The 120,201-nt window shown below is 40.3% G+C and overlaps 1 protein-coding gene across 3 annotated transcripts; it reads left to right on the top strand.

The window, feature by feature from the left end:
• Positions 1-11,260: 11,260 nt before the first annotated feature.
• Positions 11,261-87,222, top strand: gask1a (golgi associated kinase 1A). 3 transcript variants are annotated; one of them, XM_004560075.3, is made up of 6 exons: positions 11,261-11,587; positions 46,124-47,136; positions 49,026-49,463; positions 74,140-74,262; positions 81,680-81,783; positions 85,645-87,222. In XM_004560075.3, exons 1-6 carry the CDS (start codon positions 11,560-11,562, stop codon positions 85,847-85,849), a joined length of 1,911 nt encoding a protein of 636 aa, XP_004560132.3. In that variant the 5' UTR covers positions 11,261-11,559; the 3' UTR covers positions 85,850-87,222. The 3 variants fall into 3 exon arrangements, with proteins under 3 accessions (XP_004560132.3, XP_004560131.3, XP_076745820.1); XM_004560074.3 differs by having other exon boundaries at positions 46,027-47,136; XM_076889705.1 differs by lacking the exons at positions 74,140-74,262; positions 81,680-81,783; positions 85,645-87,222 and adding an exon at positions 50,886-52,205 and having other exon boundaries at positions 46,027-47,136.
• Positions 87,223-120,201: the final 32,979 nt, after the last annotated feature.

Genomic DNA, 120,201 nt, shown 5'->3' with positions numbered 1-120,201 from the left:
AGTTTTTAAAGTATGTTTTTCATTACTTGTGTTAAATAATGCTACTCCCGCCTCTACATTTACTACAGGTCTGCACATCACCCTTGTTCCACGCATAGTCTCACTCTCCAGGATTGTGTTAAACAATCTAGGTAAAAAATCCACTGCTCTTTTTTACACTCTTCATAGGTGTCCTCACTTCCTCCTTACTAATCCTCTGCACTTCCTGATTCATTAACTGTCCTCCATCCATCCTTCTCTCTCCATCATTTTCTTCATTCATTGCATGTCTCTCCTTTTTCACCCTGAGATGTGTAGAGTCACAGAGACGCTTCAGCTGTACTTCCCCAGTCATCAGGCAACTCTTCCTTACCACCAAGAGTCTATCACAGTTCTTTCCTGAACTCTGTTGAACGTTTATCCTTCTTCAACTTCCAGCATTTAATCCTCGCCTTTGCTTTCACTAGCTTCTTCTTGGTTTCTAAAGTCATCCTACAGAATACCATCCAATCCTTAAGATCCAGAGTCGTTCCTGACAACACCTTGTAGTCTCCGATCTTTTTCACATTTCACCTTCTGCATAAGATGCGTGCACCTTCCTGTGTTCCTGCCTCTTCTTGAAGTGCATGGTCACTGCAGCCATTTTTGATCTTTTTTGCAAAATCCACTATGATCATTTCTCTCCTCGACACCACACCTAGCCAACAACTCCTCGCCACCTCTGTTCCCCTCACTTACACGTCCGTTGAAGTCTGTACCAATCGCCAGTCTCTAGAGAGTGGAGACACACTCTACTACTTCATCCAGTGTATCCAAGAATTCTTCTCTTTTAACAGACCTACCTGCAGTAAAACCTCAGTTTTCACCTCTATAATACTATTCCCATACTCTTCCTTCGGGATTACTCCTACTTCATTTCACTTCCATACAGCTTGAATCCATCTACAATGCCTTGATTTCTACTCTAGTCCTATCAGTCAGATCTCTCTTTCACCATAGTCCCTGCATTTCAAGGCCTCTCCTTCTCTCTCACTGCCTTCTCGTGCCTTCCTCCTCTCCTCGTCGTTTGTCTTTAGCCAACAATAGCACAGTTTCACGTAGCCCTGTTGGCCAACGGCACCGGAGGTGGTCATTTTTAACCTGGGCCTCAACCAAGGTCAGTAAATCCCAGGCTTTATGACTGCTATGTCCTCACATGAAAGCTAGTTGAAGAGGGTGGGGGACAGTAACAGTTGGATCCGGGTTAAAATGAAAAAACGCCAGGCAGAGGTATTTAACACAAAATATCTTTATCATCAATTAACTCAATATTCATATAAACAGTAACAACAAAACGAGACAGCAACGCTGCATTAATGATAAATCAGACAAGCCAACCCAAAGAGATGGTGACCACTTCAACAAAGAAAACAACTATAAGGCTTCAACAGAAAAAGACAGCAACGCTGCTATTAGCAATAACTAGGCAGGCCAAACAAAATAATGGAGGCCACCGACACTTAAGGAAAAGCACTGCTCAGTTAAGAGCTACACACAAAGAGCCACGCAGGGTGGGGCTGGTCACACACAGCAGGCCTTTTCCACACCTAGACCAGTATCACACACTGACCAGCACAGAGGAAAACCACCAGAAGCCTCTCCCACTGCTCCTACCACTCCACACGGTAGGCAGGACAATCACACACCTAGCTCTCAAACCAGAGAACACCACCCTCCCACATCCAGCCCATCCCCAGCTTATATGACCTCAGACAGGTGATTGCTGACTGGGCCCAGGTGGTAAATGAGGCCAATGAACAGCAGCTGTGTCCTGGGGAGAGAGAAGACCAAGAGAGGGACAGAGGGGTGGAGCAAGAGAGGAAGAGGCGGAGAGAAAACACCACACCCACACAAGGGCAGTTTCAGGAGGCCCAGCTAGGGCCGGAACAATGATCCACAAGTTTCATTTGGCAAAGTTTTATGCCCTGAATGCCCTACCTGACACAACTGCATTTACCTGAGCTTGGGACCGGACTAGAAGTGCACTGGCTTATGTCCCTGTTCACGGCTTAATTATAACTACATTATGTCATATATTTATTGTCCTTTCATTTTTTTTATTTTTAGCTGTTTTAAGTATAAATTCATACATTTAAAACCACTTACTTGTTAGATGTAATTTAAACATCTGGTTATAAAAAACACTTTCGGCTGCTCCCTTGTTAAAACGGGTCCCCACAGCAGGAAGCTCTGCATGCTTAATTTGGCGAATGCCATTCGTGACGCAACCGCAACAGAGGATTTTGTCTCCTACAGTCTGAAGTGTTTATTGATTATTTTGACCATATTTAAATCATTTAGCTATCGCTTTGAAAAATATCCACAGACATTCATGCAGAATATGTAAAGTTGGCAGCGTAGTGAGAAAAAATGTAACTTAAAGAGTGTGAAACAAACTTTGATGTGTATAAAGTCTTTAGCTGGGTTTTCCCCATACCTATCAGATCTTTACAACTGCTGACTGAACATACAAGACAACTTATCTGATATGGTTTCAAATACACATTTGCGAAACAAGGCCCCGTTTGTTATCTCTGACTGTGAGTCATAATCTTGTAGGTTTATGGTGGCTGTCTCTGAGGGCATGCTTTGGGAGTTTCTGCAGATTTTAATGAAACTGGCCCTGGCCGGCTGTGGATCCTGAAACGAGACAGTTATATAACCACTGCTGTGTTGACAAAGAGGTGTTTGATGTGTTTCTCATAGGTTTAAGACGTCTGGGTTTTTCACACAATCTGAACGAACAGCCAGGAGCTGTGAGACTCTCTTAGACATCACATTTTTACCTCTAAGCTATAGATTTTACAAAAACCTATCAGGAAATACATCATCTTTCTTTAGCTGAAATAACAATTCTCCAAGTACAACGGGGGATACATCTCTGCAGCTTAAATGATTATATAGATTACTGCTAATAATGTTCAGTAATGTAAAGTTAAAGGAATCTCATCGTGGAACAAAGCTCTCGCTGTGTGGCAGGGAAACATCTATGAGGCTCCCTGTGGTTTGGAAATAATCTAAATGCCATGGCAGCCTAAAAGAAAGGATTAATACAGTAGAAGATGGTTCACATATGCCCTGTAAATGCATACAGTTAACTGGGTGTGCACTCAGCTGCACAAAAAACCTGCCTTTGTTTTCTGTGCACACTGAGCTCCCTGTTTAACAGATCTTTTATTCAGCTCAAATGTCATGAAGCGTGAGCTGTAGGGGTCGTGTGGCCGGGAGGTTCAGAGGGAAGGGTCAGAGGCCAGTAGAGTCAGATGAAGCAGCTGATTGTATAATGGGACAGTACTGAACACCAGTGCTGAGTGAGTGGGTTGCCAGGCAGCCAGAAAGGTCAGAGAGCAGATGAGAACCATCAGCCTAGCTTTCTGCTATCACACTGTCGCTCACACACACTCTCCATATCGCTCTTCTTTTCTTTTTGTGGATCATTGCACTCACGCTTGGATAGATTAAAAATAAATAAATACATTAAAAAAAGTTTTAGTTTTTGATTTTTTGAGGTGAGTTAAGGTGTTGTCTAGAGAAGGAAATTTGTACATGCAGTACAAGTAGAATTTCTATAAAAGAAGCTAAAAGTTATGCTTAATAAAACTGATAACATTTAAGTTATGATTTCTCTTTCTTTTTACTTTTTACTGTCCAAGCTATTCTGCTCATAAATGTTAAATGTTTTCAGAGTACAAACAGTTCATTTATTTACTAAAATCTCAGGGAGCATTAACAATAAAACAATCACATCATTTTACCAGTTTAAGCTTAAGAGTTTCAAAACACAACAGTGTCACCATCTACAGGCTGTTGTATGTCAGCACATCTGAGAGCGGGATGAGGGTGACACCCATACAAGTACAGGCTTTTATTTTTCTAAGAGAATATAATTTTTTGGATCTCTTGGACAACTTAACCCTCCTCTCGTGTTAGGGTCGGCACCGACCCATTTTAAATTTCAAATGCATAAAAAAATCACATACATTTGTTTATTGTATCAAGGCTTTTTGACTTTGTCAGGAACCTCTATTTCTACAAAATAAAATAAAAAAAAATTATTTTCACTAAATTATAAAATGCCCTAGTTGAAATTATGACCTTTGTGTTGTTAGGGTCGGTTTCGACCCAGGTATAATATTATGAGTATAAAGCAATAATTAAAGCCAAAACTGAAATCATAAGTGCACTGTCAGCTAAAACACTTACAGCAAGCGCCTCTCCTAATCATATGAGCTTTAGGGGATTCTTATTTTGCATGTTTTTTGCAGTATACCTGCACAAAAACAAAACAAAATAAACACGGGCATGTGAGGTGAATTCACTATTTGAGTGGCCATTTGACTTCCAGAGTGCACATTTACAATTTGCAGCATACAAAAAATGAGAAGAAGATTCACAGTGAGCTAAGTTCTGGATCATATTTTTGGTGAAAATGAAGGAGAGGACACAGAGCAGCATAGCGATTCAGATGGGCAGGTTTCTAAGGAGGAAGACAATGTGGACTATCATCCAGAAGACACAGACACATCTGATCAGAGGTGGAGGTCGCTGGTGCTGAAGCTACTCCTGCTGAAAGATTCAAGTCCAAAAATGGTAAGATCTTTTGGAGCTCAGTACCTCATGATGTACATGGCAGGGCAGCTGCTGCAAATGTCATCAAAATGACCCCTGGAATCACAAGGTTTGCTCTGACCAAAGTCAGTGACATCAAGAGATGTTTTGAGATATTTATGCCATTGTCACTAGAAAGAATCATCATTACTATGATAAACCTTGAAGGAAAAAAAGTCAATGGCGACATGATGAGGAATACCTGGATGCTTTCATTGTTCTTGCTGGAGTGTACAGATGCTGCAATGAGGCCACTGATCGTCTATGGGATGCATCGACAGGCAGAAACATTTTCTGGGCAACGATGTCACTTCACACATTTGATATCATTTTGATTCAAGAGTCCTCAGATTTGACAACAGAGAGACCAGACCGAGGTCTGACAAACTTGCTCCCATCAGGGATGTCTGGGAGAGATGGGTGCAGCTTCTTCCACTGATGTTCATCCCAGGGCCAGTGACAGTGGATGAATGTCTTGTCCACTTTTTGAGGAAAATGCCCCTTCCGGCAATATATACCCAGTAAGCAAGGGATAAACGGCAGAAAAATCTGGGAAGCCTGTGATGCAAAAACCAACTATGCCTGGAATGTACAGATTTTCACAGTCAAAGCTGCGAGTGGCATCCCTGAGAAGAAACAATGAAAATGTGTGGTCCTCCATATGACCACTGGACTGCAGGATCACAATATCAGCTGTGATATTTTATTTTATTTTATTTTTTACCAGATATGACCTTGGACAAGAACTTCACAAAGGAAACTGAGGTGAAGCTGTATCATTGGGAAGTGATAAAAAGCCCACAATTACCCACGGCTATAACCAAAACAAAGGAGGAGAGGACTTTTTCTTTTTTTCAGTTTATATTAAAGGTCTACTGCTGAAAAAAAACAAACTTTTTTTGTCTTTTCTTGATGTAAATGTCTATGGGTCGAAATTGACCCGTAACACCATCGATGTCATTTTAGTTATTAATCTTAAAATGAAAAAAATCAATAAAACAGATTTATTTAAGAGATGTGTCCTATACCCCTCAGTAATACTCAGGTAACACAGAAACCTTTTATTTATTAATATGATTCTCTTGAGGTTAATTTTACAATTTTTTTTTAATTGAAATCGAGGGGTATAGTGACAAAAAAAGACCCAGAGGCCCACACCAAAAGTATTAAAACCAACATTTTCATGGATAAGGAAGCCTAACAAGGTAACCAAGAGATGAGAAACAAATTGGATGATAACTTATTGTTTTTAGTATATTTTATAGCTGATTTAATTCACGGGTCAAAACCGACCCGCTAACATAAGAGATGATAACAGAAAGCTAACACGAGAGGAAGGTTAAGGATCATTTTCCCACACACCTGCTTATTTAATTTCAAATGGAAACTAGAAGGGCCCACAGAGTAGATCCTGCACTAAGGCCAGTTATTGTGCATCAATGTATAAATACTTTTTCCTTTTCCCAGCTCTTCACCGTGTTTAAGTGTGCCTTGGTCATTTTTTGCACAACCTTCTGATAGTCAGACAAACAATCAGCCTATCTGATACCTATGCGTCCTTGTTTACCTTCTCTGAGGAATCAAACATTCAAAATTTTATTTTTGCAAGCCATCAGAACTGCAGTTGTAAATGATAACATGCACAAATAAGCTGCTCTGTATGTCTAAAAACCAAGAATAATGTTCAACAGTCTGGAAATCCCTGTCCCTATACTGCCTTACAACTCATTACTAGTAAATAATGTTGTAACCATTAATAGGACCACTGATTAAAACTGTGTATTATTAGAACATGGTATCTATAAATGGTTGTTTCAAGTGATCAATCACATAATGGAAATATCTTTTTAATACTGAAATGTTCAGTGTTGTTTAAAGAAAAATCTACAAAGAAAAATAACATGCTTATGGAAAATTTTGTTGAATTATGTTTAATTTTTTGAATGAATGTAAAAAACACTTTAAACCTAAACAAGTGAAGTAAGACATTTCTTCTTCTTCTTCTTCTTCTTCTTCTTCTTCTTCTTCTTCTTCTTCTTCTTCTTCTTGACAAACTTTCATTTCCAGGCTTCTTCAACCCAACACAAGTAAGACAAAAACCCTCATTGAACACAAGATGTCATCCTCAACCTTCCTCAAGATTAACACAGTACATCAGCCACAGCCCTGGCAGGGGTCATTTCTAACAGAAGCCGTAATTATCTGCGCCTGCTGACGAACTGGACCATCATCTTGGCCTGTCAGATCTCACAGCATCTAGATCTACTTGAATAAATGTTCATCAGATTACTGTAAATTTAAAAAGAGATACTCTTCTGAAAAGCTATGCATTAAGCTGTAAAAACTAATCTAATTTTAACATTTATCTTATCATGACAAATTAATGCTTTCAATTTTTTTTGTCATCAACAATTTTTATTTATTTCATTTTAAACTTCAACAACAGAACTTAAGGATAACTACACAAATAAATAGTTTAAAAAACAAAAAAACAAAAACAAACAAAACACAACAACAAAACACAACAACAAAAAAAAACCAAAACAAAGGAAGTTATCCTATTCTTTCTTCGCACACCAATCCCCACACCACCACTCTGTCATTACTCCTCTGTTCTTCAAGTTACAGAAAGCTTGTAAAGGGGGACCAAATACAATCATATTGATGCAATTTGTCTAATAAACCATAAGTCACTTTTTCGTAAGACGCCAACTTAGCCATTGTCTTTAACCACTCTTCATAGGGAGGGGGGATTCTTTTTCCGCCAATGTCTTAGCAGGACCCGTTTGGCTGTAGTAAGAGCCAGAATAATCCATCTTTTTGTATAACTGGAAAAATCTCCATCAGAAAGTTCTGCTTTCAAATTTTTCATTTAAATCTGCTTGTGATTTAAAAGTGAAAAGTACACTGCCCATAAATATAAGCAGTGTTTTGTATTTGTTTGTTTTTTTGTAGCTGACTGTTCTTATGATTGTGGCCTTGTTACTGAAGATTTTATAATGTTGTCTTGATAAATCATTTGTGCAGAACTTTTAAAATGTTGAGTCTTTAAATTTGGTGCAGTCTGTGTTTGGTCCTGCTCATAAACACACTGGATCTTGTCCTCTCATACAGTTTGGTATGCCCGTGTCAAACCTAGAGATTTGTGACACTATGTTCTCTGATCATATGTCTGTATCATATGAGGTTGGGTTGTCTTGTGCTATACTTACAAACCCGTGTTCGGCGCTGTCGGATGTTCAACCCTTTCACTGCTGATCAGTTCTCTGTTGTTTTTGATCTATTCTGTGGTGACTCTGTGAATCCAGAGGAGCTTAGTGCCTGGTTCACTTCCTCCTGCAAAACCATCTTAGACTCTGTGGTGCCACTAAAAATTAAACAGCCAAAAGCTAGATCTGATAAACCTGGTTCAATGACGGGAGTGCCAAAGAGCTGAACGAAGGCAGAAGAAGGACAAGCTGCAGGTGTCCTTTCAAATCAAGATTGTTGGCGTCTGTATTAAATACCTTTAAACAGGCTAAAAGATGAGACAAAGATGACTGCAGCCAACTGTTATAACTCTCGCCTGCTGTTTAAAACTATTGACTACATTCTTAATGCCTTTATTTTGAAACCTCCCTTTTGTTATTGATAAGGTTGTCACCACCAGGGCTCTCATTTCAACCCCTGTTTTTGACCTCTAAGCCTCGGTCCCTTGTTCTGCTGTTTTTAACCAGTTTGAGCCTGTGTCTCTGTGTTCTTAGAGGATGTGGTTCATCACATTAAGCCCTCAGGTCCTCTGCATGATGCTGTTCCTCCTTAATTTTTAAAGAGGTTTTTCCCAGTATAGGGCAGTCAGTTTTTGCCATCATTAATAGTAGTCAGTCTTCTGGTGTAGTCCCTGGAAACTTAGAAACTGCAGTTGTGCAACGTTCAATTAAGAGATCTGATCTTGATCAAACTGTGTTAGCTAATTTTAGGCCTATCACTAAGCTGTCGTTACTTTTCCAAAAGATTGTTCATTATATTCAGTTGAAGCCTTTTTTGGAAAAGCAAGATATCTTGGGTCATAATCCCCCCCCCCCCCCCCCCCCTCGAAATTACACCCCTGCCCCCTGATAGAAACTCTTTCAAGGTTAAACTTTGTGCCCTCTCATTCCTCAAATATGCAGTCACAAAGTTATTGATCATTTTTCAGTATCAGTACCTTCACAAACACCTATCCTTTACACCACTCGTCAACATTTTGTAATACCTTACTAATAGCTAAAAAAAAAAAAACTATAAACATTTTAAATATTAACAAAGAGTAACACATAGCACTTTGAAACATAAAACAACAAACCTACTCAGTCCATTACAGACATGATGGGGAGTAAGGGATCTTGCTATAGCCTATAGCCTGCTGAGTCTGAGTCTGCAGAGGGTCCCAGTGATGTGGAAGACATCATGCCTCATCCCTGTACCAAAGACGCCACGTCCCAGTGGCCCCCAGGATTACAGGCCTGTGGCACTGACCTGCCACATCATGAAGACCCTGGAAAGGCTCATCCTGGACCAGCTGCGACCCATAGTAAGACCACATCTGGATCCCCTTCAGTTCGCTTATCAGCCTCGTCTCGGAACTGAGGACGCCATCATCTACCTGCTCAATCGTGTCTACACCCATCTGGACCAGCCGGCGAGCACTGTGAGGGTCATATTTTTTGACTTTTCTAGTGCTTTCACTGGGTGATAAGTTAGCAGCGAATCAGGTGGATGCTTCTCTGGTGTCCTGGATTGTTGATTACCTGACAGGAAGACCACAATATGTACGTCTCCCACAGTGTGTGTCTGACAAGGTGATTAGCAACACAGGGGCACCACAGGGGACTGTCCTCTCCCCCTTCCTCTTCACCCTCTACACCACAGACTTCAGCCACTGCACAGAGACCTGCCATCTTCAGAAGTTTTCTGATGACTCTGCGGTGGTTGGATGCATCAGCAGGGATGATGAGACAGAGTACCGGGCTGTGGTCGACTCCTTTGTCACGTGGTGTGAGCAGAATCATCTGCAGCTCAACGTGGCAAAGACCAAGGAACTGATCGTGGACTTCAGGAAGACCAGGAAACACTTGACCCCTGTTTCAATCCAGGGGGTCAGTGTTGACATTGTGGAGGACTATAAATACCTTGGAGTACACATTGACAAAAAACTGGACTGGGCTAAAAACACCACAGCACTTTACAGGAAGGGCCAGAGTCGTCTCTATTTTTTGAGGCGACTGAGGTCCTTCAACATCTGCCAGAAAATGCTGAGGATTTTCTATGAGTCTGTTGTGGCCAGTGCGATCCTCTATGCTGTTGCATGCTGGGGGAGCAGGCTGAGGGTTGCAGATGCCAACAGACTTAATAAACTGATCCGTAAGGCCAGCAATGTTGTGGGGATGGAGCTGGACTCCCTCGAGGTGGTGTCGGAGAGGCGGATGTTGTCCAAAATAAAGACAATGTTGGATTACACCTCCCACCCACTCCTTGACATGCTGGTCAGTCACAGGAGCACGTTCAGTGAGAGACTGAGATTACCGAAAAGCACCACTGAACGACACAGGAAATCATTCCTGCCTGTGGCCATCTGCCTGTACAACGCATCCACTTAACACACTGGTTACTGCTACAACTACACATGTTTCTTTTCCAGCTATTTATTAATGAGTGACTTATGTGTATATATATATATATATATATATATATATATATACATATATATATATATATATTGTACTATTGTTGGTTTATAATGGAGCACTGGAACAAAAACATAATTTCCCCCAGGGATCAATAAAGTATTCTGATTCTGATTCTATATTTACTGCGTTACTGCTGGGTACATGTGTATGTGATGTGTGCACCAGCATACACAAAGACGGCAAACTGGTGGAAGGAGTATGATTATCTTGGCAATACACGTTTGGGAAACCCTGTATTCACTATTCACATGGTCGATAATTTGCCACCTACTTAAAAAGTGTTGCAGGCAAGGAACATCTATCCATTAATTCATCAATACCTACAATCATGCATCCTCTTAACCATGTATCCAATTCAAGGGGGCTGAAGCCTATCAAAGGTGCTACTATAAGAGAGGCAGGGTACACCTTGAACAGTACCAGGAACATTAATTTGTGGCTCTGGTACTCTCTGCTACACAGGGATAGCAGTCTTGCTTTGTAATACAGACTTTAGATCTCACGAGCTGGCGTTGCGTTAGTGGCACACAAAGAGGATCACCAGCATGTAAGACTGTTCATAATTTTCATGTCTAGAGATTAAAATATTAATAATTTTAAAGAAAAACTATAGAAATGGTAAATGGAGTGGTATTTATATAGCGTTTTTTACTCTTTTACTCAACCCTATTGAGCCATAGCCGTTATCATGCTTGCTTTGTTTTGTAACAGTCAAGTTCCTGGTCACAGTTCTTGTTGCAGTTACAGGGGATTGTAGTCTGCCTTCTTCCTTTCTTGTTCCTATATCTGCCTTAAGCTGTCTGCCGGTTCGGAGACGCGTTGTTATGTTTTCAGGGAGAAATCATCTCAAATTTCACACTGAGCAGGCAGCCCCTCCTTAAACAGCACGGCTTTTACTTTGAAAAGTCATTTCCCAGACGCTCGCGTAGCAGCTGCGCGTTCCCCTGGGAGAGAGAACGGCGCTCGCGACACCCCGTAGACTCATTTTTTTGAACTTTGCAGATACAAAATTAAGGACCTGGTTATGTAACTTCTGGAAAATGACATATTAAACGCAAACACAGTTTTTAGTTAGCAAAGCAAGCAGTTTTCAGACTAGAAATTTCGTTGTCCGACTGGCCCGTGGCCGTTGCAACTTCAGGACCACCGGCTGTCTCATGCTTGTGTGGAGATTCAGCAACCTCCAGTCAAAGGGGATGTCTGTGTGATAAATGAGATAAGGGTAATGCGCTCGACCAGCGACACGCACCATGGTGAGAGTCTTCTTTTGTCTTCCTGCAGTTTTCCCTTCAGCCTTGCAGTCTGAGACAAGACGGAACACTTTGAAAGTTTTCAGCCAAGTGCTGAGTAGGCAGATCCACGAGTCTGTTTCAGAGAGTGCATAGTACAGTCGACCACATATTTCATATGTAAAATGAGTTTATAGCTAGTAGTGGAAAAAATATAGTTGTAGGTCCTAAATGTGGACTGTTTGTACATTGCAGAGCACCAGTCTCCATTGTAAAATGGAATCTTAGTGAGCAGAGCTCCCCACTCTATAAATAATAAGTATAAATAATAAGGACACTGCCATGTAAAAGTAGTGTAATGGAAGTGTGCATATTTAAAGACCACATACACAACAGACAGCTAAGCAGGTCCTCATGCATGTGTGTGATTACTGCTGTCGGCTGCTCCCTTCCTTTCTCAGCCCCAGTTGTTGTAATTCTGCCTTAAACACACTCTGCTGTGTGTTGGTTTCAGCTGCAGATGTTTTTTCTTTCATTTAATTGCCAGTTTATATTTTGTGCATGGTCTTGGTTCAGTGTGAAACCATCTAAAACTGCAGTTTTGCGCTGATAAAAAGGAATTTGGAAATGAGTACACACCAGCATATAGATAAATTATATGCACAACTGAAATTGTTACACTATGGTGTTTTAACTGAAATGCATCTGCGTTTTATTTATTTATTTTAAAACCGAAAACAAGGACATTGTTGGGTGACTCTTCAAGAGTGCTCTTTCTTCTGCTTTCTTTTGTGGTCTCTCTCTTCTGCTATGTTTTTCTCTCAGCACAAGCTGTTTTAAATTTCTGGGTGACTAATGGAGGAAACCTGGTGCAGATGGTGCTGTTGGCCTTGCACACGTGCATTTCTCAATGACCGTAAGTCATGACCACTGAGAAGTGCAGTCTCTTTGAATGCTCTTAACAAGGCAGCAATATTTGTGCAGCTACTTAGATAATTAGAGAGAATTCATGTATACAAATTAACTACTGAGGTAATAAACTGTGACTTTGCGTGACAGCTTACTTCTCAAACATAAAGTTTACAATGTCATTAGCTCCTTATTGATCTTGTCCCCACATTGGGGTTAATTTATCATCACTTACTACTGATGTGCTACTTTTTGGATGGATTCTGCCTTTGTGACGCAGCAGGTTTTCAATAAATTAAGAGAAGACTTCTCAGAACAGCTGGAAGCAACAACCTACCTTTAATCTTTTGTCAAAATGTATGTTGTAGTCATTAGAAGTGAGCCTAGTTTTTACAAACTTTCACATTTCTTTAATCTCAAGTTGTATTTTATAAAATTGTATTCTGTAAAAGATACTGTAGAGCAAAGCAAAAGACAGGGAATTCGCCATACATAAAAATGTATTTTAAAAATAAAAATAAACTTGTGGTGAGGAAATGTTTTTCATTTGATATTTATTACTAAACATGTGAACAGATTTTACCTAACAGTAAAATGAATGCTACACATGTGCCATATACACATAAATAAAAAAAATAAAAAAATATGGGCAAAATTGTCAGGTATATTAAAATAGGTTTTAACAGAATAAAACACTTGTTTTCACTTCATGGTAAACTTCTAAAAGTATATTTATGTGAAAAAAAATGAATATATATAAAATACAATACTATACCCTTAAAAGTAAATACTGCCCAGAGAGTGAGCTGCCTTAATGGTGGTTTGTGCTTCTTGTACTTATGTTAGTTTGGTATGTTTGTTTTTGCCGTATCTCACAGCGGGTAAGAATCCTTAGATTCTTAGATCCAGCTCCTGTGTCAGTTTGGCCCACCTCTGGTAAAATTTTGATGGAAATCTATCAATAAGTTTTTGATTAAGCTTCTTAACAGACAGATAATCCAACCATATAACTGCCATTAATCTCTCCTGTAAGTTACAGTCACAGCAAATGTAACCTTTGAAAGGAAAAAAGATGCACACAGCCTGAAACTCTCTGAGACGAGATATACAAGACCAGAAAACACAGTGTAACCTGATATATTTTGATACAAAATTTGAAAAGAGCTTGGTTGGCATTTACATACTTGTTTTTCTATCATCTGATTGGCAGTCATCCTTCTTTCAAGGAGTCCCTATAGTTTCACATTTCAAATTGGTTCCATGTGCAGAGCAGGCGCCTGGGTTTAAATTGCCACATGGAAACCACAAACCTCTTCTCTTCTCTTCTCTTCTTCCTGCACTGCATGCTGGGAGTGTGAGTGAATGGGTGTGTGAAGGTGTTTGGTGAGTGCGTGGAGCTGCTGAGTGAGTTTGGGACATTTGGACTGTTTTTTTCCAGAAAACTTTGGGCTTTATGGGTGGTTAACAGGTAAGGCACGTTTATTTCATTGTGTTGTGTGAAGTGAAGAATTTTAGTTAATTGGCCAGTTTTACCTTGAGTCATGGCGTCCCTCCCTAGTGAGGGTTCGCCTCCCCTGTCTGTTAGACATGGGGCCAGGGTGGTGGCACCCCAACAGTACACCGTGGAGCAGGTTTTGCTAGCTGTTGGTGAACAGGTGGGCCATGAGAACATAACTTATGGCTCTTGGATGAACAAGGCTGTGGTTGCCTTTCTCCGTGAGGAGCGCTTGGTTCACCTGTTAGTTGAAAGGGGGATCATTTTGGATGATTTGTTTGTGGCTGTTTTGCCACTGTTTGTGCCATCTATGCAGGTCACCGTGTCCGGTGTCCCGCCATTCATCCCAAATGAACTGCTTGAAAAGGAACTGACCCGCTTTGGAAAGTTTGCTAGTGGGTTCAGGGTTGTTCGCCTTGGCTGCAAAGATGCCAGACTGCAGCACGTTCAGTCTCTACGAAGGCAGGCCTTCATGTATCTAAACGATCCTTCACAGACACTGGAAGTGTCGTTTAAAGTGAGATATGAAAACAGCTTATATACTGTTTATGCAAGTGCACGTAGCATGAAGTGCTTTGAGTGTGGTGATGTTGGCCAGAAATGCTCTTCCTGGTGCCACTGGAAACAAAGGAAAACTGACTTTTGCAATTTGGCTCAATGGTGGGAGGTGGGGAAAACGCAGATTAAGCTTTTTTGTCAACAATACACGTCACATGCAACGGCCACTGTTAAAGACTGCTTTGAGGACTTAGAACGAGAGCTCAAGATGCTAGAGGATAAGATTATAAGTGGGACAGATGATACAAATAGTACCTGGGACAGTAGGAGGAAGGCTTTAGGCAAGTTTCTCCACTAAAGAGCAAAAGGTGCTCTTATAAGAACTCGGATTTCTACTATTAAAGAAATAGATACCCCAACCAGATTTTTCTTCAAGCTGGAGAAAAGGATTCGTGAGTCACACCAAATGATGCACTTAAGGCTTCCAAATGGGAAGGTAACATCTGACCCAGCAGAAATGAGGAAGCTTGCTATTTACTTTTATGCCAGCTTCTTTAGTGCTGAAATGTGTGACCCTGACTGTGTGACGAAGATGCTGGAGGCGCTGCCACGGCTGGATGTGGCTGAATCGGCTGTGTTGGAGTCTGCTATCTCTTTTGATGAGATGTCTTCAGCGGTTCAACAACTCAACTGTGGTCGGTCATCAGGAGTTGATGGTCTTCCTGCGGCATTTTATCAGAAATTCTGGTCGCTGCTAGGAGAGGACATACATGAGGTTTTAACATACTGTATGACCACTGGGATCTTGCCAGCAAGTTGCACAAGGGCAGTTTTGACTTTACTGCCAAAGAAAGGGGACCTGGGCCTGCTTAAAAATTGGAGACCAGTTTCTTTGCTTTGTACGGACTATAAGATTATTGCAAAATGTCTTTCCAATAGGTTGAAGACCTGTATCGACATGATTGTAGATGTGGATGAAGCATACTGTGTCCTTGAAAGGACTATAATGCACAACTTGTTTTTAATTCGAGACATTATTGATCTGGCCAAGCTCAGAGACTTGGATGTGGGGTTTTTATCTCTGGATCAAGAAAAAGCTTTTGATAGAGTTGATCACCGCTATCTGTTAAAAACTTTAGAAGCTTTTGGGTTTGGAAACATTTTCATTTCATGGATCAAACTGTTGTACTCAAATGCTGCTGTCATGTTAAAGGTGGGGGGAGGGTTAAGTCGGCCTGTTCCAGTTCAGAGAGGCATCAGGCAGGGGTGCCCCCTTTCTGGTATGTTGTATACGCTGGCCTTTGAACCTCTTTTGCACCATCTTAGACAGGGACTCTCAGGTTTGACCTTTGAAGAAGCAGGAAGCACAGTAAAATTTATATGAGCGAGATTTCTTTTGGGGAGGGCTTCACTGGACCAGGTCTGCTGTGCTGTCTCTACCTGTGTCGGGTGGGTGGGGGTGGGGGGGGTCAGGGTTTGATTGACCTTCGCAGCTGCATCACAGCGTTCCGTCTTCAGACAGCATAGCAGTATCTTTATCGAAAGCAATAACCACTCTGGTTCAAGACTGCATCTATGCTGCTTCACTGAATAAAGGACCTTGCATATGACAAGCACCTGTTTCTTATTGACGTAACTGGCATAGACCTTTCGCAGACCTCTGTTTTTTACCAGTCTGTTTTGACTGCTTGGAAGACTGTTTTTAAAGTACAGAGAGACTGTTCTCAATTTTATGGTGATGTTGGTGAAGAGCCTCTTTTTTTTTTTTTTTTACAATCCCCTGATGCCAAGTAGGATGATCAGCACTACTAGTGTGCAGAGGTTCCTCGTAAATGCTGGTCTAACTAAGCTGGCGGGCCTCAGGATGGCAGGGCAGTGGAAAACGGCTGCCAAGCTGGCTCAGGAGACTGGAATCAGATCTCTGCGCTTTCTGGACAAGCTGGTGGAAGAAGTCATGGGTGGTCTTCCTGGACTTGTAAGGGCTGCGCTGGGGACTCTGCAGGTGGTCAACCGAGTTCAGCTGACTTTCTGTCGTTGCCTGTTTGTGCCGCAGTTGGGGAGCAGGATGAGGAGGGAGGCTCTCTACTTTCCTTTCGAACACCTGTTCTGGGTGACCTGTCAAAGATTTCACAGAAGGCTATATATGAGGTGGCTGTAAAGCTGCTGAACAGATTGTTGGCTGGTGTTCTGGAGTCGAGGTGGTCAGGTGTGTTGGCTCTGGGGTCATCTCCAAGGGGCAGCTGGAGGTCCCTGTACAAACCTCCCATAGAGAAACACAGTCCGGATCTCCAGTGGAGAATAGTGCATGGAGCCATGGCTGCGAACAGGCATGTGGCACATATGGATCCACGAACAGGGAACCACTGTCTTTTCTAACTGAGGAAACACTGCAGCACCTGTGGCTTGGCTGTCCCAGGCTAGCTGGCCTTTTTTCATTGCTGCGGCAGTGGCTTGCTGGCCTTAGGAGTGTTTTAGAGGAGGGTCTCTTTATCCTGGGTCCAAGGTACTCTGCACTGCAGCGTAGGAAGGTTTGCTTGATTATTTTTTAATAGGTCAGGCTAAGATGAGTATATGGCTCACAAGGAGGAACAAAATGAAGGGAACAGGATCTGTTAATTTAGGAATTATGTTTAAAGGGTTAGTAGGTGCACGTTTGAAAGTAGAGTTTGTTTATTACAAGATGGTGTCCAACATTGAAGAGTTTGTCTCTATTTGGGGTATTAATGGAGTTTTGTGTAAAATAACCGATGATAATTTAGTTCTGAATATTTGAAAAAAACAGAATGGAGTGTCTTCTGTTTTTGTTTTCATTTTTGTGTTTATTGTATTTGGGTGGGGTTGATGGTTGTTCATATGTTGATTTGGCATTCATTTTCAGTTATGGTTGTAAGTTGAAGAATTGATATAACTGATAATATAATAAAGGTGTGTTAAAGGTCAAAGGTCTCTTTTCTTCTCTTCTCTTCTCTTCTCTTCTCTTCTCTTCTCTTCTCTTCTCGTAATGTAAATTATATAACTAGGTTTTTGCAGCAGATTGGATTCAGTGAAGGTGACAGACCTACCTAAATACAGACAGAACAACAACGCAGCCCTCTGCAGTGTTCTCAGCTGTGTGTTACTCCATGTCTGCATCTGTGTGAGAGACAGAAAGAAAAGCAGGTAGACACGCCTTTGCTGATTGCAGTGTATCAGTGGAGTGCATCCCTACTAAATATACTGTAACAGAAGTGTGGTTAAAGCACCAGTTATAATTTTGTCATGCACGCTACAACCATTTCAAAGTTAGACAGCACTGTAACTCAGAGATTTACACTTGCACCAAATTACCCATTACTATTCTACAATTACTGTACTGTCACTGGACCTGGAACTTAATTTTATGGAGAACCATATTCCTAAATGGCTGCTACACCAAACACACATATACACTGATAAGGCATAACACCCTGACCATTGACAGGTGAAGTAAATAATGATTATCTCTTCGTTGGGGCACCTGTTAGTGGGTGGGATATATTAGGGAGGAAGTGAACATTTTGACATCAAAGTTGATGTATTAGAAACTGGAGAAATGGGCAAGCAAGGGCCAAATTGTGATGATCTTCAACACTGCAGCTCTCGTGGAGAGTTTGTGGAGAGAGGTCAGTGGTCCATAGAAGGAACAGTGGTTACCTCATTGGAGGCCAAGGATCATTGATGCACAGCGGGAGTGAAGGCGGGTCCATGTATTCTGATCCAGTACACAAGCCACTGTAGCTCAAATTGCCAAAAACGTTTTAGCTTTACCTAACAGTAAACATACCTGAATTAATTTTAGTAAATAAAGTAATTAGCAGTGTAATGACAAACTCAGGATTCAGACCATAATTAATGATTCTCCATGTGGGAGTATACTGACCCTAATTACAAACATGAACTACTCTCACACTTGCTCACATTTATTATTCACATTGGTTTCTCTGTTGGAGTATGACCCAGAAAATCTCAGTGTATGTCCCCTGTAAATGTGCAAATGGCTAGAGGGCAACCAAACAAAAGGTTAATGAGGAGACTTGGATTCTTCTCTTGCACTAAGCATCCTCCTACTGTGTTGCATGTCAGGTGGAACAAACAGATGGAACAATGGAGTTGCGTAGCACTGCCAGCACTTCCTGCCATTTCTGTGCAGATACACTGTTTGTGATGAAAGGAGAGGGACATGAGAATATTTTTCCACTTCCAGCAGCTGGATATACTAGCATGGGAGCAGCAAATAATAGTTAACCTTGTTTGCCTACAGTGATAAATAATTTAGCCTAGCATAATTAGTGAGTATTGGATCAGTGGATGGCCATCAGTTAATCAAATGCTGTTTAAAAAGTTTATTTCTTCTATACTTTACACTTTATAGTTCTAACTCTTTTGAGCTCCTTTAAGGTGCTAATAAGTACTGTTAGTATTAGACAACTGAATGATAGTAAGATGTCTAGAAAGTGCACATACATAAAAATTTAAAAAAATTCCCCGCTCGCCCCTGCGGGCATCTATCCCTCAAGCTTGGGTCCTCTACAAGAGGCCTGGGAGCTTGAGGGTCCTGTGCAGTAACTTGGCTGTTCCTAGGACTGCGCTCTTCTGGACATAGATCTCTGATGTTGTTCCCGGGACCTCCTAGAGCCATTCGCCTAGCTTGGGAGTCACTGCACCTAGTGTTCCAATTACCACTGGGACCACTGGGACCTTCACCCAGTTACTGTTCATTGGAACTCTCTGTTTGAGGTCTAAAGAGATGTCAGTAGAAGTGAGGGAAGCCATTGTTGGACTGAAAAAACAAAATAAGATGTAAATAAATAATAAGAGGGACACGAAAACCTTTAGAAGTAGTAAATCAACAATATTGCACACTTTTAAAAAGCAGAAATGCACTGGCCAGCCGTTTGGTATGAAAAACACATCAGACAGCTCATAGTGCAAAAGCAACCCTAGAGTTTCTCAAACTGGGATATTATTCAATGGCTAAATCACTCAAGTGATCTCAATCCACTACAGCATGCTTTTAGTTACTGATGACAAAACTAAAGGGAGAGACATACAAACAATCTGCAAATGAAGGTGGCTGCAGCAAAAGCCAAGGAGAGCATTCCAAGGGAGGAAACGGCATGTGGTCATATCCATGGTTTCTAGACTTCAGGCAGCACACTGACTGCAAACAAGTTTCCTTCAAATCTTTATATTTTAAATTATGTTAGTTTGTTAGATCCTCTGAAAATGTGTCTCTGTAAAAACTGTAATTCCTAAATAGTCACAGTTAATACAGTACTTTGAATTAAAGATGAAAGTCTACACTTCAGTGACGTCTTGATTGTTTTATTTATATATACCCACTGTAATGGTGCACAGAGACAAAATTAGAAAAAATTATGGACTTGACTGTATCTCTCCTCCACACTCCACCATGCCCTCTCCACAGTGTTTCACCAACAAACACACACTTACATTGAGTTTTAAAACTGAAAAAGCAGACAGAAATATCACCTTCAGTTTTTTCATTGCAGTGGTGATGGATCAGTGTAGCAGTGTAGAGGGCAGGAGTGCAAGCTTTAACTTTGCGTTTTGGGCACTGGTGTGTGCCCACACATCTGTGTTGCAAGTGCTGGTTATAAACCGGGATGCCTACATGAAACTAAGCCAGTAGGATTAAATCCAACATAAATTTAATCTTAATCATAATAATAATAATTTATTAAGTGATTATTAATTAGTAAAGAAGCTAAAACCAGTGACACTGCCCTGGATCAGCACAACCCATGAATTAAAGATGTTACTACTACTGTGCAAAAAGAAAATATCTGTGGTGTTGGTAGTGCTTTTATGCTAATTGATGCTAATTATCAGTGAGCAGTGGTTCTGTTCAGAGTTTGGAAATCGTAATTTGTGGTAACTAAACAGTTCCTCTAGACAGGATTATCAGGTGCTCAGAATTAATAATGTCAGATCTTTAACACTGACTTACTTTAAAGGAGTACAATTATATTTCAAGTTACTAATTATACCAGTGCTTTGTTTTTACACTGACACAAAGAAATCTTATCTTTAGTAATATGTTCCACGTCTGCAGAAACTTTACCCAACATTAGTGTCTTGGAATCTGGTCATCATAGCAGAGGCCAGCCCATCGCTGCTGTTCTCATAGTTAGTATTGCATTTTTAATTTCTCTTTGCTATTTGGGCTGATTGGGACATGATGAATGTAAAAACAAAGAATTACCAGATTTTTTATTTATTTATTTTTTTACCTGATTTTTGTTTCCACATATGAGGACATTCGCTTTAAATTTCGATAGAACAGTGGCAGGATAATGTCCTCATAAGTGGATATCAGGTACTTGTAGAGCACAATTTAGTATTTTGGTCTAGACAACCCGAAATGTGATGTCCACACATGTGGACGCCAGGTCCTAGAAGGTTAAAGCAGCATTATAACCCTGCATCAGTTGAATGCAACATTAAATTGGCCCTCACCCTGTCTGTCAAGCAGCCTTTCTGATAGAAAACCCTAATTATGGCTGTAGACTAGTTTGACTTATTTGCACCATGTTGAAGAAAGTGAGCAGCAGTGATGATGATGTAATCTCATGCAGTCTTACTAACTCTTGCATTTGTGTGCTTGCATAGATGATATGAGTTTCTGCAGTACATTGGTTTTGGTTGCTTTGGCTTTGCAGCGTAATGAAACTGGACAGGAAACAGAAGAAAGTGCAGTGAAAGTGACTTCAGAGGCGCCTTGCCTCCCACTCAATCTGTCGCGAGTACAACTCCAAGAGGGACGCTGTCCACACAGCCATCTGCTCTTCGTGTTTGTGTGGAGGTGGCTGGTGTATCGCTCAAAACTCATAATGATATGCATTGTGACTTGTTGGGTAAACCAAGTAGTGGGTGGTGAAAGGGAAAGACAGGCTGATGTAAGGAGATGGTAGAGAGTGGGGTGTTAGGAAGTAGTGACAGATGAAAAGCTATAATAGTTGTAGAAGTCGATAGAGTTTATAACCTCTGTTTATGGTGGATGTGTTATATTAGGCCAGTGCTAATAACCATCTGGTCTATGATACCTGATGGATTTGCATCAGCTGTGCTTCTGTCTCGTCACAGAACAAGGAGAGAGAATGCCACTCATTTTCTTTCTTGCTCTAATTTTCTACAGTTTATTGTAAAAATGAAACACTTGGCTGGGATGTCTAGCCATTAAAACGGACACCTGCGAGGGTCTTTGTTAAATATCTTTAAAGTCTTTAAAGACTTAAAGATTAACACGAAGAAATTAACAGAAATTGCAAATAACAGAAAGAGATACAACGGAGAAAATATCTATATGTAGTCATTATCTTAAGTAATTTGGCAAATGTGGCTTGCACGTAGTCTGGCCTGTGGTTGCCAATGTTTGTTCGTCCGTCTGTCAGCCAGTCCGTTTGTGACGCCCACGTCTTCCATCTGGGCATCTATCGATCAAACAAAGCAGTTTTTCCTGACACAATTTGCCACATTGCAGACTTTCCACCAGAAAATTGCCCAGCGGAGGTGGTGATCGGTGAGCAGCTGGTGTCAGTGTCAGGTCACATATATATTTGTAAATAAGAAGTATGTAATGCTGCTGGCCAGACAGCTATTAAAATCTTTCAGCCACACATACACTTCTCCAAGGACAAACTCACAAGGTTTCAGAGATTTATGCAACATAATGGTTTATATAATGAGCTGCTGCCAGTTTAGCAAATTAAAAGCACAAGGCTGTAAAGGTAAAGACAATTCTATACTTTCTGAAGCCTGTGAAAATCTCCTCTTTACAGAACTGTGGATGCATCCTAAATGGGCAGGGATGACTATTACAGCTGCATTTCTAGTGAAATGAGTACACACACACACACACACACACACACACACACACACACACACACACACACACACACACAAACTGGCCTTTTAATGCCTTTTAGCTTGGCTGTTTTACCAAAGCTGTCGATGAGGATTACTTGAGATTGGATTAATTTTGAATCCAGTCTCAAGTGGCAAACCCAAGAACTGCACTTCCACATCCACTTTTCTTATCAGCCGTGGGGATTGCTGCTTGGTATTAGGACTGTGCCATCATTGGTATGAAGTTTTATGTCATATGAAAGTGTTTTATCACAGTATCATTGCTATAGCAAGGCAGTTTATGTTCCCTAGTGCAAATAACAAGACGAGCTCAGGCATCTCTGAGACCAAGAGCGGCATTTCAGTTTCCGATAGGGCCTAAAAAAGGATCTACTTCAACAAATTACAACATGTGCAAGAAAAATGTTTCTGTTAACGGTGCAGAGAACAACATGTTTCATCTCTGCTTGGTTTTAACACACATGGCAATTCAGGGAAATATGCATGGAGAACCCATTGGGATTGAAATGCACATTTAGGTATCTTCGCATGTGATCTGGGACAGGTACGTTTTTGTAAATCCTAACTAATCTAAAAACTGACATCAAATGTAATTGCATTTGATGTGTCCGTTAAAAAAAGCAAAGACCCAAGGATACTTGATACTGGAGTATCAAGATAATGTATTCAGCCTTAGTAGTGACATTACTTTTTTATAATTTGTGTTTAATATAAGTATATATGACCTTTGAATAATTCAATTATGAATACTCCTTATTTATCTTATAGTGGTACTTTTTGCAGCCCACAGGGGATGCATTATCTGAATCAAAGCGGTTTTCACAGCCAGACCTGTGTATTTGAGACAGCCCATTTAGGGATCGACAACACACAGAGCCAGGAGTAGAAAAAGAGCTTCAAAGCAAAGTTTTTAAGCTCTTGAGATACTGGGTGCATCTACACATATTTGGAACCTTTGGTCATGTTTAATATTAGAATCTCCCTTTATGACAGCATACAGTGCTATGAAAAAGTATTTTCCTCCCTCCTGATTTCTTACTATATTTTTGTCAAGCTTGGAAATCATAAAACCGATTCGTCAAAAAATGTTTTAGTATGACTTTGATAAGCTACGAAGCCGCACTGCTTGATAGATTGCATTAAGGCTACCGTAGGCGGGAGCCTCGTGGAGGAATCTGGGTCCAAAATTCCGTCCGCTTCAGGTCCCAAAGTCAAACGAACACTGCGGCATTACTGAGAGTTAAAAACTGTCTACATTCTTTTATCTTTAATAAAATGATCAGTGTTGCTGCTTTACCAGGTGTAACAATTAAGTTTAACATCCATGAAAACAGAATTTATTAAATTTAACAGAGTTAAATGTTAGCAGGAAGTTAGCTCACTAGTTTCCACCTAAACATGACATACCACGTTCTGACTGAGAGATTTCTGAAAAAATTAAAATGTACAGCTCTGCTATCACTTCCAACACAAATGAAGACAGAAAACTAAACAGCAGTGACTTTTTTAGGGTTACTGAAGTTGGACCGGATATATATCGATGTGCTACGTGATCGCTAGCGACACAGCTATGTTAGCATAACATAAACACAGTGAAGGTGGAGGATGAATGCTAACTTTTTTACATTCGATAAAAGTTAGATTCATTCTCCACCTTCAATGCAAGAGTTCCCGATGGTTAGGGACAAATGCAATGGCAGGATGCTGTAAACAGACTAAACTTCAGTCAGGAGAACAACTGAGATAATTCATCCACAATACGAGGTTAGTCATTAATATACAGCAACAACACGGGAATAGAGCAGCTGCAAGAGAATTCAACATTAATGAATCAATGGTACGTAAGTGGAAAAACCAAGAAGAATGAGTTGAGTAAAGTTTGACTTATCTGACTGTTTTGTTTCACTTAATGAGCCTTATAATCCGGTGCACCTTATGTATGAAAACAGACCTTTTCATCGACAGTGCGCGTTATAATCCGGTGCGCCTCATGGTCCAAAAAATACGGTATACATTTTTTAAATAATGAGTTCATCTATTAAGGAATAAAGCTTTCTAGACAAACCTGATCCTTCACTAGTCACATTCAGTGGCTAATGAAAGTAAAGGGCTTTTTAATGACTCAAATACCTCAAAACTATACAGGGCTTAGGTTAATGTACTTACATTTCACAAGTACAAATAAGCAGCCAGGGATGGTTTCCATTTGTAACCAGTTGGTCTACTGAAGCATTAGATTAAATGCATGGTGACACTAAGAAATATAGAGGAAGTCATCTACCATCACTCAAGCTATGTGACCATGGCAGGGTTGCTGTGTTCAGTCAATTGAGACAACATTTTTGTCCTTTAAACAAGAATCACTATTTCTGCTTTAGTTTAATTTTGGCTTAAGTTGATTTAATTTGGCTGCAGCCCAAATGTAGTCTGTTTCTTGCGAGCCAGTAAATGATCCTGAAAAGTCAGCCTTCATTTTCTTCTTGCTACCACATCTTTCTGCAAAATTTGCTCTTATGCAGCCCCTTCCACTTAGGAGAATGGAATGTGCGTTGTGGAACAGACTCGACCACGTATGCACTCAGATCTCTTTGCAGCCATATGGAGGAAGGATTTTTGTGCCATAGAGTAATTACTTTCAGAGCTGTGATCTGATGTTTGGGCTTCATTCTACACACGGAGATGAAGAATATGAAGAAATGTATTCTTTATTCCTTTGCCAAAAGGGAGAAAAATCAGGTCTGTGCACTCACATAAAGCTTTTTAACAAAGTGAGATTGGTTTGGGATTCTGAACAAAAAGAGACGTTTTCTCAGTGCCTGTAGTATATATCTTATTAGGAGGTAGCTTTTAGAAAATGAGCAACTTTCAAAGGCAGATGGGGTTTTCTTGAAGCTTAAAAAAAACTTAAATTAATCAGCACATAAATCCCTAAAAGTCAGCACTCATTGAGTGTTTGCTTTTAACATGTCAGAAAAACTTGTGGTTTTAAGGAGTTGACTTGTCCTTATTGATTGTTATAATCAATGGGCAGGTTGCACAGTTGCTTCACTCTTTTGAAACTTGCATCTGTTCAACTTACTCATTTTATTAAACTGGACATGGCAGGAGTTAACCTCCTCATAATCAAGGCTTTCATTAAAATGAGAATAAATTGAAGTGATTGTTTCCTTTCTAACGCTAGCTCTGTTTCAACAAATACCCAGATGAGAACTTCTCAGAGCAGTGAAAGCAGAGCCAGCAGCAGCTTGTCTAGCATGCTGGTCTCCCATCAGTCTTCCGACAAAGACCAAAGGTTTAATGCGCATGTGTAGACAACCAGAAAAAAGTTACTGGTTTCTCGTTAATGAGACATAGACACAGACATGAGAACACCTACCCCATACACATTTCAGCTAATTTAGCAGCGCTAATTCTGCTTCCAGAGACAATAGCCAACTGTGGCCACAAGATGGCAATAATACAAGGGATATAAGTAAACAGACCAGGGGCCTATTTGATTCCTCTGTTGTTACTGAGCTGTTTGTCATTGTCTTGAATCTGGTTTCAGAGACCCTTTAAAGTAATCAGTTCTTTTGCGCTTTCTTTTATTTTTATTTTTCACTTGATGATTTTTTTCTTTTCAGTTGGTAGTGAGGGAGTGACAGATGCATCTAATGTCATAGCCCAGGGGATTCAGTGCACAGGCACCAAAAGATACGTTGTCAGCAGTTTTGAGAAATGGGCTGAGAACAGACTAAAACACTAGGACCCAGGGTTTCCTAGAAGACAGTTGCACTGTAAAGAGAGGATCAACTTTATTCACCTAATCAGAATCAGAATACTTTATTAATCCCTAAGGAAGTTATGTGGGTTACAGTTGCTCCAGTACAGTAACATTAACAGAAACAGACTGTACTATTTAACAATAAAATCTGTTACAGATTTAAGAAACTGCACAATATATACAAATCACTAAATAATAAATATCAAGGATTGACAGAGGTGATTATATATAAGTATCTAGAATATTGACAGCAACATTACTGAGTAGAAAAGAGTGTGTGCAAAAAGGGTGTAACTATTGCAGTGTTTACAGTGTATTAGATGGAGGAGTTATACAGGGAGATGGCCACAGGCAGGAATGATTTCCTGGTGCTTTTTGGTAATCTCAGTCTCTCACTGAACATGCTCCTGTGGCTAGCCAGAAAGTCATGGACTGGATGGAAGGTATTATCCAACATCGCCTTTATTTTGGACAACATCCGCCTCTCCGACACCACCTTAAGGGAGTCCAACTCCATCCCCACAACATTGCTGGCCTTGTAGATCAGTTTATTGAGTCTGTTGGTGTCTAGGGGCCTCAACCTGTTCCCCCAGCATGCAACAGCATAGAGAATAGCACGTGCCACAACAGACTCATAGAAAATCCTGAGCATTGTCTGACAGATGTTGATAGAATAGAGACGACTCTGGCCCTTCCGTTAAAGTGCAGTGGGGTTTTTAACCCAGTCCAGTTTATTGTCTATGTGTACTCCAAGGTTTTTATAGTCCTCCACAATGCCCACGTTGACCCCCTACATTAAAACACAGGTCAAGGTTTTCCTGGTCTTCCTAAAGTCCACAATCAGTTCCTTAGTCTTTGCCACGTTGAGCTGCAGATGATTCTGCTTGCACCACGTGACAAAGGAGTCGACCACAGCCCTGACTCATCACCCCTGCTGATACATCTAACCACCACAGAGTCATCAGAAAACTTCTGAGGATGGCAGATCTCTGTGCGGTGGCTGAAGTCTGTGGTGTAGAGGGTGAAGAGGAAGGGGTGGAGGACGGTCTCTTGTGGTGCCCATGTATTGCTGATTACCTTGTCAGACACACAATGTGGAAGGCGCACATATTGTGGTCTTCCTGTCAGGTAATCAACAATCCAGGACACCAGAGAAGCATCCACCTGCATCGCTGTTAGCTTATCATCCTTATCACAGTTTCTCTTGTGTGTGGCATAGTAAGTAAAAGCCACTTTTTTGATTGAAGTATTAATATAATAATTTAATTGATCAAATAGTCTTGAGATGAGCTTTGTCTGTCGTTTAGAGAAAATTAATATGTAAATAAAGAAAAGGCAGTGCAATCCTCTTCTATATTTAACAGTGATCCCCATTTCACATCTTGAGGTGTACATGTTAAAGAAAACTATTGCTTTCTCTAACATCAAATTAAAAACATCACTGTTGTTTTCAGTGTGCACATATGGAACAAGGCATGACATCTGGAACATTTTTAAACACAGGAATTTCAGTATTATAAATTATGAGCAATTTATATTAATCCCAGTTATGACGACAGGGCTGTTTCCAGGACAACCAGTACGTGGTCCGGCAGTGTACAGCTCAAAAGAATGACTGAATCGCTGTTCCTCACACACACAAACACAGCCTATGTGCACTTTAGAGGTATGCAAATTAAAGGATATGCAAAAACGTGCACGAGGCCTCACACAGCACTTGGCCATCTGAAGGTCTTGTCAGCGAGAAGATTGCCAGATTGCCTGCTGTCACGCTCCACCTACTCAGCTGACACATAGTACGATGGCAGACAGGTCACCATGCAAAGAGACCACACAGTCACATCACAGTGGATGACAGCAGGTTCCACACAAAGCAAACAGAGCACAAAAAGACATTTCTGGGTTTTTCCTGCTCACCGTCTGTGAGGTATGTTACGGGATATACACAACTATAAAACTGCATCAGCTGAGTCTACATTTCCTGTTATAGGACAGCAAACACAGTACATCAGGTGCAGATTGCAGTTATCTGTGTACATGTAGTAATACTATTCCATTACAGAAATATTGCTCTACATTTAAAAATACTGGTGTTGGAACAAAAAGCTGCTCAGGAAATGACAGTACTTACTTTTTAATCATCTAGCAAACATAGTACTCTTAATGTTTAAAAAGGATTTGCAGCAGGTTAGGGTGATCAAGGACAGACATGGAAATGTGTTAATGACACTGTGTTTTGAGAAGATGGAAGGAGTAGGCCTGCTTTGAGAAGCTGACTAATGTGGAAAATGAGAGGAGGCTGGGTGGAGGACAGTTAGCGAATCAGGAAGTGCCGAGGATTGGTAATGAGAAAGGCAGGGCACCTATGAAGAGGATGAAGAGGGGAAAGGTGGTTGGTCCAGATGACATACATGTAGAGGTATGGAGATGTCTAGGAGAGAAAGCAGTGGACTTTTTAACCACATTGGTTTAACACAGTCTCTGAGAGTGAGAGGATGTCTGAGGAATGAAGAAGATGTGTACTTGAACCAATTTTCATGAACAAGGGTGATGTGCAGAGCTGTAGTAACTACAGGGGGATAAAGATGATGAGTCATACCATGAAGATATGGGAAGGAGTTGTTGAAGTGAGGCCAAGACTAGAGGTGTGAGCAGCTTCATGCCATGAAAGAGAACTCCAGATGAAATGTTTGCTTTGAGAGTGTTGATGGAGAAGTGTAGAGAATACAGAAAGAGTTTTGGATCCAGATACAGTCTAATCCAGATGGGCTCTAAAGAGGAAATGAGTATATCGCAGGGGCAGCTCAGAGTGAGTGGTTTGGCGAGGCGAGGCTGAGATGGTTTGGACATCTGCAGAGGAGGGAGCATGGATACATGTAAAGGATAACGGATATTGAAGATGGAGCTGCCAGGCAGGAGGAAAAGAGGAAGACAGTAGAGAAGATTCATGCATATAGTGAAGGAAAATATGTGGAGGGTTGTTGTGACGGGACAGGGTGAGGTGGAGGCAGATGATCTGCTGTGGCAGGCCTCATAGGGAGCTACTGGAAGAACACTAAGCGTTTGAAACAGGTTTTTAATGTTGTATTACTTATTTTTCAGTCATGTAATATAATGTGATTTACTGCTATGTTGAGAAATTAAAGCCATCTCCAGCTACAACATTTAAATGTTTTATGCATTAATTAATCGACATTTATGATTATTATATATTATAATATGTAAAACTAGAAGTGGGAATCACCAGAGACCCAGTGATACCATATTATCATGATAATTAACTCACAATATAGACATTAGTGTGATTTCAAACATTTAGTGATATGGTATTTGTGTTTTATTATAATAATATTGTGAATAATGCCACCAAACGTAAGCTTTGTCTGTTTTAGGCATTTAATTTGATTTGAGAAATTATTGGTCGCTTGCTCTCACCTAGCCATCACCACAGACCATAAATGTTATCTAAACTTTACAAACTGAACTCTTTGTGTTACGATCTAGTTCAAATTAACTGAATGCAGACGTGTGAACTGTAGTATTAAGATAATGAGCTGTTTTAGTCACATAGGACTCTATAGCCCATGACGTTCATAAGTTGTACAGTTAATTCCTCATAACCCCTCATCATACTTCATTTTCCACAGCATGTAACAAAAGTCCTGGTTTTCCACAGCACTGCATCAGTGGAGGCCTTTGCACATGAAGTGGGTGATGGTTTGTGCTTTTTTTTTCTTAGCTCACTTTGAATTGGAACAGTTTGTTTTAAGCTAGCTTTGCCATCATTGGCTGACTACATTTAAGGACACTCCTAGCAAATCACATATGTCACATTCATCTTTTTCATCTCATCCTTATTAACAAATCAAAAATAATTCCATACATTTGAATTTAACACAGATGGGTCTTTTATGATTTCATTCTCTGATGCCTCTGTCTTTGTTTTACTTAGTTCCTCTAGCATGGTGATCGTCACTTTTGCTAACACAACATTTCATTTGTTAATGTGAAATAATAACATGGAAAAAATGACCACCTGACCACAGGTCTCCACCTTTTACTCTGTATTTGTCTGATCTATTTACAAATAACTATGACTGTCGCTCCCAGGCCACAATCACTTGACCTGCATGCATTACAGTGGGGCAAAAAAGTATTTAGTCAGCCACCGACTGTGCAAGTTCCCCCACCTAAAATGATGACAGAGGTCAGTAATTTGCACCAGAGGTACACTTCAACTGTGAGAGACAGAATGTGAAAAAAAAATCCATGAATCCACATGGTAGGATTTGTAAAGAATTTATTCGTAAATCAGGGTGGAAAATAAGTATTTGGTCAATAACAAAAATACAACTCAATACTTTGTAACATAACCTTTGTTGGCAATAACAGAGGTCAAACGTTTACTATAGGTCTTTACCAGGTTTGCACACACAGTAGCTGGTATTTTGGCCCATTCCTCCATGCAGATCTTCTCGAGAGCAGTGATGTTTTGGGGCTGTCGCCGAGCAACACGGACTTTCAACTCCCGCCACAGATTTTCTATGGGGTTGAGGTCTGGAGACTGGCTAGGCCACTCCAGGACTTTCAAATGCTTCTTACGGAGCCACTCCTTTGTTGCCCGGGCGGTGTGTTTTGGATCATTGTCATGTTGGAAGACCCAGCCTCGTTTCATCTTCAAAGTTCTCACTGATGGAAGGAGGTTTTGGCTCAAAATCTCACGATACATGGCCCCATTCATTCTGTCCTTAACACGGATCAGTCGTCCTGTCCCCTTGGCAGAAAAACAGCCCCATAGCATGATGTTTCCACCCCCATGCTTCACAGTAGGTATGGTGTTCTTGGGATGCAACTCAGTATTCTTCTTCCTCCAAACACGACGAGTTGAGTTTATACCAAAAAGTTCTACTTTGGTTTCATCTGACCACATGACATTCTCCCAATCCTCTGCTGTATCATCCATGTGCTCTCTGGCAAACTTCAGACGGGCCTGGACATGCACTGGCTTCAGCAGCGGAACACGTCTGGCACTGCGGGATTTGATTCCCTGCCGTTGTAGTGTGTTACTGATGGTGACCTTTGTTACTTTGGTCCCAGCTCTCTGCAGGTCATTCACCAGGTCCCCCCGTGTGGTTCTGGGATCTTTGCTCACCGTTCTCATGATCATTTTGACCCCACGGGATGAGATCTTGCGTGGAGCCCCAGATTGAGGGAGATTATCAGTGGTCTTGTATGTCTTCCATTTTCTGATGATTGCTCCCACAGTTGATTTTTTCACACCAAGCTGCTTGTCTATTGTAGATTCACTCTTCCCAGTCTGGTGCAGGTCTACAATACTTTTCCTGGTGTCCTTCGAAAGCTCTTTGGTCTTGGCCATGGCGGAGTTTGGAGTCTGACTGTTTGAGGCTGTGGACAGGTGTCTTTTATACAGATGATGAGTTCAAACAGGTGCCATTCATACAGGTAACGAGTGGGGGACAGAAAAGCTTCTTACAGAAGACGTTACAGGTCTGTGAGAGCCAGAGATTTTCCTTGTTTGAGGTGACCAAATACTTATTTTCCACCCTAATTTACGAATAAATGCTTTACAAATCCTACCATGTGGATTCATGGATTTTTTTTCACATTCTGTCTCTCACAGTTGAAGTGTACCTCTGGTGCAAATTACTGACCTATGTCATCATTTTAAGTGGGGGAACTTGCACAATCGGTGGCTGACTAAATACTTTTTTGCCCCACTGTATATCTGAGCTGTAAGCAAATAGCCAAGTTTGCAATTTCCTGGAAATGTTTGAATGAAGCTTTATGCTATATGGCTTATGCCTGACAGGCGTTTGACAGAATACGGTGACTTTAAGAAAACTGAGGCCAGTCGTTTTAAGTATTTCATGTCTGAAAAGAGGAAAACGGATTTTCAGTAGATTGATATGTTGTTTCATCAGCCATCCCATTAACTTTGAAAAGTGTAGAGTAGAGATTTGGTTGTTTATTACTTCACAGATGGAAAATATCGAAGCAGTTTTATGAAGTCAACCTTACACAAATATCCACTATAGAAACATTTATTTTTAGTGTCTATGTGTGTTTCTGTGTGTGTAAATCTTTTCTAAAATCATATTTGAAAATAGACACTCTCTTTAAGACCAAATAATGGGGGGGGGGGGGATACCCGTCATAGGTGATGTTATACTTCATAAAAATGATATGGAGTGGACCTGGCACCTGATTTAAAGTGCTGTTCCTGGGCTCTTGCCTATTTTGCTTGGCTGATAGTCTAACCTTGGTAATTACTTGTCCTCCAGACATTGCTCTTCATTAGAAACAGCTAACCATCCTTTAAAAAGGCAAAAGGATTTTCCAGGATGATTAAATACACTTCAGGTTTCACCGTTTGTCAATTGGATCCAACGCCTGCTTTCCGGAAGAAAAAGTTGCTGACAGGAGAGCAGGATAGAACAGTACTCATATTTCAAACTCCAGGAAAAGCAGGGGTTAGTTTTCTTCCCGAAAGAGGATCTCTGTGGGAATATTTAGATTTATGCTTATTCAAAGGCCTGAACTGAAGTGCGTTATTCACTGTGCTCTAGCTTCGGAAAGATATGGGAGCACATGCAGGGTGGAGTTCATACTTTATGAACGCACAAATGCATTTTCTTGTGCACGTGTGTAGCTGCCTTCATGGATTAGTTCCTGCTGTGTGAACATTCATCCCTCTGACTGTGCAAGCTCATATCAAGATACCAAAAACATCGGTTTGCATTACATCAGCAATTCCATAGCCCACTGATGTATCCAATGCCTCAGGCTTGTGTGCCCTTGAGCTGAGGTGTTACATATACCAATATTATTGCTTACTTCCATTTCTGTGCACTGTATGTCATATGGTATCAACCATTTCTTTCTGTGCTATATACGACCATTTCTAAAGTATCATTTTGAGCCCTACTGTTGTGGGCGAACTGTGGAATTCATTATGCTGTATTGTGCATCACTGGATAGGATGGTGCAGCAAAATCCCAGCTCTATGCCAAAGACTCAGCACAAGGCAAGCTGATGACTTGAGCTGACTAAAACTGTGTCTCTGGCCCAATGACCAGTCTAGTTGGAGATGCAGTGTTACAGACTGGAGTAGCTGTTTCTGACTGACTGGTAGATGCATCAAGTAGAGCTTTTTCACCTTACTGTGCGTTGCTTGGCTTCACACTACTCTTTGTTCAGCTTTGATGCTACAGGGATGGACCTATCAAACTATTTCCAGCTCTAAGATGATATTGATACCTTTGGGTGGGGCAGAAATAATTATTAATATTAATAATATTATTGCAATATTTTGCATTGTATTGATACAGGGACACCAAGTAGCAATATTCTAATAAAATAAAAAGCAAGCTCATGCCCCAGCATCCTGAGATAAAGTTAACCGAGCAAACTTACATTAAATCGGCTTAACTGAAAAACCAACCAATGCTGGGCACACTGAGCTTGGCAAAGCTACCTCTGAATTCAGAGCAAGCTAATGGCTCTGTAAAAGGAGTAAAAATAGGACAACAACCATCTAGCATCTACTAAAAAAAAAAAAATCAATGGCGACTGCATTTAATTTTTTCCACCTTCTGTGACCAATTGCAACTTTCAGTGCGTTTCAGTGTCCATAGTTGAGGTTGCACACTCACAGCCACTTTTGACTGTGAGGCAATTGCACAGATTGTCCAATAAGACAGATACATTCTGACTTGGACTGACTATAATCACTCTTGAAGAGATTATTCTCTAATTTATGAATATGTTGCCATCATTTTAATTGCTGTACCATCAGAAATGATTGCATGACATTTCCAACTTGACCCCAGTCAAGCAGACTGACTCCATCATTTTGAAACATTTATGGCAGGGTTTAGTATTGGTATGCTTGATAATTGAATTGGCAAATTTTAGGTCTGATGACATTATTTGCGACTGAATAAATGTGATAAACACACATGTTAAATGTTATTGAAATTATCTGTGTAACACTAAGTGCAGCCACAGTAGAAAAAATGTTTTTATCCTCTGTTTCAAAAATGAAATTGAAAATAACCAATATTTAAATAATCTGAACTCTTTCTCCCTCATCTCCTCTTTCTATAGTTGCTTTGTTCCCATTATTTTCTGGGTAGAAAAATACACTGATATCAGGCTGTAATCTCAAAAGTCATTTATTTTTCATCTTTCATGTGTTGTCATCATCCTCAGACTCAGATGCATCAGAAAGTGAAGCAAGCAGTTGCTGAATGCATTTTGTGCCTTGGTACATCACTTTGCTTTTGTTGCATTGCTTTTGCATTTCTTTCATCTTCCTGCCATCCTTTCTCACACGCTCTTCCTTATTCATGTGCATGTCAGAGAAAAAGAGGATCTGACCACTTTCATTAAGGTCTGCTGTCGACAGCTGAGAGACACACACACACACACACACACACACACACACACACACACACACACACACACACACACACACTTCATCTCTCCTATAGAATTCCTCAGATGCGCTTTTGTCCTCCTTTTCTTCTCTTTGCTTTTTTGCACCTTTCCTTTTCGGTTGTTCGGCTGTCATTTTTCGGTTGTTTTCGACTCAGTAAATGACTCTGGGGTTTTCCTCTAAACAAAAACAGCAGACTGGACATGCTAAAAACATTCAAAGTCTCAGCTGGTTTTAAACTACATATAGTCTGTCAAGGCATGCTGTTCTTCATCACCACTTGGGCAGGGTTTTTATATGAGATGTCCTGAGTCAGTCATAAGTTGAAATCAACACTTATCCAGCCATATTTTAATGGATCATTATTGAATAAAGTAAAGCTGAGCCAAATCCAATTCTTTTCTCTGTAAGATCTACAATCTGAACTGCTTTTTATCATTAGAGTCTAAGGTCATACAGTAGTACAGCAGCACAGCAGTACAGGAGCACAGGTAGAGGCCAGCAGCCTTCGATGTGGTATTGCATGTTGTAGGCTAATTTAACCTACCTTACCAGTAACACAATAAGACATTCCCGGTTAAATAAAGGTTAATTATTCAAATTATAACATTTCTTTTCATTTATTTATTGTCATTCATTTTATTCATTAATTCGTTATCATTTATCTCATCCATTTAAAAAAAGCTAGTACTCGTAGCTTTAATTCTCCCAACCTGCACAGAATTGAAAACTGTGTTTCTTCTGAAAATATCTAATGTTAAATCTAATGGTCTTAGGGCGTTCTTGGACCACTGTCCACTCACCTTGTTTGGCGAAGTCAGAGTAGCTATGTAGGTGAGAGCTGTAATGATTTGGGCTTCCGTGATTAGTGATCATCAGTCGAACAAAGTAAACTGTGTCCCAACATTGGTTATGATACTGCTTACATTTTTTAAATTAACTTCTTTTAAATCCTGTTTTAGTTCTTCTGACTCATTCAGGCTGTTTGTATTTTTGCAGAGGTAATCAACACTAACTTTGAGGTAACATTTGTGTTTTGTGAGCCAAAATACAAAATTCTTTGATGCTTCGTCCAAGTCAGGTATGAGTTTAGCCATGGATTTATTCAGGCAACCGTTTGGAAAGGATGACACAAAGTTCAAAACCAGCTACAGATAGAATGAGAATTGTTAAACAATGTTTGGCAACACCTTAGAATTTGTGAGCAGACAGCAAAGTTGAAGAACCCTGACTGCTGTGGCTGAACGCATACTGAATTAAGCTTTGAAATGGCTAGTGATAAATGCAGGTCTCTGTTTTTGATTGTTGGTGAATTGAGGCTGTTTCATGTCTTTCGTAGCAGAGATCACTCAGGCTTTCTAATATCCTATCTGTGAAACTAAACTTAGGTATTTTATAAATTAATTTTATCCTCACTGTTTATCCTGCAGCAGCAACCTGTACAGATAATCGTGTTCTTGTTGGGAATCAGCCAGTGATGTGTATTTGCTTGTAAAGGTGAACTCTTTGTAAGAGCATTGCACAAATGTAATTGGCCTCTGAACGCACATCCAATTAATTTAACACTGATATTAAAGGATACCAGTCCAAACCGGGTGTTATGAAGTGGCAAGCTGTATCTTTTGTGTTGACGCTTGGCTGTTAGTTAGTTGATGTTGCACATAAACACGCGCGGTATATCTGTGTCTCTGAAGATTTGATGTCTCTCTGATTGAATTAATCCAGATTGAATTAACTCGTTATTTTTTTTAGTCTCTCCATCCACTTTGATCCAGACGGGGAGTTATTCTTTGCTTGTGTGTGTGTGTGTGTTTGTGTGTGTGTGTGTGTTTATGAGGGGATGATGTGTGTATTCGTGTGTGTTTTTGGTTTTTCTTTTCTTTTCTTTCTTATAATTGAAGCTGGCACAGACAGAGACCTTCTGACCTCATAAATTTCAAACATAATTCCAGCTTTGATAGCTCTATTAAACCAATCTCAGATGCTGGCTCATTCAAACTCTCTAAAGCCCTGATGCCAGCTTCTTATCATTCATACGCTGTTAAACCTTCTTTTCCCGTTAGTATCACTTCATTATACAACAACATCATAGAGTTGCTTCTTTCTGTACTTCTCTATATAAATGTTTAATTGCTAGACTATAACACTAATGATTAATGAAGACTTCAGCTCTGTTGTACATTTAAATCAAAGTGCACTCAGCTTTACTTAATTCCACACTCCGTTTGACCTTGAAGCACCACATTTGGAATAAAACAGCTCAACAGAATGGAATGAAGATAGTAGCAGTAAAAAATTTCAAGTACTCATGCAGCTTAAACAGCTGGGATAACAATTATCAAATAACTTGGATGTATATTGGTAGATATGTTTTATAGATGTTGACTTTTATTCTTTTTTGGTTGTTTAGATATATATATACGTATATAAAAATTGTGCTTTGCATCTCTCCCGACCTCTGATCCCACCTTACTCTGCAGGGACTGAAATGCCATTTGTTCAAGACATGAAATCTTTGAGGATGAATCCTTATACCTCCTTATACCTCTTTTTCGCCATGGTGTTGCCGTTTGTAGTTCAAAGTCAAGAGCTTAATAACTAATAATAAAGTCCCCAATGAGGATTTCAGAGCCTTAGTTAATTACGGCCTCGAGCCACATTTACTTTCCCTAATTTGTAGCATTTGTAATTTTTGATCTTGATTTCCGTCAGTTATTTTATACTAGTGCTAGCCAAACGGTCAATCAAACAGGACTAGCATTGGTTGCCTTGCTTTGTTTACTACAGAGGGCTGCAGTCACCTGTAGTTTGCACAGTTATGTGGCAACACCTATGTGTGCAAACCGATTCACTTTTGGATCCGTTTGCAGCAACCCTCACTGGTTCATTTGACTGCATGACTAACTTAACAGTCAACTCCAAACCGTTTTTTGTTTTTCATTTTTCACTTAATTTTTCAGGTTCAGCAGTGATTCTAATTCTAATGTAATAGAGTTTTAAGTTAATTCTAAATCTGTCCCTTTTTACTGTGAAGCACTCGTTTTATCTGTTTCATAATAAGCACAACCATTGCCTTCACAGCATTGCTGTGTTTCCCCTTCTTAAAAGCTGAAGCTAGGAGCTGTTTGGTGCAGTCTGAGTAAAAATGAATGAAAGAGAGCTTAGCCCAGACTCACAAGGTGAGCGTGTGAAAGGATTATGAACAGTTTGTGCTTTTGACTCTTGACTTTGAGACTTTGTTGCTTGCCCCAAGGTACTGTGCTAGTCTGCTGTTGCTGGGGGGGCTCTCTTCGTCCCTGTCTGCAGAAATCTTGCAGTGAAGGCTTGTGCATGACTGACTTAGCAGTCAACTCCAAACTGTTTTTTGTATTTTTCATTTGAATAATATTTTAAGTTTAAGAAAATCCTCTGTGAAGAATAAATAAACTAGTAACTGAATGATGTAACTGAAAGAGTTCTATTAAAACTGTGATACTGATCAAACATGTGGACGGTAACACAAGAGGACCTTCCTGCTTTGGGTATGATTTGACTGGTGTATGTCCAGTAAGGTGGTCATTTCTGGCTAATTTTTCCCTTTTATAGCACTAAGTCCAAATATACCCCTCCTTACCCTCATTAGGTGTAACAGAAGTGTACTGAGTCTACCCTTCTGTTAGTAAATCACAAAGTGTATTTGTTTTGAGCCATGTCACACTAACTACAGCACAGATGGTTAGCTAATGCTCTTCCAACCTGATGGCCAGTTTCCGTTTGTTAATGTGAGGACATCCATCTGGTATGTTAGAGTTTACCCGTAATTGCACTGTTCTGCTGACTTTGTCTCACAGTTAAACACACTTTTGGAAACAGCACATCCACTTCTGCCAGCACACTGCTCTGTCAAGACTTTTATTCTGTTGTGTCTTGCCCTGTCTCTTTAAACACACTGATAAAAGGTGCCATAGAGAAGACGGTGAAATGAGACAGGTTTCTGGGTCCAGACATTCTCACCTCCTTTCTTCTCCATTCTCTCCTGAGGCTGGCTGGCTGCAGCACCTGTTGCGTGTCTTGACCTAATGCTGCATACCTCGCCGTCAGCTTTGAGCAGGAAGAGAAGAAAAGAAGTGATATTAAAAAGAAAAGAAAGGGGAAATGAGCCAGGAGCTGTCAGATAGTGGCACACCTGGCCTGTCAGAGCAGGTAAGAGGTATACATACATGTGGAGGGTTAGATATGAAGCTGCCAGATATTAAATAAACAACATATCATCTTTTAGTCACAAATCTACTTAGAGGGGACTAATTATTCTTCTTCATCATCATCATCATCATCATCATCATCATCATCAACAACAACAACAACTTTGCCACAGTCTTTATTCCTGGACTTTACTAGACCAGCTTTTCATGATTAAGACTTCAAAATGATTCATCTTCTTAGTTCATCCTTTGTAATAAGCTTTTTTGAGTTTCCTTTCCCGTCCCCAGTTATAATCTGATTGGCTGCCTCTCACAAACACAAAGTTTGAACATCAGGTTTTATAGATTTTCTGTGCTCAGTGCCTGAGATGACCATAACAGCGACATCCTCTCTGTATTACATCACATAGAGCCAAGAACAAAAATAGCTGTCTGAAACAGAGTTTTAGGAGAAGTCCAAATCCTGAGCTTTTGGCTCACAGGGATTACTTGGACTTTATTTGAAACTCTGGCCATGTTTCATATGAACATCCACCAGTGTTGCAGGATATAACAGAAAAATCAAAAGCATAATTTGTCCGCTAAACCATGATATCATTCTGCAAACACACATGCAGATGCAGAACACTTTGTAGTGCTTTAATACAGATGACTCCAGTTTACATTAGCGATAAACTCTTAGCAGATAAGAGAGATGAAACATGATGAATTCGCTGTTCTCTAAATCCCCCCCCTTTGTGCGTTGTGCTAAAAGATGACTCCCTTTGTATTGCTGTCCTCTAGTAGGTGAAAACCACAAAATCATTTAGTTTCATTTGGATATATTGCAGACAGGTTGATAGGATTGGGCAGTAGGGGTAGGCCATATTATACCTTTCACGGTAATTCCGGTACAATGTTAGGCAATGATAAGAAAATGAAATATCGCAACAGAATATGGGTAAAATGCGCATGCGCAGTACCTTTCGTACACACATCTCAGAAAAAGCATGGCAGCGACAGAGAAAAGGGCGAAAGCGGATCGTTGAATGAAACAGATGAACCAGAACTGGTTTGTAAAAATTGTGCAACTTCAGTGGTGTGAAGTGGTTTGGTTTTCTTCCGTCAGATACCCACCAAAGCACAATTTTTTGTAGAACAAGCAAGCAGGCCGTCGTAGCGAAGGGAGGAAACACCGCAAGCCTATTTCATCATTTGAAGCAGAAGCACTTGTTGGAGTACAACAAAGCTGCTAAAGCATGTGAAAAGGCGTCCGCTTCAACTAGCGAGGTGGTGAGACCAAAGAAGCGGACTCAACAAACAATCGGCGTACTTTAAATAGCTGCACGCCTTATGACAAAAGCAGCAAATGCTGGGGGGAACTAACTAATGAACTAAACTAATATAAATAGCTGCTTGGTTTTTTTTGCACTAACAAAGTTGTGGAGTTGTAAAGCATTTTGTCTTGCGTCAATTATAGTGTCAGTCATATCGTTTCGCAAATCTTCAAATATATATCGTGATAAATATTTTTGGCCATATTGCCCTGCCCTATTGGGCAGCATATCTTCATTATATCATCTGAACGTTTTATTGATGCTTGCAGGCAACTGCATTTATAAGTGTAAATAAATAAAGGGCCAGTCTTTTCCAATGACCGACTTTCAGTGATGACACAATGATATGAAATGATAATCTATTGACACAAGGTGCCACAGCAGTATTGCAGTGCAATAGTAATGACACAGCATAAGTCAACTATATGGACAAAAGCCGTGCAGGCAGTTTTTTGCATACAAGTATAAAATATCTGCTTAACGCTTAATTTGAAGTGAAGTAAACTAAACTTGTATCTCATTTCAGGAGTTTCACAAATATCGTCACTCAAAAATATTTTAATTGGATGGAAATCAGTCATTTTCATCCACTGTTTACTTTTCCTGTTCTAAGAAGTGCATTTACGAGAATAGCTAGCAATGCTTGTTAGAGTCATTTCTTTACATCTGTGCCGCACATCACCAGAGGCTAGCATCTCCTCCTTCATAGCCTGGTTTGACTTGACAGGGTGTCGAACATGTTTGTTGTTTCCATATTTTGAAAGGGTCTATTCTTTATCAGATGATGTTGAAGTTTTGAAAAACAAAAGCCTGAGCCGATAGCAGCATACCTAAGGAATGGTTCAGGGTAATTTAAAACGTCATCACAAAGGAAAATTTGAAGTTTCCTCATTAGACTGAAATATCTCTAAACTGCTTTCACTGCTTCCCACCATGCTTTAATGCATTAAATCCACGTTGCATGCTGCTTTGTGCCTGCACCTGGTGACCTGTTTTGAATCTACGGGAGCTATGCGTACCTGAACTCTGGTAACCGTGGACACCGGTTTCATTTCATTTGTAGTGGAGAGAGAAACTGCTGGCCCTAGGGCTGCTGTCAAAGCAGCGGAGGAAGAAGAGTGGAGCCAGACAAAGAGGCAGGACTGCAGACACAAATAACCTGTCAGAGAAAAAAGAAAACTGGGAAGATAACAAGTGTAAAATATCTTTAGCTTGGCAGTAATAGTGTCATTTTTCTCTTTGAAAGCACAAACAAAACGCTACATTGAGTTAGACTCTATAACCTCAGGTCTTTAGGGGTTTGTGATTCTTATCGCGGCAGAAAAGGCTTACATACGCATGTGAGTGTGTGTGTGTGTGTGTGCGCGGCTTCTCACCACTCTGTATATTTATTCATTGTGTTTTTCCAGTTCTTTCTTTCAAAGTATTTATTCTGTGGGTCAAAGTGCATGACAGCACAGTCAAAAGTACAGCCAACCACATCACGTGACTCATGCAGTGAGTTTTCCCTCCCCTCTCATTCTAAACATTTAAAAAGCCTGGCATCTTTGGATGCTATAGAGAGGTGCTGAAGGCAACAGCACACTCCACTGTTGGCATATTCACATCAAGCTATGCTAGGCTGCACACGAATGGACACTAATTAGCAAATCTCAGCCAAAGTAACTGCTAACGCAGAGGAGTGTGTGTGTGTGTTGTGTGGGGCTGTAGTATTGCATATGGAATGCTATCACCTTGTGTCTTCAATGCAAGGTCATAATTTGAGCTATAATTTGAAACACAAAGTTTAAAGTCACTGCAGAGCCAGGTTGATTGTATTAAATAAGAATCCTGTAAACTGTTAGCAGTTAAAAATTTGTCTTGATGGTGGCAGTGTCGTGTGAGTCTTACAGTGGCTAAAATGAAACTCAATGATAAAGACATTTTTCAGCTTGACCTGCCACAATAACAGGATGGCACTTGTGACTACTATACTGCTTTTCCTTGGTGGGGGAGTTGTCACTGATGAGTTAATGCAGGCTGTTGGTGGGATATTTCATTGGACTACAATGAAAACACATTAGAAATTATTATTATTAGGAAACACTATGTGCATAAGAAGAAAGTACAATTTTAAACTGACCAAAATGTATTGTGTTTGTATTATGTGTGAAGTGCATTAAAAGATTAGTAATGGCTTACATGACTAGAAACAGTAAGAGTATTTTTCACTTAGTGGCACACTCACTGCAAATGATTATCTCTCTCAGTTCCCGGTTTGGTTTTTTATAGTCTGAAGTCTACTGTCGGTATCACACTGAGCACTTTTTCACAGACTTAATTTCTCAAAGCAGCAGGCAACTTTTTTCTGTGAAAAAGCTTCAAACGGCCACGGTACAGTACACTACCTGCTCAGCACAGCAGACAGGCTGAAGAATTAGGAAGGAAAAAGAGCCACATACTTTCTTCAGTAGCGGAAGAAGACCAAGGTGGAACTAAATTAAAAATCAATGTTGAACTTGAATAAAGTTCATTTATATGGTACTATGAAGGTATCATGTTAGATTTAATAGTTCAGTATTATAATCAAATTCAGTCATTAGCTGAAAAACTGACTTTGTGCAGTTTAGCTTCATAAATTGTATACAGGAGTGGGGATGGGAACTGGGAACGTCACTTATTAATTTGATTCTCAATGGATTGTCACTGGCTCCACTTGAGAGTCACCACCATCACTAAGCAGCACATCAATGACAACACGGCATGTAATAAATCTGCATGAATGTAATGTCTAATGTTGGGAGTATTTCACCTATTTGTTGTGGTCAGTGTTGGGGTTGTTACTCAAAAAAACGAATGTATTACACAGAACACTTTCCTAAAAAATTATGTCGTACTTTACTGAAACCTGAAACACACTGTCTCATAATTACCATTTGACAATATAAACCGATAGGCTACAGTTACACACACCATTACAAATCCTTATCCTAATGAGGTCACGTGTGATCTTTCTCTTTAGTATTTAGGGTAAGAACACAAAGCCGACAGCACAAATCAAAGATGAAAACGAGCACAAAGAGACTTTAAAGTAAAGTGATTTTACTTGAGAAAAATGTACAGTTAGAAACAGTCGTTGCTTTGGTTACCTGTTTAAGTTCAGGGTCTGGTTGCTGCTGGGGTCAGCAGACACTCAGTTTTATCATCACTCTGTGTAGGTGCTTGCAAAGAGTTGTTGTAGCAGCAGAATGCAGTTGTCTTCTGGATGCACTCTCGTCTTTTGACCAAAAAAAAGTTTTGTTTGTTAGCAGGTTAACGGCCGCAGTTGTGAAGGTATGTTCACATTTTATGTGATGTAGATACCAGTGATAGGTTGAACTAAGATGAAAATCCGGCCAAGGTCCCACCAGATTTGAAAATCAATAAAAACTTTATCCATCCATTCATTTGCTTCTGCTTATCCTTTTTCACGGTCGCGCGGGGTTGGAGTCCTCCCAGCTGTCTTAGAGCGAGTGGCCAGGTACACCCTGAACAGGCCGCCAGTCTGTCGCAGGGCAAACATATAGACACAGACAACCCTTTGCACTCACAACCATTTAGAGTTTCCAATTAACAAGTCCCCACCAACTGCATGTCTTTGGACAGTGGGGATAGGTTAAAAACTATATATTACCCATAATATTTTATTGATCATCTTCAAACTTAAAAATAGACTAGGCCGCGAGGGACATACCTAGGTACCTAGGTTGGCTAAACATTTGACCTTGACCTTCATTGGTACTGCCCTAAGGTCAAAGTTGACCTTGAAAAGAATTTCAAGAAACCATATTGAGTAACGTATTAAAGTGCTGTGCAATCTGTCACCCGACAACATCACAATGATGCCATAAAGATTCGCAAAATCACAGACTACATGAATATATCTTAAAATCTCAAGTTTTTACAGCTTATAGACGCCAAAGATTTCAACTAGTTCTGTGTAAGTTAAAAATAATATAATGCACCATCTTGGTATGTCATACATCTGTATTGTGTATTTAAAAACATCATAGAACATCGGAGTTGAATGAATTTGAACATTTCAGATAAGCTATTTCTGTATTACTTGAGGATTTGTATTAATAGTTAAAATATTATGATTGTGAATTTCTTAATATTTTTTGATATTTTTAAGCTATCTAACAATTGACCAACCAGTTAAAGATTAAAGTGTTAGTGGGACTGCAAATAGCAGTAGCATCTGATTGGTTAAATAAACATTTCAGATAATAAATGGATGGATAAAGGATCTGTATTATTGACTTGGAGTAACTATTTAAACCTCTTTACAACGAAGGTTAAGGTGAGTTTTCAGTCAGAGCAGTCCTGCTCGAAAGTGTCTGAGGCAGGCGAGCTGCAGATTTGCTGTGAAATCCAATCCATTAGCGTGAAATATAAAAAGGCATTAAGAGGTCAGTAAACGCTGCCAGTCTGCTCAGTAATGATCTCATTTATTTAAAGTAATTCAGCAGTCTCACACTAATGATTCAGTGACATTCAATTTCTCCATGTAGCACATTTGATCAATTCTGGACTGAATGTGTGGCTACTATAATATACTGTAGTCTCTTTAACACTGTTAACTACAGCATTAAAAATTGTCTTTGAGCGGTAGATGAATATATCTATATAAGTCTGACGCTCCAAGTCTCACACTGGTACTGTTGGGTAGTTTGTACAGGCTCTGTCAGCACAGGCAGCCTGATTCAGGCCGTCCAGTCCAGGAGAAGAATAATGGAACCCTTTCACAGGTGGAGGAATCTGGGCATGTTGTTAAGAGGCTTTGAGATGAGGAAGAGATCTCAAGGGTCTGAAACATTCCTTCACCTGAATGCAGAAAAAAATGAAGGTGATGCAAAGGGAGGGAGCGAGCGAGAGAGCAGGCAGGGACAGAGCAGTTATCTGGGTCAACCTGGCAGCATTCACATATGGCTTTACTTACAGGTGGGGGGAAAGTGTGGTATTCAGATGGAGCTGTGTGGTTAATCCAACAGTTGCAGGAAGTTTTGCTGATGGGAAAAGTGCTGTATGCATCCTCTGCCACTTAGCTTCTTAATATTTCCACTGGTAGGCCACCCTGTCTGCAGAGGAGCTACCATCCTGTTCTCAAACAATTTTATTTCGAGTTTCAGCTCAGATCTGTCAAATAAAACAAATGCTGCTACAGAGACTTCTTGCAACACAACCCCTTGAAAAATTGGACGATAAATCATTGGAAGGGCCAATTCCAGCTCTATTATTTGAATGTCAGCGTCATGGAGTTATAGTTTTGCTGTTTAAAAGCAAATAGAAGGAGTGCAGTCTACAGTAAATAAAGGGCTAGCACCTCTGCGACAAAATCACTTTGACAGAGCCTTCAGCAAGAACACCACAAGTCGTACTGGGGCAGTGAGAGCACATTGTGAGGAATACGGCTTTTCCATCCTTGCTGGGCACAGGCAATGGGCATGCCACAGCTGTATTGGTCTCAGCTGGATAGGTCCAATGCAATTGTAAGCTACTGGAAAAATGCAGCCGCCTGACACGAGCTTTATATTCTTTATATTCTGCTCCTCACACATTCATGTTTGTGCAGCATGCACAGGACGTTTCAGTGCTGATGGCTCTGTGCTACAAAATTCCAGATTATTCCTCTCACGTAAACTGATGACTCAGAGGTCACTATTCTGATCTCATGCAACCGACCCGAGCTGTGTGCCCACATCAGATTGTTTTTCAGCTTTCCCTTGTAGAGTTTGTTTTCTACATGCCAGGAGAAAGACCCCGCAGGAGCACTGAGCACTCCAGTCTGTTTATTGCAGATGCTATCTTTGATTTTTATGTTCCCTCTCCATTATAATCATTGGTCTCTCACTCTCCCTCTAACTTCTGTTTCTTTTTATCTGTTTTTGTGTTTGGTTTTGTTTTTTAACCACAGGCCTGGCGAGTGTGGTCCAAACTCTGGTGTGGTCACAAATGGATCCTACTTCTTACCCCTCTTTTCCTTCTCTTCCTCATGATCTTTGTGATGACAGTCACCCTGCCACTCCCTTCACCACCCGCTCACATCGCCTGGAGGTCGTCCCGGGCCCTGAGTTCTACGGGGGAGTTCAGGTCCAGGAACAGGATTGTGGAGACCCTTCCAGCTGCTGGCTTCCAGCAGCCACTCACTCACATGTACAGCAGGAGCTTGAGAAGCAGCAGTAGAAGTGAGACATCTAAACATTCTGTGCCACTTAAACCTTTCGGGGACGCTGCTGGCAATGACAAAAACAGCATCAAAGAGAGACGTCGCGCTGACATACAAAGAAATAAACACAAAAGCAAAGGCATTGCCTCCAAGAGAAAAGAGCTGGCAGGCGTCAGCCAGCCAGCCAGTCATCACCGTCCCCATCCAGAGTTTATAGACAACAACATGCTGCCAAAGCACAGAATTAAACCAAGCAACCACAGTGCTGTGGCAACGCAAGCTACACAAACATATATTTATCTTGAAAAGAATGCTTCAGCAGATCCCATAGAAAGTGAGACAGGAGCTGCAGATAGACAGGCAGCCAAATTTTGGTTTAGACACACAAACAGGAATGCAGACAAACAGATACATGGCAGCCATACAAGTGCAAAGATAGCACAACAACACCTGGGTTTAAAAAAACACAAACAACCAACAAAACGCAATCTGAAATCAGACAATGTGCAGGCTGTTAAAAAGCCCGCTGGATATTTCATAAAACACCGTAATCTCTCTGAGGATCCCTCAGATGCGAAAAAGATCCCGGGATCACTGGCCAACAGAAAGGCTTTGTCCAAACCAGAGGTCGCTGTGATGGAAGATGACATCGACTGGTGTCAAAGCTTTACAGAGCAGGACTTCCCAGACAGCGACCGCAGAAGGATCAGGGCCAACTTGCACCGCCTTCCCTGGTTCAGCAGGGAAGACATCCAGAAGATGGAGTTCCTCGCTAAGGGCGAGGTGGTTAGCGAGACCAGGATGCCGGGACACGGACAGGTGCTCCAAGTGGCACTGGATGCTCCAGCAGACCAGCAGGTGTGTTGTATTGCTGACTGTAATTTTAAGTTGAAAACACTTCTCAATGTTAAAAAGCTGTTTCCTACTTTTTCAATCACATAATGCAGACGCCTCACAGACTGACACAGATGAGGTGAAAGCAGGTGAAAGAGCGCTGCTCTGATATGACCATAACAAGCCAAAGGTGTAATTTGGCAATGTAAGCTGAATACTGCTTGAGATTGTCAGCCCGTATTGTGTTGGCCTTGAATATTGTGCCATCCTTGTCACACTTCCTGAGACACACAGGGTCAGTGGTGACGACATGCCTGGGTGACAGGATGAGATGCTGAATTCTGCAAAAACCAACAGTGAATGCATCTTAGCGCTGTGCATGTGTAATCGAAGCCGGATACTGTGTGAGGCATGTTATTCTGCACCAAAGAGCAGCTATTCTTCTCTAGAACTATTTAAAACAGCACTCCTGCTGCTGCACTTCATTCTCTGAACACACACACTGTGGTATATTTTGACTCAGTCTCACAGTCGCAGTCATCTCACTGGAAAAACTCATTATTGCACCAAATGTGGATGAATTGGTTAGACTTTATAATCCTATTACTGCATAAAATGTTTGTAATATAGTTACGCACTATGAAGCATTAGTAATCAGTTAGTAAATACTTATTTGAAGACCTTTCTACTTTCTAAACATGGTTTATTTTGAATTAATAAGCTCATATATAATGGAAATAATGCCAGCACTGTTATACTTATAAATGATGAATTAACTGTAAAATATTACAGTAAGTACTACAAGTTATTTATTTATTTATTTAATGGTTTGTGCTGTCATTTAGAAAGTCCATGTAAGTGATACAAAAAGTATTTTGCTCATTCATGCAAAAGAATATGATAAAGACATGAATTCATTGTTTGTGTGGTGAAAGCGGTTTTATAAATACTTATTTCATATTTTAATTCAGTTGATTACTAGTTGTTAGTTTAGTATTTTGTGTGACTGCCTCAGCCTTACAAAGCAGAAAGTATAAATAAAACTGAAAGGTCAGCAGGACGCTGCCTTCACAACAGAAAAGAAACAAAGCATAACGTGACAGAGAACACATGCAAACAGAATACTGAAATATGTGCCAGACCACAGTCTGAGTTTGTAGAGGATTTAAGACATGCTGAGCAATCAAACATAATAACATTATCACAAAACAATAGAGAATATTTCACAAAGCTTCACAAACAAGTGTAGATACCATAAATTGTCCACCATATTAAACAGTTATATTCAAGTCTAGCGTGTTAATAAAGCCTTCACAAATATGTTGAGTATTACTCAAAGCTGCCCATCTTCACTCGGGGGAAACTACCTGTCTCAGGGTTGCTTGTTTTATACCCAGTCGTGTTATTGACTTGTCAGTTTTGTCAGTTTAATTCCAGAATGAAGGTGTTGGAATAACATATTGTTGTTTCAGTCTTTTCATGGGATTTGTGGCCAAAACCAAAAATCTAGAGTAACAGCAGTTTCATCGATTAATCTGGATTGTCATGCAGTGACAGTGTGACACAACTAAGAGCTGATGGTTGTGCTCACAAGTCAAGCAGGTTTTTGAGTCTGATAATGGATTCCTGCTGTTTATGGAAAAGGAGAGAAAAATATATTACATTTGAAAGAATTCAACAATATTATTATGTATACTCTAGCTCCACCTTTGGCACATTTATATATGAAAGATGTTAAAAGGTCCCATCCTTTAATTACTGGATAAAAAGTCATAATCTGCTAGTTGAATAAATATTCAGTTTGTCGTAAATGAAGTCCTTACAATTAAATATACATGGCTATAGGATCATAATGGGTGCATGGTCTTAGAGTAAAGTGAACAGCATTATCTAACTGTATTCATCCATCACAGAAGCCATCCGTGATGAAAAACTCACATCAGCACGGAGAAGGACGTGGACGTTCAACTACCCACAGTGAGCGCTGTCAGCAGGGCTGCTGCGCCCTGGTCAAGCGCACTGATGACTGGATTGAAGTGTTCGCCTTCCACCTGGACAGAGTGCTGGGACTCAACAGAAGTCTCCCCGCAGTTCTGAGGACCTTTCATAGCCACGTGCTGCCCAACAGGTACATTAATGGCACCCCCAGACCTGCAGTGTGGTGGGACCCAGATATTCACCACCTTTCTGATGAAGACAATGACCAGAACTCAATACAGCTCAGCTGGGTTCACTACCAGAAACTGCTAAAAGCTCGCTGTGGGAGTGAAACAGACCTGAGGTCAGCCCCCTGCGTGGGAGTGCAGCACTCAGAGTGGGGAAGCCTAGCTCTTTTTGACTTCCTGCTGCAGGTAAGAGAAGTGATTTTGTCCATTTTCCTGTGGCTTCCTACTGTAGTAATATTAAACTGTCTATATACATCTCCAAAAATTGGTTCTGCTCATCTGGACGTAGCGTTTTGTGGGAGAAACGTTTCCTCACTCATCCAAGTGACTTCTTCAGTCTCAGCTGACTGCAGGGAGGAACGCTGGTTTGAGCGCGGAGTATAGGAGGCCATTTACGTGAAAAGGGAAAGACCATCTCTGAATCGAGGAGGGGGCCTAAGGGTACATCTTTCGCCATCTTACAATGCTGTGATTGCAGCCATTCCCGAACTCTCTGTGAATGGTACTCATGGTCTTTGATCAGTGGGTTTTGATCAGTGGTTGTTGATCAATGGTTATGAGAATTTGTATAATTAAGATTAAGGAACTGACCTCCCAGCCCATTGTTCCCTCAGTGGGCTGGTTTCAGCCATAATGTAAATGTACTGTTTATAAGGTTGGGGAAACCTGCAGTCAGCTGAGACTGAAGAAGTCACTTGGATGAGTGACGAAACGTTTCTCCCACAAAACGCTACGTCCAGATGAACAGAATCAACTTTTGGAGATTTACTTTCCTGGATGATTGAGAATGCATCAAGATGTGTATATACAGTTCAGCAGGACAATTTCTTTAGATCAAAAAAGCTGACATGCACTATTAAAGTTATCCAGAAGACACAGGACAATGAATGGAGTTTGCTACTACTACTGATAATAACAATAATAACAATAATAATAATGATGACATGATGACAATGAGTGAAAGGCACGTTTTTTTAAAAGCATCAACCTACCCACAAACCCAGAAAAAAACAGCTAGGTCATGTGACCCTCACCTTGTGGGTTGTAGTGTAGTAACTTCCCAAGCTAGTTAACATTGATACAACCTAAATTTCATTACGTGCTAGCTAGCTAAATTGCTAACTAGACAATAAGTTAATAGAGTTCATCACAGACACTCAGATCTTGACTTTTCTGTTTATCAGTTTGTTAAAAGTTTTATTTTTTTAAACAAGCAAAACACTCCAGTGTCAATGTCTGCTTTGGATTCTCCGCTCTCTTGAAGGTTACCAGTGTCAGGCTGACGTGCTGTTGGTCAGCTGCTTTATTTAGGCATGCATTTCAGACCTAAATACAGTTGAATCCAAGTTTTAAATTACTTGCATGCACAAGTCAAATGTTATTTTATGAGATCAGTCATGAGCTATTTTACATTATATGGAGGAGGCTGAGTGATGCCTTTCAGCTTTAAAAGGTGGAACATCTTGTATCTTGTATGTAGACAAACATGGGCTTTTTGATCGGCCTTAATATCGAAACATTAATTCTGGCTAATATTCATACATGAATCTAGCATGAAATGTCTTATTCCTTGTACAACATTGAAAAGCCAACATTTGTTTCAACCAGGTTCCAACACTGAGGGTCAGTCATGTGCAGCCTGGGTTTCCTCCTCTTTTTAAAGCTCTCCCAGTCATGGTTCTGACATTGATTTCTGCTTTGCTGGATAAAAGCAATAAAAAGACCTGTTGTTGTTATTACTCTGACATTTGCTTCACAAGTTACACAAAGCACATAGTTGTATAAGCATGTGCTTTCATTGGCTCGTGGATTGGGAAAAAAAGACATTTATGGAGTGAGATTGATGAATGTCTGCTCTCAGACACAAAAACCCACACTGGCCAAACTGTTACATTTAGGAGGTAATTAAAGATGCAGCGTTATGTGTAAGAAGCCATCTGGTCACACCTTGTAACTAACGCAAAGCTGTTTGTAGTAATGTTCCCACCAAGAAGAAAGTCGCCTAAACATTTTTCCTAAGAGGATTACAAGCCACAGATCACTTGTAAAGTATAAAGCTGAAGTGGTGATGTACTAGAATAATATAATGTCATGTTATGGGTAACTTTAATCTGAAACACCTGGTTCATGCTGAGTTGGATTTAATGAGCTTTTATAATAAATGTTTCATGTACATAGTGTACAAAACTAATCTCTGCACACTTTATGCCTGTGGGAAAAAAAGGTTTCCACTGGACAGAAAATTATACCGTGTGAAGACTATTATATATTCAACAAGTATAATTTGTAGCATTTTTTTGTATTAAAAGCTTATTATTGCCAATATGAACTCTTACCCGACTTATACATGACATAGCAGATACAACAGAGGAGCATAGCAGTACAGGGCAGTCTGCTGTATGTCTGATTGCACTTAAGTTGATGGCTGTGCCATTTCTAATGTTTTTCCTAACCAGACAATCTTCAAGGAGATAAATAATCTGGAAAAACTTATCATTGTGACTGCACTGAATTTGAATTGTATTCTTTCTAACTTCATTCATTTAGTCAAAGTGACACCCAAGCATATTATGGGCTATTATAAAGTCCACTGATGTGGTCATTTCGTGTTTATTGTATTTCTGGCTGTTCATCAAATTCCCAGTTTTATGCAGTTTTCCTGGTAATCACATTCATCCTGCATAGAGATTTTCTCATCAGTACAATCGCAGCCCAGGAGTCCAGTGGAGGGGGTGTGATGTGGGGCTGTCAACGTTAGCTATAATATGTACTGCCATCACTATAAGGATTGGTTTATGTATTCCAGTGATACTGCGAGCTAATATGTACTTTCACTGTAAGTGATGTCCAGCCATCTGTGATCGGGATGATCTTTCCCTACAAATATTTTTTCTAATTTTGTCTGTAGTGGTATATTAAATAACTCTGTGTGTGGCTACAAATGTAATATGTGGGTTAAAGTTCATAAATGAAATCTTTAAACCTGTTGTTACTGGCTCTCAAATCTTTTCAGTGTCAGTTTGGCTGCAGTAGCAACTGCTGAAGCTGGTAAGCTCCTTGGATGAGAAGAGGGAGGCAAAAAGAGTTAATTGTAGTTGGCCTGAGCTGCAGTTCCTGTCAGACTTTAGCTTGCCTAATGAGCCAAGTGCACTGTCATGTTGCTTTTTGTCAGCCACACTTAGGAGAATTAATGCAGTTATAAAAAAAGTTTATATTGCAGATTACGGTGTGAAATTTTAAACCAGTGGTATTTTTTTCTGTTTGTTCACATTTTAACCCTCTCGAGGCAGGCGTTGCCAATTTGCAACAGTTAAAAACTAACAACCTGATTACCCCACATACATATTCTATGAGTTTTTTTTACTCAGAAGTACCACTGCAGGACTTGGTTGTGCATTAGCAACAAAAAGTTTCATTTGAGCCTGAGAGGGTTAAAGATAGATGAACAAAAAGTGCTACAGACGTGCTGCTAGACTGATTTATTTGGTTTGAGGGGTTGTGACATCAGTAATGTAATTAGAAAATAGACTGCACTTGCACAGTAGTTCATTTTGTTGGTGAAATACAATTATGAATATATCCATTTTAATCCAGTTTATAAGTAACCCCCCAAACGTTCCAGGGCCTCCACCATTTCTGCTGAAAAGGATGTGTGCTTCCATTAATGTAATTTCCAGGTTTTTCCACCTGGACGGGAAAAACATGACCTTTATGGTTTTCCCTTCCAGAGACTGGATCACATCCTCATTTTCTTTAAAAGACACTGAAACGTTCCCAAGCAGACATAGGAGTATTACCTTTTTCTGTACTAAGACGTTCTTACTTACATACTGCCGACATTTGAATTCTCAAACATAACATTGCCTACATAACATTTACATTTGGGACAGCTGAGGTCCCAAATTGTAATTCTGGATGGCAATTGCAAAACCTTGTCCCAAACATCACTGTCTATTACAACATTTGAGCAAAATATACCAGGATGTTCTTAGCCGTGCAGGGAATTGAGGGTCGGGGGAGCAATCAAACACACATCACAGGTTCTGCAAACGTGTGTTCTGGTTGTTCAACAGGTGTTTGATAAATTGCTTGTATTGTCTCCCTTACTGTTGGATCATGTTGCACCTATGATTACAAGAACTGGAGTCACTTACTTGAGAAAAACACAATCTGAAGTCTGTTATATTTTCTCCACAGTGGCCTCTGTTCTGGTGTGTGTGTGTGTGTGTGTGTGTGTGTGTGTGTGTGTGTGTGTGTGTGTGTGTGTGTGTGTGTGTGTGTGTGTGTGTGTGTGTCAGGGGTAGAGTTTCATCCTCAGCCAGACAGTAACCAACAGAGTATGAGAGATTTCCTGAAATAGTTGCCTTTATTTCTCATTCCCTTTTTATTCTAAGTGTGATGCCTAATTCTCCTCTCCCTTCCTCTGTTCAAGTCACTGAGTTATGCTGTGCACTGTGGTGACTCACACCTGAGAGGAATTGCTAGGCTAGTTCCAGCTTTTGTCAGCAGTCCTTTATGCAGACAATAAGAAGAGCATCACTCTGATTAGGATTTATCCATTACGCCCCTGGGATAGCGCTCAGTTCTATGACCCACTGTGTGCACCTTCGCTAATCTAATATAAATTGCTGTTTCTCAGCAAGTACTCTTTGTGCGTGGGTTTTTTTTCATGTGTAGATGACATCACAGGCCATTTTCAGAGATCCTAGTTTTAACTGACCAAGGTTTTTATTTGATCACTTAAGGAAAATTTTGGGTTTCTTGTGCGACTAACAGGGACACAAACCTCATGTTATGCTTGGGGTTGGTACTATTTTCTCCTTTATTTGTCATCCTGGAGGAGCTGGACTAGTTACAGGATGTTATCAAAAACCAAACCTAAAGAAAAATCCATTTAGCAGAGGGTTTTGGAGAGGATAACTTAGTTGGTCTGTGGAAACCCCCGGTTTGGGGATTTCTCTTCCAGTGCTCCATTTGTCATGTTCATCTACACCAACGCAGGTTAAATTGATTCTCAGTGGTTTAAGCTTCCTCACTGGATAGTGTGGGCTCCCTGAAGATTAATGTGTTTTTACACTTTGCTGATCAAGTGCATTTAATGTCTGTTCATCTCATTTTTTTTCAGTAATCTACCGTGACAAATTGTGACAAAGTTCCCACCCACTGCATTTCTTTTATCTTCTGGAAGGCATCACCACTACTGAGTTGAAATCCATACAGCTACTCACTGAGTTTATTAGATTTTAAAAGAAACAATCAGTACTTTAAAAACTATGTTTCTGACTTTTTTCTTTAAGAAGTTGGAGAGCAGAGAAATTAGCTTCTATATGGACAGTGTGTGGAAAGCAGATGTTTATCTCCACTTTTTTAAATTGGACTAACATGACGAATAACTTGTAGCATGTTGAATTTTGGGTAATGTAGGTTTTGACAGAGAAGAAAAACGTGGATTAATGCATTGGATTTAACAGACGGTGAGCTTTTTTTAGTGGAGTAAGATGATCTAATAAGACTACAGTCTTTCAAATGTGGGAGGAAACCTGAGCATTAGTATTAAATTCATACAAGCATTTAAACACCACACATGCATGTCTTTGCCAGCAAGGTCATCAGAGGCAGATGCATTTAAGCTTTTTTATGATCCAAGCACTGCATCCATGTTCCCGCAAACACAATAGCCTCCTTCTCTTCCTAATGCAGCAGATGTTTAACTATGTTTTCCTTTTATATCTATTCCAGTTTTTTTTCTTAACAGCAAATAACACAGTCAGGTTGGCAAGTTTTTCCCCAGAGAAAACTCACAAATGTGTAGTGTTTATATTATGCTAGAAAGAATCTGTTGTGTAATGTCACTGCTTGCAGTAAGAATTCACAGGAGCCAATATATTTTACATACAATGTACCATATGTACGGTAATTTTTGAAAGTACATTTTGTGTTAGTGACTCACTATAATTTGTAGCAGTGCAGTAATTGCCAAGTTAAGAATCACCAGACTGTTGGCATGTTGTATGAAGCACCTCGAGTTACTTTTAATACTTTGATGAAGGAGCTAAAATAAAATTGAGTGTTTCTGGTTAAAAAAATAAATAAATAAAAGCAGTGCATCTCTTTTAGCGACAGGCTGAACATCGTATAAGTAACGAGTAGCAAACTGTGCAGATGGAATTTATGTGCATGTCACTGCCAGTACGCTTAAGCTCTGGAGACGAGAAGTACTGCAGTTTTCCTGGATTTATCACTGGAGACATTTCCAGCACCCGTCAGTGCTTCCCCTGTGAGAAAACAATGACGGACATCTTTGCAAATGGAAACATGAACAAAATGAAACAAATACAACAGCAGTGATAACACATTATAACGCATTTTATTTAAAATTCTAGATTCAACTGATTTTTGGTGTGACTTTGAATCCAGCCCTCACAGGGTGGGTGGTTTTGGTTTCCACTGAGCATTAATACGCCAGTAAAGATGTTATAATTTAATATTTCTTTCAAGATCTGATGTGTGAGTTAAATCATCCCTTAATTAATAATTGTGAGTATATGATGTGATTAATTGCTCAGTCTCATTCATTCTATCTTTTAACTCTTTTGTTAGTTTGAGTGTGTTCTGCAGCATACCAGAGCTGACAGGCTGATTTTTTTTTTACATCATGGATTAACTTAATGAGCAATACCTACACACCAGAAGTGTTTCTTTGGATTTCTGCTTGTGTGTGCAAAAAGTGTGTGCCTGTGTCTGTGAGTATAGATCCAGTACCATCGGTTCAATTAAAAATCCAATATAGCTCCCGGTGTGTATGTGCACTTTTGGTTCTCAGGGTCTGTGTCTTTGGGTTTGCAATTTTAGTGGAGCTCGTTTAAAAAGTGTTAGCTGCTAATGATCCTGTCAGAGCTGCTGTTTCTGTGCTAAACGACAGCCTGCGAGTAGAGAGTGGAAACTTGACAATGATAGGTAGTTACTTTGTAGTATATGGGAATACTACACTAATGATTGGGAGTCATTCAGTGTGGATATTTACAACATTTATTAGTGCACTGATGAGAAACCAAATCAAATGGAAGCACTAAAGGATTCAGAGGTACAAATGCAATAAGTAAAAGCAGTAAGCTGCAATGAATCCCCCCAGGAACATCACTGAGCTGTGAGGGTAGTCCAGGGGCCACAATCGATTAGGATCTTTTCATGTAATTTGGCCACAAGTCTCCAGCATCCTGAAATTACTCACTTTGAACAGAGACAGTATGAAGGAAACACGGCAGTCTGAGAGTCCTGGTCTGAGCTCAATGTTCCCTACATCTTCCTCACTGACTCACAGAACTGTGTATCATGAAGAGTGATGAGTAAATGTCCTTCAGAACTGAGTGAAAATGCTGGAGACATGCGTAACTTATCTGATTACCCGTAGTGTGTGGGAAGAGGCTTTTGCTCACAGCCCTATTCTCTCTATTCCACTATTACCCTGTGGTAAAAACCATCCCGGTTGCCCCCTCTCTTTATCTGATGCTTAATTTCTTTAATTAACGAAGAAAAAAAAACATACATTTGAAATGTGTAATTTTGTAATTTATGTTATATTTTTAGCTTGTAATTTGAGTTTTCCATAAAAAGGCGATGACAAGGCTTTAGATTTGAAAATCATATAGGAGAAACAGAAATACAATGTTAATAAGAATGAATAAGAAAACAGCAACAATGTTCATGATTGTACTGTTTCAGCTACAAAAATAAAAGGATCTTTTACTGCTTTTACATTTACAGTTAGAAATAGGCATTTATTGGAGATTATGTATGGGAATTTCAGGAGTGGGACCACGCCTCCAAACACCCTCCTTCCGGTTGTCATCTATATAGGTTCACCCAGTTCTGCAAGCTGTTCATTCTCGTTTACGTGCCCCACCCTCCCTCTCTCCTTGTTCTCAATTCTTTAACTTCTTCACTCCTATTTAGTACATGGGGATCTGCCAGGCCTGGGAGCCGTCGCCAGTCCCCTTCCAGCCCTTTCCCCAACCGCAGCTCAATTCATGTCCAAGCATTCACCTTTAACTACTAACCTAAAATGAGAACGTCGGCCCAGCTAGTGAATTTCAATTTACTGTGCTGTTGCTGAGGCAACCAGCACCATATAAGTTTAAGGTTCATTTTTCTTACATTTTACCATAAAGCATAAGTGTACAGTTACCATTAGCTTAAATTAAGCAGAATGTGAATCTGCCATTTCCTCATTTGCAGAAATAAAGTGGTGAAACATTTTTATGTTGCGCTCCAGCAGCACTGCACATGTGGCTCTATGCATTAGAGGCATTAGTTGTGTTTCATGCCAAGTTTTTTCTCTTTATGTTTTTAGGGGAGTTTAGAGTAGCAAGAAAATCCAAATTCAAAACTCAAAGACTAATTCCTGTGCCAGTTTGCAAATGTTTGCAAATATCTGGATATTTATGCAGTTAGAAAAGCTGAGATATTTTTTTGCTTGATTTGGTCAAATGCCTTTCGTGGTAAGTTGGCAATGCAGCCCGTGATCAGCACACCGTCACTGTGAATGATAACAAACATTAGAGGTAGGAATCATGACATTATCACTTCACTCACAATACTTTTTTCAACTGTAAATCACGTCTGTGCCCCAGTATTTGTGTTTCAGGTCCTGGATTAATATTCTTTGATTTAGTGTTATTCATGTTTTCCCTATTTGTCTCTGTGTGTTATATGCGTAGTTTCTAGTCTCTAGTTTTCTGCCTTCCCTGTGTTCCACGGTTAGTTCCTCTTGTCTCCATGTTTCATGTTCCCTCTGTTCCCCTAGTCATCGTGTCTCCATGTCACAGTGTCAAGTCTGCGTCTTTGTAAAAGTCTTATGTTTCCTTTTTTATTTTGATAGTTCCTTGTCCTCTGTTCGGTGTATTCAGTTTTGCTTCCTGTCTGATTAGTCCTGTGTTTTCCTCTGTGCGTTGTCGCGTCGTACTCCCTCATTGCTGTCGTTTTTCTCTGTCTTGCCTGAGATCTTCTGGTGCTGTGTTTTTCTAGTTTCCTAGTTTCCAGTGTCGGTTTTGTTTTTCTCTGTTGTAATATTCCGAGTTTTTGTCACAGCAAATAAAGCTGTCTTTTTCAGTTCGACCTTTTGTTTGGGTCCTAATCCTGCGTGCCACAGCTGTAATATGACAGGGAGACCTTCCTGCATCCTTCCTGTCTCTACTGCTGCTTGGTCTCCACAGTTGGTTGTGGTCACTTCAGGTTTCTGTGGCCATGTGGACTCTGTGTTGTGATGTTTGTACTCTGGTGATCTGGGTGATTTTGGTGGCAGTGGAAGTGTCCTCACTGCTGTCTGTTTCTGCTTGGTTCTTTATCCTTTTTTCGCTGTTTGGTTTCTGGCTTTCATTGTGATACATTTTGCTGCAGATTGGATAGTGAGGAATATCACAATGATGTCTTCACAAATTTGCAACAAAACCAAAAAACAATGTTGCATCAGAGGTATACTAGGTTATCTTACTTCAGTTTTTCTTAGTAACCAACACTGTTACTAAACCCTGCCATAATTTGGAGATAGTGTGTTATCAGTTTGTGACTGAATGGGGTCAGGTTAGCAATTACGTGCAGTCTGTTTCTGATAATACAGCAATTAACTGTGATGAACTGTCAAAAATCTCCATAGACAGAAATTCGCAATTAATTATTACATTTGCACTCAGTGACCTTCCTGTTCTTTAGGAGTATAACCAGAATACAACCAGCAGGGCAGCACGGTGGTTAGCACTGTTGCCGCACAGCAAGAAGATCCCGAGTTCAATTCCAACATCAGGCCGGGGTCTTTCTGTGTGGAGTTTGCATGTTCTCCCCGTGTTTGCGTGGGTTCTCTCCGAGTACTCCGGCTTCCTCCCACCGTCCAAAGACATGCAGCTTGTGGGGATAGGTTAATTGGAAAATCCAAATTGCCATTAGGTGTAAATGTGCGAGTGAATGTGAGGGCGAATGGTTGTCTGTCCCTGTGTGTTGGCCCTGCGACAGACTGGTGACCTGTCCAGGGTGTACCCCGCCTCTCGCCCTATGACAGCTGGGATAGGCTCCAGCGACCCTGAAAAGGAGAAGCGGAAGCGAATGGATGGATGGATGGACAACCAGCTGGCACCCAGTTGCTTCCAGTTCCCTTGTGCTAAATGGGACTTTGTCAAGCTAAGTGTGTCAGGTGGTTTTTTGGTTGAGCTGATTTATAGTAAGTTTGCTCGCCTAACATTATCTCGATATTTAGTGTCCCTGTTTCGGTACATGCAAAACATACTAAAATACTAAAAATTAAATACTATGCTCTATCAGTTAATTCTCACAACCCTAATGAACATAAGGTGACAGTATACTCGGTATACTCGGTCTCGGTAAATCGACTGACTCAAACACACTGTCCTTTATTCTGTGCCTTTAAGCATTTTCTACCTACCGCGCACAGAGACACTATGACAGCTGCGTCTGGAGCATTTTGGGTTTCAGTGCCTTGCCCAAGGACACTTTGAATGTGCCAGGGATTGAACACACATTTCAATTGGGTTGAGAGGAGCCTTTTATCAGTGGCTGTCTTGGAACTCAACAGGCCTTTTTTTAATGAGGCTGCAACACTGACAGTAAAGATAAATGTAACATTTACCCCCTCATTATTCTCAACTGCCATCTGGCTCTTAAAACAAACAGTTTGATAAGCCAGTAAGTTTGCCTGCTGGTGACATTAGACATTAAATAAAGGTTCAGTGTATTGTACCTGTTGTTTCAATTGAAAGTGTTTTGTTCATTGAGTCAAGGGCATGCTAGTCAGCTAGATGTTTAAGTGCTGCAGGTGCATGTGGACCTGTGAACCTGCAAGGAACGAGAGCTATTGCTGTTTGCTAATCTTAGCCATACTGGTTTACAGAATGTGATTAATGGTTCGTAACGGCTAACAATAAATGTTTATATAGATAATGTGTGACATTTTCAGCTCTCTTTTCACAACACAGAACCAAATGAAATGTTTTACTTTAAGAGCTTAAGAAAATGTCTCGTGACTACAGATACAGTACTGGTGCATTGGTGACTTGCAGTATACATTTACAAGGTACTGGCTACATTTCTGTTTGTTTACTGTTTGATTAAGAAGGTGGGATTCAGTTGGCCATATCTTGGTATGTTTACACACACACTTCAAAGCAACGACTGCAAATAAAGCCTGGCTCCTTAGATTAGAGCTGCCCACAGTAATCCTGTTTACACCACTGGAAGTACGCTTGAGATTATCCAGAGAAAATTATGTTTCTACTAAATTAAAGGAAAAAAGCATGCTTTTGACAGCTTTGATGGTGCTCAGGGTGACAATAAATGTGAAATCTGGGTAATTGTTCTAGGCTGGAGTTGGATTTGCAGTTTGTGTGCCAAGATTTTTAGACTGGTGGAGTTAAGGATCATACATTCAAAAACACCTACACATACTGACACTGACCTTACTTATGTTCACTTAATGAAGACATCTGCTAGCAATACAGTTGTCCAGACTCACTAGCCAGTTAAGTGTGCATCTTGCTAGTGCTGGGTTGGACCCAGTTTTGCATTGAGAACCGTCTTAATGCTTCATAGCACAGATTCGACAAAGTGCTGAAAACACTCGTCAGAGATTTTGGTCCTTACAGACCTGAACAGCATCACACACTTGCTGCAGATTTGGAAAATCTCTTTTTCAGTCTATTCTCTGTAAATCATAGAGACGATTATACTGGAAAATCTGGGAGGACCAGCAGTTCCTGATATACTCAGAACACCCATGCCACATTCAAAGTCACTAAATCACTTTTCTTCCTCAGTCTTGACCATACTTACATGCCTAAATGGATTGATTTCCTGCCATGTGAGTGGCTTTTTAGATATTGTGTTAACGACGCAAGTAACAAATTGCCTGGTTAGTGTTTTTAAAGGTATTTTTCCCAAAGGGCGGTGGGATCTATGATTGTTACTAGAATTTTCAATTTGTATTTTAAATACCGTTACAAATACAAAAAAATACAAACAATTATGTTATGCAAACAAAGTTTTTTGCAGCTGTTTACCTAAAAATGCAGCAAAGGCGGTTTTTTTAAATAAACATTTCAAACTATTTACAGAACAATCAGCTGTTCTGCATCAAATTTGATGCCACACAAATTATTTGTGCCACTCCAAAAAAAAAATTTCTGTCCACTATGAGATAAAGGAGAACATCAGCCTGATACCTGCAGGCCTGACACCAGGAGATGTATCACTCCTGTAACACCTGTAACATTCAGCAGTCGCCTCATTGTTCTGACACACACAACAAAACTACTGACTACACACTAACTACACAAGATTTGCGCTAAACGTCGCAAATCTCTCACATCTCAAAACACCGCCGTCACTCCTAAAACTTCCCCCTTCCTAAACAATTGGTCATGTTGGCCATGTTGTCATATCATTTTTTGATTGGTCGACATGGTACATTTTTCGACCAATAGGAAAGGGTGGTTTTTTTTGGTTTTGGTTTTGCTCACAGGCTTTCGAGCGTTTTCCTTATAAAACGCAGTTTTTACCGTTTTTTCCCGCAGTAAATATAAACAACGATAGGATTCAGGAAGAAAACCAAACATTGCAGATATTTTTATCATAACTCTGGTTTTACGTGGCTTATCAACACAATTTAAAAACTGGTGTGAAGTCCACACTTGTTCCATCTGTCCTGCTCACGTCTCCAATGGTTGTACACGTTGTCATTAACATGGCTTCACTCCACATCAGCCACGCTGTCATAGCCTGTCAACGACGTTGATTAGCTGCGTATATACGAATGTGAATCGCATCATTGGATGGACTATGGGATAAGGTGGCATCATTCTAAACACATACGGGAGCAGCCAGTCACTCACTGACTAACACTGCAAAACAGAATTGTTAAAGTTTTAATTTTAATTTCAATTCAGGTTAGTTTTTTTTTTGTGCACAATGCAGATTTTCTGTGCGCAGAGACCGTGCCAGCAGTGCGCAATTGCGCACGCGCACAGCTTAGAGGGAACATTGGGTGCTGTGCTTCTGGTGACTGGCTCCATACTTTGCTGATCAAACAGAGTTGGTAAGATAGGCTGTTTCTCTCTAGTTGATGTTAGACTTTTCTCAGCTTCAGACTAGAGCCCTAGTTTCGCTGGACGATAAGTTATACTATTTTAACTCAAACACACAGCTTGATGCTGCTCCAGGTCAGTCGGATCCTTGACAGAGTTGGTCCCAACTCTGTCAACAAGAGCTCAAACTGCCAGCTGGCATCCTGAAATATGTACAAAAGTGGTCGTGACACAGCTTCAACTTCTGGATCAAACCATGAAACTCTCCCTGCTGCTGGTTGCTCGTGAGAACTGGATGAACCCAGAATCTCCATTTCTTTCTTTTCTTGTTTAGAAACATCAGGAATAGCTCATCATCATTTGATGCTGACTTAATTTTTTCACAGTGTGTTTTTTGAGGAGAGATTTTCTGCAGAAGCGCTTTCAGTATACATACACGACAAGTTCATATCCAAGAAATTCTGAATTTTCTGTTGCTTTTTCACAGCGTTTTAGTTGCAGGACTGATAAGATTTGCTGCCTCATGGCAACCATAATGTTATTGTTTTATTATGAGCCATAGCCTTTAGCTTATGATAAGACACAGCACTGAGAAGGTGACATGAAAAGAATGCTATTTGATAAAGTTATTTTCAACTACTCATCCTTTGCAGGATGAGCTAGCTGACACCACTCTTCAGTACCTTGTGACTGTTGTGCAAATGCTAATAGTTGGGTGGCTAACACTGACGCGCACAGTGAGGCTAACATTTATGATAAGTGTTCAATACTTGAGGGGAGGGGCTGTGTGTCAACCGGAGTAGGCAAAGATGATTCTGTTGCCATTAGTACTGTTACAAATGAGTATCTAATCCCACAGTAATTTTTAATATTGATTAGTATCAATATTATAAGTTTTGTCTTATGTTATGTCCTCCAAGCAGAAGCAATACAAGAACGCAACACTAATGGCTAGAAAAGAAACTAAACTGTTTGCCTAATACAGACCAAGGGACAAAATATTCCCTGTGGTTTCATGTATGATGGGAAATAATAAACATGCACATTACGCAGAAGAAACAAAACAGCATACATCTGCAAACCACAGCTGTCGGATTTGCCTAAGAATTCTTATATTTTTTACTTCTTTTCTAGCGTCATCATTAGCTGACAGTTGTCTGTGCATAAACGGGTATAAACAGGAACTTCTTAGAATTAAACCTGCACGATTTTATTTGCAGCAATTCTACAAATCTGCCTGTATGTTAGTGCTAGAATGCAGGAGAGAGAAATATATCAAAGATAACGTTCTGTGGACAGGATTAACTGAACATGACATCTGTTGAAGAACAGGTGGTGATTTTAAGTTGTAATTATTCCTCTAGCAGTTCTGAAAACCAGCTCACAGATGTACTACACAGTAAATTATTAAGCGCCCAGTTAGGCGAGGTAATATTAGATACCTCTGTTTTTTCATACCTTGACATTTTTCACTGAGGTGTATCGCAGCGTTTGTAAAAACGAAAAGAAAAAGAACAGAAAGGTGCAGAGCAGCTGGTGATGGAAGGCACTCATGCAATGAATGTGAACAAACAAACAAGTTAATGTCTGATTTAACTTTGCTTCCCTCACTACAAACTAGAAACACTCATTTGGATGCCTGTAGTCCATGTTGTCTTGACAGCTGTCCACCCTTCTGGGCTAATAAAAGCATTAGGATACTAGCTACAGTGGTTTCTTTGTACTAGACCAGTTGGTTAGTCTAACGTATTGTTTAAGTAAGTATTATGTAGGGAATCCTAACCTTATTCCACAGATTCCTACAGGACGACTTGATGACATTACTGAGTCCACTGCAGCAGCAAAGGGTTACTCTCTTTAACTAGGCGATGCTCATGTTATCAGTTATCAGTGGGACTAAACCCACAACATTTGCAAACAGTTCTCTAGTTCGACATTGTTTTCTACTTCTTGTCTCCATCTTTCAAAGCTCACTGAAATTAACTGGCTGTTTACTACTACATATCACATATGGTATCTTCATGCAGTGCATAGGGTCACACGACTGAATTCAGAGACATTATAGAAGAGGGACATGGCACTCAAATACAAATGAATAAAAATATATATGCAAATGACACAATGGGAAAGATGGTGTGCACCTGTTCATCTATTCATAACAAATGGAGGGTGCTACGTTACTGTAGTAAAATGTTGAGCATTTACTTTTATTTGGGTCATTTATATCATCCATCCATCCATTCGCTTCCGCTCATCCTTTTCAGGGGGCGCTGGAGCCTATCCCAGCTGTCATAGGGCAAGAGGCAGGGTACACCCTGGACAGGTTGTCAGTCTGTCATAGGGCCAACACACAGAGACAGACAACCATTCGCACTCACATTCACTCCCGCATTCACACCTATGGGCAATTTGGATTAATCAATTAACCTAGCCCCACAAACCCCTACATTTATATCTGCAGAAATTTAAAAAAAAAAAATAGAAAAAAACAGAAAATAACCAAGAGGGTGTAAGTTGAAGCTACAGCTTATATAACACCAACCTGATGCAAGAAACTCAACGTATAAGGAAAATTAGAACAGTGACAGTTTTAATCTCCCACTTAAAAAAGGAATCACGACAGAGAAGAAAAAGAAAGAAAAGGTAGACCGTTCACGTCAAACCCAGCTATAGATGAACTCTTTGTATACAGAGCGTCTTCACACTGAATATTTAACACAGTACTGAATAATTACGTTCAGTTCTTTTCATGTCACCTTCTCGGTGTCAGGCTTGTCGCGACATGCACTGCTTGCACTGTGGCGACTGCACCCTGCCGCTAATTTTACAACGTCCAATAGTCATTTGGACCTGCTTCGTTCTGTCCACACTCTCAGATGGAATGTGTATCTAACACCCATCTACAGTGTGTGTGTGGGATGGAATATGAATAACCCATGAGGCTGCTCTCTCCCCCTCTAGATGTCAATCCCTGTAATAGGGCCAAGCTCTAATAGCCTCCTATTGATTTGCTGAGAGCCGATGAGGGCGCCTCTGAACACTTGTTTCTACCTTCTCCCTTAACACCTCCCTTGACTCTGATAGCAGGGAACCAAACACCAAAGGCGCAGGAAGAATAGTGTGAAGGACACATATTCTCACACACATACAATGGCAGTGAAGAACACCCTGGGTAGGATAAGGGAACTGAGGCTAAGGTAACAATTTGAGTGTAGGTTTAAAAAATGAAAGGTACACTGTTTCAGACTGCTACCTAGCTGTTTGTGCTACAGCTGCAAGGAAAGAAATCGACCAAAGCTTAGCACGCTCAGCATGTTTCTGATGGGCTCGGATTATATTCTGAAATCGTTTCACAGTGTGATCAAACCAGCCTGAAGCCAGTCACTCAAGTCTGATACCCAGAGAGCAGTCCTTGCTGAAGATAAACAGCTTGGTGATTTTCTTATTTTCTGAGATTTATTAAAATGTGAACATAGATTTTAATGACATGAGGTTAAAATTTTGGGTTGTCTGTCTATTCAGTTTGTGGAAATGTTGAGTTCTCCTCAAGCTGGCACTAAAGAAAATTGTGTGAATCTTCAGCACCAGCGTAAGCTTTCACCACTTCCAAAAAAGGGGTTGTCCCCTCTCCACCACCTTTTAAAGGGCTTTGATTCCGTAAATGCACCTCAAGGAGAGAGGTGGCTTATGGAAGACCTTACGAGTGAAGTAACACCAGTTTGTTCTAGCCTTTTTTATTAATTATTGTGAGATGCAAATTTGTCTCAGTACAGCAATCTAACCTCTTTACCAGCACTGAACTGCAGATTATTTTCCTCCAACAGAAGGAGACATTTTGCAATAGAGATCCAATATCTGATTTACCAATTGACGACTTAGATCTAAACTTTAAATTTTCAGTTACTGCCTTTATGCTTGCTCCTTTTCTGTAGTGCTAGCTAGATGCTAACTTAGCCTTACTTACCATAACTTATGAACATTTGCACTCATTCCAGTGTCGTGCCAATTTAAAAAAAATATTATATGGTTTTGCGGCTTTCATCTTAGTCATCTCTGAAATAATAACTCTCCCTAAATATACTGAACAAGTCTGTTTTGAAAATGTTATAATAATGATGGGTTGGATTTATATAGCGCTTTTCAAGGCACCTAAAGTGCTTTACAATGCCACTATTCATTCACACACTGGTGGAGGCAAGCTACGGTTGTAGCCACAGCTGCCCTGGGGCAGACTGACAGAAGCGAGGCTGCCATATCGTGCCATCGACCCCTCTGGCCATCACCAGTAGGCGGTAGGGTAAAGTGTCTTGCCCAAGGACACAACGACCAGGACAGAGAGCCCGGGGATCGAACCAGCGACCTTCCGGTTACAGATACGCTTCCCAACCCCCTGAGCCACGGTCGCCCATGGTTACTTGTTAAGAGTAGAAAGTATAAAGATAGTGTAGAAAAAAGTCAAAAAAAATAAATATTCAAGGTATGTGTACTTCCCACCTCTGGTGATGTATAAACTTCACTGTGTTTTTATTGTAGTGTTATTGGTGTGACTCAGATAATGTTATAGGACACTTACATATATTATTTGTATATCGTTCGTATGGTATTTTGGTACCTGTAGTTCATTTACTCTTGTCCGAATCAGTTGATGAGTTTGTAAACTTGTCAGCTTGTTTGTAACTTGTTTTCACACAGAGTTTGTTTTCACATAAACTCCGAGCGAACCAAAATATGTTCAGTCCGCTCAATGGCCAGATGTGTCTGGTAGTTGGTTCAAATTGAGGTCGGATAATGTTCATAACAGAAACGAACCGATCTGGAGTTTGTTTGGAGCTTACAGCACCACCTCCTCCCAGGGGTCTTGGTGCGTTTGTTTTGGTCTGCACCCAAGTGTAATTACTGTGTTCACACCCGCACATATTAATCACAGCAAGGGGGGAAGACCAGAATTCGATTTAAATGGGCTAAACGGGGGTTTGACAACACCCTCAAAAATCTAATAGACAGTATTTAATAAGTGTAAACGAAGAAATCATAATAACCCCATGCAAGAGATAATGAACACATTTAAGAATAATGGTCTCTTTTAGTTTTTAGGCCATAACAGCAATAGCTCTTTAACAGGTGGGTACAAATGCCTTCCAGGTGAAGTTTATCAGGTCGACCAACTGAGAAGAGACCCTGTGACAGACCCAGGACATGTTGGAGAGGCTATGCGTCTACTGGGGGCTACCAGGAGAGGGATGTAGCTCTGCTTATACTCCTACCCCATGATGAGTAATGCAGAAAAAAGTAATACCCACCTTGAGACATTTTCTTTTTCAATCCAAACCTTCAGACTACTCATTCCCCAGTCTGGAAATCTTGATGCAACTTTTATCACACTAGGTTCCCCTTTGATTCTTAAGATACAACTAGTTATTCAAAATGCATTTCCTGGCCTTCACTCTATCACATTTGAATTTGTTATTTACAATCCAATATAACTTTCATGGTGTCTAATCTGTTCTCTGCTCTGAGTGACTGATGATGCATGTAACAGCATTATGCATAGCCTTTTTTTCAATTAGCAATTATAAACCTGTGCAGTCATTTTAAGAACAAATGATATGGTAATTCATGCGCATAGATTTCCTCATCCATTTTTTACTACAATGACCCCAATGCACTGCGCAAATGTGCTCGATAAGTTTCATAGCAGTTGAGCATGTAATAGGCAGAAAGCTGGCTTTAAAATAATCTTAGTGCTAATTTTCCTCCTCTGCATATACTTTATTTGCAAAGTACTTTGTTACAAATACATTACTGAGCAATATAATCAAGATTTCTCTCTAGTAAGACTCAGCCTGTGGATGAAGTCCACCATCTGGAGCAGCAGTTGGCTGTAGTCCCTCTTGACTGCAGCACTTGTGATCTTGGCATAATGGTGCATGAAACAGTTCTCCACCTGTTGCAGGTTCCAGTTAGAGTGGCCCTCCAGCTGTCAACAGCTGCAGTACAAGAACTGTGGAGCTGGAGTTTATCTCACAGCTGGTTAGCTGGTTAGACTCAAGCTAGCACAAAGTGAGAGACTATTAACACTGAACAGAGCTTAAGAGCAGAAGCCACTAACAGGGAAGCCTGATGACCACCGCAGGGGTGAAGATGAGCTGGTGAAACCCACCGTTGTCAACTCCAAAAAAAAACATGGCAACAAAAAAATAGAAAACACCCTTGCCTTGACACAACCACAATGGCTGCACCCTGCAAACGGACCACTAAAAAACCGCTGTGATTCCTGGACAGACCTCTTTTCATTATATATGAGGCGAACCTAGACAATCTTAGGAAGGTGGTTTTAATGTTATGCTTGTACATTGTATCTCCACAGGGTGCCAAATAGTAAATAGCATAGAAGAAATACATATATTGAAATTATTTTTGAAAAGCAGTCTGCTCCCTGGGATTCTGCTTTGAAACATTTTGATTGTGTGCAAAAAATGCTAAGTGCTCTCCTGATAATTTAGCATTCATATTTTTGCCATCCAGCCTATCTGAAAAACTATTAGATGGACTTCCATGAGATTCGGTTTCTTAGTGTTTCGACCATATTCAATTCAATTCAATTCAATTTTATTTATATAGCGCCAAATCACAACAACAGTCACCTCAAGGTGCTTTATATTGCAAGGTACACCCTGCAATAATACATACAGAGAAAAACCCAACAGCCATATGACCCCCTATGAGCAAGCACTTTTGCAACAGTGGGAAGGAAAAACTCCCTTTTAACAGGAAGAAACCTCCGGCAGAACCAGGCTCAGGGAGGGGCGGGGCCATCTGCTGCGACCGGCTGAGGTGAGGGAAGGAAGACAGCATAGAATATGCACAGAATTATGAAGTCTGCTTAGTATTAATATGTAGTTGGAGTTGTGAAACCATAATAAGTGGATTGAAAGCAGAGGAAAGAGCAACACCTACACAAAGTCTGATTTCATTAGAGTGAAAAAAGTAAGGAGCAATACACGCTGCCCACACTGAGACTGAACGCTGAAAAGTTGAAAGAAGAAAGATAGACATGGCACCAGAGGAAAGTGTTAATGGGGATAAATGGAAAATAAGGTCTGATTGCCATGTTAAATAGGTTGCTGAACACGTGATAATGCAGTGTATTACTCTGTTCCAAATGGACACACGCAGTGGAAAAATAGATTTGAGTAAATCATACTCCCCAGATGCACTTTACAATTTGTTCCACTTTAATATTGTGTTGACTCTGACCGCAGAAAGCTGTCTCACTCTGAGGCTTGCTGGTGTTCAGTGGCAGTGTAAGTCAATATTGGCTTAGTCTCCACAAAGCTGCTGGACTGTGCTCAAAATCACTATATTCCAGTGTGGGAGTGAAATGTGGCAACGGGGTGAGAAGTCTCCTCAAAGAAGCACACAAGTGAGAAGAAACAGCAGAGGTGCATCTTTAGTACACAACAAAACACACAATCACCTCTCACACATTCTCACCTACTGTTGACTTGAGGGCAATAGGGTCATGTGAGTCATACACCCTTGAACACGTACACAAACCTTCCTTACTACATATACACACAAACCCTTGCAGTTGACCTGAAGGCAGATCTCATCAAGGTTGTATCTGTTTGTTTCTCACTCTGTCAATCTCTGCCTTCAACACCAGGGAGTAAATTACACTCTTACACTGAGCTTTCTCTCATATTGTTAATCATTTTACCAGCTGCAGAATGGGAGAGTTGACTACAGGTTCTCATTTTTGAAATCTGAAAAATGTAGATTTATTGCATGGATACTGCATGGATTGGTTTAAGCTCCAATGACCTGGAGCCTAAACCGCTCATTGGAGCAAGTGGTTGCTACCAGTTGGCAACCACTTGCCAACTGGTAACCACCCCACTACCAGTTGGCAAGTGGTTGCTTGTTATTGCGGCGCCTTTTGAAAGAAGTTGGTTTCAGCACTAACGCATAACTTTCACACTGAAAGATAAGATAAGATAAGGTAAAACTTTATTAATCCCTCAGGTGGGTTCCTCTGGGAAATTCGGTAAGGCAAGTAGGCAAGTAATATCTGTTTCAGGTTTTTTCATCACACTTTTTGCCCTTTAGTTAGCTAGTGATTGTCTTCCATACTAATTGCAACCACAGCAATCTGCTAGCAATTGAAGCAAACACAAGGAGATGTGGCACCCTCTTTATGACTGATTTCACCTGTGTACAGCCAGCAGCTACTTGCCAACACACTGGAGAAAATACATTTTTCCCTACCAACAAGAGGTTGCCAGGAGGTCCCTGACTTATCTCTGTGTCCGTGGGATTGAGACCTTAGGTACATATGTCTCTTATCTAGTACTTTATATCACATTAATGCCATGAAACAGATTTAAAACTAACTTTTGACCCTCTGTGGATTAGAGAATAATATATTCAAACTTATCCTCCCAATTCAGTCAATAAAAATATATACTGTACAATCATTCCATCCTGGAAAAAGAGAAGTTCAAAGAAAGAAATAAAAGCCCAAAATTGCAGTAACATTCATGCCCATGATGAGTGGATGTAAACTACTGACCACAACTATGTAGTGGGGTTGGAGGTTCAGTCCTTAATCTCTCTGCGTGGTCAGATGTTCTTAGTAAAGACACTGAATCCCCCAAGGTTGCAACTGATAGCAGCCACTGTGGAAGGGAGCTCCACAGCCACTGGTGTGTTTGAATGTGTAAATGAGAAACACACTCTAAAGCACTTATCTGGCCAAGATTAAAAGGCGTTAAAGTCCACATTATTTAAAATTTCATGAAGGATGTCATCCCTGATCTTGCTAGGCTTAGATTACAGGAAGTAAAAGAGACTTGGCAGCAGGTAAAAAATAGCCAAGAGAACCTTTTGTTCCATGGAAAGTTCCATGATCACTTGAGTAAATTGCCCAGTTACCTCAGCTATTTGAGTTAAATATAGGACTTAGAATATCAGGTCACAGGCAGTTCTCACAGTAGTTGCACCGTTTTTTCACACTGAAATGTAAAAGCTGTGTTCAAATACTTTGCTGCATAGAAATAGAATGAACTTCAAAATATATGAAACCACATTCTCTCGTTTCACTAGAACATTAAAAGGTTCTATTAATTCATCTGCAGTCGCACTTGTACATGCTTTCATTTTTCAATATGTATGGTTTCAATGACTATATCTTATATACAACTGTGCACAGACGTGCTTGTTTGGAGTGCAGTCCTGTCCTGTATACATGTAACATGACGTTATCTGCAACTATTCTTTTTCAGTTGTGTTAAATCCATTGTCTGAAGTCAACACAACAGAAGTATAATACCAAACACTGGCCTGGTATGTCAGTAGAATTGAAATTCACTTAAACAGCTGTCACATTAGGTTGGACATTTCCCAAATATCAGGCATAGTCTGAGTTGTTCATAACACCAAATGTGTTTGCATATTTTTTGGCAGCGATCACTGAGTATGCGGTGTAGAATATTCATGTCTCATAACCAAAGCTATGAATTTCACTTTTAGCCCTAATCAGTACTTCTCTTGTTTTGAACACAGATACTAAATGTGAGTCTATTTTTTTTTAACTCCATGAGATTATCTGTCAGGCCAGCAGCCAGAAGCAGATAAGTGACTGGGGTGATGAGCAAGCAGGACTAACCCAAAGCTCCATGTCTTTTCCTTTGTAAGCATTGATCTTTATTCCAAATCATTTGGCCAAAAACAGTAAGATGTAAAATAACAGACTATAAGGAGAGCAGAATGAAGTCAGAGATTCTTCTTTTATATGCGTTATTTGAACTATTTTTTTTTTGCTCTCATACTGTTTAGAGATCTACTCCATAGTAATCATAGTACCAAACAGAGATGGGCAGTAACGCGTTACTGTAATCTGATTACTTTTTTCAAGTAACAAGTAAAGTAAGGGATTACTATTGCAAAAACGGTAATTAGATTACCGTTACTTTCTCGTAGGAACGCTGCGTTACTGCGTTACTAAAACTGTGATTTATTTTGCGAGAATGTCTCATGACAGTGACGTAAGCGAGTGCGACGTATGTGACAACAGCTGTGTGCAGATCAACAATGGATCATATATCGAGTGCGGGAGAGAGTATGACCGTGCAGCGTTTAAAGCGTGGAAGTACTGACCTTACTTTGAGTTTGATTCCATAAAAAGTGACAAAAACATTAGCGTCCATTAGCATGGTGCGTGGGAAGAAAACTTCTTTTTACAGCGAAAAAACCCCTAAACTTCCAAGCAAGCACCGAGTGCGCAACGACGTAATGGGAAATTCACAGAGAAACTCGCGGATTCTTCAACTGACCGCTGCGGCACACCTGCACCAGGGTAAACCTCCGCCTACCCTGCTCCTGCTATACAGGTGAAAATAGAGCAAAAGGACCGCTAGTCTTTGATTTTATTTATTTTCTGCTGTGTTTTACTTGCATCTATTTGAAAGAGTGAGTGTAAACACACAAAAAAAATATTTTATGTGCTGGAATGTGCAGAAAATAGGTTTGAATATTAAACAAATTTCTTCCAGTCAGAGAATGTATAATTACATTTTTGCTTGATGCATAAAGTTAAAAGATTAAAACTAATAAAACAAGTTTTAAAAAGAGACTTTTCCATTTGATTACATTTTGTATGATGGATTATGTAGAAAAAGTAGAATTGGGCTGAAAGATCTATTGCTTTATCACCTATTCAGGTTGTAAATCGTGTTTTTAAAAAGTAACTAAGTAACTAAGTAATTAATTACTTTTGAAAATAAGTAATCAGTAAAGTAACGGGATTACTTTTTTGGGGAAGTAATCAGTAATTAGTTACTGATTACTTTTTTCAAGTAACTTGACCAACACTGGTACCAAATGCTTTGGGCTTTTAATAAAGATTTTAGTACTGGTTTGGTTTTATTACTGGTTACTTCCTCCCTACCATTGCTAGATGTTGCTCATAGGGTCTATATCTTACAGTATAAAGTGACCTGAGAAAGCTGTTGTTCGATACCGGTGCTGTAACTAAATTGAACTGAAAAAGAATTCTTAACAAATTAGTAAACATTGTAATTTCAATTGTTTGTAACCAGTAAATAACTGTTAGCAGAGTTTTATTCACTATCAATTAATAATCATTCAATTGTGTTACATTAAATCTGATATTGATAATTCTACAGCTAAAGCCTCCACTCAGTGTTAATTTACTGTGTCATAAAAAAATATGTATTTGTTTAAATCATATTTTATTTGATAAATTACAATTAAAAGATCAAAGTGGAAATTTGCATGTATTACACAGTGCCCTTGTATTAATTCCTGAATTACAAATCACTTGTCTTGAATCACTGCAATATTTAATATGTTTAAATATTAAATATTATTCTATATAGTTTTCATCCTAAAAAAAACTATATTAGTGCGACTGTTTGTATTTCTGTCTTAGCCAAGCTTCATTATTGCAGCACTAAGTCTGAGGGGCACTCTTGGAGCAACTATTTTAGAGACGTGCTTCCTTTGCATACACTCGACCTTTCTACTGAGTATCACAAAGTGCAGCCTGGTAGCTTTTGCACAAACATGTTGACAGACAAACAGAAAGGCAAACAAATGCCCCTGAAAACTTTCTGCCGATGCATGTCCGCATAACAGCAGTTTGAGAATTCTTGCATTGCTAACTTTCTGCTAATTTACAGATCAAGGCTCTGCAGCAGAGGTCAGTTAGTAACCTCTAGGTCAATTAATATCATTGCATGTTCTTTGTTTTGCAGGTAAACGACCGGCTGGACAGGTACTGCTGTGGATTCATACCTGATCCCGCAGAACTCTGCGTGGAGAACCGGCTTTATGGAAAGTGTGCCAACACCAAAGACCTGCTGCTGGTTCACATCCTGGTACGTATCACAGCCTGCCCTAATGCTTTTTCATCCTGTCTAGTCGCTGCAGACAGTAGACCCTTACGTTTCCTCTTTGTTCCATTATCAAAGTAATTTATGTCCCGAGACACTACAAGGCAAACATTAATCAGTTATCTTCAGTCAGCAGACCACTTCACTGGTCACTGTTTGATGGATGTGATAGCAAACAATGCTTTTCTCTTGCCATTCTAAATTGTTATTTAATCAAAAAAATATTTAAGTGTCGGTTTTCTGTTGTTGCCAGATCATTATTCATTATATCAGTGGGAATGTACTGAATAAAAACCACCTTGGCTCCCCAGTTTTCGTTACACAACAATTTGTTGCTGTCATTCTTCCGTGGAAAGACAATGGTTCTATATTTAAATGATACAGCAGGAGTGGATATTAAACTCTCCGAGTGTTGATGTATGTGTATTCACAGACAGAAAATGAGTTCAGAGCCTGGCAGATGTTACCGAGCTGGAGCTGATTATGCTGCATGTGCTTCATATTGTTTATAAGAATAGATAAAAGCTCACAGCATTTCCTGCAGGAAACAAGCTCTGCAGAGAGAGTCTTGACACATCTTAGCAGCACAAAAGAAGCAACGTTAGGTACATTGGAACTTCACAGAAATTTAGACTCTTGAACAATATAAAGACAATAAAAACACCATGACGGCCCGTCAGTCCAAGTTAGTCCAGGTGTGTTGTTTTTGTACAAGCAGTCGGGTTGTGTGCTTTTGTGCTTTCTCTGGGTTAGCTGAACATCTTTGCACGCTCCGAGTGACACACAGCAGTCTGTTTCTAACATCTGTTTGTTTGTACGTCTGATACAGTGGAGGGGTTTCTGGGCTGCATGTTCTCAAGTTGCAGTCAGACAGTTCTGTGACATAAAAAAGTGAAACATACCACGTTTGTATTTGGCCAGTCTCCCTTTTTTATGAACCCTTGGGCAGCACTGTTGATATTTTAAGATTACAGGTGCACAACTGCACTTTCATCTCAAACACCAACTTCTATGTCAAGCCAACTTGACCTTCATTATCAGGGATAATCGCTGGTGATGAAATCTACATCTGCAGGTATGACCTAACAAGGGAATCGTCATTTAAAGGGGCCAAGACACCAGGAGCATGCATGTCATTTTCTTTACAGGTCACAGGATTGTGCACTTGTTCTTCCTGTGGAGTCTGAGGGAGAATGGTCAGGCTGCCTGTGTATGATCAATACTAAAAAAATCAACATGAGCACAAAAGCTGAAATGGTAAATGGACTGATTCTTATATAGCGCTTTTCTACTCTCCCGGAGTATTCAAAGCGCTCTATACAACATGCCACATTCACCCAATCACACCGAATCTCACAAGCACTTTCTCTAATCCGAGTGCTTTCTAATGACATTTACACACAGTCATACTCTCTTGGATGCATCGGAGAGCAACTTGGGTTTAGTATCTTGCCCAAGGATACTTGACATGCAGGCTGGAGAAGCCAGGGATCAAACCACCAACCTTCCGATCAGTTGGTGACCTGCTCTACCTCCTGAGCTACAGCCACCCCAACCCCATCATTTTGGAATTAAGTGGATTCTTAATTCCAAAATGATGTTCCATGTAAATGGTAAATGGCCTGCATTTGTATAGCGCTTTTCTAGTCCATAGGACCCCAAAGTGACTGGAGAAGGCAGATTGTGTTTCAGCTTTCTCGGGTGTGCGCTGTGCTCCTGACAGTGATCATGTTCACTGCAGAGATTTCACACACATAAGCTAAATGAGAGCTATCACCACGATCAATCACTTTGACGCTCTGTTCTGAAATTCTTTAATTCCCGGTGATGCTATCCTGGATATTAACCACTCATGATCTTCCTTAATGTGATGAGGAAGACTCACTACATTCATATTTGGGAAAGGTGCCCCAGACTTTTTCCTCATCCTGCCACATGCTGTCATTATCCTGTTAGCTGCTGTGAGCTACTCACCGTGAGTGTCGGTGTCAACAGTCCGACCCTCTGCTACGTTCTCCAGGAGTGTGGAAGTTGATTGTGAAACACTGAGCGGACGTTGAAATTTAATTTGGCTCACTGATACTGAAGTAACACTGCTGACATGAATGTTTATCATAAAATTAATGTTTTTCACGAAGTCTGCAAACCCAGTGCCAAAAGAGTTGGCACACTGTATAAAATGTCAGTAAAGAAAGAATGCAATGATAGAACATACAAAATATATCAGATGTTTGAAATATTTTCTCATTGTGAATTTAATGAAAGGAACACATCAGCCGGAGGAACATTTTGCACATAAGTCAGTAAGATAGGCAGCTGGTCAGTAATGTGATGGGCATAAAAAAGACTTTGGATATTTCATCATCAAAATATCCTGGGAGGCTGGAGCAATGACTCAGCGCAAAGGACAACACCAAATATTAATATTGGATCCCTGAGATCTTTGGGCTCTGCATGAAAAACAGACATGAATCTGGCATGGAAATCAGAGCAGGGCTCAGAAACGTTTCAGAAATAACTGTCTGTGAACACGTTTTGCTGTGCCATCCACAAATGGAGGTTAAAAAAGAAGCTGTATGTGAGCATGATCCAGAACCCTGGCTGTCTCCTCTGGACCAAAGCTCATCTAAAATGGACCGAGGCAAAGTGAAAAACCGCTCTGTGACTAGACAAATTGAAATTTGAATTTCTTTTTGGAAAATACGGACGCTGCATCCTCTGAACTAATAAGGAGAGTTACCATTCAGGTTGTAATCAGCACTCATTTCCAAAGCTGATATGGGGGTGCATTAGTGTCTGCAGCCTGGTCATCTGGAAAGGCACAGCCAGTGCATCTATAACAAGAGCATGGCTTTGTAGTACGAGAGTCTGGGTCCTGGCCTGCCTGTACTTTAGACCTTCTGGCACATCATGAACTGAAAAATATAGTTAGTTAAGACCCAAGATTGCTGAGGAGCTAGAGTCCTATATCAGACAAAAATAACAACATTCTTCTCCAAAAAGTTTAGCAGCTGCTCTCTTTCAGTTTCCAGATGTTTATGGACGAAGAGGGAAGCTACACAGTGGTGAATGTGGCCCTGTCCTGGCTTTTTTCAGATGTGTTGTTGTCATCAAATTCAAGCACTATTTCTATACTCTAAATATACCATAATATTACCTAGTAAAAGATGCTAGACTACAGTTAAATCCATATTATGATCATTCTGCACCACTCCAAAACCTTCTTTTGCCACGGAAAAGCAAACGTTCTATTTTGTAACTGAAATGCATGGACACTGTTATTCTGTGGCTAGCTTTATTGGAATGTGCATTTTATGGAGGAGAGTATTTGAATTGACAGTCAAACTAATCATCTTACTCTGCAGCTCTTGTGGCTGATACAGATGCTGTGTATCAGCCACAGCATCTGTATCATTTATTTGAAAGTCAGAGATGTTGTGAGGACAAGCAACGGCCTTGGATGGCTCAAAGCTATGATGTTTTGGCTCTGTCCCGTAACTCCTTAATGAGTTCCCCTGTCCCACATATTTCTGGTCCTTAATGATAGAGGTATTTTGATAAACAAAGCAGACTTAATTTACTTTGAAGCATCAGGGGGAAGAGGAGACTCCCAAAACAGCACAGTGAGGCAGACGAGTTTTTACAGTGAGTGATGCGCTATTAAAAAAGAAGAAAAAATGACAAACCTAAAAATATGTCAATCAACATCATTCAGTAGCTTTTTGGGTTTTCTCAACTTTTGCCTGTTGTTGTTGTTGTGAGCTTTACTAAGATTTGCATGTTTAGATAACAGCTTTGGCAACTTTAATTTTCTTTGTCACTAAATTATGTGCATGTGAGGTTAACAATACTAGCTTCAATTACATGTTCAGAAAATTTTGCTTGTAACCAAAAAATTGAGTTGACATATTTGGTTTGGCATTGATTTTTATGCCAGGCCTGGAACCAGCCGGGGTTTTACATCAGCTTGTGATTTGGTTGAGTTGGTTGTTACAATAAAAAATGTCAGTTAAATATATTTAACTGACATTTTTTATTGTAACAACCAACGATTTATACAGGAAAATAATGACTATTAACAAGGTTGCCCAAACGTTTGCATCCCACTGTATCTGCCAAAATGCAGCTACTAATGGGACTCACACAAATCTAAAGTGTATTTTATTATCTGAATGTTACAATGTGTAATATTGGCTTTGATAAATGCTGGCAAGTTTATATGGCATGTAGCAAATCACAAGCAACCCACACAAGTGGCACAGTAGCTAATTTCCTTATCATGTGGACGGATCAGGATGGGATATTAACAATGTATTGTCTTTTCCACAACCACATTGATTGAGTCGCACATTGATTTATCCAGAAAAGGTTTTCATTATTATAAAGTATTCCATCAAATAATGTTCTGTAATGCTGGGATTACACTGTGTGATTTTTTTTTTTTGCTCATTTTGAGCCGATTTTTCAGTCGTGCGACCGTTTTGGTGATCGGCCCGAGTTTGGCCTTCATCGTGTGTCATGCATCGTGTAGTATACGTGGGGTAACAAGAAGCGATTAACACCTCACGACCAGCTCCCGATCATCAATCACTTGGTCGTAAGAAAATCAAACGTGTTTGAAATCCTGTCGGCCGTCGTGAGGGTGTCACCGTAGACTCTCACACTGCGCACACGCAAACACAGAAATGAAAGTGAAAAGACGGAGCAGCACAGCGGTGCAGCGTATGATCTGGACACAAGCGATGGAGGCACAACTTGTAGAACTTTGGCAAGCTCATCTGAGCCTTTTCGATGTGGCCTCACAAAATTTTCATGACCACAACAACCGTGAAAATAATTGGATGGACATTGCTGCTCAATCACAGCTGCCTGATCAATGTTTTTCATTAGCAATTTAGCAAAGTTGATGGTGGCGCGTCTGTGTGAGTGAAAAACAGAGAGGGAGAGAAAGGGAGAGCGAGCGACAGATTTTCTGTTATAACCTTCATGTTATGGACGCACAGTGTGAGCACTCAGGTCGCATCAGAGTATCGGGCCGTATAGTGTGAGACCTGCATCATCACCTATGAAATTCTAACCCCTGTGAGTCAATCGTACAGTTCGAGCAGGGGCTGAATAACGCGACTGAAAAAAATTGCACAGTGTATGCCCAGCTTAACTGAATTGATTTATCCAGATTGCTGATACAACATCCAAGACCCCACCCAGTTTCTAGTATTTTCTAACAGTAGAGTCTGTCTTAATAGAAAATATCAGTTCTCATTGTTTGGCTGTTTCACTGCCATACTAATTTGCTAAGGGTACAGGGGAGGTCGTTAAATGTTTTGTTTATGAAGCGAAGAGTTCATGTCTGAAAAAGCCACTTGGGTTAATGTGAGAATGAAATACTGAAATGCTTAGAATGCAGTTTGACACGGTCCAAGTGGACTGTCATGTGTCTTTCAATCTGTGTAATGGTGACACACTATTTAAAGAAACTGTTAAAGGTGAACTGTGGTTTCACTTATCTTTTTTATTTAGGGACACACATAATGTATTTTATCCCCTTTGTAAAGAAACTGCACAAAATTATATAAATCTGTTGTCACAATCTGGGTGAAGCAGACTGTGTGGAGTGAGGACCCAAGTGCTGACACTGACAGTGCTGAAACAGTACAAAACAAAAGGGTGAAACTAAACTATAACCAAAACTGTATGATCTAACGCTAACAAAAACAAACCTGGAACATGAACATTAAAACCTGGCATGAAATACCTGGACCATGAAGGCTTGACATGAATACGTGAAATCCCCCCAGACTGGACAAGGAATGAATGAAAACTCAGAGACTAAATACACACAGGAGGTGATATGGTGAAGTGGAAACACATGGGGAAGCAATGGTTTTACTTAACATAATGACGACACAGGGGAAGTGAAACTAAACACACTGAGCACAGAACACCAGAGCATTTCAAAATAAAACAGGAAACATAATGGGAGGCAGACATGGCACACATGATAGACTAAGGTTGTGTCCACATTCATGGGCTGCATCCTCCTGAGGACCCGTCCTTCGCGGTCTACGTGGGCCGGGTCCTCAGAAGGTCAGGTAGGCGGGAAGTAAACAGCTGTGAAATTGGACGGTCTAGCCTTCAGATTTGCGTCACCGCTGTCTCGGTGGAGTTTAGTAAACTCAGCCGTCTGCTCCTTGCTATCTAAAATATAACAGGACACTGGTGTAAATTCTCGACCATCTCACACTTCTGTTTAATCAGTTTTCTGTTTGACGTTTATTCAGATGTGTGAAAACCACACAGCTAGTTTTATTTTATCTAATCTAATCTAATAATTTTAATCTCAGCCAAACCGATTTACTCACGAACAAATAAAACACTGAAAAAAGCCAAACAATAACATTTTTAGGTTATGTAAGTGACTTTTATATCACGTTTAACCTGAGTAGCGAAAGACCGCGGTGATCTGAAAATGATGCGCCGGGAGTTTGACGTTCTCGCCGGCTCTAGTGACCCTCGAGCTCCCAGCTAGCTATCGAGCTGGTGGATAACAGACGTTTCCGAAAACGTCGGAGCACTTTTGCAAATATGTGGTATCTTGATAAACCGAGCAGATATTTGAAGTTTACACAGCTGCATTCTCGCCTGAAAATATGTTTATTTTGTGACCCAGAAAGAGTAATAAGAGTAATATTAAAAACTTAGCAGCGGCCACCATTGTTGGAAACTGGAACTGGCTGGGCCGTGCTATGAATTCTGGGATATGGTGGGCCACGAAGGACACACCCGACCCATCCTTCAAATTCGGGGAAAAAGAGGACACATTTGTCGGCTGCATTCGGAGGAGTCTACGAATTTGAACAGCCTGCGTTGCGTCACTGTGATGTAATCGGCCTTCAAATGCGTCCTCAGGAGAATACAGCCCATTAATTTGGACACGACCTAAGACACACGGACACAGAGGAAGAAGGAAACTGGAGATGAGACATGGAAATAACTAAGCACAAACAGACCATGATAACTGGGAGGAAAAGGAATGGTTCACAAGGGGAATACGTGTAAGCAAGGGGGAGATGGCAGACAAAAACATTACTGAAACGCATTAAACACAAGGGGGTGAAGACACTAGGGGGACTCTAATAAACAGAACCTAGGCAAAATAGAAATGAGCTTAAGATAACTAAATGAGACTTAAATATAAACCGTAAACATCAAAATATAAGAAAACAAAAAACACTGTGTCAAACAACCCAGGATCGTGACGTCTGTAGTTTATCAGCTTTATTTATTCCTGTTAATATTGTATTACGTTTAATGTTACTCACTTCCAATCGGTGCACACTTCCTTCTTGGTGAGCAAACAGTAGGCTCTGTGTTGACTGTGTATGTTTGCGTGTATTCTCAGGTGAGGAAGACGGATCCCTCCACACTGGTGTTTATAGATAATGCAGGGAGACCACAACAGTCCACAGACAACCTCAACTTCAAGCTGGTTGAGGGCATTGATGAGTGAGTATAAAACATTATGTCAGAGAAGAAGCAGGCAAATGAGATTTTTTTTGTGTGTGCGTGTCCTTCAGTCTAGCAGTGAGGTTCAACAAATTACACCATGCCGATTGAGAAACTCATTTTAGCTCACAGCGGGTAGAAACAATGATGTAAGGAAATGTTCCAGGAAAAAATAAAACACATCCAACAACATATTTCCCTGGTGACGTTTCTGATTTGAACAGCTTTCAAATCAGCAGCACAGAAACGTCCACTGGAAGCTTGTTAGATTTTTGTTACAATGTCTGTCTGATTAGATTAGCGTGCTTTCAATTAGCCTGCTATTCAGTATACTGAATGAATCAGCTCTGATAGAAATTCCCCTTTGTCTGTCACTTAGGATTACTAAGCTCTTCCATAAAATTCTCTTAAATATCTTAAGCCTGGACTTGGAGCTGAATGAAAATAGAATGTTAAAGTCACATATTATTTCTCATGACTGAAGATTAAAGAGAAACTTGTTAGTTTTCAGAGGTGTTACAGGACAAATTTTATTGTATTTATTTATTGTATTTATTGTATTTAATGCTTGCTGTATTTAATTAATATAATTACATTTTAATATACATTCATTTTCACATGATAGTTATTCTTGCTTTTTTGTACACTTTATTGGGTTGAAGGTTTAATTTGAATTTATAAAATAAATTGTTTTTGTCAATAAATATGTCATTACTATACTGTTAAATTGTTCATGCTCATAATAAACATAGTGTGAAATATTGAAGTTAAATTAAGCCCAAAGCTCAGGCTTCAAACTTTGCTCTTTATGAGCAAAGAGTAGAAGAAAACTTTCAGAGATTGAGCGTTTAGCAGAGTGCTCTTTAAGAGCAAAGAGTAGATTTGCTCATAAAGAGCTGGATTTGAGCTGACCTCTAGGTCAGTCATACAAACAAAGCTCAAAACTTACATCTTCTTTTATACACATATCATCTTTTTTTTTGTCCACAACAGCTGCAGCAGTGTCGGTCTACTGGAATTAGATTGAATTTCTTGGCTGATGAATAAAAAACATTAAACTAAACTACTAGAAAGATTTAGGTTCCAAAAGTTGTTTTTGTGTTTTTCTTTCTCTTTTTTTCTTTTTAGTGTGGTGATTTGTTGAGCTTTGCTGCTCTTGCAGCACTAGAGAATGGCTAATATTGATGTCTCTAAAGCTTTTTGCTTATGACTTATTGATTCAGGAAGCTTGAATCACCAAATGGCTTTCCAACCTGACAGAAGTCTGCACTGCATTATCACAAAAATCTAGTATGGCACAGCACTGTAAAATAAAAAAGTAATAATAATAATGTATGGCCTCCCTTTTCCTTGTTTGTGAAAATCTTCATTACAAAATCTCCCTGTATGATTATTGATCTGTTTGTGAAAAATCACGCAGAGACTCAGAGGCAGAGAACTATGGACAAAACAAAATTAACTTCAGATAAACTGCAGACAGAACAAAAGGCACAAATATTTAAAGGCAACAACAGGAAATCTGGCTTTGTTTAACCCGAAGAGCCAACAAAACTGAATTAAAGAGCAGATTACAAACAATAAGTTAAACGCCATCCTTCCAGCAGAAAGAAGCGAACATGTAGTATGAACACTCACATGCACGACATCTCCTATACAGGAGTATAGTACTCTGTGTGAAAGCATGAACACAACAAATCAGAAAAGTCCAGAACACCATTATTTCAATTCAGTTCAAAAGATACAACAGCAATCAGTGCTTTTTGTGAGTCTGCCAGTGTCAGGGTTTTTATTGAAAAAATGACATATTCTTTCGATACAAAAACATGTTCATGCCTTTTTAATTTGTCATTTATTAAAGTTCTAAATATATATTTTACCTCAAAAGTACAGTTTTTAAATGTAATGTTACTGAAACAAAAAAATAATTAAAAAAAATAAAAATCTATCTGATCAAGAAATCCCTCATCTCTGGAAAAGAGAGTTTATTACAGAGAAATGTCTCTTTCCAAAATAAAAGCTATACTATCCGCTTCTTCTGGGCTATATTCTCAGCAGCATATTAAACATATCAGGTCCCCATAAGGAGAATCATGTGCTAATGACTCGGGTAAAGTTTGTAGCATGCGTGCTTGTTGTTTTTGTCTGCTTCCACTTGTCTTTGCACTAGGATGATGTCGGCGTAAATGTGCAGTAATATTCATTGTGTTCCCACTAGTGCTGTCAGCGTTAATCTCGTTAAAATGACATTAACGCCATAACGCAGCAAATCTCCGTTAACGAGTTACCGCAGATCGCCCCGTGCGTGGGGCTGGACGGCGTCAACACGTTGATGAGCTAACTGCGCTAACGCACTGCGTGGCACATCTAACATACTGTTTTACTTTTGTCCATGATGCGCTTACCTTCAGGGTCATGCTTGACATGAAAACCAAAATAGTTCCAAACGCCAGATCTGAATGAGGGTGGGGGAGGTTTAATTTTGGCTAGCGTTGAGGCAGTTGCCATGTTGCAACGAGCTTAGCTTCTGTCTTGCTAGCTTGCTCAGTGGATCTGCGCTCGACAGTGCAGCCTAGGCGGAGTATTTGAACGCAGATCCACTGAGTGCTCAACACAGACAGCATCGTCAGAAGAAAAGTTTGACACAACTTTTCTTCTGACGAAGAAAATTGTTTGATACATTTACGTACCGAACCGAAAGCACTGTATCGAACGGTTCAATACCGATACGAGTATTGTTGCACCCCTAATTTATACATATATATATATATATATATATATATATATGTATATGTATATGTGTGTGTGTGTGTATATATATATATATATGTATATATATATATATATATATATATATATATATATATATAAAATCAACAGTGAGTTCTGTTGATTTTATTTGTGAACACATGTCCATAAACATGGCTTGCCCATAAAAATATAACCGCACATCCGAGGATAAGAGTCAACCTTGAGGTGACTTTTAAAAATGCAGTTTTTAAAAGATTGTGTTGTATAGAATGCATCTTGTGTAATAATTAAACAACAGTCTCTTACACATCCTTAAGTTGAATTTCACCTTTGCAGAGTAAAGGGTATGTTATGCAGTGGGATGCATACAGTATGAAGGGCGGTAGAGTTTTCAAAACTTTATTTATATTTACACAAACTCAAAGAGAAGGACAACATGTTTTTTAATTGCTGTGTAGTTGTTGCTTTTTGATTTTTTAGAAGAAGCTGAAATGGGGCTGTTAAGCCACGCCCCTGAGAGGTAATGAAGAAAAGTGTCAGCTTCCTTTTAATGAATCAGCCAGGTTCAAAAACTAATGATGGCTGAGGGAGTATCTGCTGTGTAATAATCACTATCAACATGAATTCTTCTTGTGGCACAGAGTGACTCCACCTCTAGCTCCGTCACCAAGTCTAAAAGTGTACTCGTATATTAAAAATATACAGTTTGTGTGTAACCTCAACATTGAAGTAGAAGAGCATCCCAGCAGAATGAACCTTTTTTTGATAATCCACAAGTTTTCTTCTTATGCCACCCTCAGGCTAAGATGTCAGCCTTCAGTAGCCTTGTAGCCTTTATTCTAGCAGCATGCTCAGGGCAATTTTTTGAACTTTTCATGGTAAAGCATTTTCTTCTTTTAAAGTGTTCTGTACAAATCAGGCTTGTCGCCATTGTTTCATCCCTGGCACTGCTAAAACCTAAATCATGAGCAGGTTCTTTGTTTTTTCCTATATTGTGACGAATAAAGAACATGACGATCTTTAGAGTCTGCACACAAATATTTTAGTTTTCTAGTCTGTGAAACAGCCATTAAAGCTACAACATATCAAAACCAATGTTATGTCTTTTGTCAGATTTCCAGAGAAAGCTGTGTCTGTGCTGCGCTCAGGCTGTCTGGAAAGTCTTCTGCTACGCTCCCTTTACACAGACAGGGAATTCTGGGACAGCCACGGCGGGTCCAGCGGTCTCGGGCCTCTCATCCACATGGTGGAGCAGAGAGGAAGAATTCTCCTGCAGCACATCAGGGACAAAAAGCTTCAGCTCAAGAGGGATCTGTGACTGACCTGATCAGGCCAGCCTGGATTATAAAGTAGATGCAAACTGCATCTATTAGCTGTCGTCAAAGAGAGCAAGAGTCTCTGGAAGAAAAGAAGCCTGCAGCAATGAAATGCATTGTATAATTTAAAGCACAAAAGTCATTAAGATTGAAAAGTGCGCCGAGGCACAATGAAAACAGATTTAGAATGGTTTTTGCAGTGCAGAGTCATCCAGGGCTTGCATGGTGGAATAAAATATTTAAATGTGTGCAAACAGATCAACAAAGCAACAAAGTGGACTGAAACACTGGGAGCTAAGTGCACTGTCTGGCAGCCCGAGCCCAGCAATTCATGAACATGTTTGACTTTTTCACTTCATAATACGCTTTTCATTCTTCGTTGGTTAGTCTTAGTGTTCTGTAGTATTGGCTGTACAGCAGATACAGTATTTTTAAAAGGTGCAACTGCTTTTAGGTCAGCTGGAGAGATGGAACCCTGTGCTCTTGCATTCTGGTCTGCACTTTGTAAAGATGCTAAAGGGCCCTCTAGACTGACCAAATGTGAGCATGTGGTGCTCTTAGAGTAAGATTGAGTTGATACAAAGCACTCTGAAACTTTCTAAAGGTATATTGCAATTTGCGTTATTTCACCAAGTCCTACCACAAAAGACAGTTCTGTTTTCACTTAAAGTTTGATGTCTAGGCTTCAAGCTCATCACTCCCACCACATATGATTCACACAGAAACTAGGGAGTGATGACTAAACATCCTCCCTGGAGCCTACAGGTTGATGGAGGTAGAGACCCCGGACAGCAGAGCCATTAATATGTCAGAGGGAGAAATGGGAAATTCGGGAATGAAGGAAGACCGCTAAGGTTTCGGCAGGTATATGACATAAGGAGAGATAGTGTGTATGACTTACCAGCCTGAGCTCACAAGCTTCACTCCATTTAATTCATTACAAAATAAAGTGTGTTGTCATGTCTCTGCTTTAGCCATTTTTATTGTTATTATTCAGGAAACGGATTCAAAACTAAACCTGAAGATGTGTCATTGTGTGTACCCCGTTAAAAAAAGAGCCAGCAGTCCTAAATTTGATTGACTCAAATTAGGGCTGGGCGATATGACCCAAAATTCATATCTCGATATTTTTTAGCTGGATGGTGATATACGATATATATCTCGATAATTTTTTTTTAAAGCCATGATGTAAGAACAAAAAGAGAGTTGTTAGCCAAAGCTGTGGCCCAGATGTCACACAGGCACTTTTAGTAACATACAGCGTAGATGTACATGAAGAAATTACTCAAAAATAAATTATCAGCATTTATTAAATCAGTGGTTCCCAAACTTTTTTTGCTAGGCCCCCCTTTATTTTACAAGAAAAATGTTTATATTCAGCCTGCGCCCCCCCCCCTGCAATGGCTCTGCGCCCCCCCCCCCCCCCCCCCCCCCCCCCAGGGGGCGGGCCCACACTTTGGAAAGGTCTGCCAGCGCCGTGTTCCTCTGCGGACAGTGTACTCCCGAACCATCTGGTCCATCACATCCACGCCACACTTTGTTTTGTTGTAAAGGGTGACAGTGTTTGGCTTCCTTTTGGTAGTGTTATCAGTCTGAACCACGCTGTGCATGCTGCTAAGAATATAGACTGTCTTCTTCCGTTTGGCCGCATACGCCGTCAGCGTGGCAGCAGAGGTTGAAAACACCTAAGAAATAAGATAAATTGTTATTTCCATAGCCCTTTTACACACAATGAAACACATAAACATAGAACCACAAAAGACCTGCAACATACCTGAGTGGTGAATTCATTGCGATCTGTCTGTCTAGTGGATTGAGGAATTTTCCTGCGAATCTTGTTGACTGTGCCGAGGATGGTGGTTTTCCGTCTAAGAAGTTTTTGCGCAAGTGAAAGCGATGTGAAAAAATTGTCCGTGGTAACATTTCTGCCCTTGTCTAGGAATGGTTCCATCAGCCTCATTACTACATTTTCAGAAAGTCTCTCCCCAGTGGGACGATTGGGGTCCTTGCCAAGATATGGGAAGACATTGCAAATGTACTTGGATTTTAGGTCGCAAGCCACCCAAAACTTGATCCCAAACTTGTCAGGTTTACTTGCAATATTCTGCAGGAAACAGCACCGAGTCTTTGATGGGAAAAGCTGTTCATCAACGGTGATATGTAGACCAGGGTTGTAGCACGTGATGCAGTTGGTGACAAATGATCCCCACACACTGGAAATTGCAGCAAACTTATCAGTCTTTGCTCGATTTGCTCCATTGTGGCATCAATCAGACCACTGGTATAATGTTGAAATGTACTCACTCACTTTTTATTATTATTTGTAAATATGTGTACAAATGGTTGGTTTTTTTGTACTGTTTTTATCAATAAATCTCAGCAACAAAGGAAATACACCCATGTGTGTTGATTTCTCCCTAAGATGGCAAACTGAAACACTCCAAGTTGGTGACTTTTGGAGATTTATTTCCCTGGATGATTGAGAATGCATCAAGATGAAACACAAAAGGAAGTTCACAGCTTTTAGCAGCTCCCCCAACCCCTCAATCACACACCCCCACTCCCCTCCCTCCAGAATTCCCAGGTAACAACCCAATTTACATATGAATGACTAGCCAATTTAGCTTCCACTTGGCTGAAGCTAAAGCTTAGCTAAAAGCCATTTGGCTGCTCTCCCGGGTTTTAAAGGTAGAAAAAGCCAAATGGCAGTCCGTGGGGGTTTAAGTGTTAAATAATAATGCTCCATAAATAAAAGAAAACAATGTTGTTTTTGTGGATAACAAAAAGCTCACAATTGTGCAGTCAAAATGTAAACTAAAAGACGATGAGCATAATAACAAAGACAGACAGATTTCACAGCTGCTCTGTTCCCAAGTTCTACTACTGCGTGACTGACAGCCTTGAGTTTGAAATCCTCTTCGTAACCATGTCTCTTAACAGGTGCCATTTATGGCCCTTATACACACACAATACAGTAATATTACGTTGAAGCACAGTACGTATCACTCCACGAGGCTAAAGACTACGGTAGCCGTAATGCTCCGACAATCCATAAGCGGTGCTGCTCCGTAGCTTACCAAAGTCGTACTAAAACATTTTTTTGACAGATTGCTGAGCGTCATGTACCACATAAAAACGGTTCGCGGTCATTAAGCACAACCAGAATTCATACATAAGGCGCACTGTCGATTTTTGAGAAAATGAAAGGATTTTAGCGCGGTTAGATCGCTAACACGTTGACGCCGTCCAGCCCCACGCACGGAGCGATCTGCGGTAACTCGTTAACAGAGATTTGCTGTGTTCATCTTGTCGTTGCCTGCAGGTGAAGCTATGGGTGAGGGGGAGTTGTGTTCAGTGAAGGAGAGGCGAGGCCAAGTAACGTTGCGTAGAGACAAAAGTGGACGAAAGAGGCAAACTTGCGGCTCCACAAGTATTATTATAACGTAACATATACTATATCGATATAAACGATATTGTCACATCTTATATCTCGTATGAAAATATATAGATTTTTTTTTTTTAAAAACTTGATATATCGCCCAGCCCTAACTCAAATGGTTTGATCATCTGCAGAATATGCAATACCGCTGTAGCTCCGTCTGTTCTTCAGGGCGCCTGTCACTGCTTTTCATTGAAGCCTCCCATCTGCACTCAGTAGCTTCTCCCCAAATGTCGCCTCATTGAAGGGAAATGTGAGACAAATTATCCCCCGTTTCCTCACTCTGTTTTAATATTACAGAGAGCTAGCAGCAGATCGAGTGATTGATTTGGAAATCTGCTTTTGTGAGATAAGCTTTTAATCGAGGGATTAAAACTGGCTGTCAGCAAATAGCTTCTGGAGCAGATCCTGGAAGCTTTTTGATTTATAAAAAATTACTAAATATATTTAGATATTTTTTTTTCTATTGCAAACTGGCTGAACTTGTACATTGTATAATACAAATAGTGAATCTAAAGTTGAAAGAAAATTTTATAAAAATCAAATACCATTAGTGAAGGAACCGAGCTGTGGTCTTTCTGTTTGAGCAGCACGTATTTTAAGCTTCACTGTCAGAAAAAATCCCTTTTGGTATGTTGCTATTGTGAGATGCACAGATGATATCAGTTGAAGCTGTTTTATGTTTGACCCGTTCTGAATTAAAATTCCAGGCATATTCAATTCACAGATTAATGACATTTTCTATGGCTCCCTCTTTCATCACTGAATAAATGGCTGTAATGAGAAATGATTCAGATGTGTGATCCTCTCTTCATCACCACTCGGTCTCTTTTACATTAAATATTTTTCCTTTTTTTTTCTCAGTTTTTTTCTTTTTTCAGTCCGCTAACTGTGCTGGCTGCTGTTGGATTTTGCTATTTTTACATCGGTTCGGTCCAGCTCATTAAGCCCCATCTGGATTATGCCATACTTAATGCTTTCAGACATAAATAGTAAATCCTTCATACTGTACTGCTGAAGAACGGCAGTTCAAATACCAGAACACTGGGACTAAAGAAAGGCAACAAAATGAAGAAAGTGGTCACAGTCAGATAGATGAGTGTTTACAATACCAGGATTAAAGCTGCAAGCAGCGTTATGAGGGCCATCGCACCCCGTTGCATCGAGCCACGCCCAACACCTACACCCAGCATGTTAGATCTGATGTCACATTGATGGAATTCATGTGTAGAACCACCAGGTAAAATTTCATGTGAATCAGTGATGATTATAGTCATCCCACTAGGTGGCGCTCTAACCATCGCTTATCAAACATTTCTGAGCTTGACTCTTGACTCATGCCTGCGTCGTCTGGGTGAGATTGGACATTGTGTTTTTGAGTGACAGCAGATTACTGCTTTTTGGCGAATGATTGAAACTCCACGTGCCGCCCTGACCATCCCGTTTCCCTAAACATAAAAAGCTTTGCAATTTAACATCACAGAGGTCTTTAGAGTCCATGCATTGGAGATCACGTCGTTCTGATGAAATCCCTCTGAGGAGTTCGTCAAGGTACGAGGCCTGAAAAGACGGAAAAATTAAGCCAAAATTACATGTTCAATTCAAAATGGATGACTTCCGGTTGGTTTTGGAATATTGCTCCAAGAGACTTTTTTGTACATCTTGATATCTTACATAAGCTTACCAGGTTTCAGACTCATAGATGAAACACAGAGCAGGGGCTGAAATTTTGTTGGGGGCGCTGTGGAGCCATTTTACAATATTCCATTAAAATGATCACATAACAAGAAAACCTTCAACACATTCGAGGTGTGGACCAAATTTCAAGAGTTTTTAAACTTTCCAAGCCCCTCAACAGCCACTTCATCTTTCATGGTGAACCGCCATGCCACCAGGGTTCACCATTCCGTTTAAACTCACAATTTTCTCACTGAAGCATCATCAGGGGCTGATGTTAATATTCACTGCTTTTGAGGTGGACCTGATGAACCTGTGAAAATCAGTATATCAAAGTGAAAGACATGACATTTTCTGTTCCCACTAGGTGGCGCTCTCCGTATTCCTGACAATGAGCATATCAATCTGTTCAGGGCAGGTCTGTCATCATATCTGTAAAGTCTGGTACTGATCAGACTGGCTTTCTTTTAGTTACACTAATTTGTTTCTTCATGGCGAGACATCAATGTTCGCCATGCTGCTCACACCGTTTCGTGAAAACTCACACTTTTCACTGTAACCCAAGACCAACTCCTTAAGGCTTTCCTGGAGAAATCTGAGGCTGCGCGGGTTACCCATCACTAGGGATGGGTATCGTTTAGGTTTTATCCGATACCGGTGCCAAACCGGTACTTTTGAAACGGTGCCGGTGCTTCTTGAGAGTAAAAGCGATATGCGCTTTCACGTCTTTTTTTAGCGACTTTTTTTAGAGAAAAAGTCGCTAAGGGGTCTGAAAACTCGCTAAATATAGCGACAAAGTCGCTAAGTTGGCAACACTGTGTGGGATACTTTTTGCCCGTGATTTGAAGAGCCCAAGCGCGGCTCCCGACGCAGGGAAAACCAATTCTGTAGGGGAGACCTACCTGGCACTTGTGCAGGTAAAACCAAAGGGAAGTTATGCTTCACCATATTTTCTAGTCTTTGGCTTGAATGAAGTTGGTTTGGAAACATATTCAGCTGCTTCACCTCCTGCTTGCGTTTGTGTGGGCGCCCCGTGCTTGCAGTGTCCAAAGTGTGGGGCCCGGGAAGCTCTGAATTATGGTAAGTAAAAAAATGCTTACATTCTAGAAAAATAAACTTTGTGCCAAAAAACCAAACATAAACAGGACTTCAGTGGGTGGGTTCTTGGCCCATCTCTGAATTCTTGACAACTATGGGATTGACTGGCTCAATATTTGATAAAAGTTGGGCTTCATCACTTCAAATTTCAGTGCGGTTATAAACCCATAATATAATAAATGCATTTAGAAAGATAGCAAATCACATCATTCTGAGTGAAGAATGAAAAATGCTCACATGCTCTCCACATCAGTATAGGTGCTCTCTTTTAATTCATTGATTTAGCACAGTGGTTCTTAACCTGGGTTCGATCGAACCCTAGGGGTTCGGTGAGTTGGTCTCAGGGGTTCGGCAGAGCCTCCACCGCGGAGGTCGCAGAGGTCCAGCCACACCCGAATTATCGTGTAAATTTGTGATTTGCAACGCCAAGTTGAGCAACTCTAGTCTTGCACCGGCAAAACTAAAAGAACACTTCTTGAAGCTGCATGGAGACGGGGAACACAAGAACACAACACTTGCTGAATTCAAGGTGAAGAGAGCCAGATTCGATGAAAGGCCCACTCTGCCTGCTCTTGGATTTCTACCCGTTAACAAACCAGTCCTCACAGCATCGTACAAAGTTGCTTAGCAGGGTGCAAAGCAGGGCAAGCCACACACCATTGGTGAAACACTCGTGAAACCAGCCGCGTTAAAGATGGCAAATCTGATACTCGGAACAGCGGCCGAAGGTAAATTATCACAAATTCCTCTTTCAAATGACACCGTCAGTGACAGAATAGAAGACATGAGTAAAGACATCTTGGCTCAAGTAGTCGCCGATCTGATTTCAAGCCCGGCAAAATTCAGCCTTCAGCTCGATGAGAGCACAGATGTTGCTAATCTAAGCCAGCTTACTGTTTTTGTGCGCTATGTGAAACATGACATGATAAAAGAAGATTTTTTATTTTGTAAGCCTCTTACAACAACAACTAAGGTAGCCGATGTGAAGAAGCTTGTGGATGACTTCTTCAGAGACAACAATCTTTCATGGGACATGGTTTCTGCAGTTTGTACGGACGGAGCTCCAGTCATGCTGGGAAGAAACTCTGGTTTTGGTGCGCTGATAAAAGCCGATGCACCACACATCATTGTGGCTCATTGTATTTTGCACAGGCATGCATTGGCAACAAAAACCTTGCCTCCAAAAATGGCAGAAGTATTAAAAACCGTGGTGGAATGTGTGAACTATGTGCGAAATAGTGCTCTGAGGCACCGCATCTTCAGTGAGCTCTGTAAAGAAATGGGCTCTGAATTCGAGGTACTTCTGTACCATTCTAATGTTCGGTGGTTATCCCGGGGACAGGTGCTGAATCGTGTTTTTGCCATGCGTGTAGAATTAGCCCTGTTTTTGCAAGAGCACCAACACTGTCATGCAGATTGCTTCAAAAATCCCGAGTTCATTCTCATTTTAGCGTACATGGCTGATATATTCGCAGCTCTCAATCATCTCAATCAGCAGATGCAGGGTGGTGGAGTCAATATCATAGAAGCGGAAGAACACCTGAAGGCTTTTCAAAAAAAGCTAACGTTATGGAAACGACGAATAGAGAACAACAACTTTGCAAACTGTGTAAGTAAGATCGAAGATGTGTCTGGAATCGGAGATGTTTCTGTATCCACGGAACTGAAGCAAACAATTGCAACGCACTTAGATGAGCTTGCAAAGTCTCTCGACAGATATTTCCCTACAAGAGAGTCATATCCAGCATGGGTGAGACAGCCGTTCACGTTTGCTGTTGAGACAGCAGATGTCAATGATGAATACCTTGACGAAATCATTGAAATTCAGCAGAGCCAGGTTCAACAGCAACTCTTCAGAACAACAACGCTCTCAACGTTTTGGTGTTGACAAATGGACAAGTATCCAATTATTGCTAAGAAAGCCCTGGATTTTTTTATACCATTTGTTACAACATATCTTTGCGAGCAATCCTTTTCGACGATGCTGGACATAAAAACGAAGAAAAGGAACAGAATTTTCTGTGAAAATGACATGAGACTGGCACTTGCCAAGGTGAAGCCACACATATCTGAACTGGTCTCTCAAAGGCAACGGCAGAAGTCACACTGATTTGCAGGTATGTAATTTGGTGTAAGTTCATGCATTGTGTTGGTTTTGTTCTTTGAACAAGGTGATGTTCATGCACGGCTCATTTTGTGCACCAGTAAAAAACATATCTATGTCTTGAATTTGAAAAAAATATATATATATATATATTTTTTTTTTAAACTTAAGAAGGGTTCGGTGAATGCGCGTATGAAACTGGTGGGGTTCAGTACCTCCAACAAGGTTAAGAACCACTGATTTAGCAGTATCCACAGACCCCTTCTCAGTGTAATGTGCCATTTCTGTTCATCTTGTGAATAAAGCTATTTACCAACTTTACTGAATGAAATTAGTTTGCTTCCCTCCCTCCTAGCAGAGCGTGGTTTTAACACGTAATGTCCTTTCTGTTAGCCTCAGCTGTCTCCTCTCGACTGCACAGTTCTATTTATGATCACCAAAAACTGCTACGGTAGCATAGCTACTGTAAATTATTAACATTTAAACTTTTCAATTGGTAAAAACTGCCGGCTGCATCTACACCTACCTGTGTCCTGCCACATCTTGAGACTGAACTAACTGCTCCAGCCAGGGGATCCAAATCCTTGGCTTCGATTCAAACTATGCAACATATTCTTAGAAATACAAATTCATGTTTTTTTTTTCAACTTACTCTTTCCAAATCCTGAACAGGTGTCGAGTCAAACTGGTAAACCTGTAAACTGTAATTTTTCCTTTGTTTATTCAGTGACTGGACATTAGATTTTAGCCCCGATTTAGCCATTGTGATGTAAATGTTACCTCACATAAAAGATTTAAATAACCCCCCTCTTTAAATAAAAAATGACAACGGGTAGTGAGAGCAGCGGAGAGGATTGTGGGGACCTCTCTTGTCTCCCTCCCCAGGAGATCTACTGCGCCTGCCTCATCCGGAAGGTCCTCTCCATTACAGGTGACTCCAGTCATCCCTTCAACAGCTTCTTCAGTTTGCTGCCATCAGGAAGGATATTGAAGAGCCTCCGGGCCAGAACCCGCAGACTGAGAGACAGCTTTGTCCATCAAGCTCCATCAAGCTGTCAGGATGCTGACCATCTCTGAATCGAGAAGGGGGGCCCAAGGGTACATCTTTCGCCATCTTACAATGCTGTGATTGCAGCCATTCCCCAACTCTCTGTGAATGGTACTCATGGCCATTCGAGAATCTGTGTCTTTGATTAGTAGTCGTTGAGCAATGGTCATAAGAATTTGCATACGATAACAATCATGGAACTAACCCCCCAGCCCATTGTTCATTCAGTGCTGCTAGTTTCCTTCACTATGCAAATGTACTGTTTATAAGGTTGGGGAAACCTGCAGTCAGCTGAGAATGAAGAAGTCACTTGGATGAGTGACAAAACGTTTCTCCCACTGAAAATGTCCGGATGAACAGAATCAACCTTTTGGAATTTACTTACCTGGATGATTGAGCAGGCATCAGGACATTATTTTATTAATATTTTTTAAATGATAGCAGCACAAATGAATTTTTTTTCAACCAGCGCAAACGTAGCACAAATGTTTGACATCAAATTAGTTTGATTTGGGTAATGTGGGGGGGCTGGTTGACCTTTTGACCTTTACATTTTCATTAATATCTTTAAAACAGATGCAGCACAAATGACAATTTTAGCAGCACAAACCAGCACAAACACAGCATAGTTGATTGACACCAGTTTTGTTTGATTCCATTAATGTGGGGGGGCTGGTTGACCTCTGATGACCTCTAGAAATGTTCTTGAATATCTTTAAAATGATAGCAGCACAAACGAAAATTTTTGCAGCACTGGAGCATTGGAGCACTTTTTTGCCACATGTATCGCAAACCACGTCTCAGCTGTTTGTGGAGGTAAAGTAAGTCCGCACATGACTCCAATTACGCTCAGCCATTGTTGTGAGTGCGCACGCCAGCGGCTGCGAGACATTTATGCAGCCGTATTTCGCACGTAACTATGAAAGGTGGAAGAGGAAGTAGTTCCTTTGAATGTAGACAATCCGAATGTTATAGTTTCTTTCCACTGTGTTCCTGTTAATGATAAACTACAAATTTACTCTAAATTACTAAAATATCGATATTTTAATGTGAGAATCGATTCTAGAACATTGGTATCGGAGGAATCGATATTTCACGATCGATCCGCGCATCACTAATATTGTCCACTGACTACTTCTCTGATCTCCAGAGTGCAAGTGAGTGCTACTGTCATTATCATTTAAAGTAATGCACCTCAGATGTAAATTATATCTGGTGTAAGGCACGCAGTGTACCGCAGAATCATATTAGCCTTGTTCCTGTTTGCAGTGATTTCCATTAAATAAATGTATGCCTCCCATACATGCTCATAGAAACCCCAAATGTGTTAATGCATTTTTAAGACAGAGAAAGCAGAGGAGACAGAGAGATATAGACGGCAAACATAAACAACCAGTCAACCATGACTCATCCATAAAAAGCTATCATCATGGAGCAGTATGGTGAAGGTCATTATCTGGTGCAGTGCAAAAAAAATGGGCTATTATGAGATGCTGAGGCGAGCTGCAGGCCTGATGTGGTGCCTTGAAGCTGTGATGTGAATCAGACTACTGCACTTTGGAAAAAGGAGGCCGTGCAGGTAATGAGGATATTTTTTCTCCCTCATTAGCATGATATCAAATTTTACATTAGCTTCGTTTTCAATGCTATTACAGTGAGCCCATTTATCCAGAGTTTATAAATGGACACAGCTACTGCATTTATCAAATTGCCGCTGTGCATTCTTGACACAGAACCAGAAATGTATTTTCACCCAGGTCAGGTCCAGGTCAAATACAATTAAAACATCCAAATGTTTTAACTATGAAAGTCACAGGTTGTCATGCATAGTTTTGACCAGTTCTGAACAACTGGTTTACAGCCAGGATCTGCATCGTGTTCAGGCTCCACTGACAATAGCTAGAAACAGTAAAAAAAATAATAATAATAATAATAAAGATGGATGCAGCTGCTGTGACAAATGGCAGGTGTATCTGACTGCAAAAGTGCACAGTCACTGGCTAATGACTACACAATCACAGGTGAGCAAGCAATGAGCATACACTGCATAATCTATCTTTCCCAAAGCTAGACTGAACATCGGAACAGATGTTCAGTATATATATATATATATATATATATATATATATATACAAATTATACAAATTATACAAATTATACAAATCTAATTATACAAGTGGTTCTGACAAGAGCCGCTGAAAGAGCAGAAGAAGAATGGACCTTGTAAGAGAGTGGACCGTGTTAGTTGTGTGTGTGTGTGTGTGTGTGTGTGTGTGTGTGTGTGTGTGTGTGTGTAGACGCATTAAACATAGTGTTATTTTTATTTAAAAAAAAAAAACTCTAGGCTCTGGCTTTATTTTCCATTTAATATCAGATTCTTCAAAGCTTGTTTAAGTTTTTGTGATGATCATTATTTCAGTAAGGTACAGTGCTCACCTTTTATAACTGCTCAACACATTCCTGCATGTTCTGTCTAATTACTGAAAAAATCGAAGATGGAATGGAAAAAACGACGGCTAGCTTTGATGATCAAAGCTAGCTGCCACGATCCATCAAATATTTCTGCCCAGGTTTCTGTAACTCGATGATCTGGGCATATTAAATGCAGGTTTATTAAATATAAGGCTTCTGACCTGGAAAATAAATCCATCTTAAGCTTACACCTCAGTCCTACATTCTTTTGTCATTTTAATCCATTTGCTATTCCTTAAATGGGGTATCGTTATGTATAATATTTTCATGATATGTGCAGACTGAGAACTCCAGTGTGTGTCTCAAGTTAATTTGATCATTTGAAGAGCATCCACGAAAGAGCTCTCAGGTGGAATCAATATCTATCCTTAAAGAGATCAAATTTTAACATTGAAATTGTGTGCTGGTCCTCTCATAGTTGGAGAACAAATTCAGAACCAATCAAAATGTTCCTTCACTTTTAATATAAATGCAGTATGCATGTCTGTCAAAAGTGCAGAATCTAAAACTGGTCCACAGCCAGCATGTTTATGGTTATGTCAGCCTGTCCCCCTCTCTGATTACTGCTCCATTCATGCCTCTCAGTTGAAACTGTAATGATGACTGCTGCTATTGCTAGTGATTAAAAGAATATTTACACACTTTCTGCTCTTGCCTATCAGCTAATAATGATGTTTTTACAGCAAGCGACAGCAAGCCATAAATAAGAGAGCTCAGCTGCTCAGCATCTTCTAACTATAGAGGAGATAATGTGGATCAGAGATAGGTCAGCGCCTCAAGCTTCCACTGTTCTCTTTTACACCCAGATTTCTGTTCCCTTTCTCCTCTTATCTGCACTCTTTTTAGCCATTCTACTTTTCTATGCTGTGGTGTGCTGGGGGAGCAGCACAGCAAAGAGGGACTCATCCAGGCTGGAGAAACTGATCAGGAAGGCTAGCTCTGTGGTCGGCATGAAGCTGGACACTCTGGTGACAGTGGCAGAGAAAAGGACATTAAAGAAACTGATGGACATTATGAACAATGCTGGGCATCCTCTGCACACGGCCATAAACAACCAGAAGAGTCTGTTCAGTGACAGGTTGCTTCTCCCCAAGACAAGAACTAACAGACTTAAAAACTCCTTTGTCCCACACGCCATCAGACTGTTTAACTCCTCTCTGGAGGGGAGAGGGAGGGGAAACAGGAGGACAAAGGAGGGGGGAACAACTAAGCTGTAGTGCCTCTTCACCTCACTGTACAACACCTTGTGCAATACTTTTTGTAAATAGTCAACAGTGCAATAGACTCAATACTTGAAATGTGCAATTCACTTGTATTTTTATTTTTTATTCCTATTTATTCTATTTATCCCCTTTGTATATTTTATTTATATTTGTCTCTGTATTTATATATGTGTGTGTGTGTGTGTGTGTGTGTGTGTATATATATATATATATATAACAATTCTGTAACTGTAACTTCGGTCGTTGCTGTGCTTTTTGGAAGTCGAATTTCCCAGAGGAACCCACCCGAGGGATTAATAAAGTTCTATCTTATCTTATCTTATCTTATCTTATCTTATCTTATCTTATCTTATCTTACGTCCTGCTTTTGGAGCCTGAATTTAGGTACAAATCCAAGTCAGCAAACTGCTAACAAGGTTTAGACATTTAGACTTTGACATCTAAGTATTAGTTAAAGAATAAATGATAAAAATAACTACTTTTATTTATGATGTGTTATATTATATGACTAATATTATTGTTGGTTGTAAAAAAGTAAAACACAAAGACAAAAAGCCGTCCATCTTCTGTGCCTGCAAAATCTGGGTTTGGCAGTTGCCAGGAGAACTGTACTTGCACTGTGACAAGTGTAAACTTGGGGCGGGGGGGGGGGGGGGGGGGGGGGGGGGGATTATGGTGTGGGGTTATTTTTCAGGAGTTGTGCTCGGCTCCTTAGCTCCAGTGAAAGGATCTCTTAATTCTTCAGGATACAAAGACATTTTGAGCAATTTTATGTTCCTAAATTTGTGGGAGCAGTTTGGGGATGGCCCCCCTTCCTCTTCCAACATGACTGCGTACCAGTGCACAAGGTCCTTAAAGACATGCATGTGACAAGAATGTTAGTAGCCTGCACACAGTCCTAACATCAACCCAATATAGGGATGAGAAAGATTTGCTGTATCTGTCCTTGTGGCAGCAGAGCAGTCATGATTTGAATGCCGATTGTTGTTGATCATGTGCATCGTACCATTTTAGTAGCTGCTTCTATACGGATAATGATCCTTGTCACACTGGTATCATGTACACAACAATGAGTTCATTGGTCTCCTTTGGCCGCCCCAGTTACCTCATCCAAATCCTTTTCATTTAGTATAATTGGACGTATACAGATGTCCAAAATGTCCAAGAATAAAAATATAGATCTAGAAAGGAATGCAACAAATCCATTGTAACTACTTATATTTCATCAGAGCAAAATCACAAAGGAGAAACATCCTTGAAACTGCTGCACTGAGCTGCTCATCCTGTTACCAGTGATCTTGAATCACTGTAAATACATTTAAATACATACATTTTTTTTAAAAAAATAGAATGAACAGTGTTCATTCTATTTTTTTTTAAATGTATTTATTTTTACACAAGTGCCATGCAAATTGAAACAATGTTACTCTTGACTAACTGCTCAATCTCCTGGTGACAGCAACATAATAATATGAGCATTAGTGGCTGAGAACCATTGATGCGCAGAGCAGAATAAAAACAACATTAAACATTCAACAAAGGACAAGAAGACACAGTGGGATACAAAATGTTTTTTCTTCCGCTCAGCCCACACTCCTTTCACTACTCACTCATTATCTCTGGCTGCTGAAATTATTAAGTAAGTGTAACAGAGTTGCAGCCAGGTTGACAGACACATTGTAGGTTGAGATAAACCGCTTGTTGTTGGCTTTTCCTCTCCCCAAATTAACAAAGCCTCGAGAGCTCTTGCCTTGAATAAACTGTGCACATCATTGTCATATCTGCAGCTTAAGCTAGAAGAAGAATAGAGGTTTAAAAGGCTGGTAATGGCAGAGGGTTTTATAGTCTATATATTTAAACACTCTATATATTTAAATAGTCTATATTACATGCTCATATAAGCATATATCTTTATCCTATAATGCAGCTTACCTTGGCACAGTTGTAACTCCTCACTCTAACAGTGCAGGGACGATTATGTGGTATAACATTCATGTGAGCACACAGTGTGGTCCTTTGATATGCCAAAGCTACTGTGAAGATGCATACAGAGGTGACTGCTGCTCTCTCCCTGCAGGGCCCCATCCGTTCTTTGCAGGTGACGTGATAAGACAGGAGCTGACACATTAGCCCCCTACCTGCCACATATTAACCACATGGCAGCCTGCAGGGCAGACATCAGGCTTTGACCGACAGAAACCGTTTAATGGACTGTATTATACTGTAATTATGTATCCCTATTTTATTGTTCAGTCTCACATTTTTATAGACTGATCTGATCTCTATATATTACATTTTTTAACTTCATTGTTGATTTAACGCAGTTCATCCATGAAGTTAAAAAATAGGAAGCGTATAATAGCGAAAATCCTTGTGCGATTTAAATTTCCTCTTAAAGAAAATTTTCAGTGCAGCTGCTATTGATATCACCAATTTTGTGGAGCTGGATTTAAGAAATAAGTGCTTAAAGTTAAAAGGTTTTAGGAAATGTTTAGCGCCATCTTGTGCCAGTACGGAACGATACATCACATGGTTGGTTGGTTGGGATCAGAACAATTTTATACAACAAAATAGTCTTTTATTTTATAAAATCCAAACATTTTACTATGTAACAGGTTACGTCATGTCTGTGAAGGTTCTCAGTCATCCAGGTCATCGTAGTCATGCATCAGACCACAAACATATTTCCTACTGAAGAAAAATCGGGAATCCTGACATCCATGTCGTTGGGGGGGAAAATGTATGGTTACTGTGTAACCTTGGTTCTCTGAGTGAGAGACTATCTCTCCACTTTCAGGCCGCTCAGAGACGCATTCCGATCAAGCTACCACCGGTGTCATGTTTGCACAGCTGTTTATACGTAAGCTCTCGGGTGTGGCCGGGCTAGCCAGAGTGTCTTAAAGAAATATCTGCACACCATGACCGGGTGGGGGTGGGGGTTATACTCCGTAACGGAGTGGAGAGATAGTCTCGATATGGTAGAGAACTCCATGTTACGGTCTCCTTCACTTACATTTGAGCATCAGTTTTCCTCACTTCTAAAACAGTCCCGCTTTTAAGCTTAAGACCACTTGAAAAACGGTCGCCTCTCTGGCGTGTCTCATGGATGCAACCCAACAGTTAGTCTAAGGAGCTTGGAAAGGTAAGGATCTGGACTTCTTTAAGTTTCTTGAAGATGTTTCACCTCTCATCTGAGAAGCTTCTTCAGTTCTGAAGTGAAGATTATTATGGCATGGATGACTAAGAACTTACACAGACACCCCAGCAGTTACCATTTACAGTGAGGTCTATAAGTTTATGGACAATAACACAGTTTTGTCTTTATACAATATCTCAGTGCGTTTTAAATCAAATCAAGTTGTGAATAAAGTGTAGCCCTTCGTCTTTAATGGATTTAACAAAAGTGATAAGGAATTATCACTTTTGCAGCCCCCAACCTTCAGAGGCTCACAATTAATTGAACAATTGTCTTATACATAGTTTCATGAGGGTGTTCCCAATTCCAAAGAAATGTTGATGGAAGTGAGGGAGGCTGTCACTGGTCTGAAGGTCGACAGAATAGAAATATGTGGATGGGGAGGTGCATCATTGCCAAAGACACCTTCATGAATGGAAATACAGAGTTTACAACAAGGTGCAAACCACTGGTTACACTCAAGAACAAAAAGGCAGAAAACATCTAAAAGAGTTGCTAAGTTCTGACAAACGTATTTGGACAGATGAAACTAACTTTTACCAGAATGATGGGAAGAGCAACATATGGAGAAGGAGAGAGACAGCTCATGATCCAAAGCATACCACATCACCTGTCAAATATAGTGGAGGCAATGTACTATTTACTGATAATGTGACTGTTGATGTAAGTAGCACGATGGATTCTGAAGTGTACAGGACTACATTCTGCTCAGATTCAGCCAAATGATGCAAAACTGATCGGACAGCATGTCACAGCAGATAATGACCCAGAGCGTACTACAAAAGCAACCCAAGAGTTTCTCATATGCGCTGATGCCCACATCTCTTTGGCCTTCACATTTAATTTGCCAGTTTGAATTAGCTCCAGATAGTATGTCTGCCTCCTTTGTCAAGTCTTGCATTTAGCTCTGTCCACTACATGACACACTTTAGTGTTCATTTTTTATAGCTGTGTTAAGCTCTGCTGTACATGGTGGATGGATTCTAGAAGTCTTTTGGCAAATCAACAAAAGTCTGGAATATTCTGGCTGCCAGTTTAGCCCAAAGGGCGAGCAGGCAACCATATGCCACAAGGCTTAATGCTCCAGCCTGGACTCACCTCTGACCCAACGCCTTTGTTGTGTGTCTTCCCCTGCTTTTCTATCCTAAAAAAGGCCCAAAAACCTATGAGCAGAGTTGAGAATAGATTATCTGTCATGGTATTTTGAAAAGTTTGTGTTGTTTTTTTCGTTTTGTTTTTTTTTTTTACAAAATCCAGTTGGAATCCACTGTAAATGCTGTGACTTCATGCTGACTATAGTTGCACAAAGGAACAAACTACAGTTGAAAAGCACCTTTCATGCCTACAGGTGGTGAAGATATGATGGTAAAACTCTACACTCTCGGAGGATGATTCCTTCAAGTTAGTCTATTTGGTTGTGGAATCTCCTCGACTGGCTGACAGTTTGCTCTCCATTTTTTATGGAAGTTTCATTTTACTGGCCTGTCATATCTCCCACAAAATCTTTTAAAATGTTATTAATGGCATTATACAATTTATAGCTGTAACAGAGTTGTAAAATGGAGTGTTGAGATTAATACGGATTTTAATCAAAAATTCATTGATGGAAGTGTCAGTCCATCTGGCCATTTCACACTTATCCTTTGTTGGGTCTTACTGGAAGCAGGCTAAGCCAGAAGTTTGTCTCCAATGCAACATTTTTAAGCTCCGCCTGTGGGATCCTCAAATATTTCAAGACTGGATGACATATATTCTCTATGGCGTAACCTCCTAGTGGGACGTGATGGGAAAGCCTGCACAGATAGCAGCCCAGGATGCATCCTAATCCGATGCCTGAACCACCTCACCTGACTCCTTATGATGCAAAGGAGCAATCACTCTACTCCAAGCTCCCACCAGACTGAACTCCTTACTCTATAAGGCACATGCAAATCCAGCCTCCAGCTTGAGTTAATATGGTCTGCTGCCGACCCTGTCCAAATTATACCGTGATACCAGGTGCAGTGCGAAGTGGACAGGAGTCAAACCCAGGATCAATGTGTTGAATCTGTTACGGCCGAGAGGGCCCGGCTGTGGGTGTGGACTCAAATGCAGACACAGAGGGAGGCAAACGGGCGTGAACACAGTGCTTTATTTACAAGTGTCTAGTGAAATTACACAACAGGAGACTATGAATGCTATGAATTATGAAATGCTATGAACTGTGAACTGTGAGGCCAAACTGTGAACATGAAACTGAGTGCTATGGCTAGGTGCTGGATTTCACGGATGGAAAAAAGGGGCAGCGGCTTGGATGGAGGTACGCAGTCACTATAATGAGAAGAGACAAGTAGTCAGTGGCAGTCCAGTGAATCACAGCTGCAGGATTAGGCTATGGAGGTTAGGGCTTACGCGTTGCAGGTTTAAAGTGTCATGCGAGGAAGGGGTGTCCAGGGGGTTCCGGGTGAGGAGTGTCCAGAGAGGATCCAGAATATGCGTGGAGTGAGGGACTTGGCAGGGAGGCAGGCAGGTGTAGTCCGATGGTGGAGAGGAAGAAACCAGATGACAGAACCAGCGTCCAGGCGGAGATGAGAGTAGTTCGGGAAACGTGACTGCCAGGTGGGTCCTATGACAAAGAAAAACACGGTGAGGGAAAAGCAGTAGTTGAGGGTTCTCACAAGGGGTTCGCAGCCTAGCACTGACATGGGTTAGCAGAAGATCTGGCAGAGGTCTGTTGTGAATGCTGGTCTTATATGCAGGTGACTTGATTGGAACCAGGTGTGGAAGCTGATTGGAGTCTCTGCCTGAAGGTAGAACCCAGCGGAGTGGAAAAACCCCGTGCTCACCCGGACCATGACAGAATCTCAACCAAGCAACCAGTATCTGCGTCTGAAAAATTAAGACAGTGCAGAAAAGGGCAAAAACTGCAGTTCCTCTAGTGGCCACTTGAGGCTGGCTCCATGTTAAAATGTCCAACTAACAATAGCTGATAGCTTAGTACTCTGGCCTCCGGGCTAAATATGGTCACATGTGGCTCAAATATCAGCGGGTGATGTCACAGTGATTGCATTCATCTTTTATGTACAGTCTGCAGCCTGATCTGAACACGTGCAAACAAAAATAGAACAATGTAAATAATAGAAATTAGGTTGACCTGGTGTCCTTTTTCCATATAATACTAGAAATGACTTTGTTCCTTGTAAAAATCAGTCAAAGTACGACCAGCATGGAACCTGTCCCTCCACATGTTGCTACAGTGTTTTGATCACATAAATCACAGCAGGTACATTTTAATCCAAATCAGTGAGAAATACATTTTTGAGGGAAATTGATTCCTGGTTTTAAAACGGATTTTCTGCTGTCAGTGAAAAACAAACTGCCATCTTATATTTAGGTATCATTTACAGAGATACAGTGCATCTGTCAAAATCTCCACAGATAATAAAGGAACCGGTTAATGGGTCGTTAACCATGAGGTACTTTAAGGAAGAGCGATCACACTCTTTTGTGTAGCCTGAGCAATGAAAATAAGACCTTGTGTCTGTGCAAATGAAGCTACTGAGTGACATGGCATCACCCTTGGCTTGTCTGCCTTGGGCTCAGATTCCTGGCTATTGTTGCTTGACAAGCTGCCAACAAGGCTGGCACCACTGATGCTCCTGACTCCTGCACTGATCCTGTGTCTCAAGCATGGCAGCCTGTTAGCCGATGCTTTCAGTTTCTCAACAAACACTGCCAATGCACTAGTTATTACTCCAGTCTTACTTTTGGAACTGCTAAATTTTCCAGGCATCAAGTTCCTCTAGCACTGTATCTGTTCATTTGTTCCTATCGCAGTGGCTACTTTATAAGGTGTACATGTTTTATTGTAACCACATCTTCTGATGGCTGGCTTAAACTGGCTTCTCAAACACACCAATGACTTCGCTGTACTCTGTACACTGTATGTGATGGAATGACAGATTTGCACAATGCATGTGCATCCAACAAATCTGCAGAAACTGTGTGATGCTGTGTGATACATCACTTTTTGGGCATAATTGCCATAAATATATTTCATACACAATGAAGGTTTATACCCAGCACTATAACAGAAAGTTGTTAATGCATTTTATTCTAAACCCTAAATGTAAATTAGACGGTGCAACATCTTAAAAAAAAAAAAAAGAATTCAAACAACCCAGCACGGCAGCCCGATGTGAGAGATTTGGCACTATTTGCCAGCAACCAGCACCTTATGAGTAGTGTGACAGCCAGTTAAGCAAAGTAGAATCAGGTACGGTATAAACCCCATGTTACACTGGTTCAGTGCTACACTGGTTCAGTGCTACACTGGTTCAGTGCTACACTGGTTCAGTGCTACACTGTTAGAGAATAGATGCAAACAGTGTGTCTTTGTGAACTCTGAGAACATAATTTGCTGCCGGCAAAGTTATCATGGCAGTGCCATCACACTTCCTGAGTGCAAATTGAGTTGAGTTGGTTGCTTTGTGGTCGACCTCATTATGCACTGAATGCTTTGTGGTAATCAGAATCTAGGCATTCAGTGGTGTAATTATCTGAAATTATCTGTTTGAAAAGCAACAATTTTATGATTAACACCCAGTGCGTTGTCTTCTATAGTATAAAATATTGAAACAGAAGAGGAAACGCTCACCCAGAGGTACTTACAGTAAAGGGAAATCTTTATGGCACCCTTATGAAACATGTTTAAAAGTCCATTACCTATATTGGTTTGAGCTTTTCAGCACTCAGTGGGACTCATTTTTGTATAATTATTTCACAGGTAAGCCAGATTTTAAAGATGAATTATAAGCCAAGAGTATGCTCTATTTAAAGAGTCGCTGTAGCTCACCTAAAACCTCCAACCAGGCTGAATTCACTTCCAACCCTCTGAACTGGCTTTCGGGGCTTCTTTGCAGGTGCATTCTCATTTCAATGATAACATGAACACTGTACCCTACACCCTCCTTCTCATGGAAGAGTCCAGGGATGTCAGTGGTGTGTGTGTGTTTATCTGTGTGGTAATGGTACACCACCTCATACCTTATTAATGCTGATTTCTCTGTACTGGTTCCTTTGGCTCAGAGGGTAAAATGTAGAGAGGATGGAGACTGCTGCAAATTAATGGATAGAGGAGAAGAGCAGAGAGAGGGGAAGAGAAGAGAATGACATGATGGAAAAATGGTGACTTAATGATGTCTTGAAGAACTGTAAAAAAAAAAATCAGCAAAAAGAAGGGCAGAACAGCAGGGAGGGGAACAAAAAACAAAACGTAGGCATACTGTGTGTGGATAGAGGTGAGCCATCCATCCCCATGAAGAGGTCACTGGAAACTGCCTCATTAACCAGACAGAACACATAGATCCTCCCTTGGGTGAATTACTATAACAATGATGAGCCGTGTATCGCAAAAATAACACACACTCACACACACACACACACACACGCTGCCATAGTAATAATGAGCAGAAGTGCAACGGTGCTTGTATGCAGGGGAAAACCCCTTCCTGTGCTAATGTATGTGAAAACAGCCGATCAGGTTTCCAGACATTAAAGATGCTATATTCTTTAAGTTACCACTTCCTCCCAGAATACACTCGGACACAAGATCACCTGGTGCTTGGAGATGTGCTGCTCCAAGGACCAACTCAGGGAACAAATGCACCTTTGCTCATCGTTCGATAACCTGCCAAAGTGCTACGGAAAATACAAATGCATCATTGTACTTTCAAACCTAAACAAACCACTGCCAGTGTTTACAGGGATGAATGCTGTAAAGTAGACTGAAACCCATCATTGTCACCAGTTGTTGCTGTGTGTGGAGCACCTTCTATTAGTCTAATGCATTACTGTTATCAGTTATCACTCCAGGTTTAATGTGGACTGCATGTAAAAGAGGAGTGTATTGACTTGTTAGTTTTGGACACTGTGTACTGAGGCGTACTGCTCACTGTCATACTGATTTCTCTGGAGCCAGAAGTGACCATATTTAGATATGAAGGTGAGGTGCTAAGTGCTAAAAATGGCCAGTCGGTTAGCAGAATCTATAAATTGTATGGGTTCAAAGCACAGACACACATTTACGCAGATGGATTAAAAACTAGAATTTCACTCAGGAAACTGACACAGTGGATTATAATATTTGACCAGATCAGTGACTTGAATTAGCAGAGGTGGACAGCTATCAGCTACAGTATGTGTTGGCACAGCAGCAATGTGCCTAAACTGAAGCCTTATCAGTATTTGAGGGTAGGATTTTTTTTTTTTTTAATCACCCACCTTACAGCTGTCATGAAGGTGGAAACTAAACAGAACATGTACTATGCTCCAAGAATGATTTTACACATGTCCTGGGATTTACAGCTTCATTTTTACACATGAATCTCAGCCGGAGTTAGGAGAATGGAGTCTGGGATTCGTCAAAGTTGCAAATTTTTATTTTATTTTATTTTTTTACATTCAATACAAACAGCAGATTCACAGCCTCAGCTACGTTCTCACTTGTGGAAATACTGAGTTTTATTTGGGTACAGTGCTGTCTGGACAGAGCATGCAGGGGCAGGCCACATGACATCCACTCAGTATGAATTTTCCAGAGTTTTACCTGCCGCGCTGTCTCATGCATGATATAATTCTGTCGTTTGTACAATCTAAAGCTGATTTTTTTGTCCAAATCTCTTTAATCAAAGTGGGACTATTATACCATCCATAGTTATTTACTCTGTGAGCATTTCCATGTGGAAAGCCAAAAGGCAAGGATATCAACAACAGCAACCCCCTGACACAACAGAACAGGCATAAGTAAATGCCATGAAAAGCACAAACCGGAGGAGTTTGGGTGGAGGTGGGTTGCAAAATGGCTTGCAAAGGCAGCAACATGGGGCTGAAACTTAAATAGCACACCAAATGGACAATTTGTAATAAAATGTGCCAAAGAATATCAGCTGAGCGAACAGTTGATGTAAAATAGCATTAAATCAACGGATGTACCAAGATTGCTGACTGTGCTTGACACTGTCACCTGCTAAAAGTAACTATGATCAGTTTAGGGATGGGCAGTCCTGGGAATGTGCACCACTGTTCCAAATTCTTTCCATTTACTGGATTCCATAAACCTTAAAAATGACTTTGTAATCTTTTCTAGACTGATGGATAACAATGACTTTGTTTCACAGCTGTTTTTCTAGACTGAGGCATGATGTATTACATTTTTAGTCTACTTCACTTTTTTAGACATTTTCTCTTTAAGTGATTTCTTGATCCAACAGGCCTGGATGTGCCTCGTGAAACTGAACTTTCCATAAAAAAGTTGTTTTAATCAGTTCATTCATGATGTAATAATTGTGCAATTTCTTTTCACATTGGTACTACTTTTTCAGTCATTTGTCCAGTAAATATAGTGGAGTCAAACTTAAACTTTAATTATCATGTAGAGCAGTAGAATTGATGTGGAAATGATTGGTGGGAAAATGAAGAAAAACTGAGGGATTCAGTTACACAGCTGCCTCTCACATACTCTCACTGAATAAATTAGCATGTTTTCACAAAGGTTAAAGGGATAGTTAAAATAAGAACAGTGAAAGAAGTTGAGGCATTACATCTGTTGTGAGCATCAACAGAGCTGAGTTTTTCCATGTCAGCTGTAGTAAAAGTATTCAAGTTTAAATGGCAACAAGAAGAATGCAAGTAAAAATCAGATTTTGAAGGAAAAGTTTTTACGACTGCGGTCTGCAGCTCAGTTTAACATAGTCCAAGTAAAAACATGAAACTGATGTACTGCAGATAAGTTTATAGCTAATTTCCAACCAGTGTCCCTTGTTGGGCTTACATTCACAATACACGGAGATAAATCATGAAACCAAAACACACCATGAATACAGCTACAATTAACAGACAATGTAAAAACAAACAAACACTGTCAGAACCTGAGCAATCTGATTCTGTGTCGGTATGAATAACAGTCCATTTACTACTGCAGAGATAAGCTCCTGAATGAAAACGGTGCCACACGTTACAAAAGCCCATTTTCTAGGTCAGCTGGGTCAACAGTAATACACAATCCAAAGACGGCAATGCCAGCACACATAAATGTATTCCCATAGCTGCTAAAGGTCACTTAATTTTGAAAGGTAATTATAGGTTATAATAAGCTGCTCTCATGCAATATGTGGTTGATTATGTGCAGGAAGATTCTCCTCTTGGAACCGAAATGTCAATGCATTCGCAAAACCATAAGCATAACTGTGAGATACACTATAAATGAAGATCTTGCCTAACGACCCACCTCCCTCATTTGCTTCCCCTTCTTGGATGACCTGGAACACCTTTCAGGATCCTCCATTGGTGAAAACTACTGCCAGAGATCTACACGTCTTCTGAAAAATTACTTTTTCTATACATCCCAAGCAGAAAGCAATGGCTTGAAGTATATAAGTCCAAACAAGTTAGTTTGGACAAGTAGTTTAATTTTTTTGTGTATGCGATCTAGCCAATCAGAAAACAGCTAGGTTTCAGCTAAAGCAGTTTCAGACATATGAGCTGCACAAACCCCCGGTATGATATAAATAATAGTTATTTTGAACTGTGAAGACCATGAAAAACACAGAGCTAGGCATGAGCAGCTTATGGAACAAATTTGTTAGGCCGAATTATAGTGCCCCTCTTATTTTTCCAGCCAATAAAGGCTCCAAAGGGAGATCTTCATAAGGTTGGCAAATTTAAAGGCTGCTGTGATCATTTCTGTTATCATTCTGCAATCTTCGCTATAGAAGGAAACACTGGTATACGGTCAGTGTTGCAGCAGTTTTCTTAAAAGGCGTGTGGTACTTTCTAAAGTAGTCATGCACTAATGCAAGCTCAATGCTATTAAAGTGAAAAGTTTTATTATCCAGTGACTGCTACTGACAGAAACTCTCTAGCATGAACTTTACACACTCCCTGCCCTGCACAATCCCCCAAAGTCACCTTAACCTTTTAACAGAGATCAAAGAGGGGCAAAAAAAAAATACAGAGACACAAGAAAGCTTTAGTCACAGTTCAAAGCACCGATATCTGTGTGTGTGTGTGTGTGTGTGTGTGTGTGTGTGTGTGTGTGTGTGTGTGTGTGTGTGTGTGTGTGTGTGTGTGTGTGTGTGTGTGTGTGCAAAGAAATGATGGAGAAAGTGATGAGAGAAGAGAGGGAGAGAGTCAATGAGGCACAACCTGACTTCAAACACATACAGATTAACCTTACACCCCTCCTCATAGTGGCATGTTGGTTCTGCCAGGATCCAGAAACCTATTAGTGAGTCCAAGCTCTCTTTAGAAAGATCGTGATGGGGAAGGCGGGGCACTGCAGTGGCACTGTCTGAATACAAAGAAATCCGCCTGAACACTTGTTTCTTCCCATTTAATTGGATCTGGTTCAGTTTGTACTCATGTATATGTATATTTTTACTAATGATGTGAAGAAACCAACCACAGTTGTGGAAAAGGATAATCAGAAGTCTTATTGAGAGGTTAATAAAAGAGCTGCTCAAAGGTCATCAAACACAGCTGGACCTTGAGTTCAGAAATAAAATAATCCTGCCAATTCCAAGGTTACAAATCTGAATAAAAACAGAATCCAAAATAAACATTTAAAGTCACGAAAATTTGATCTCAATATTTGATCTTCAATATTAATATATTATTTCAGTGTTTGGATATAGCCTATAGGTGATCAGTCTGCTAAAGGAACTAATGTGATGACCAGTAGCTGAAAATTAACATTAAATAATGCTGAAGATCAACAAGAGTCGTGGCTAAAAAAGTTACTTTCACTGTTATATAAGCTACTTGGATATTCTTTGCCTCTCTGAAAGTACTCTGTCAGAAAACTCTGAGGGTCTGTCTGGGGGATTTTCCTCCTCCTCCTCCTCCTCCTCGTTGCTTCTTTTTCTTTTTTGGAGTTCTCTATTCTATGGTTTTTCATCTGCTTGTTTAAGTTCGTGGTGTTGACACAGGAGTGAATATCTTATATATACAGATTACAGTTTACATTGTTCTCATTTGCAGCCATAGAATATCTCCTCTTTTTTTCTGCTATCGTGCTGTCTCACACTCCAGAGTCACATGACAGCATGGCAACAAGACACGGCAGAGCAGGGGAGGAGGTGACAAGCAACATGTGCATGCAAGATGTGAGAGAAGCAGCATTTGTTCAAACCTGTCTACTTTTTGATGGAACAGGAGCAATGTACTGAACACAGAGGGGAGAAACAAACAAAGGTATCGATCCCTTCACACATATCAATCAACTGGTATTGATACTATCAATATTTGGATCAATTCACTCACAGCAGTAGGTTGTGAAGTCCATATACTCATAGTTAAATCGGCTGTAGTGTGGAAGTGCCAATGCAAAAGGGTCTTTGGTAACATAAAGTAGTAGTAATCCTGCTACTTTTCTCAGTAAGCAATAGATTTTTAATGACTAACAAATTACTTTAAAAACATAATGCTACTCAACACTGTCTGTCAGGCTTATAGTATGATTTACTGTTTCTAAAGTTCTACAACACAGAAACGTGTTTTACATTTTGCCTCTGTGCAGAGTAGCTTCACAGTGTTTGGCTAGAATAGACTGCAAAGACAGCAATGGAGGGGTAAAAGATAGATAGATGAATGAACTAATTTAAATATTCATTAATGTCCACAAAATAAAGAAGGTAAAGCTGCACAGTTTCATGCAAATCATTTTAGAGTCTTTTTTAATGGAAAACCTTATAAATAGCTGATGAACATGAAGGCGTTTTTATGGTCTGACCAAGTGAGGTTAGGTCACCTTTTAAAGAAAAGCCAGCATGTCGTATGAAGGTTCAGTTATCTGTGCAGAATATGGCTCAGTGAGATGAGAAAGGTACAGATATCCCCTCTGGCTGCATCAGATTCATCTGTGCCTAAAATGTTTGCACAGGGAGAGAGAGTCTGTATGTGTGATGACCTAAAAAAGGCAGAAAGTCAGTGTAGGTTCAGAAAAAAGGGTACAGATAAGAGATTTGACAAGAACACACTTCAAGGCAACACACCCAACAATAGCAGCAGAGTATAGGCAATTTTCAGGGAATATATAAACATTTTTTGCAAATATGTTTGCTTTGCTTACCAGATTTAGGAGAAAAGACTAATATTAATGTGTTAAATAAGATCATTTTGAGCATCTTAGAAATTTGCTTGAAATTTAATCAGCACGCTCTTCTACCCACAGGATGAACTGTGTTCATTTGAATTCCCCATGAGCTTTTTATTTGCCATATTCTTTAGCCAGAATGTCCCATTCAATTCAATTCTATTTATGCAACACCAAATTACAACAACAGTTGCTTCAAGGAGCTTTATATTATAAGGTGAAGACCCGACAATAATACAAGGAATACACAGCAAACCCCAACAATCAAGTGCTTTGGCGACAGTGAGAAGGAAAAACTCCCTTTTAACAGGAAGAAATTTCTGGCAGAACCAGGCTCAGGAAAGGGCGGCCGCTGCCGTTACCATGAGCAGAGACAGGGCAAAGACACGCTGTGGAAGAGAGTCAGAGATTAATAATAACTAATAACTAAATGCAGAGAGGTGTATAAGACATGGTGAGTGGAAAAGGTGACTGAAGAAGCAGTGCATCATGGGAATCCCCCAGCAGAATCCAAACTGGAAGCTGGTTCCACAGAAGAGGGGCCTGGAAACTGAAGGCTGTGCTGGGTCCACATCTACAAAACAAAAAACAAACAGCAGTCTCCAGTGGAAGAGCATGCTGTTTTTAAGACTGTGTCAGGTGAGAGTGTTACCATTCGACATTTAAAGTACGCCGTAAACTCAAACTGTCAGTGCCAAGTCCTACAGTAGCATCTTGAACAAGAACATTTGGTATAAACAGCTTCATGGACGTGACTGCTAACGGTTCTCCCGAAGAACTATGTGATTAGTACTGATTACATTCAAGGGCTATGTAACCACAATGGACCGCAGTAAGTTTACATTATTATTTTGAATTATTGAACTATTACTCAGTACACAATCAGATGCTAAACTGGCTTCATGAATGAATCATCAGTCTCTTCAGCTTTATCTCCAGCTTTGTTTGTCCGACCATGTTTAACAACTTCTGCCTTCCTCACATTTCAGTTCTCTACCTGGATGTGTTGTCTTCCTATTTATTCTCTGCTCACTACTAGAAGAGGTTAATAATTAACCCCTTGCTTACAGTTTTCTTGCATTTTGTACCTCACAAATCAGTCTACACACTTCACTCTTATAAACCCAAAAAATTAAATAAATGCCAGAAGATTCAAATTTTTTGAAACTGGAGTCATTATTGAACCTTCCGGTGAATTAAAAACAATAAATGTCAGTTTGGATACATCAGTTTAATTTATATCATATTTCTTACCTCTGGCATATTTATATTTATTCCTTAAAAACATATTGTTCGGTTTTTGAAGACAGGAAAAACTACACTGATGATGTAGAACTCTCAAAAACTCATACATATGATGCACTTGGTGTAGGGTTAAATAACAATATCTAAGCTGTGACTGTTCATTGGCTCTCTTGCATGAAATACACTTAACTGATGACTCACTGACCTGTGAAATATCTACCAAGAATTGGATCACCAGAAGATGGATGGATGGATGGATATGTCCTGTCACTGAACTATTTAATCACACCTTGCAAGGACAAATTGATAATTCTGAATGTAGCTTAATAACTTGAACAAGTTAGACAGCAAAATATCAAGAAAAGAGCAAACAGACATACTGTATGTCACTTAGTTTATTCAAAAATGTGAGAAAAACTGTTAAATGTTGAAGCTGTAAATTTACTGTAGCTTGGTGAAACAGCTGAAAAGAATAGTTGTGAAAAAACTGTTGGTTTAGAAAAGAAAGCTGAGGTTTGTTTCACAGCCTGCTGCAAGTATTTGTGTGGATGTAGCTCACGAGGTAGAGTATCTACTAATTGGAGGGTTGGTGGTCCAATCCCTGCCTGCTCCAGTCTGCATGCCAAATATCCTCGGGCAACGTGCTAACCCCAAGATGCGATGCATGCATTGAAGTGTGAATGTTAGATAGAAAGCATTTCAGCTGGAAAAAGGAGAGAAACATGAATGGGAGAATGAGGCATGTTGTATAAAGCGCGTTGAGTGCTCAGGCAAATTAGGAAGCTGTCTGTTTATATTATTATTATATTGTTTTTTATATATCACTGATGAAGCGATTACATTTAGAATTAGTTGTGTTGGGTATTTTTTGGCACGATGTATGCATATGGCATGCCATTCTTCCACAAGCAACAACTTCAATTTAAATGTCTTCCAACCATCAAAACTGATCATGTGGTGCTTCTTTCTATGATGTTTCACCACTTTCATATTCCAAACAATGATTTTCTCCATTTGATCCCTTTTCACTCCATCTTTATGTGCTGGCATCTTGCAGGAAGCCTGCAGGGTTAGGTGTATGATGTAATTAGGAAGGAAAGCTGTCTAGAATCCACTCATGCTCCATAAATTCTAGATAAAAGTGCTCGTTTTGAGGGGCTGCTGAAAATCAAGACAGCATTATACTTGTATATAGGGCAGGACAGTTTTTTCTATGCTTTCTTAAATGATAATCATCAAGCACCTTTGAGTAAATATCTATATATTCAAAGAGTGGAAAAATAAGGGATAGCTCTAAAAATTCTTATTAAATGTGGCTTTGTGGTAAAGTCTTCCACCAAATGATGTGCATTCTGTTGACAGATGAAAATATCAATACCTTAATGTGACATGACTGCCTCCACTGAGAGTAGAGAGTCAATATTCAGTGCATTTATCTCTAATTGTCTCGTTCTGTGATATCAGAAAAAGCAAAAAATTACACAAGTACTTTTTTCTCTGCTCTGCATTGCCATCAGAGCTAATAGAGCTCTGACGGTGGGGTGGAGGAGGGAAACAACATTCAGTAGTTGAGTTTGTGTAATTCCATTCGTAATGATGACAAATCCACTCTAGGGAGTCATTCAAATATCCAACGCATGTGAAGGAAATGAGAAACATTTCCCTTCCTGAAGCTCACGAAGACACACTATTATTCTTGTCAAGTGTAAAAAGAGATTTACAATTCGTTAGAGGCCCAGATTATGCTCATCAACATCACACTCACACCCTTCACTGTGTTCAGTGGAACTTGCGCTTACATACACCAGTGGGGGATGGGGATTATTCACTTGTGGGAATCTTATGTTTACACATAAGCAACATCTTTGACAAGCTTGGTGTGCTAGGCAACTTAGTGACCATAGAAGGGCATTAAAATGTTTTCAACAGCCAATCACAAAAGCAGACTACATCCAACAATTCAGCTTGGCTACTTGTTTTAATTGTGTCTTTTCCTCTAAACTGAAAAATTAAGCAAAAAACAAACACAGTAAAAAGAAAGTGAATTGATGTGTAAGACAGTGAAGCCAAATTTACAACAAAATGTGTTTATATACTCAATACAGTAGTACTCTTTGGTACTGTTGATTTTGCCAGTGCATGGTGACACTGAAGAATCATAAATGTACAGTTATATGGCATGACAGACTATAACCTAACACTAAAACAAACCTGATATAAACACAGACAACATTCACATTTTTAATGCAGTTTTACATGCATGCTTAAATTACACATATGATGGACATGGGCGGCACGGTGGTTAGCACTGTTCACAGCACAGCAAGAAGGTGCTGAATTCAGTTCCACCATCAGGCCAGGGAGTTTGCATGTTCTCCCCGTGTTTGCCTGGGTTCTCTCTGGGTACTCCGACTTCCTCTCACAGTCCAAAGACATGCAGTTAGTGGGGATAGGTTAATTGAGAACTCTAAATTTTCCATAGATGTGAGTATGAATTGTTCACTGTGTCTATGCGTTTTGCATCTTGCCCCCCGGTGACCATGAAAAAAGGACAAGTGGCAGCGAATGGATGGATATGTATATTCTAACTGACAGGTTGCGAAAAATCAGAAGGTTGATATATCCTAATAGTACTATTTACTATTAGCATGTATAGTTAATGAGCAGAAACTAAAACTAATGGAAAAGGTTTAGCAGAAGAAAAAAAGAAGTAAAAACATACTAATTAGATGCTGAATGTCAAGATTAATTGACAGTTAGATTAATCTGACAGTCCTTTTGTGCGTTCCAAATTCCATCAATTTTGAAAAGCTCTGCAGCACCACTGGCTGAAATGCTGCCCACATCATGACAGAGCCTCCACTGTGTTTTACAGAAGGCTGTAGACACTCACTGCTGTACTGTTCTACCTCTCTCCTGACCTTCGCTCCTCATATTGACAATAGTTTTAACCAAAAGTTGTCAAATTTGAACCTGTTGCTACTGCTTGCTCATTTCTTCAGTCCAGTTTTGTGTAATTCAGCATATCTCAGCCTTTTGTCCTTGTTTCCTTTCATAAGAATGGCTTCTGACAGCCACCCTGTTTCTGATGAGGCTTCAGAGAACAGTAGCAGGATCATTGGAAGGGCCCGATGTATCTCTCATGCACTATGTCAGAATCTTTGCTAGAACTTATCCTTTTTCTTAAAGACATGACTTTAAAATATACTTTCATTCATACGCTTTCATTTGTCCTCCACTTTCCAGTTTGCTGATATTTTAAGGACACACAGCGCACAACACTAAGATATGCCAGGATTTTACCAACAGATCTTTGGAAATTGCGTACAAAAATAATATTTTTTTCCCCTGTCAAACTGTCTTTGGCATTTATTGCAGTTTCAGCTAAAGAAATGTGAACAAATGACTTTTTTTTTTTTGTGATAGGGCGCTTTAACAAAGTGCCTAAAGATATCATTTTAAATTTGGCTCTTTCCTAAGATTTCTGTGATGTGTACACACAGGACTGGTTCATCCCTTGAGTTAGTTGTTCTGTTATTGCTTGAATTCATAGGTCAGTGTTAAGTGGCTTAAAAAAGACATTATTCTGAAAATGGTCAGGTACAAGGGCTGGTTTGAAAATGAGTGAAGAAGCAGTCAATGTCCAAAGAAAAACTTTTAAAGAGCTTCAGAAAGCCTGGACAGCTATTGCTCAAGAGCACTTTAAAAATTAAACAAAGTCTGTTGCTTTGGAAGCAAAACAAATCAGGGGTTGCTCAAGACCATTAAATTTCACCTCCTTTTTGCTCTTAAAATTTAGTGTATCTCCATTATTAACGCTCGTAAATATCATTGTCTTGATTTTCCATCATCCTACAATTCAGAATTGATTTTTGTCTTTTAAATTAAACTTGCTTTGCTTTAGAAATCAAATTTCCTTCTGAGCCACAGAGAGTGGTTTTATAAAATTTTATTACAGTGTAGCTTAAACTTTGCTCAGCCTTTGACATAGTTTCACCAGTGACTGTACAGTCATTGGTTGTCACTGGCTATAGCTGTGTCTGTGCTTCAGTTCGCTGTGCCGTAGTGACTGACTGTGTCCAGTGATTGCTGAGCTTGCTAAGCATATTATTGAAACAGCTGGGCATGTTGTCAACACGATATTTAGCATATAAATACAGCTGAAGTCTGAACAACAATCACCAACAGCTTCACCTAGCATAGTCAGGCAGAGCAGCTATATACTGTTGGGGAATGTTACTGTATGACTTTTCATAATCTTTCCCAAAGAAATGATGTCTTTTGTGAGATAAATGAGACCAAAGCAACATTTTAAATCATTGTGAATTGACTAACACCAGATAATGTTGTCCATTATTGCAAAAGGTAGTAGCAATAACTGTCGCTGCAACCTTTGACTGAGAGGACTTCATGTTTTGCAGTGGTTAAAAACCCATCCATCCATTCATCCATGTCCAGGAGAGATGCCCAGACCTCCCTCTTCGTAGCCACCTCCTCCGACTCTTATGGGGGAACACCAAGGCATTCCCAAGCCAGCTGAGAGACCCTGCATGTCCTGGGTCTGCTCCAGACCTCCTTCAGGTGAAGCATACCCAGAACCCCTCACCTAGGAGGTACTTGGGTAAAAACCAATCAAATAATTACGATTACAATATTAATCAAATATTTAAATGCAATGAATGTAATAAATGTAAAGATTAATTTACTAAGCAATATCATTAATTTGAATATTTGAAAGTATGTGAAAAGAAACCAAATGTAACATTTCAGCACATTTCAGACTTAATCAGAGATCTATAGATATGCCTTCAAATCAGCTAAGTACAGACAGTACACTATATAAAAATTCCCCACTCGCCCCTGCGGGCAGTCTATCCTTCAAGCTCGGGTCCTCTACCAGAGGCCTGGGAGCTTGAGGGTCCTGCGCAGTATCTTAGCTGTTCCCAGGACTGCGCTCTTCTGGACAGAGATCTCCGATGTTGTTCCTGGGATCTGCTGGAGCCACTCTCCTAGTTTGGGAGTCACCGCACCTAGTGCTCCGATTACCACGGGGACCACCGTTACCTTCACCCTCCACATCCTCTCGAGCTCTTCTCTGAGCCCTTGGTATTTCTCCAGCTTCTCGTGTTCCTTCTTCCTGATGTTACTGTAATTCGGAACCGCTACATCGATCACTACAGCCGTCTTCTTCTGTCTACCACCACTATGTCCAGTTGGTTAGCCACCACCATTTCGTCCGTCTGTATCTGGAAGTCCCACAGGAGCTTAGCTCGGTCATTCTCCACCAGGCCTCGAGGGCCGGTGTCCTGCAGGTTTTAGATGTGTCCTTGATCCATCACAGCTGATTTAAATGACTAAATTACCTCCTCAACATGTCTTGAAGTTCTTCAGAGGCCTGATGATGAACTAATCATTTGATTCAGGCGTGTTGACCCAGGGTGAGATCTAAAACCAGCAGGACACCAGCCCTTGAGGCCTGGAGTTCGACACCCCTGCTGTACACTATGCCGGCCACTTGGTTATGGCGTTCCATGTATGCCCTGCCTGCTAGCATCTTGCACCCTGCTGTTATGTGCTGGATTGTCTCTGGGGCATCTTTACACAGCCTGCACCTGGGGTCTTGCCTGGTGTAATAGACCCCAGCCTCTATGGATCTTGTACTCAGAGATTGTTCTTGTGCTGCCATGATTAGTGCCTCTTTCAGTCCAGCCTTGTCCAGCC

Source organism: Maylandia zebra, linkage group LG11 (assembly GCF_041146795.1).
Source record: "Maylandia zebra isolate NMK-2024a linkage group LG11, Mzebra_GT3a, whole genome shotgun sequence".
Classification (NCBI taxonomy): domain Eukaryota; kingdom Metazoa; phylum Chordata; class Actinopteri; order Cichliformes; family Cichlidae; genus Maylandia; species Maylandia zebra.
The sequence above is the reverse complement of the archived record's forward strand: the minus strand, read 5'-3'. Positions and strand labels throughout refer to the sequence as shown.

Coding starts and splice junctions, on each gene's coding strand:
- gask1a (XM_004560074.3), top strand. Junction 49,464..74,139: donor TTTTTGACTTCCTGCTGCAG/GTAAGAGAAGTG, acceptor TTTGTTTTGCAG/GTAAACGACCGGCTGGACAG. Junction 81,784..85,644: donor CTGGTTGAGGGCATTGATGA/GTGAGTATAAAA, acceptor GTCTTTTGTCAG/ATTTCCAGAGAAAGCTGTGT.